This window comes from Gossypium hirsutum, chromosome A08 (genome assembly GCF_007990345.1).
Source record: "Gossypium hirsutum isolate 1008001.06 chromosome A08, Gossypium_hirsutum_v2.1, whole genome shotgun sequence".
Taxonomy (NCBI): domain Eukaryota; kingdom Viridiplantae; phylum Streptophyta; class Magnoliopsida; order Malvales; family Malvaceae; genus Gossypium; species Gossypium hirsutum.
In genome coordinates, this window is record NC_053431.1 from 118,992,454 (window position 1) to 119,136,632 (window position 144,179).

Here is a 144,179-nt window from a genome sequence, read left to right on the forward strand (position 1 = left end):
AAAAATCTGCAAATGGTGACAATTGTTGGTCCCTAAGTATAGCATTCCATGTGAATCCTCGTTAATATATAATTATTTTAACATTTTTTAATTTTAAAATTTTAATCAAAGTTTTCGGCTGTTAATGGGGAACACTGTTAAGCTAATTAACATGACAACATGAGCTTTAAAAAGAAAAAACAACATTAAAAAATGGAAAGTTTTTAAGGAACCATTAAATCCATGTCCAAATGTTCCAATAATATATGAGACATGTTCAAGTTGCCTATACCGTCCAAATTAATAATGGTGGCTAGTGAAATAATTTAAGGCATAATTAGGGAAAATTTAATGATGAATTACTGCTTAATTCATGCACTAATTTTTTGGTTTTTTTTTCAAGGTTGATTGATTTGATAGTAAAATGTTAGAAATATTTTAGTGAAGATGAAAACAAACTTTTGAAAACAATACAATGTATATAGCGGTTTAGGGTTTAGACCCTAAAACAAAATTATTGGAAATAATTTGGTTAAATCTACAACTTGATGGGTTTAAGATTTGCATATTAGTCCAACGAGAAAATACCTAACCTAACCTAACACTTGCAACAAAAATAATCATTGAAACTACATTATTGGAGAGGTAACTCAACTGTTATATACGAAAGGGTTAAATTATTATTTAGGGTTTGAATTTGATAGTTATTTTTTATTGGGGCTGGAATTGTTTTTTTGTTCAAATTAGATCCTAAATTATGGGTGAAACTAGAAAACTTTTATTGGGAGGGGTTAAAATTAAATTGTATATTTTTACTATAGTAAAAATATAATTTTATCATTTTAATAGTCTATATCTTTATATTTTTAAAAAATTAAATCAAAATTATTATTTTAAGGGGTCAAAGTGTAATTTTATCATTATCAATTTAAAATTTTATAAATTATACAATGACTTGAATAAATAAAAAATTCATTTTAGGGGTAGGACCCCTACCAGCTCCTCTGGTTTCACCACTATCCTAAACTTGACAATAGTTCTCACATTAAGAGCATAAATTAGAGAATTATTTCCGTTATTGGTACTTGTTAATCCCCGAATTAACTTATTTTACATTTCAACCTTATTATCCATTATTTTTATTTAATTTTATCTTTGGGTTTCTATTTCACTTTAGTGTTAATGCTATGCACGTTAAGAGAACCGTGGCCTCGAAAGCTTCGACTCTAGGGTTTCAACTTTTCATACATCCTTTTGTTTTATAAAATTTTAAAAATCAGCCCTGATTTTTCGAACATCTTTTAACTAAATTATAAGAAGATGAAAAAACCCGAATAATAACAATATTTAAAAAATTACTTTAATTATTAATAATTTTATGAAGAATATACACATGATTTATGAAAGGTGTGAGTACTCGAAATATGGACAACTATGCTTTAAAACCATGATAACCAACATATGAAGACGCCACTTGGCTGAATTTGAACACGACTTCATTTTTCATTAACGAAATTGAAAAATATCTTTCCACTTTTGTCCGTCCCCAAAATAGGAACTCTTCAGTATTTCATCACTCTCCTTTAGAATGCGTTTAGAACACGATAAAAATTAATTCCAAGAGTGAAACCCACGAGCACTTAATGCTATTACGACAGATCAGAACAAAGAAAGGCACTGTGGTTCAGAAAAACTGGAGAGCAGATTAAGATTTGACAAAACTCACAAAAGGCAGTTGCCTTACGAGCGTTTCACTTTCGGTTTTTTGTTAGGTTTAACTTCGTTCTCAGTCCCTGTACTCTTTAAACCTTTTTAATTTAATCCTTATGCTTTTTTAATAAAGGTCATCCTTCTCTTAATTCCAATAAATTTAGAATTAAAATTTATCCATTGAACATAAAAATTTAAATGTTTACAATCAAATCCCCAGGCATTTTATACATCTTCCCAAAAATGGAATAAAATTACAATTGAATCCATTCTCTTTCTCTCTTTTTTTCCCCTCTTCAAGAAAAAAAGAAAAGATACATTAAAAAGCCCTCTGATTCTTCTTCTTATTTTGCTGCTGTAAGTTGTTTCAATGGAATTTCGACAAGAAACAGACACGTCTTTGTGAATTATTGTTCTGCCATGGATGGCTTTTCGAAAAAGCTGTATTTTACAATTTTGGCTGTTGGGAAATACAAACTTTTTGTTGTTGTGAAGCCAATTTTACCCTGAAAAACAATTTTTTTTTGCAGATGTAAGTTTATTGACAAAAATATACAACCTTGTACCTAAATGAAATTTTGGAAGAACCAACCTTGTTTTTCTTCGAACAATAATCGATATGACAATATATGTCTTTATCGCCACCATTGTCTGGTTTTCATGCACCACTACCCCACATGTAAAAAAATGGGGGACCAATCTGTAAAAATTAAGAATACGAACAATAAAGAGATTTTTCTCAATTTGAAAGAAAAAAGATTCTAACAGGGGAAAAGAACAGCAACAGTTTCCGAAATGATTTGAATTTTACCTGATAGATCGAGAGAAATCAGGGCTCGATTCCGAAATGAATTACAGGTCCTTGATGAGAGCTTTAGTGTGCTATAAACCGATTTACTGTGGTAACAGCTCTTCAACCTCGACCCTGGTTCCGGAACAACTCATACTTTTCCGAATTCGACTACGATTAATTGATTCGACCTTGGCGGAAAATACACTGTAAACAGGCCTATGATCGGAGAATTTGGACTCCCCTCGAACATAGGATAACTGATACAGACCTGTTCCGTACCATAGTATCCTATCACACCTTCACAAATATCGGCTAATTAGCTTTTTATATGAAAGCAAAATCATTCGACAATGTATCGGAAACTCGATTATACAAAGTACTAGGTAACCATAGAGATTTACCATGCCGGGGTTCTTCGTTTCTCCTTCGGGTGCCTATCTTCCACGGCGTACCTATCAGAATTGTATGAATACTTGTATGTGGGAGGGAAATATATTTTTCCTTCACTCCATCCCTCGAAAACTCGGCCTTGCTTCTGCTCGATCCGAAGCTGAAAAACAACCAAGGCATTTCAGATTCTCATGTAGGCACTTTAAGAACAAAAGATATATATATGTATATACGGAATCAATCAAGAAAGGGTATGAACATGCCTGATCATTCTCTAGCAGTGCTTTCCAATCGCACATCTCGACTAGAGCCTTTGCATATCCGTATGAAAGAGCAATCCGATAATTCAAATCCCCAAGCCATATAATACGACTGTGCCAAGACATCGAAAAGTTAAGAGTTTTATGGTTATCTTAATCCGACAAGAATGAACAAGAGTCAAAATTAAACATATATACGAAGGCTTACTCATGGTCTAGAATCGTTTGTGGAGATTTCTCATCTTTCACGCCATGAACCCTGGGAAACCTCGTCTTTTTAAGGATCTCCATAACATCGGAGTTTCTTCGAAGCTCATCACCGCCCTTTTGTCCTGAGGTTAAGTGACTACACACGAAGCAAAAGCTGGTTTGATGCAAAGACATGCTAATTGAAATGGAGCCCTGAAAAAAACCCAAGAAAGATGAGTATATGGCTACTTATTTTGGAACCTAATGTTTCATAGGCAAAATTATACCTTGTTTCCGAGATAACCCATCAATCCTCGCCCGACACACGACACTTTCATGTCCCGAACATTGTCTCGAAGATCATTCTTCACCCATACGGTAAGAAATATGCCTACCATTTGCTTGCTAGCAGCCAAACAATACCTCGAATGCCCGTTCTGGTTATCGGTTTCCTCCATGGCAAAAGATTCACCGAAAGACTGCATGTTCACTGGTGAATCTGTTTTCGGTGAATCTGTCTCGTCATCGGATTCAGAGGAACCCCATCTGGAATTAGTGTCACAATCACTAGGACTCATGGATTGAAACGAAGTTTTCCGCCTCATTGATCCTTCAAAGTCCGCATCAAGTTCCACGAGCGGGTCAGTGACCGGTCTGGTACCCGGATTACTATTCAAAGTCTTCCTAATGAGAGCTAACCATTTCTTTGCTGGACCGTTGTCTTCGGTCCCCAAAACATTACCAGCATTCAAAGGAACAATCTCTTGAAACCTTTAAAAACATATAAACCAAATAGATCAAACAACAATCAATCAACGTCGTCATCATCATCATTCGAATTTTACTAGAAAAATTCAAGTAATATCGAACAAAATCCAGGTTAATTTCAGACAAACCCGAGTACATAAATATCAGCTGGTGGAGATGTATGAAGCCAATCTTCAAGATCCAAACAACTTGGAGGAGATTTACCAGCTACATTCCATGTTGCAACAAATACCCTACACACCACACATATACAAATAATAAAAAAAAAGCACTGAAAAATCAAATCAAAATCAACAAAATTTCAAACACATATACATACCTATAATCATGTATGTCTTTAAACTGAGAATCTGAATATTTCTTGTTCAATCTCTCTACCATGATCCAAATAAACAAATTTAGAGTTATATATATGAAAATATGGTCCAAAATGAAGCAAATTAATAAAAATGGAATCTTTAAATCCTAACCTGTTTTGCTTTTCTTTATATTAAAAGTCTCCCTCTTTGAGAATTTGTGTTTATGCTTCCAATCTTCATCAACACCTAAAAGAAAAAGAAAATTTATAAAGTTGTTAAATAGAACAATGCAATCTAAAATCTGGGTTTTTCTTTTTATAATAAAAAAACTCAAGAAAATAACAGAAAAAAGTTTTTTTTTTTTACCTCTATAAAGAACATCATCAGCATGAAAGTCCTGAGCTTTAGTCTTGGTATTGAACCATTTCTTGACCAATGTTTTGGGCCATGGAAGCTTTTCATTCAAAAGGAAAATAAAACACTTTTAATTAAATCAACAATCCTAAAAAAAATCTAATAATTTACATAAAATGAGTGGCTTGTTTTAGATTAAAAAGAAAAAAAGAAACCTTGTTCTTCTTGGAGTTTTCAAGTCTCATTGTTTCAGAGCTTTCATATAAAAGCTTAAACCCAGATTTGGAAGCAATTTTTTTGAAGGAAAAAAACAGAGGGAGAATTGAAAAAGGACGCAGAGAAGAAGAAGAAGAAGAAGAAGAAGTGAAGCGTGGAAGTAATGGTAGGAAATACAGAGGTTTGTAGGACATATAAAAGAGAGACAGTGACAGTGACAGAGACATACAGAGAGAGAGAGAGAGAGAAAAAAAAAGGATTTATTTTTTATTTTTATTTTTATTTTTTAAAATCTTTGAGTTGGGTCTCCATTGAAACAAAAACCTCGTTCAGGGTACAGGAGAAAAAGTATCGAATCTGAAGAGAAAAAAAGTATGGGTTAAATTATTATTTGGGTCTGAATTTAGTAATTAATTTTATATTGGGGTCTGAACTCTTTTTAGATTCAAATTAGTACTTGTATTGGGATATTGTTTCCACGTTAGAGCTTAAACTAGGCAATTGTTCTTAGTTTAGGGCTTGAACATTTTTTTATTCAAGTTAGTTATTGAACTTGACAATTATTTTTACATTGAAGTTTGAACTTTATGGTTTTAAAGAAAATATCAAAGTTTAACTTTGATAGAAAAAGTTTAGGTTTTAATATGAGAACAATTGTTATGTTTAGGGACTAATTTGAACAAAAATGGTTCAAGCCTTAAAGTGAGAATAATTGTAAAATTTAGAGACAAGCTTGAAAAAAAATAAATCTAGATCTCAATGTAAAAGTAATTACCAAGTTCAAATTTACACCTCAAAACGTTATTTAACCCTAAAAGCATTATCTACTTACCCTCTAAAAACCCAAGACCTATGTGAAAACTAAATGGAGCAAAAGCTTTAATAGAAATATTCGTGGGTCACTCGTATAACCTAAGCTTTAATCAAGTTGAGTCAATTTGGATCGAGTTAAATTTAAAGTTTTAAAATATTTAAATAATTTTAGATTGAATAAGTTTCAAGTTTGAATTACTTTGAATTCTATTCCTCTTGAATTCAAGTTTATTTGAATTTAATTTATTGACTTCTTATAATTAAATCATTAAGTTTTGATTCGAATAAGATTTAATAAACAAACAATGAAAAATATAAATGACACACCACGAGTGTAGCAAAAGTATCATAAAGATGTGATTAATGGAAATTTCAATGAGCAAATCAATTTTTTTTGAAAATTTTATCTATTTTTATTATTAAAAATAGGTGTGACTGATGAAATAACTAGATAGTTATACTTTGTGAGCCACGTGTATTTCCTGTTGATGTACAAAAATCAATTTTGAACAGTATAAATGGATAGAATTTTTAACAAGAGAACCAATTTGCTCTTTGATCTAACATATAGGTTCTAATTTGACCATTTTCTGAGTAGAGGGGCAAAATACAATTTGACTCATAGTATAAAGGTCTCCATTATATTTTTACCCACCAAATGTTAGGAACCAAATTCAAACTTTAGAAATGACTATGTAAAAAGAGGCAATCACAACTTTTAAAAAAATTAGTCCCTGAGGACCTTAAAAAAATTTAACCAGAACCACAAATTTACTAATTTCATCAAAGAATTAATCAAATTTAATCGTTTAAAATGGGATTTTCTTAGCTTTCCTAGTATTTAAAGGGAATTTTGTTGGCAATGAAAGCTGCCATCTCCAAAATGTCCAAAAATGTTGGGTGTCTATAACTTTAGGACCATTGAAACTCCCTCAAAACCTTCATCTTTGTTGCATTTTTGTAGTCAACATATTAAATTGTAAATGCATGTTAACCAATTTGGAAGCTCTTTTTGACTCAATCTAGACTTATGTCCATTACAAAACAAAGCAATATTGTGCTTATTTTTATTAGCTACTTGGTGCCATAAAAGCATGTTTCAAGCATAGATTAATGTGATTCCTTTTTGGTGCTTGGAGAGAGCTCCCAAAACTTAACTTTTTTTACTTGTAAATAGGAACTTGTTAGGCCATTAAGGGTCCCTAAAAAAAGACTAATCTAACATGCTTTCGGATAACCCATGCGATATCTTCTAGGGTTTTGTGCAACTTAAAATGAATAATTTAATTTTCTTTTTAATTTAGTCCCTAAATTTAGATTATATTAAATTTGATGATACGGCAATTTAAAGTGATACGTATAATCATTTGAAAATTTAAAATATATAAACTCTAAAAAGTACAAAAAAATAAATAAAGAAATTATATATTTTTTTTAGTTTTAGGAAATTCACAAATAATCATAAAACCCACATGCTACATGTGGGAGACCGTGTCTTATTTCCCTAATCAAAGCCCCTTCATTTCCCATTTCTCTAGGCTCTTACAATCTCTTTAAGTGTGTGTTTATTTATTTGGTTAATTGAGTAGCTTAGGAAAGTATTATTAAACTAATTAAGTTGAGGGTAAAACACTCCAAAAGAACACTTGACTTGTTCCTCCAAAATAGGGACCATACAAAAGGTCCAATTCTGGTTTTAGACCCCCTATTATGACGAAATATGTGATTTTTAATATTTTACTTTACTTTAGCATAATTTGGTCCCTCTTCAAAATGATAAGACCGTTACTTGCTACGTAGAATTTTTTTAAGACAATCTTAATTAGTATTCATATGACATGTAAATTTATTATCGGTTGAATATGATTAATTAGATTTAAACATACACTAATTATGTGATTGAATAGTAAAAAGAATATTTACGTTGACACTTTAATGACAACAACAATGTTTATCAACTTGTATCTATTAGACATTATTAAATAAAAGGACTAAATCTTAAATTTGACTATAGTGGAAGGATTACAACTATAGCAAAAGGCTTGTTCCCCCATCAAACATTTAAAGGTGTCGAAGATCTGGCCGTCAAGTCATAGTTGTCGAGCCCTACGACGTGGCAACCATTAAGTATTCATGTTTCCCATCTAATCATCCATTTGTGGAAATCTCTTTTTTTCCATCGTTTGTCCTCTTTTATCATTATCATCTTACCAAACTATAAATTATTTTTTTATAGAAATATAAAAGATGTGGAGTTTTATAAGTGTTTAAATGGGCGATATATATATTTGCAGTTAATGTAAAAATAGTAATGACAATGAGATTAGATACTATAACATGAGATAAAAAATAAACTAAACGCATTACACCATACCCTATCACTATCACTTACCCAAACCGACCTTAAATTTATATTGTGAGGGATGCGAAGTGCCATTGCAATTAGAGTAGCTCATTAATAAAGAGAGGATAAATTTGAAGTAATGATGGCAACGAAGGGAAGCAGGGGTACTTGTACCATTGCAATTACAGTACCTCATTAATAAATTTTAATTTGCTTAATTCATATATATTTATGGGAAGAAATTCATTCACACTTATATAAAATTAAAGTGATTTTATATATTCTTGTAATTCTTTATATTATTATTATTTTAATAATTTAATCGTTAAATTTATCAATATATTTGTATTTGATATACACATAATTTTTTAATCAATCCAATATTTCTATTTTATCTATTTAAAATATTGTTTATATCTTATACATATATATATATTACAAGGTCTAAGATCTCGACTAGTGTGGACATTTGTTTTCTTTTTTGACTTGTGACATTTTCATTTTGTTAACATTTGGTAATTTTTTATACAACCAATTTTTAACCTTACATCAACTAAAGAACACTCCCATATAACTTACATTTATCATATAAATAAGTGTCAATTTAATCACTATTTGCATAAACTTTTTAAAGTTTATCCCTTTAAATAAATTTATGAAAAAGACCTCATAGTTTAAAAATATTTATATATTATTTATAGTCATATATATATGTATATGCATATTTGAAAGAGAGAAATAACAACATTTGTTCTTAAACAACTTAAAACTACATCTTATTTTTTAAAGTGATGATTTTATTTTAATCCCGTGTTGACTAATTAGAGAATACATATATAACTTACTTTTTCATTATTTTTATTAAAAAGTTAATTATAATCACACATTGATTAGAAAATGCTTTCATACTTCACTTCTTTACTATTTTAATTAAAAATTAATTTTAACCTTTTAAATTCAACTAGTTAGAGGATACTCTCATGCTCAGACTTATCCTATAAATAAGTGTCAATTTTTTCACTATTTTCAATAAAAATTAATTTTAATTTCACATTGTTTAGAGAATACTAATATATATAGCACATTTATCTTATAAATAAATGATAATTTTTCACTATTTTCGTTAAAAATTTAATTTTAATCCTATATTGACTAGAGAATGCCTTCATAGCTCACTTCTTCACTATTTTTATAAAAAAGTTAATTTTAATCCCACATTCACATGGAATATAACGATTGGATTGTTAAAATATTAAAATATTGATAGTATAAAAAATTACAAAATAATATAAAACCATTTCAATTTACACCAATATAAATAAATCTCTCTCTTATCTTTTATATATAATATATGTATTAGACCATTAGTTTTTTTGCTATCAAAACTTTTAGTTGAGCAAGTAATAGTTATATAATTTACGATAGTTCTAGAATTAAAATAATTTAGGGTTAAATTTAAATAATAAATATAAAAAGGAGTAATTTCGTAAATATTCAAGGCAATGTGGATAAATATAACTTTCACTATTTTTCAAATTTAATTCGATCCCATCCATTTTAATTTTAATTTTAAAAAAATATCAATTATATCAGATCGAATAAAATCGAAATTTATTAGTTCTTAAAATTTTAAGGTTAATTTCTATCATTATATCTTATCCACAGCCAGGTTGCCAGGTGGAATTTTTTTGGTTAAATGCCAGGTGGAAATTTAGGTGCTGCTTCTGTGTCAGAATTATTCATTTTATTTTAAAATTTTGGAATATTAGGACAACCATTTGTTATTTACTTATAACTGTGCTTTACTGTCACACTTAATGTACTTAATTGTGAAAATTAATCAACAATGTCATCAATTTTTGAAACAAAGCCAAAATATTTCTTTTATTTATTCATAAACCTGCAAAAAGACCAGTAATTTAAATTAGTGCAGGAAATTTATTTAAATATTCAGACCGACCAGTCACATGAAGCTTGCAATCACCATTCTTTAATTAATTAAATAAATATATAAAAAATTGTTTAAAAGAAATTATTTCAATCATTGTCGATAAGATGTTTTAAACTTTTTAATAAATAATAACACGTATTACTTAAAATATAGTTAAAAATAAAAATTAATTAAAAATTAAATATGTGATAATTTTTTAATAAATATTTGTTATACACTAATAATCACCAACTCAAAACCTAAATAAGATCTAGGTTACCTACCCACAACCCGACCAAGCACCACCAGATAGATATGTGCAGGCATACAGTGAGAGGACAGCCAGGGGAGCTCGTGATATTTGCTCGCACGAGCCAAGGGGAATTCACAATCCTAGATCTCCTATACCCGAGGAGTTCGCATGTAGGAGGTCGCAAGGTCTAGCAGGCGATCCAGAATGGTACACGTGTTCAACATACCAGAGGCCTACTCAAAATGTCAGTCCAATGAATAGTGGGGTTAAATCCATGAACTGTGGAATCAAATCATGAATATAAATATTTGAATATTCTCTTTAATAATACACACAAAAAAATTACTCAAAACTAAGTTCTTTTTTTAATCACTTTATTACACCACTATAAAATGGAAACCCTCTTAAGTCTTAACAACTATTATTATTACAAATGATGTCTTAACCACTATATTAATTAATTAAACTAAATTCTGATTTTTAAACATGATTATCATTGAAATTATATTTCAACACATAAAAAAAAAGAAAAGGAAATAAGCACTTTTGTTAATAGTTAAATGAGACATATAATATTAGAGAATGATTATGCATTGTAACTCATTCGAGCTAAGTTGATGTGTTTATGTTATCCTTTAATTATAAATAAAATTACTTATATTTTTTTTAATTGGAAATTTTTTTTCAACTAATTAGAAACGGATACTTTTGGGTATCATTTGGGAAGTAACATCCTTGCCTAAGAAAAATGTAGTGATAATCTATGTTTATTGGGTTGAGCAGTAAAAATTTTGAAAATTTTTAATTGAGGTATCGAATTTGTTATTTGTGAATGAAAAGTAGAATATGTTTTCTGTGTAGGGGTTTGATTCGGTTTGACTTCAAATTTTATCGGGATTTAATAGATAAAAGTATCACGGAGATCCTTGTAGTTCAATAGGATTTTGTCCAATTTACTTTAAAAATAAACAAATTAATCATTGTATGTTAAATCAAATAGTACAATAGTCATTTCTGTTAAAAATTTTATCTATTTATATTGTTAAAAAATGTTGTGGTTGTTGAAATAACTAAACATTTATGCATAAAGTGTCATGTACACCTCATACTGATGTATATGGACAGTGGCATATCTAGGAGGCTGGCAGGGGTTTCGGTCCCCCTAAAATGAAAAATTGTTTATTTATTCCCTTTAGAAATTTTAAAATTTTAAATTAATAAGGTGAAATTACATTTAGCCCCCCCAAAAAAATGATAAAATTTTGATTTAATTACTTAAAAATTATAAAGATTTAGGCTATTAAAAGTACAATTTAATTTTAATCCCCTAAAAAATTATCTAGCTTCGCCCTTATATATAGATTAATTTTTAATAATAAAAATAGATGAAATTTTTTATCTAACTTATAATAATTTATTTATTTATTTTCTAAATAAAAAATAAAATACATTTCGATTCCTAGTACAAAAATATCGAAATTAATATTTACAACTGAATATTATTATTAGCATATATCTTTATATCAATTAACTAAAACTCAACGGGACTTCATATGCATCCACACGGAGAATACAAGGTTGGGAATTGATGTCTTTAGTGGCAAAACGAATACAGCAATGAAAAAGGCAACAAACGAAGATGCTTTTCAATTGGAAGTTACCAAAAATAATACAACCTTTTTTCTTTTCTCGTACACCTTAATACCTTGCAAGAGAAAAGAACATTCAAAGAAAGTGACATCATTTTCTTTTTCACATTGATGTGAACCCTTCAAGGTTAAAAGAATTGTAGTTTTTTAAAAATTCAGAATTTAGTTTTCGTGCTTTTATTTTCATAAATTTAATTTTTTTATTTTTTATTTTAAAACTTAGATTTAATTGTTAACATTGTTGAGATTTTTTTTGTTAATTTATTGATGTAATATTTTAAAATTAAAAAAAAATTATTTGATAGTCATGTAATTAAAAAAATAACATTATAATAAACTTTAATTTAATAAAATAATTTTAACAAGGTTAATAGTTAGACCTAAATTTTAAAATTTAAAAAAGACTAATTTATTATAAATAAACGTATAAAAACTAAATTATAAAATTATAAAATGTTTGATGAACTTGTTACATATTTTAACGTAGAAGAAAATGTAGTTCATGTTTGTCATTGTCATTGATGCCATTATCTTTTACCCCATTTCTATAGGTTTTCCCTGACCCTGGAATTTGATGTATGTGCCCCCACATGAAATCATGAGTGCCACCTCATTTGTAATTTGTGAACTAAAACACGTCCATCTGGCATTCTTCTAAAGTTTACATTCAAGTTTCTAAATCATGTATTGTTGGTTCTTGTTGTTGTTTCAAGTCAAATGATGTATAATTTAATTTTAAAATTCAAGGAAGAATGAAAAGAGATTTTAATTTTAAGATTGACAATCTTGTCTTCACCAAACTCATCATTAAAGATTAAGGTGGGTCTAGATAGGTCGGGTTTAAATGGGCGATGCATTTATTTACAATTAATATAAAAATAACAATAATAATAAAATTAAATATTGTAACAATACTATAATATAAGACAAAAAATAAACTAAACATATCGCATCCATTATATCTAAACTCATTGTAAGATATCAAAGGCAAACTTAATTCTAAAATTGAATGGAATGTGCTGGCAAACATTAAACTCCACAAAAACTAATGAAAACCATTAAAAGAATGTCTTATTTTTTACAATAAAAATATAAAAAAAAATGTGTTGAGAGTTTGAAATGAATTAAAAACTTTGGTGGTAAAATACAAAATTATCATTATATTATTTTGGATTTAACAAAATTTCAAAAAACTAAATAATAATTTTATTTTATTTTGGAGGGTCAAGACTTCTGCATATCTTTTCTCTGCGTCCTTGTTTGAAAATTTTAATATCTTAAGGATAAGCAGTGGAGCGTAGCAGAGATCCATAGGATTATGTTCTCCCTTAAAATGGTAAATTTTTAATTTAAGTCTTTTATAATTTATAAAATTTTAAGTTAGTAATGATAAAGTTATACTTTGCCTGCTCTTAAAAATGATAAAATTTTGATTTAATCCTTTAAAAATTATAAAATATAAGCTAATCGCAAGCTATGCATGAAATTTTTTTATTTTCCGTTCATTATACTTTATATTGGTTTAATTCTACGGTGTAACTAGACTTGATCATGAGTCGAGAACTCGGCCTGAAGGCCCACCTAAAATGTGAGAGAGTTTGAGCAAAAATATAGGCTAAAAAAATAAGACTTGTTTCTTAAACAGGCCGATTCTCGAGTAAGTTTTTTACCCGGGCTATATTTGGCCCGAATTTGCAAAAGGAAATTGTTGTTGTCTGCTGCTATTTTGCCACTATTTTGCTGTCATTTTACTATTATATTGTTACTATTTTGTTGTTGTTATTTGGATATTGTATAACTATTGTTTTATTGTTAATGTTGTTGTTATTTTAGAGACATTTACTTGCTGGGTTGGTGTTATTTAAGTATAAAGATTTTTTTAAATTTATTTTTAATTTGTTGGGAAACATTTATTTTAATATTTTTAGTATATTTTTATATAAAAATAAAATATATTTTTTAATACAAGTGAGTTAGGCCGAGCTCGAATTCTAGCATTTTTTATCTGAGTTAAACTTTAATAAGATTTTAGACTGGACCGAATCTATGCCTAGAAAATGAACCTAAAATTTTATCTTGATCTAACTTGAACTCGACTCAGCCCATGATGAATTCTAAATGTAATTGATTTGACACATATTTATACTAATGAATTTACTATTTGTAACAATAAAACACTAAAATCTACAAGGTGGCAAGAGATGGATGGTTGAAGGAGAAACTTTTTATCTGCAATGAAAGTTTAATACTTATCCTCATTTCAGAGATTCCATTTTAGTTTTATCCATATTATGATTGTTGCTATCTTTGATTACAATTACAAAAACTTGCCCTATTTTAAAAGAAAAGTTTTATCATTTTATTTTTATAACCTAAACTTCTGTTAATTTTTTTAATTATTATAAACTAGAGGGAAGTAGATGGATTTTTTTGGACGAAATTAAATTTTAAAATTTGGGTTTAATTTTTAACATCATAATATTTTTTACTAAATTTGTTTGGTTTGACATCAGTGCTGGAGTCAAGGGGTTGGCAGGGACCACGACCCCCTAAAATGAAAAAAATTCCATTTACGTCTTTTATAGTTTAAAAAGTAAAGAGGCAAATTCTCAAAAATAAAAGTACATAGACTAAATTCTTAATTTATAAATAATGCAATGACTTATGACATTTTAATCTAAAATAAAACTCAAAAATATTTATTTATTTTTTCTAATTTTAAAATTAACTAGTCAATAAAAATAACTCACATTACTACTTTTTTTAGCAATTAATCACTTGTTTTATTTTTATTTATTTTTTTGAATTTTTTTTAAGTTCTTATCCTAAAATAATTGAAATTTAGGCATATAATTTTATAAATTAAAGATTTTGGGCTCCTTTGAAGGATTGAAGTGGGCTGAAATGAACTTTGTAAGCTTCTGGAAATGGCTAAGGAATGGGTCATCTTTGGGCTTTACTAAAACCCGTGAAATTACTTTTTTTATTGGTGTTAATTTTAATTAAAGATATTTTTTAAAAAGGTAATTTTTTTAGGAAAAAGTAAAGAAAATTAAATAATAAAAATTAATGAAACACGTCACAATTTTTTAATGCAGCTTGCAAAATTAAAAACAATTACACTTGCTAATGTATTAAAAACCAACTTTTTTTAAAAGGATATTTATATATATATAAATTACAACAAACTGCTAGAAAATATACTGAACTTAGTTATTTTTTATACAATATATAATTTTATCTATATTTTTATTTTTAATATTTTAATTGAAAAAAAAATTATTTTTAAATACATTCGAATTCACATTCTTATTAAGCTCAAATTGCTTTTAGAATTGAATTTTCACATGAAAATATTAAAGGCGTGATAACCAATTTACACCTTAATGTCTTTTTGTTAATTTAGTCTTCTTTTTTTTTCTAATTAAATAAGACCTTTAATTTTTTAAAAAATCAAATTTTATCATTAATCTTTGCGAAATTGGATGAATTGATTCTTTTTTTTAATAAAAATATTGATTAAAACGTTAAATTTTTAAATATGATAACCCACATGTGTTTTGTACTATTTTTTTTGAATTTTTATGAACTTTATAATTTTTGCAAAATTTAAATTTTTTTAATTTTAAAATTAGTCATTGACGTTACATATGAAACAAATAGTATCATGTCAGTATAAAGTACATGTGGATTGTTACATGAATAGTCACGTCAACATTGTTAAAAAATTATTTTAATCAGTATTTCTGTTGAAAAAATAATTTTAACTCATTTTAAAAAGTTGATTTTTAAATTTAACTAAAAAATATAAAAAAATAAATTGAAAATTAAAAAGGATCAATGCTATTTTTTATGGCTTATATAACAAATAAATTATAAATATAATAAATAATAATTTTAAGAAAAACAACAAAAGCTTTGTAAACTCTAAGACTCCTTTTTGGTTTTAAGAAATAAATGTAGTAAACATTGAAAAAACGTGTTTGGCTCAAATTTTTTAAAAAATGAAAACATATGAAAAATAAGACAAAAATTATATAAATGTAAAATTTTTTAATTTTATTTCAAACATTTTTGTTACATAAAATAATTACCAAACATGTTTTTAGGTATTAAATTTTTAAAAAATATATATATATTTTTTATTGAATTCATTTTTTAATTTTTCAAAGTAAAAAATAAAAAGTATTTTTAAAAATGAAAATAAAAATATTTTCATAAACAAACCAACCTAAATTTCATACTAAATATTCAAAAAAAGAAAAAAAAACAAGTTCATTGCTCTCAACAACCATTAAACACTTGCTTATACTTCATCTAACAATAGCATCATAGTAATCATATCATATATATTACACTTAATATAATATTTGGTATTTAAATTTGTCATTTTTTTTAATTTGGTACCTAATTTTTTTTTGGATCAAGATTAGTACTTGAACTTGACATTTTTTACTAACTTGGTACCTAAGCTTTTTTTTAGATTCAATTCGGTACTTAAAATTATTAAATATTATAAAAATTACGCAAAATAATAGCGGTGTTGAATTTTTTTTATTATGCTACATAAATGTGGTCAATTTTAGAGAAAATTCATGTTAAAAATAAGTATTGAGCTATGCTTAACGAATTAATATTAAAAAAAGATTGATACCAAATTAGGAAAAAGAGTCAAGTTCAGGTACCAAATTGGACTTGAAAAAGTTGAAATACCAACTTAAAAAAAAATGTCAAATTTAACTACCAAATTAGAAAAAAAATGTCAAGTTTAAGTACTAAACTGAGCTAAAAAAATTTAGTTAATAAATTAAAAAAAAAGTCAATTTCAAGTACGAAATGTTATATTCAACTTGTATAATACAACCCAAGCTCATTGGGTGGGGTTGAGTGAGTGCATGCATGCATTATGAATTATACAATTTTTAGAGATTTGGAATTAATATTTAATGTATAATTTTATATATTATTGATAAATTAGATCATGTTTATCTGAAATAAAATTATTTTAATTTTAAAATTAAATATTAAAACAAAATTTTAAGTAAATTTAAATGCAAAAAAAAAAAGAAAACCCAAAATATAAAGTGTCATTCATGCGCTCTTGTACCCATTTCTATAGGATGTCCTCAACCGTGAGTTTGATGTACATCAAATCATGAGTGCCACCACCATTTTTCATCATTTTGTAATTTGTGAACCAAAACACCTCCATCTGGCATTCTTAGAAAGGTATACTTTCAAGTTTCTAATCATATGATGTTGTTGTTGGTTGAATTAAAAAAGAAGAAGTACAATTTAATTTTAAAACTTAATGAAGAATGAAAAATATTTTAATTTTGACAATATTCTCTTCACCAAAAAAATAAAAACAATTTAACCGAAATTTAAGAAATAAAAATTGAATGATAAATTTGAAGGGTAAAGTACAATTTATGTTACCAAATTTTAAGAGATTAAATAACAATTTTACCATTTTTAAGAGGTAAAGCCCTTGACTAATATCGAATTCAACTAAATACATGCTAATATAAAAATTGGATTCAACTAAATACATGCTAGTATAAAAATTCAGAAAATTTTAAAATTTAAAAAAGGTTTCTAAAATCTTAATTGTTAAGCCACCAATTTAAAATTTTTAAAAATATGGGGAGGGCCTAATTTTCTTAAATTTGAAATCAACAAGGACATAGGAGGTATATAAACAAAAAAGTGGGAGCCAGGTTTCAATTTGTATAATTCAAAATTAGCAGGAACCTAATAGGCATTTAAACTAAAAAGGTTCGGGGGATGGGGAACAACGCTCGATTTGTTTAATTCTAACTTAGCAGGGACCTAAGAAACAATTGAACCCAATAATGGGGGTAAGGGGGAGGAGACCCCTCTCACCCTTCATTTAGTTTGGTCTTTAGGTGAAAGTTAAAAAAATTTGTGTTGAAATGATTTAAATAGAATTATTATTTTTTAGGAGCCAAAGATGTTTTTTTTTAATTTGTATATTTAAAGAAATAAATGCATCGATTTATTTTTATATTAAATAAATATAATTATTTGTATATGCGATATATAAATTTAAAATGACACTATATCGATGATTATATTAATCATTTGTGAAATTTAAATCAAATAAAAAATTTATATATAAAATTACACAAAATTAATATATACATGGAATAACTTACATTAGTATGATTCTAAAAACTAATGTTTATTTTGCCACATTATCAAAATTTTAAAACATGAAATTATTATTATACACTCATCCATAGAGAAATTATTTTATAAACCCTTCCTACCACATTATTTATGGTCTCTTTTCGATTATTTAATAGCATTTCAAAAAAAAATTCCATGCTATTGACACATAATTTTGGTAATTTTTTTACCTTGAACTCGAAACACATAATCCTGAACCTTTGAATATTGAACCTCAAACTTATAACTCGTAACCTTAAACACTTGAACCCTAAACTCAAAGCCTAAACCTTAAACCCCAAACCTCGTGACTCAAGGTTTAAGATTTGGGGTTCAAATTCAAGCTTCGATGTTCTGAGTAAAAAAAAATTATCAAAATTATGTGTTGATGACACGAAAAAAATTGCACAAAAAGTACTAATTTTTTTTAAATTAGTTTCACAAAAATAAAAAAATATTAACTTATGAAGAAAAAACAAAATGATTAAAATCTCTAAAAGAAGAAAATATGTGTATTTATAATTTTAAAAAATAATTATTTTAAGTAATTTAATTAAAGATAATTAAAATGGAAAAAATATTAAATATAAATAAATATATAATAATAAATTGTTATCTTTAAAATTTAACGACGTGACACTATTTTATTAATGTCTAAAAATTATACTTTTTAAGATAATTCTAATATAATTTATTTCCATTCACATTAAATTAAAACTTCTATAAAATTTAAAAATTAACCTTTCTTTTTACGATTCTTTGAACTAAAATCTACCTATGATAAGAAATGGGCGGCTAAAGGAGAAATTGATTACTTGATATTTTTATCTGCACTGAAAGTTTATACTTATCAATTTGGCGTTATCCATATTATTAGCATTAATGCTATTTTTAAAATATATATAATTTATAGTTTTTTTTATTCTTCACAAATTTTAAAGTTAATCTATTTACTTTTATTTTTAGGAATTTAATTATTCTATTTTTTAAATTTTAAGACTTAAAATTACTTTTTTTGTTATACTTATTGATGTGACATTTTGAAATAAAAAAATATAACTAAAAAAATAATGTTGTAATAAACATGAATTTAATAAACTAATTTTAATAGGATTAACAGTTGGACCAGAATTTTAAAATCTAAAAATTAAAGAAACTAAATTTCAGAAAATAAAAGTATATAGACTAAATTTTAAATTTATAAAAAATACAACCCAAATAAAAACCTACGAAGTGCTCCGCTAAAGACTTGAACCTAAATAGATTCTATAAGTAAATAACATTTAACCACTTATCAAAATGATAATCCATATCATTAATATCTTGACAAACCTTCCGAAAACTTGCACTATCTTAAAATAATTAATTAATTTTAAACTCTAAATTTTAAATCTTATCATTTTGTTTTTTTAATCTAAATTTAATATTTTTTATTAATTTTATTATAGATTTTTATCATATTTTTTCTTTTTATATTATGTTTAGAACTATTCATAGTCCCTTCCCAACCCTTAATAAGAGGATAATGCGTTTTAGCACACTTGAACTCACATTTTCCTACATTGACGAATTAGTAAATTTAATATATTTTTAAACATTACCATATTGAGGAAAGAAATTGAGTTATATAATTCGAGAACTTTGATTTATGATGATAATTAAACAACAATTTATCATTCTATGATTTTATTGGCACCTAAATTTAAATTAATAATAAAATAAAACTAAAAATATTTAAATCTTTTAATTTTAAAATTAACTAGTCAGTAAAAATTACTCACATTACTATTTTTATTATTTAAAAAAATATATATTTAAGTTCTTATCCTAAATTAATTGAAATTGAGGTATATAATTTTATAAATTAAAGATTTTGGGTTCCTTTGTAAGTATTGAAATCGGCTTAAATGATTTTATAAGGTTCAAGAAATGGTTAATGGATGTACCATGTTTGGGCTTTACTAGTTCATACAACCCATGAAATTACTAGTTCATACAACCTTCGGTGGATGGACCGAGTAGGAGTGCATGCATCATGAATTATATAGGGTTCAAAGATTTTCGACTGAAGGCCTTTAAGTGTTTTATGTTTGGAGTTGATGGATAATTTAGTGTTTAGTATCATCTTCGATGATAATTTTGTTTCCTGACTCAGTGGATAGTGGTATGCAGATTTATTCATGGGTTAAATTATTTGTCAAAATTTGAAGGCTCGTTGAAATTTGAGAGGGTTTGAATAAAAATATTATACCCGAAAAATGAATTTGGATAAAAAAATTAGACCCATTTAAAATATGAGTTGGGATCAAGCATTGAATATGTATGTTCTATTTTTTAAAAGTTTGTAATATTTTATATTATGTTATTTTTATATATTATGTAATTTATAACACAAAACTTTTAAGACGACTATAAAATTTTTATATATTATGTAATTTATAACATATAAACATTAAAAAAAATCTTATGATTATATATAAAATTTTAATAAATAAAAAATAATATAAATATTTTTTAAATTTTTTTAATATGAGAGGACCTAAAATGGGTTTGGGCTAACCATTTACAAATATAAGTGGGCTTGAACAAAATTTTAGGCCCATATTTTGGATTGGGCTAGCTTGAACAAACATAATATGTGTTAATATCATGCCTAAGCCTGATTTGAACCCAACCCGACCCCTAAACACCTCTAGTCGTGTGTGTCCATGAAGTGGGAGCGCCTGCTTGGGTGATTGCTAAGGTGTAAGGAAGTTACCACTCGTTCTTGAATATGGCATTGTTGTGCAAGTAGGCTACCACCTATGCCTACATGTTCGATTCATCTTATCAGGCATCTAACGAGGCCCTCTATTTTGTGAATTACGTGCAACTCTCAATGGAGTTTGGAGACAAAACCCCATTGAAGACAATACCTAAGATTTTGAAGGGTTTGTCTGCTTTGGGTTAATATTAACAGTGCATAATTTTATGCACCATTAGTAAACAAGATGATATCACGTCATGGACAATAAAATAAAACAAATTTAACTTAAATATATTTAATTTTATGTCATCACGGAATTCATTAATAATGTATAGATTTTTACTACTAATGTATTAAATATAAATCCTTTAAAGAAATTGTTAAATTTTTCTATACTATTATTTATGCTCCTGACTGAGTTAGTGTAACGAGTTAACCGGACACCAATTCAGTTGAAAAATTAGTAATTTAATCTTAGATATATTTGAAACAAGTTATATTCCTACTAGGGTACTTTTGCCTTTTTACATTTTAATAAAACCAGTATAAAATTTACATATGTTGATATTTGAACTCACGCCACCAACATTTATAAAAAAAATTTTTTATCACATTAACCAAAGCTCTATTTTAATATTTTGATAATTTCAACGTTATTACACAAATTGTTTGTATATATTGACAATGTTGTTAATTGAATTGATGTGTAATTTACCTATTTAAATTTCTCTTTACTCACAATTTAAACTATTTTTTATTCTAATTTCGTACATATTGCATATCTGCTATTATTAATTTTAAAATTTACGTTTTGTTATTTATTATATGTTATTTTTAAATGCACAGAATTTTTACAACTATACGCATGTGATAAATTTATATATATATAATGTGTGTATTTATCGTCTAATTTCGGTTATGATTAATATCCCATTTTATATATATAATGTGTGTATTTATCGTCTAATTTCGGGTATGATTAATATCCCATTTTAACATTCCAATTAAAACTTTATTTATTTTTATATAGTATTTTTATAAATATATTTTACATATTTTTTTTTATTATAAAATATATGTGAAAAAAAAAAGGTTTGGTGACAATGTGGGACTATGTATTGAGCCTCTTTTCAGTATCATTGATGTCAATTAACTTGAAAGGAAGATCCATAACATTGAAGCAATGTTAAAGTATTTTACCAAAAATGGCCTTTAAAAACCTTAGAAGTCACATTATCTTTTTATGTCCATATCTGTCCATTGCTGAAAAAACCCTTTTAATAAATTTTGTTACCTAACGACCAAAGCCATCTTTAAACGAACCTACAAATTGACCTTATTTCAATGCCATTTTATATACGTATATTGTTGCATATTTGACCACGTGGTCCAACTAAAAAAATTTAAATAATTAGGTATTGATTTTGATTTTCAATTATTGGGTTATTAGATTTTTTTATAAATAATTATTGAATTACCATTTTTCTATATATAAGTGTAGGGTATAATGGTAATGTATATTTTAAGAAATTCGGTTTCAAACTTTAAAAGATGATATTGATGGTTGTGACAACCACGAACTCTAAATGGATTAGTCTGCATGAATTATAAAATGGACATAGAGGATATACATGTTTATAATTATTTTTATGGCATAATGCCAAATTACCCTCTCAACGTTTACATCTTTTGTCAAATTGGCTTTTATTTTTTTAAGCTAAATTTGGTCATTAATCATTAAAAAAAGGGTAAACTACAAAAGTAGTCACTTTTGTTTGTCTCAGATTACATTTAGTCACTTATGTTTGAAATGTTACGTTTTAGTCATTTATGTTATCATTTTGTTACAAAGTGGTCACTCTACCGTTAAACTCTGTTATTTCCCTAACGGCAGTGCTACGTGGCAGTCCAAATAAGTTTTAAACGTCAACTCGGATGTCCAGTTGCTAGGATGAAAATAGGTTTTTAATTAAATAAATTTAATTTGAACTGTCACATAGGACCATCCAAGTTGGCATTTAAGATCCATTTGGACTGTCATGTAGGACTGCTGTTAGGGAGGTAATGGAGCTTAACGGTAGAATGATTACTTCGTAACTAAACAATAACGTAAGTAACTAAAACGTAATATTTCAAACATAAGTGACTAAAATATAATCTGAGATAAACAAAAGTTACTATTTTTGTAGTTTACCCTTTTAAAAAATCAAATCGCCTTTTTTGTCACATAAATACTGAAATTTTTAACAATGTTGGCATGATAACCCACGTGGTAGTCCATGTATACTTCATACTAACATAACACTATTTTTTTATATACTACGTCAATAAAAAAAATTTAAAAATTATAAAAAAAGTTCAGAAAAATTAGCATGAAATAAATGTAGATTGCCATGCTAATTGAAATGTTTAAAAGTTTAACATGTTAGTTTATATCTCCGTTAAAAAACAACAATTCGATTTTTAAAAAATGATGTTCAAATTTAAATTTTAAAAAAAATTAAGGATAAAATTAAAAAAAAACAATTATCAAGTGAATGTATTAGTAAATTTATGCATAATATCTATATTAGTATAACTAGACCAATAATGCACCCAATTTGTGGGTGAAAAAAATAATATAAAAATATTTAAGCAATTATGAATAAGAAAATAAATAAATAAGTGCTAATAAAATTTTAATTGTATTAATAAAATCTAGATTTTAAATGATTAGTTCTTAAATTATTTATTTATTTGTATTGTATTTTAAAATTAAAGTACGTAACCCTATTAATATGTTACTTTAATTATATAAATTTGGTAACGCTAATTTATTTGGACATATTTTATTTATAGTACATATATTTTAAATTAAGTTAGTCTCACAAATTAATCAGATATTAATTTAATTAAAAAAATTAAAAATCATATATATATTAAAAAATAATAAATATTAATATAATTATGTTTCTACCTTTTCATATTATTAAATAAAATAGCTAAAAAACAGCGCTTAAAATATCTCAATTGAAAAAAACTTTATCCCTTCACAAAAATTCATTTAATAAATAATTTTATAACATAAACTTTAAAAAAAAAAAAAGAAGAGAGAGAATTGATTGACGAAGGAATCAATGATTCCATCAACACAAATTATAAATTCAAAGTATTGGTTGAAGAGTCCATATAATTATGCTCTCTCCCTCATAATTATTGTGTGAGACTTTTGAATACACGAAATTGATTATTGCAAAAATGCTAATTTTTCTCCCCACTTCCATTTAAAAAAATGTGTGTTTTATCATTCAGTCCAATTAATATTAATATTTTTAAACCATGATCTTTATTCTAAATTAATTTATAAATTTTAAATTATTTTAATTATATCTCTAAATTATTAAGGTTATATCAATTAGGTCATTTCGTTGTTAAAAATCAATAATTTAACTGTTAAATAATTCGTTCAACATGGAGACTATGACAAGATGATTATCCAATCAAATATCTTAGAAGTTGTAAAAGACATTCAAGGAAGTTTTGCTATTCATTCAAATTTTGCTTTGATAAGAAGGATACAACACATTGTATCCCAAGAAGGTTAATGGATTCTACGTTACATTCTCATAGAGCAAAATCAGGTCGCAAATTCCTTAACAAAGTTGGCTTTAGTCAATAAAGAGGAGTTGCAATTTTTTTTGCTCTCCCTCAATGGAGAGTTTAGACTTTTTTTTATTTGGACAGGTTAAGGGGATTAATCCCTTCTCAGAATACTCTTGTGTAATTTAAGTTAGTCATTGTTTTGTTTTTTTCACCAAAAAAATGAAACTTGTAAGAAAGATGTTTTAAGGGTTTTGAAGTTTTTACATAAGTTTTATCGTCAATTTTTTTTTTAGTTTTTAATAATGAAATGACTTAATTAATATAACATCAATAGTTTAGAGTTGTAATTAGAATATTTTGAAGTTTAAACTTATATTTTCTTCTTATTCTAATTATTAAAAATTTTTAATAATGAAAGGACTTAATTAATAAACATTAATAGTTTAGAGTTGTAATTAAAATATTTTGAAATTTAAATTTATATTTTCTTCTTATTTTATTATTAAAAAGTCTTAATATAAAAAGGATAAGTAAACACGTAGTAGTTAGTAATAATAATTAATGATACAAAAAATAATAAATTGTAGTTAAGGCATATGAAGCAATGATATCACATAATAATTATTTAATCAAAAGAAGAAGCTGGTTGCTATAATTGAGCCATCCATCCTTGCCGCCCAACAATCCCTTTTTCTCATATAAATTCCCTTCACCAATATCAAACCGCGTATAGCGGCCGCCGTCACCCCACAATGGATTCAACCCATCGCCCATATCACATCAAAATTTAATAATATATTATATTTAAATAAAAATTATTTGTTCAACTATACGTGTCAGTTGAACCGATTGAATCAAAAATCAACTTAAATATTGATCTAAAGAGAGGTATTAAATTGGATAGTTAAACTAAATTTTTAATATTTTTATTGTTATAAATATTTTATTAATTTATTTAATTGAATCGGGCGAACTGGTTGAACCGATTAATTGATGGCCTAATTGATTTAACCATATTTTGAAAATATTGATTTTTACAATGTTAAATTCAACATAATTATACAACATGGCATAAGTATTTGGATTTTTATTATAAAGCCTAAAAATTAAATACTAGATTTATTGAAATATAAATTGAATTCTTCATGAAACAATTTAAAGAAAAATAGTAAAAATAAATAAATCCCTTTTTTAAAGAAAAGAAAACCAACTCTATTAAAAATTAAAATCATGGTCTTTAGTACACCAACAATTAGTCTAGAGCTCATCATTTTATATGAAATTATTATTATTTATTTCAACAACTTAATTATGTATGCTTTTTATTACATAATGTTTAGAATTAATTATAGCTCTCTCTAACCCATAAATAGAAGGATGATACATTTCAACGCAATTGAACCCACATCATTCTGTATTGACAACAATATCCATACTAATCGAGTTAAGACTCAATCGACAATTTTATATGAAAATTGTATCTCATTTTTTTATTTTTTTAAAGATTTATTCCTTATATTTGAAAAGTTAAAATTTAAGTTTTCTTACATTTTCTAAATTTAAAAATTTCAGTTCGATTATTATAATCTTAAGTATTTTTAGATTAGATTGTTCTCATATAATGATAGCAAGATAAATTCGTATTTTTAATATATTTATTTTTGGCTATTATCAAATAAAATGCTATTAAATTTGGGTTTTTTTTATCAGGAATAGAGTTGGTATGCTGAATTTAAACTCTTACAAAGATGGGCTAAATTGAAACAAAAAGTAAAGAGGAGGGTTTGATTGAAAGATTAAAGATTTAAAGATGTCTAGATAAAGATTGAAGGGTTGAAGATTTAAAAAAAAATAGCTGGATAAAGATTGAATGATTTTTGATATTGTTAAAATTTTGTAATTAGTTTGAATTTAATCTCTAGTTTAAATTTAATTTTTTATTTTTTAAATTATTTAGCGATAATATTTAAGAAAAATCTAACTAAATTTTAGCACTAAAAATATATATAAATATCTAGTAACTACAACCAATTAAACACATACTTTAGTATTTGGATTTAATAAATTCTTTTTTTTTTCCTTCCAGCGTCATATACTAATATATATTATTGTTAAAAAAATAAACACGATAAATTATAAATTTTAATAAAAATTATAAAAAATGATAATAATTAAATTAAAAAATATGTAAGGACCGAATTCCGAATTTTATATAAATACATATACTAACAACATATATATATGTATTTTTAATATATCAGAAATGGGAAACGATGAAATCAAAGAATTTGACTGCTACGGGAACACTATCTATGAATCAAAATAAATTTTCTTTATAAAAAAAATAAATTTAATTAAAAATTATTATAAAGTCAAACAAAGAGAAACACGAGGAGCAAGAAAATATTTTTGAAACCTTAACCTAATAGTACAAAATCCACGTTGTCGTTAATTTAAAAAGGAATAATATAATATTTAGCCCCCGAACTTGGTAATTAAATTTATTTTGGTCCTTATATATTTTTTTCACTTTTGGCACATGAACTTGACAAGTTGACTTATTTTGGTCCCTGAACTTGAAATATAAAAAAGTTTTATGATTTCGCACATTGAGATTGTTCTACATCATAACTTGAAAATTAAAATATATATAATTTTTCAGGTGATGATGTAGTACAATCTCAAAATGTCACATTTAGTGTTTTAATATTTGGATTAGTGGTTGAGCAAGTTAGATCATAAGTTCATGATTTAAGTAGTTTGACTATTGGAACAACAATAATTAATTAGCTAATTAAAATTTCATAAAATTTTTAAAAAAATATTAAACCGATTCAACCAGTTCAATTGTCAATTTTTGTCCCAATTTTTTATTTTTACCAATTTCAAGCAGTTTTCACGGTCTTGTTCCAATAACATTGGTCACATTATCAAATCTTGACAAAATCTAAGTTCGAGACCAAAATAGATCTAGTTGCCAAATTTAAAGATAAAAATGATAAAGATATAAAAATGGACCTAAATGCAAAGTCGAAGAGCCGAAAATTATATTATCCCATTAAAAAAGTGAAATTTACGTGAAGAGCTTAAGCTTATGATTTAAGATTTATGTAAAAAACTATTTAAAAAAAGAAAAAAAATGAATTACTCAAAACGAAAAAATATAAGGATTAATTGAATAATTTAATCTAAAAGTTTTGTTTAAAATGATAATTTAATGTGTCACGTCAATCTACCATTTAACCGTTAACGGGAATTAACAGCTCAATGACTAAAATGTTACAACATGTTAACGTAAGTGACTAAAACGTAACATTTCAAAAATAAATAATTAAAATGTAATCTGAAAAAAAATAAAAATAATTATTTTAATAGTTTATCCGAATATAACTAATCCATCAAATCTAGTAAATTTGAAAACTATATATTAATATTAATTACGTTATATCTATATGTCATTAATATATTTCCCTTCTTTCTGTTCAAAGTGAATATTAATTACGAATAAATACCTAAAAGGTAGAAATTTGAATTTCATATTTTAATTTGAAAAGTTAATTTTCTATTTTAATTTATCAAAATTTTATCTCGTATTTTACAAAAATAAAAAAATCTGTTAAATTTAAACAACTATTTTTCACCTTTGTTTTTTACACATAAATAATTGAATGATTTATTCTTTTCTAATTCATTGCATATAAATTATTAAATTACTAATTTTTATGTCAATGATTTAAAAATAAGTTTCAACAATATTATCCAACTGGACTAATTTCTTTGATTTTGTAAAATACGAAAATTAAGTTCTGATCAATTAAAATAAAAAGATTAAAATTTCAATTTTTATAAACTACAAAAAATAAAATTCTATTTTCCATTTTTATTTCTATAGTTAATATTATAAAGGTTAAAATATTGAAATTTAGTCCTCCTACTTTTAAGTTCAATTGTTAACATGATTAATTTATTTTTATTAAATTCAAATACATTATAATGGTTTCGGTTTCCTCCGTGGACATCAAATGGGTATTTTAAATATTTCAAAAGGTTTAAGGATTAGTTTCCTCAAAATAAAAGTAGGACTAATTTTAAATATATAAAAATTATAAGTACTTGGAGCACATTTTAACCTATGGAAATATACACATATATAGTTTCCTGTTTTCTTGGTATTTGTCCTTTGCCCGTCATTTTTTGTTTTCATTTCTTCTTTGATGGCCTTTCTAAAGTAGCACTAAAGCAACCAAAAACGCCTGAGAGAGAAAAAAAAAAAAGTAAAGGAGAGTTCTAGCATAGAAAGATTATTCAGAAATGGGTTGACACAAGAAAAAAGAAGCAGCAAAACCCTCTTTTTTTTCAATAAAAGCTGCTTGCTTATTATCAAACACCAGAACCATACTTCGGTTTTTTATTTTAAGTTTATGGTAATCCTTTTTTGCTTATAATTATTATTAGTCATGTTCGAATTATCATGTCTGTTGAAGTAAATGGTTTTTTGCATATCATTTTCTTTAGTTCTATTCTTTTTTTCTATTAATTTGGTGTGCTTTTCTCAGGTAATTTTAGTTGTTGAATTATGTTTTCTTTGAATAAAAATTTGACTAATTTTGTGCTGATATGGTTCTTGTTGTTGATTTTTCTGCTATGTTGTTGATTGTGAATCTGCAATTTCCTTTTTGTTTTGTTTTGATTGATCAGATTCCTACCTTTCCTTTTTCAATCACCTGTTCTAAATTCTAATCATGTGTTGTATTGATTTTATTTTTTTGTATACATATTTAGGACCTTTGGATTATCTTGATCAGGTTATTTTGTGATCTTTTTTTCATGTTCTTCATCATATGATCGAAGGTGTATTTTTCCCCTTCATGTCAAAACTGAATTCAATTCTTTGGATTTTTTTGTTTGTTGATATCAGGGATAAAGACACAAGCACTGAGAAAATTTTTGAAGATTTTCATATTATTTCTCAACATCAAAAGTTAGTTTGTTGTAGTCAATAAAAAAGCCGGTTCTGTGTTGATCGGTGGCGACTTGTTTTCATAATTAAGATTTTGTTATCGACAGTCAGAATCGGGAAGCAGTGGTGTCAAGGACTGAAGCCATGGCGACTGTTAAGCGTTCGAATTCGAAAGGCATGTACTCGTGGTGGTGGAACAGTCACATAAGCCCTAAAAACTCTAGATGGCTCAAAGAGAATCTAACAGGTATTTGATCCTTGCTATGCAATTCGAAATGGATCCATATTATTGCCATTGTTACAACAATTTGATTTTTGCAAGAATCAATTATGTGATGAACTGTAAGCAGTTAACATCACTGAAAACGAGCATATAACCATGGTTTAGAAGCTTGATAAGTTACGTGATACCATGTTATACCACCATGTAAAGTGTATATTCATTTTTTTTTTGGTGATAATGACTGTGTATTTTCCTCGGGTTTTTATAATATGCGTGATTGCGGTATTGAAATTTTCGATCTTTTGCTCCTGTATATTGACTACTGATATCTTCTGCTTGAACAGATATGGATACTAGAGTCAAGCAAATGATCAAGCTCATTGAAGAAGATGCTGATTCCTTTGCTAGGCGAGCAGAGATGTATTACAAGAAGCGGCCGGAGTTGATGAAATTGGTAGAAGAGTTTTATCGAGCATACCGTGCCTTGGCTGAAAGATATGATCATGCAACTGGGGTGCTTCGTCAGGCGCATCAAACCATGGCAGAAGCATTTCCAAACCAATTCGTAGATGACACACCAGGAGGTTCCGCTGCTGAAGTTGATCCCTCTACACCTGAGATGCAACCATCCGTACGTGCATTTTTGGAGCCTGATGAGCTGCAGAAGGACACTGTGGGACTCTCTTCACATGCTATCAAGAGAAATGGAGCGTTCACTGAAGAATCTGATTCAGCAAATTTCAGAAAGGGTCCTAAACAGTTCAATGATTCGTTTGGTTCTGAAGAAGCTATAAACCACGTCAAATTTGCAGAAGGAAGGGCAAGAGAAGACCTCAGCTTTAATGATATAGAGAAGGAATACAATGGGGGCTCCAATCTCCGAGAACGAGCGAGTAAAGCTGAGATGGAAATTGCAACCTTGAAGAAGACTCTTGCTAGGTTAGAAGCTGAAAAAGAAGCTGGCTTACTTGAGTACCAGCAGAGTTTGGATAGATTGTCTGCTCTTGAGAGTGAGGTCTCTCGTGCACAAGCAGATTCCCGGGGGCATAGTGAACAAGCAAGTAAAGCTGAAGCTGAAGTTCAGACTTTGAAGGATGCACTCGCCAAACTTGGGGCTGAAAGGGATGCTAATCTTGTTCAATACCAGCAGTGCTTGGAGAAAATAAATGATCTTGGGAACAGTATTTCTCATGCTCAAAAGGAAGCTGCAGAACTGAATGAACGAGCTAGTAAAGCTGAAATCGAAGCTCAAGCCTTAAAGCAGGACCTTGCTCGTGTAGAAGCTGAAAAGGAGGATGCTCTAGCTCAATATAAGCAGTGTTCGGAGATGGTAAGCAATCTGGAAGAAAAATTATTGAATGCTGAAGATAGTGCCAGAAGGATGACTGAACGAGCTGAGAAAGCTGAAAGCGAACTAGAAACTTTGAAGCAAGTAGTTATTGAGCTGACAAAAGATAAGGAAGCAGCTGCTCTTCGATACCAGCAGTGCTTAGAGACGATTTCCAGCCTGGAAAAGAAACTTGCTTGTGCCCAGGAGGAGACTCAAAGGCTCAACAATGAGATAGATGATGCGGCTGCGAAGTTAAAAGGTGCTGAAGAAAGGTGTGATCTGTTGGACAGAACGAATCAGAGTCTGCATGCTGAATTGGAGTCTATGGCGCAAACGATTGGGGACCAAAATAGAGAACTAACAGAAAAGCAGGAGGAGTTGGGGAGACTTTGGACCTCCGTACAAGAGGAACACTTGAGATTTATGGAGGCCGAAACTGCATTTCAAACTCTTCAGCATCTGCACTCTCAATCTCAGGAAGAACTAAGAGCTATGGCCGCAGAGATTCAGAATAGGGCTCAAATTTTACAGGACATTGAAACTCGTAATCATGGTTTGGAGGATGAACTACAGAGAGTCAAGGAAGAGAGTAAAGGCTTGAATGAAATCAATTTAAGTTCAGCAATGTCCATCAAGAATTTGCAAGATGAAATCTTAAGCTTAAGGGAGACTATATCAAAACTTGATGCTGAGGTTGAACTTAGAGTGGATCAGAGGAATGCTCTTCAACAAGAAATTTACTGTTTGAAAGAGGAACTCATTGACTTTAACAAGAGACACAAGGATATGACAGGGCAGTTGGAGTTGGTTTGCTTAAGTCCGGAAAACTTTGCATCATCCGTGAAGGAATTGCAGGAAGAGAACACAAAGCTAAAAGATATCAGCAAAAAGGACGGTGATGAAAAGATGGTGCTCCTAGAGAAGTTGAAAATCATGGAGGAACTTAATGAGAAAAATGCCCTTTTGGAGAATTCCCTCTCGGATTTGAATATTGAGCTAGAAGGTGTTCGGGGGAAAGTAAAGACATTGGAAGAATCTTATCAATCTCTTTCGGAAGAGAAATCCATCCTTGTTGTAGAGAAGGGCACACTCATTTCTCAGCTACAGATTGCTACTGAGAATCTGGAGAAGCTTACAGAGAAGAATAACTTTATGGAGAATTCCCTTTTTGATTCTAATGCCGAACTTGAACAATTGAGGATAAAATTAACAGGCTTAGAAAATTCATGCTTGTTGCTTGGTGACGACAAGTCTGGCCTGATAACGGAGAGAGAAGGTTTGATCTCTCAGTTGGATGTAAGGCAGAAAAGGCTGGAAGATTTAGAAAAAAGATACCAGGGATTGGAAGAAAAATATGGAGGTCTGGAGAAAGAGAGAGAATCAACAGTTCGTGAAGTAGAAGAGCTACAAAAGTCTCTAGAGGCAGAGAAGCAAGAACATGCTAGTATTTTGTGTCTGAATGAAACCCAAATAACTGCTTTGGAATCTCAGATCCATTTTCTACAACAGGAAAGTCAGCGCTGGAAGAAAGAATATGAAGAGGAACTGCACAAGGCCATGAATTCTCAGGTAGAAATTTTTGTCTTGCAGAAATGTGCACAAGACCTGGAAGAGAAAAATTTATCCCTTTTGCTCGAGTGTAGGAAACTCTTGGAAGCTTCCAAAGTATCAGAAAAACTTATCTCAGAATTGGAGCTTGGAAATTCCGAAAAGCAGATAGTGATACAATCTGTATGTGACCAAATTAGCTTACTCAGGATGGGGCTTTATCAGATGTTGAGAGTTCTTGAGATTGATGCTATTCATGGCTATGATGATAAAACCAAACTAGACCAATCAGTTATTGACTGTGTATTTGGCCGATTCCACGAGATGCTAAATTCACTTATGAAGTCCCTAGATGAAAATCAACAATTTGTAATTGAGAATTCGGTTCTTATTGTACTGCTCAGGCAACAGAAACTAGAGGCAGAAAATCTTGTTACAGAGAAGAAAAAAGAGGTTAAACTTTGGGAAACTCAGGCCATTGCATTGTTTGGTGAGCTACAGATTTCGGCTGTCCGTGAAGTATTTTTCGAACAGAAGGTTCACGAGGTCATTAAGGAATGTGAAATCCTTGAAAGTAGAAGTATTTCCAAAGCTGCGGAGTTAGAAGCACTGGAAAGAAGTGTTCGAATCATGGAACATGAGAACGGACGGATTGAAGCTCAGCTGTCAGCATATAAATCCACTATTGTTTCTCTTTTGGACAGCGTTACATCTTTGGAGACTCGAACTCTCTTGCATCCTAAACTTCCAACAGATTGTGATGAACAAGTAAAGGTAATAACTACTGACTGTATGTTTGCATATGACTTCATAATCTACTTTATAACTTTTAATAAACGAAAGCAAGATTGCCTTCTTCGTGCTATTTGATTGAATGCATAACCTCAGTTCTAATCCAACTACATATTCTTGTGACCTGTATGAGCATCCAATGGTTTATTTAAACTAGCAATTGATATTGCTGCTTTCCATGGTTTTATATTCAATTTTTGACTGCAAATATACGTCTCTAGTTCTCCAAGTTTGCATCAGCATGCATTTATTAGTATGATTTTATAAAACTTCTTGTTTCCAATGAGAAAGCTATTTAGTATTTATGTTGAATTAATGTTGAGACACCACTTTTGCTGTTACTTTTTTGGGGCCCTGTTAGTCACTTCTGTGCAGTGAATTTCACATGCTTTTTTAAGTACTTGTTTTCTTGATCTGTATTAATGGAATATGTGGTTTCGAGTTTTTTTTTTTGCTTCTGCAAGGCCTAGATATTGCATATAGTATTACCGAGATGTTTTGCGATATAAATGGAGCCTTCTTGTCTGTAAATTATTCATTTGTGTTAGTAGTGCCTTGGATCTTGGATGGTATCAGCTGTGATGCTCGTACTTATAATTGTCTTGTTTTCCAGGATTTGAATCTGAGGACTGACTTGCATGCTGAAAACTGTCAACAAGCAAGTGAAGATCAAATTGCCTTGGTTCCGGATGGCTTTTCGGACTTGCAGGGTATCCCTACGAGAATTAGAGCTATTGAAAAAGCGGTGATGGAAATGGAAAAGGTTGCAATGCTGGAAAACTCGAATCTCAATTCCAAACTAGAGGCTGCAATGAAACAGATTGAAGAACTAAGCTCACGTCAAGAAAGCATCGGACCAAAGAAGCACATGAATGCTAGGCGAGAAGGGAGGGAACTTAGCCATGGACTCGGTAACAATGTCAGAATGCCGAGACCAACAAGTGAAATATCTGAAGAGGACAATGATATGATGACAAAAGACATAATGCTTGATCAGATATCTGAGTCCACATCCTATGGGTTAAGCAGGAGAGAAACAGAAGAGACGCTCGAGTCATGGGAAACCAACAAACATGATGTTAGAGCTGACTCGAAATTTGGCAAGGCTCGGAAGGGACACAAGGGCAAAAGTCCTACTGAATCACTTGTGAAGGAGTTGATTGTAGATGAAGAGGGTTCTAAGAGATTTAAAGAACCGTATCGACAAGGAAGCAAGAGGAACATTTTAGAAAGACTCGATTCCGATGCACAAAAGTTGGCTAACCTTCAAATAACCGTACAGGATCTAAAGAAGAAGGTCGAGATAACCGAGAAGGGCAAAAAGGGGAAAGGAATTGATTATGGTACAGTCAAAGAGCAGCTAGAAGAAGCTGAGGAAGCTATCATGAAGCTTGTTGATGCCAATCGCAAATTAATGACGCAAGTTGAAGATGGTTCTCAATACCCTGATGGGAAATCAGCATTAGAATCTGATGTGAGTGGTAGTGTTAGGAAACAAAGAGTATCAGAACAAGCTCAAAGAGGGTCTGAGAAGATCGGGCGGTTGCAGTTAGAGGTACAGAAACTACAGTTTCTCTTACTGCAGCTCGATGATGAAAAAGGAAACAGAGGACAAGCCCGAGTCACTGATCGGAAAAAACGAGTTATATTGCAGGACTATCTTTACGGTGGGGTAAGAAACATGCAGAAGAAGAAGAAAGCTCCCTTTTGTGCATGCGTTAAACCCGCAACTAAAGGAGATTGAGCAATGGTTCATATAAGTAGAGAGAATTTAACTGCATTGTCCATAAATATATACCTTTCTAGTTTTGTTGTTTCACATATTTCTTTAGTTGCAGAGGCTTCGTTCTATACTTCATAGATTCTACTGTATATTTCAGGCACCATCTAATAGAAACAAATTGCACTTTTATAGTCTACAATTTCTGTTAAAGTTTACAAGTTATACTATATCAAGAAGTTCATTTCAGGTCCTATATGTTTGAAAAGCTAATATTTTAGTTACACGTTAACCTTCTCATTAATAGAATGTTATGACTTAACAGTGATTGACATGACATTAAGTTAAATTAAAAAATTTATTGGTCTTGAAAATAAATGAAATGACATAATTTAATGATAATTGACGTGAACCAAACCAAAATTGGTTTTTTAATTTAGTTTAATTTAATAATTGATTTAGCCAAGTGATTACATTAACATCAAAATTACTGTACAATAACTAAAATATCAAATTTTCAAACGTACATAGACTAAAAAGTTTATTTTAATAGTACAGGGACTAAAATAAACTTTATGATATGGTACAAGGATTTCTAATAAACTTTTAACCCTAAAATTTCTTAAATCTACCTTTTATACCTGGATTTTTGTTTGATATCAATTTGCCATTGTGGTAAACGATACAAATTCATCTTTGCAGCTGAGCTATTACAACAGAAAATAACATTAAGACATGAAATACGAGTCATAGAACAACCATTAGCATGACCAAAATCTGCTCTAATGTCTGCAAAAAACAATGGCAATTTGTATGTGAAGGATACTTCATATTGTGAATGAAAAAAAATCATAGACTCTTCTGTTTACTTTTGCAACAAGTATTTGGCTAGAGTTTCCCGCACAGTTTCACCCATTGGATCAATCTGCTTACAGCATTGCTCGCCGTAACCGGAATCGTGGTGACCAGATAAAGCAACATCAGGATGTAACTGATCTCCATTATCAATGATGATATTATGAAGCAAACAACATACCAAAATGATACTTGGCAATTTCCGTTTATCCGGTCTCCACATGACTTTGTTAAGAATTCTCCAGCTACCCTTCAACTGTGAAAACGCCCTCACCCCGAGGGACCTTGCATCTTCATGCTTGGCATTAAAATTAGTACATATTGAAGAAGAGAGGTTATCGTTTTCGTATGGGGTTATAAGCCAGGGAAGAAGAGGATATGCACCACCACCGACTATGAATTCTCTCGTTTCTAGTCCTTCTGATAATGTCCTTATACTTCCATTCAAACGATCCCCGGCTTCACAGAGCCTGAAAAATCCTGAACATTTGAGTAATCTAGACACACTCATACCACCAGGCCAACCAGTTACGATATCGAGAAACCGCATCTCGTGGTCAACGATTCCCTGCAAGAACATACTGTAATTGCTCTCTTGGTCACACCAATCATCTGAAGTTTCAACTGCCGGTAAAGTCATGATAATATGTGTTGAATCTATAGCTCCACAACAATTGGGCAACCCAAATAAAGCTTCGAATTTCAATTTAATTTCCTCCATTCTATCAGAATTAGGCCATTTAAGATGGTGCTTAGCACGTTCTTCTAACGCTTCAATGAATCTCCAAGTCACTTGAGAAACTGTAGATTGACCAACACCAAACGAAGCTCCAACCGATACCTGTGACTCGCCGGATGCTAACCTTCGAAGGGCAATTGCAACTTGTTTTTCAACACTTAAAAGTCTTCCTTCAATGTTAATAAGCCCTGATGGTGGCCTTGACACAAGGTCTTCTCTCACAAGGGAACAAATGTAATCAAATGTCTTCTTTGCAACCCTAAAGAAATACTTGAACCCTTCTTCCTCATTTGATGGAATCAAAAGATCTGCCATAAAAAAAAAAGAAAGAAAAAAGAACATTTCATTTCTCATTGAAAATCAGAAAAATATCAAATACTAAAAAAATATTTTGAGTAAATTACACCCAAAGTAACTAAACTATTAGGAATTTAGATTTTGATCATTCTAACTTCAAAAAATTACAAAATAGTTGCTGACCTACTCTTCTTCCTCCTCTTCTACGGTTCAAGTTACTCTTCTTCCTCCTCTTCTACGGTTCAAGTTTTTCCTATAGATCGTCGAGCCAAAATTCAAACAATTTTCTTCTTTAATCTCCAACACAGACCATCAGATCGACTTCAACCTAAGATATGTTATTTTACTAGTCAATAGTATCCCAGTTACTTAAATAAAAATTCTCAAATAGTTCAATTACCATTTTATACAGTTTGGAAGTTGGGTAACGAAAATGTAACCCAAAAACTTTTCACTATTGCTCAAATATAATCCCTAAATTTCATATCTTAGAACCCATTTTTCAGCTTCAAATAAATGGGAAAAGTAATGCAAGCTGAAAATATGATACGCAATTCAGCTTCAATCTCACAATTAACCATGTTAAAGATGAGCAATCTAGCTCTAGGTTGTTAGCATCATAATGACATGAAACTAAAGCTATCTGCAAAATTAAATGAAATTGGAAAAACATAGAGCTTGTTTTTGGGGGGTGTTAGGTTGAAATTTTTTTGAACCTGGAGTAGTAGAGTTCTTGTGCCAAAAACTATCCCACCAATCGGGCTCGTTAACTCTGGGTTCCACTGGAACCACGGAAACGCTTTTGTTTTTCTTCAATTTCTTGGACGATTTCTTCGTTTTCTTGGATTTTTTGAGCGGAGCCATCGGTTTTTCTTTGGCTAAATTGTGTACTGAAGTTAACAATGACTGGGTTTCACTGTTTCAACTGACGTTTGGTGCACGAGAAAGTGACAGGAAAATATGTCGACCTCAAGCAAACTACTTTAAATATTTAGATTTTTAATAATTTTATAATTATTTCTAGATTAAAATCTGCCATATGTACCGTTTATTAAATCGAAATTTAATTTCTATAGTTTTACTCTAAAAAAATTTAGTTCTTAATTATTTTCAGTTTTAAATTTTAGATAACATTATTAAACTTATTTTTGTTAACTTAAAAGTTAATTACTTTTATTAATTACATAATTACTAAGTAATTAAATTTTAAAAATCACACTAATAAATTTAATAAAAATATATATTCTATTATTAATAATTAAACTTAAATTTTAATATCTAAAAATTCTTAAAAATAAAAGTATAAAAAATTATTTTTAAATTTATGAAAAATATAAAAATGTACATGTTTTTTAATCAATCGAAAACTATTTTTATAACATTACAAAGAAAATTTCTCAAAAAGTAGTTCACGAATTACATCAGTCCATTGTATCAATTTAATTGGTTTCTACAACATTGTAAAATAAATTAATTAAATTCGCAAATTTAAAGTGTTCTTAGCGTAAGTTGGATTTGAGAGGATGAAATTGAGTTTTATATACATTATTTTTTCCCTCATCACTTACAAGTATCACATAACTTAATTATTATTATCATTATTATTTGAATAAATAATCAATATAATGGTTTAAGTTGCGTTCGATAATTAAATTTCAAAAAATTCGAGATGATCACTAATGTTATATTTATTATTATTATATCCTTTTGCTCTTTTCCTTTTTTTTTTTCTGTTCTCCCTTCCATAACCCTAACCAAACTCGAAATAAGACAAATCAAAACAGACATAAATTTCCGGAATTTTAAAAATTTGAATTGACCCATCCAAAGCTGATACCACCTGAATTATGCAAATCATATTAACTTATATTACATTTTGTACATATGCAGGCTAAAGTCGTCTCTGTTTATACGAATAAAACAGGACAGGTATCCACTGCTTTAGTCGAGCACAACACATAATTCCACTAACATCGTAACCATCCGTGCCTTTTAACTTTAGAAGGCGATTTTGAAGATGAAGAACAAGCATGTTGCTGGGACTTTCACCAAAATGAAAGTGAGTTCATTTTTGTTAATTTTTTACCCCAAGACAATGTTGCAAAGAAACTTTGGATTGTACAGGAAATGGTAAATAACTTTTTTTGGGGGGAGTTTCAGATGTGGTTTTGGAAGTGGGCAAGGACATGCCAGCTTAACCAGGAAGAGTAAAAGTACCATGAAGGCCCCTATACTGGGGTCAACTTACATTTTGCCCCCTTTACTCAAAAGATAAGTAAATTAGTGATTTTTGTTAAAAATTTCATCCATTTCTACGATTAAAAACTGGCTTGACGTGTACCTCATTTTGACATAAGGACTAGCTTTTAACAGTAAAAATTGATAGAATTTAAAAATAAAAGACAAGTTTACTCTTTATCTAGAATACAGAGACTAATTTGCCCATTTTTTTAATAGAGAGGGTAAAATGCAATTTGACTCCCAGTACAAGATCCTCCACGGCACTTTTACCAACCAGGAAGACTGAAACAAGGGAGCTCGTAGAGTTCGAGTGTAGGATTCAAAGAGAATACAATCTATGGACACAAGGAGTCTCAAGGCTACTGTCAATTGTTGCTGAAAGAAGAGACCAGCTGATAAAGGAATTTGAAGTAATGAATCCCACTTTTGTTCAATATTTTGGATATATAAGTCCAAGTGAACAACTCTTCAATCATATAAGAAGACGAAAAGGAAAGCAAGGAATGGCATATTCTAAACTAAGGAACACACTGCACAACTATTGTTCTAATATAACTACATAGTATATGGTGCAATTGCATTTTCAAATTCTAGCCAGGTTCCTGTATGTACCGTTATGTGAACATACAAATCCACATGCATGCATATAAACCAGTCAACCTACGTTTATACAAGCAAGGAAAATAAAGTACCTTCCACACTTTCCTCTCCATCGCCACTCCTGAATGTGAAAGATATTCAAATGAAAACAACAGTAACTCCCGTTCTTCTGTAGTCAAAACAGTCAAATTAGAACACATGAGCATTGATTTTGATGTCCCATACTTGTTAACAAATAGAAGGAAAGAGTTTCGAGGCAGTGAGACAATGCACAATGAAATGTGCAAGAGAAATAAAATGTTCCATTTCAGTCAACTGTGATATGGTTTCAGCTTTACAACATAGATTATGGCTGTTTTTACATCATAGACATTTATCACCTAAAGGAAAAGAAAAAAGATAACAGCAACTTTTCAATGATGAATAGGAATTGCTTATAGGCACCGTGGTTTCCTTCAACTATCTGCTGCTCTTAATATAGTAAGCAGTGAAAGGAAGAGATTAATTATGTCCAAATAAAGAGCTATAGCAGCCCAAATATATTCGTCATAAGAGTAACGCTTGATTAAGTTGTCGGTGTCATATACGATATAACCGCAGAATATGATCGAGGCTAAGCCCCCATAGATCATCACCGATAATTTGCCGAGTGGGAAGAAAATCTGCACCCATGAAGACAAAGACATTCCAGTAATTAGTATTCGTTAACTTGTATAAAATGGAGATATATGAGAAAACAATAGCTAAATAAAAATGGCAAGATCAGAGTACCTGGATCAGAGAAAAAACCATGAGAACAATGACAGCACCAAACAAGAAAGGACCAAGGAAGTTGAAATCATGGCCTCTCCTTGCAGCCCAGAAAGTGTAGAGAGTGAGAGCCACAACCACTACCGCCGTAAGAATCACAGATTCCAAAATAACTTTCCCTGGTCACAAACAAAATGCACATAAAGTCAATTAATGCAATGCTACAATCAGTAACATCTAGATAAAAAATTAACTGCACTCGCGAAATATACATCGAGTTTAAACTCCTCCTAATATATATACTTCATTCTTATTGAGATGCAACATATAAATGGCCTTAGATTAGTCACAGATGCTAAGGTAATCCACTGCACTATCCAAATCCATAGAAATAGCAATAACAGCAATTTATTTTCACAAATTGGAAAGAGAAAAATAAAAAAATGGCACGGAGGAAACCCATTGCTTAATCTGTCAATGGCTATTGACGTAAGAAGTTATATACAAATAATCAAATAACCTATCTAACATGAATTCAACATGCTAGAGAATTACTATTGAGGAAAATGAGAAAAAGACCATAAAAGGAAAGAAATAGTAAAAATGCATACAATTAGATGGAACAAAATCCCCAAGAAATACCACTGGATCACAGAGGAAGCCTTGATTAACAAAAACAACATTCTCAAAATCCACTAAGCATTTAACTTACCATTGACTATAATCTGTTTAAGTTCATTGATTTAATTCTTAAAAGAGGCAAATCTAACAATCTTCTTATGTGAATATACTAGCTCAAAGATGGAGCAATTGCTATATAAATGAAATAGATGATACTAGTAGCTAGCTCGAATTATAAATGAAAAAAAATAAAAAATCCAAATCTAACCACTGGTAAAAGCGCACGTCAATCCAACAGCAAACGCCAAAGAAATCGTAAAAACCCCAAGAAGAAGATAATTAACAGGATGCCTCTGGTGATAGTAATACAAAGGACAAAGAGCTGCAAACAGCAGATCGAAAATTGTTTTTAGTCAACCAAAAAGTTAGAAATTAATATAAAGGGGGAAAACAAAAAAAAGTACAAGCAGAAACGCACTGATGAAAGGCGTGATGATTAGGACTATGTAAAGTGCAAATCCAGTTCCAGTGCTGACGAAGAAATGAGCAATCGGATGGACGGTAACCACCGTGGCGGCCACCGCGATTGTGGCTAACAATTGAATGACTACGATTGAGTAAATTTTCCGGATAAAAGCCCATCTCATCTCCGGCCGCTCTAACATCATGGGGTACAAGAGCCTTCCTCCTGCCTCCGCATCGTCGATTTTCCGGTACGCCTGATTCCACATCGTCCTAAAAGGCTTTACAAAATCAAAATTCAAAGGGAAATTTGTGAACTGGGATTGAAAAAGGAATGAAAGGGGATGGATTTAGGGTTCTGAAATTTTCGAATTTTGGGTTTGTTTTTTCGGTTGGTTATAAACCCGGCGGTTTTTATGGGGGCGGAAGTCACAGTGATAGGTCTTTGTAACTGCCCGGTGGAACTGAACCTGATGTTGACACGTGGAAATTAGAAAAAAAATCTGATCAAACGTGGACAGTCCGAAATAATTTATCCGAATCACGGTTTGATCCTAAAATGCATTTTAGACCCGAGCTTGGGCTCAGTTCCAGTATAATCGTTTCAAGAACTCGTTTTACTATTTTAAAATATAGTATAATATAATTTTTGGCTCACAATTAGATTTATTTTAGTATTTAATTTTTTATTTTAATTCTTAAATTTGATAATAAAAACTATTTTAATTTTTAAATTTAAATTCTATTAAAATTTGCTGATATGAGCAATATTATTAAAATATGATCAATGTTATTTTTATATTTTTTAACTTGAGGAACTAAAATAGAATTTAGTTATTAAGTTCTAGTATTAAAAAGAAAAAGAGTAGAAGTATTAAAATAAATTTAATTACTAAATTTAGCTGTCATAAATTATATTATCCTAATAATAATAAAACGTAGATATTCCAAAATAATCTATTAAAATCATAGATTGATTCTAAAATGCCTTTATCCAAACTTAGGCTTAGCTCGAGTATATTCACTTTAATAATTCATTTTACTATTTTAAAATAATAAAATAATAAAAATATATTTTATATTAATGCTCATATTTTACAATTAAATCTAATAAATATTTTTAAATTATTTAATTGAAATTTGACGTCAAAGTTGAGATAAACATATTGGATTAAAGAGACCATTCAACCAATTAACAATTTTACTAATAAATTATTTTTTTTGGTGGTTTCTAATTAGAGGTGTTCGTAAGTTGGGTTAGTCCCAATAAAAAATTGAAGTTCATTTATTAGGTCTGGGTCTGGTCCCAAAAATGGGCCTAAAAATTTGCTTAAGTTTAGTCTTGATAAAAATGTTAAAACTTGAATCTGGCCCACTTATATTAATTTTTATATAATTTTAAAATATGTAAAATACATAAAAAAAATACAAAAAATATTAAAATAAATATTTTCTAATAAATTGAAAATAAATTTTAAAAAATGTGTATACTTAAATAACACTAAGATAGATGCAACATACCAAGCAAATGCCTCTATAATAATAACAAAATTAACAATAAAATAAGTGTTATACAATATCTAAACAATAACAACAAAATAGTAGTAATATAATAGTAAAATAGTAGCAAAATAGGAAGAAAACAACAAAAAATAGTAGATTTTTTTGTCCTTTTGTGAATTCGGGCCGAGTCGAGACTAGGCAAAAAATACCTTACCCGAGGCTCAACATGTTTTTTAAACAAGCCTTATTTTTTTACCCAAACCCATTTTTTGAATCTATATTTTTGCTCAAACCTTCTCATTTTTTGGGCTGAACTACAGGTCTATTTCTTATCTTATGGTATGCACATATCATGTTTTTAAAAATATTTTGTGAAATAAATTATAAATTACGATATTTACACTTACTTTTTTTAATATTTGGCGTTTATATTGACCTGACAAGATAAGATGATGGTTGACATTAATTTGATTAACAGATATGTGAGATTTATCATTCAAATTGAAGATACTTAATAAAAAAAATGAAATATTGACCCATTTTAGATCCTTTCCAATTAACCTACAAGATGTAAGAATCAAAAGAATAGAACGTAGAAACAGGATTCTAGCTTGTATTTTGCTAGTGGATTTGAGGCTTTTGATGGAGAACAATTGTAAGCCATTAGGTGCTTGTGCTATTGCAGGTCCATTTATTATTATACTTGTCAAAGTTGTTGTACAAGTAGAGAGTCCAATAAGAAGTAGGGCATCTAACAAGTCTTTGTGAAAGTTGACATTGTTGAAATAAATAATAATAATAATAGAGAGGCTAATTTGATCTAATCTTAAGCACTTTAACCAAAATACAAATGTTTAAATAAAAGAATAGCATATCGGTAAATTTATCTATGGGTTGGCCTATTTTTACATCATTGTCTCTATTATTGGTTTAATGTTTGAATAAATAGATTAAATAATTTTAAATTGTAATAAAATTAATATTTATTGTATACACAATTCTAATTTAATTCCAAACAGAATATTTTATTTATAAAAGTATAAAAGATTTTAAAAATATTAACCTAGTGAAACAATAAATGATAATTTTTATACACTAATTATTATCTATATTCTAATTTCACATTGTTTGATTATTTTTAATAGTACAGAAACAAAATTAATCCATTTAATAATGAGGTACTAATTTAATTAAATCCCTGCATACAATGTTTTTGTGTTTTTGTTAAAAAACTTGTATTTAGAATTTGTGTAAATGTTTGCCGCAATAGTATTTATTTTGTAAAATCAAAATATTTTCTATGCTAGTTTCACAATTCATGAAAATTAATTTTTTTGAGATTCTTAACTATTTTTCCTAATAATGACGTATGCATTCAGATGGAGAATTCAACTATTAAATTTAATAATACGAAGTTATCTTTCAATTGTTTTAAATATATTTTAAAAAGTGAAACTTATTTGGTTTGAAAGGGATAATATAATTTTTGACCTCTAAATTTGGCAATTAGGTCTACTTTGGTACTTGTATTTTTTTTAATTCACTTTGATGCCTGAACTTGATAACCAGATCCATTTTGGTCCCTAAATTTGTATTCCGTCAAGATTTGATAATGTGACTAGTGTTCTTGGAACATGATTGAATTGACTAGTTGGATAGATTGGACCAAGAATTGACTAGTATACTAGTCCAAGCAATAGAGTTGAAAACCGATTGAATCGGAAACAACTCAAAATCGATAAAATTTGAAAATTGAGACAAAAATTAATAGTAGAATAGGTTAAACTAATTTAATTTTTTTTTTATTATTTTTATGATTTTTAATTATTTATTTAATTATTATCGGTCTAGCAATTGAACTGATCAAACTGATTGAATCATGAACCAGTTGTCTGACTAGTTCAACCACTAGTTAGGTTATTAGAACATTGTATGCGGTACTCTAAGATAGTACCACATCATCACCTGAAGATTTATCTAAATTTTTTAATTTTTAAGTAATGATATTACGTAATCTCAGAGTGCTACATCATTAATTTTTTATATTTTCAAATTTAGATACCAAAACGAATCTTATTATCAAGTTTAAGTACCAAAATGGGTAAAAAAACTATAAATACTAAAAATAGACTTAATTACCAAATTTAGGACCAAAAACTATATAATTTTTATTTTTATTTTTTTACAATAAAAATTATGTAACCCCTATTTGAAAATAAAAGGGTGGCATTTCATCGGTGGGTGTTATGGATTAACAAGGCCCTTTAAAAGTGATATCAGCAGGTGAGCCCAAACATAGTAAGATCAACTCTCAACCATGGGCCATTTGGTAGAAACCATCTGCACTGTTGGAGTTTTTAAAGTTAGATTGGAAATAAAATATTAAAAAAAATTGAATTTGATTTAATTATTTTCAAGTCGAATTTTTTTTGGTAACAAGAAATAAAAGCTTCAATTACAAGCTAACAATGTTGGATATTGTAACTTGTTTGTTTATTCGCAATTGATCATCAACTTGTGGAGGAACATCATGGAATATTCTCGAGCTTATAAGAGAACTTTTCATCAATCCAGCTAAAAATATCAATAGTCGAGTTCACCTCTCTTAGTACTTTTTTAAAGAGCACTCTCCATTCGCGATTGTAAAATTTTTGAATGCGCACAATCAAATCTCTTTTAAAATGTCCTCTATATTTTTCATGAACACCTTTAATAGGTTGCGCACTATTTATCTCAATAATAATATTAGCCCATCTAACTTTCCCGGCCAATTGAAAGCTATCATAGATGGCTCAAAGCTTAGCTTGTAGCACTACATCTCTCAATACTTCTTTTTATTCCCCACATCTAATTACCATGCTCATCTCCTACCGCTGCAGACCAAGCAGACCCCAACTTCAGGTTGCTAGCATTGTTAGTATTTTTTTTAAAGAAACCGACGGATGGAGGGGCCCATCTTTGGTTTCTTATTTGATTCCCATTACTCCCTCTCGAATTTAACTGTCGATGCTTAATGGACCTTGCCCCTAACCATGAAAAATGAATCACATTGGTTATGTTGTAATGGCCATCTTGAAACACGCACGCATTCCTCTGTTTTCAATTTTTTCAACAAACAATTCCAAACAAATATGACCAATCTGCATCCTGGAGAGTGACCTCAAGTTTGTTTACCAAGTTAATGGACAACCAATCCTCCAAAGAGTAACTGAAAAACCGATTTGAAATTCTCAATAGGATTAATTGATTCCACACTTCTTTGCCTTAGGACAATCATGTAATACATGGAGGCTAGACTCTTGTAATAATATATCAATTATTGAGCTATCTGAATTCAATTATCTTAATATTAGATTAGTTATTAAGTTATTTGAATTCAATTATTGTAATAATAGATCAATTCAGGCACTTCACAAGCATAATCAACAGTGACAGATATTGACATTGAATTCTAAGGGATCTAATCAATATTTTTAGAATTTTTGAAGATCTAATTAAAATTTTTAGAAAATTTAGAAGGGTTAATGAGAATTTTCAAAAAATAAATTAGAAATTTTAATTCAAAAATTCAAAAATTTTAAGAAACTTGATAAGAATTTACCAAATTATTTTAGGCCAAGGGCCTTAACTCTTATAAGTGTTTGTCTCTGATAATCAAGCGTTTTTAATCTTAAATTTTTTGTGGGGGTGTGCCTCGCATTTATCGGACTCTTTGCAAGCACTTAGAAAGCTGATTGATGAGCAATTGAAGAAGGGCCAAAACAAACCCGAAGTCATGACGAGGAGCGTCGGGATGACGCAATGGAACCCTAATATGAACGTGGCATTGATGTCAACAATGAGAGCATAGGTGTCATGACGTCATGACATTATTTCAACTTATGCAACCGCGTTTTGACAGCTCAGCAGGACTCCTTCTCCCAGTCGAACTCTGATTACTCCAGGGATATTATAGTATGATTATAACTCTATTCTTAGTCTATTCAAAGGGGCCATTGTATTCCTATTTTGAGAGGCCAATCAAAAGGCAATTAAAAATGTAGTACTACAGGACTTTTCTTTTGGGGGTAACAAGGTATGGTCGCAGATGAGTTTTGGTGAGAGTTTTCATGGTAATTATGAAGAGAATTTTGTACCCCTTTTGAGATAACTCTATGAGAATTAGGGTTTTGTTTTCAAGTTTGTTCTATGAGAGTTAGGGCTTTATTTTTGGGGTTTGAGTTTGTACGTTTAGTATATTTAGGTTTATTTTCTCCATATTATACTTTCGTTTGTTTACTCAAGTGACAAGTCAAAATCTCCTTTGCCTGTAGTTTTTATCCTCTTCGAAGAAATTTTCTATGTAAAATTTGTGTTTAATCTTCTCTGCTTTTTCTATTTCGTTGTTTATATGAGTCGATCACCAACATTTTTAATATTTTAATATTAAATTATTATTTTACCAAAAAAATTGTATAGGAAATGAGTTTTATCTGGAATTTGAATATATAAATCGTGTTAGTGACCTTAATTAAATTCAAATAGTTTGATTTTTATTTTGAGTTGAATTTCGACTTACACAATAATATTTTATTTTGTATGATGTAATATGTTATGGTTAAAATAGGGAAAACAAATTAAGAATACCATATAAAAATTATTTTTCAATAGAAATATATGTGTGTATATGTATAAGAATTATTTATTATTATTTATTTACTTGGAAAAGTATTTTTTTATAAATATTTATGAAAATTATTTCAAAACTTTACTGAATAATATGCAAAAGTCGTAAAATAAAAACTTCACAAGTTGTGTTAAAAATGTGATCTATATCTTTATATATACATATATATATTTAATATTTTAATTTATTTTACTATATTATATAGGACACACATGTTAGGGGCTTTATACCCTCAAAAGAAATAAGGAAAATTATAATTTAGTTTCTTAAAAAATAATAAATTCTTATGTTAATACATAGTAAAATTATATTTTGGCACCTAAAAAATGAAAAATTCTATTTAGCCCCTTTAAAAATGACGAAATGATAAATAAAAACATGATAAAATTATGTTTTGACCTCTAAAAATTTACAATTCAATTCTTCTTCCCTAAAAAAATTTGGATTCGCTTCTGCACTTGTCGAATCTAAAGCTCCATAACTTATGTAATGATGTGAAAGCTTGAGATTAAATTTTAAGAGCCCGTTCAGTCACCTCAAAGTTTATGTTCAAATTTAAATTTGAAAGTTTCCAACAATACAAATCAATGGAAAAATAAAGAACTAAAGAAAAGAAACAAAAGATGATAAAAGGTGAATAGTGTTGATGACAAATAATTTAACAGATAGCCTAACCTCTTTTGGTAAACTTGCATCAACAAAAAACTATATTGACTTTTAGTCAACCTTCTCAGTTGACTTTAATTAAGTAAGATGGAGTTACAATGAACCTTCTCCACAATCTTAAAGAATTCAAGCAAAAGTTCTATCGGAAAAGAAATTAATCTTGTAAAAAAATTTCCCTTGAAACAATTTTATTATTAAAAATAATGAATATGCAATATATAATGTTATTATAGAAGACAAAGTGTGATATATATATATATATATATGTATATATAGAGAGAGAGAGAGTAATCTTACTATTTAAGTTAGATTAAAATAACCATCCATAATAAATAATTTCTTAAAACAAAAGACTAAATAAATACATTATTGGGATTATATATAATCAAATTTAAGCATTTGAATTGAATTTAATATAATTAAGAAGCTAAAAAAAGTTTAAAACTCGTAATTCACATTTTAATCACATCTAGAAAATATTGTTCACACAATCTTCACTGAAACGACCATATCTTGAGCTCTCAAAGTCGAAATGAGGTGATTAACAGTGTATTTTGAAGATAAAAGACAATACTTTTATCAGTAAAAAACATATCAATCTAAAAATGTCAGGATCTCATTCAAAATATATTTTGGCCCTTTAAAATTTTTAATATTTTAAATTAGTAAGAGTAAAATTACACTTTAACTTTCTTAAAAATAATAAAATTTTAATTTAATCCTTTAAAAATTAAATTTATACTATTATAAAAATTATAATTTAATTTCAACTCCTAAAAATTTTTTCTAACTTCATCTTGTTTGTTTTGCAAAATTTTCAATTAAAAATTAAAAATATGGATGAAATGAGTGATAATATGAAGGTGAACACATATTTCTTATCATCATGGAACCAATAAGAAAAATGTGGAACCAACAAGTAATTTCCACGACGGAGAAATGTCGAAATATTTCATGAGTATATCGTTCTTTTTCTAATATATTAAAAAATACTTAAAACTACTATGTTTTATTTAAATAATTTCTTGTATCATCTTTTTAATTAAATAAATTTTAAATCTAAGATTTTTATTAAGAAAATTAGTATTGTATCAGTGAATATATATCATTTCCTGACTTGATACAGGTACGTAAGGAGACTAACATATTTATATATTATTTCGATTTTATCGATTTTTTTAATATATTTTTTCACATATATATTTATAGTCTAATTTTTAGTTTCTTAATACATATACAAATATATTTCAATTACATCCATATAAATATAAATTTTAAAATTATTAATTGATTTAATTTAATTTAATAACTATTAATTTTAAATGTAATTGTAAAAAAATTTAAAAGTTGATTTAAAATATCAAAATTTTGTAGCAACTGGTACGGGCCATTAAGCACTGGTACAAATCAGTATTGACCAAAACAGGCTAAAATACACTGAAATAGTCGAAGCACACCAAAATTTTGACTCGAACAAAACATAAACTACTTGATATTGGTTTGGATCGGGACGATACTTACCATCCTATATAATTGATATCGCTACAGTATCAACTACCATAATTCTTATCCATGAAAACTTTTGATTTTAATATTTAAGTAAAAAATATTTTAAATTTCTAATTAATTTACATTTAATGTGATGTAAATTTAATGATAATAATTTATTAAAAAAATAAAACAATATTTTAAAATATCTTAAAAGTGCTTATATACATAATTTAAATAGTTTAAGAGGTTCTTTAAAAAGGGTATAGTACTTTAAGGATTTTATATCTCTAGGTAAGATGATTTCACCTATTTCTGGTAATTTAATTATGTTTAAATTTTTTATATATTTTATAAGTTTTTTATACAATATTAAAGATAGAAATTGAGATAATATAGTTTGAATTCGTGCTAAACAGATGATTGACAATAACTTTAACTATCGCTCCATTCAAGTTATACTGTAATTTTATTTTCATGAAACATTAACCATTTAAACTTTTTATCATTAACAATGTTATTTTTTAAATCAAAATCAAGTATTTATCGTTGGTGACAGTGATTAATCCCTCTACTATGTGGCAAAGTCGGAAAAATATTTTATAAATTTTAAATGGATTTCCTACTTTAAGATCGTTCTTGCTCTAGCTTTTGTCATGAGTACTATAGATAAATAATTAGTTATAAAATGTATTCTATGTAGCGACGTAAAAATTTTAGCTTGGTCGCTAATTGTGGCGATTTATTAAAAATTTGGAAATCGAAATTTGATTTTAAAATAAACCGAGAGTCGCCACCGATCCTTTTTAGAGTGTGATCGGACACTTATTTGATTCCTTTATTTTTAAAACAAAAAAAAGAAGGCTAAGTTTAGGTCCATGTCAAAATCCAAAGACAAAGTAGGGCTAGGGAGTCGGTTACGCGCGAGGAAGGTATTAACACCCTCGCGACGCCCAAAATTGGTATCTTTTAAACATGTGTTGTCTTGATTTTCAAAAATACGAGTTCAATTTAATTTCCAATCGTGATCCGATTTAAAAAACAAGAACTTTTAATTTTTGATTTTTTAGGAGGATATATCATTTTAACACGAGCCGACAAATTCCATCCGACATAGCGATGAAATTTACGATTTCATGTTAAATCGATATGTTCCTCGATTATTAATTAAAACATAAAAATATTCATGAAATAAGAATTTAAAATATCAAAGATGCAAACAATGACAATATCAATAAAAAATGTTAACATAATATTGAGCATTAGCAAAACAAAAATAATAATATTTAAAAGAGAAATAAAAACCAAACATGAACAAATATAAAGTACATTTAGTAATAATAATATAAGGTAATATATACATAAGATAATATGCAAAAATATAATATATGACATATATACATGATGTATGAACCTATAATGCCTAATAAACATATATGTGCAATATTACTAAATATATACGTACTAGATACAAGTACACATAGTATAAATGAACATATGCAATAATATTAGGAATATTATGGACAAGGAAAATACATTTATACTAATAATAGTAAAAGATGTATGTACACCAAGTAATGATATAATAAGTAGCAATAGTGAAAATAATAAATACAAAATCAATAATACGACATACACAAATAATAAAAATAAAAAGGTATATATACGTATGATAAAATAAATGTATTAATATTAATAATAAATACAATATGGATAAAAATAAATATATACATGATATATACGTAATGTGGTATTAAGAATATATATATATACAATATAATATTAAAAATATATACACAAGATGGTATAAAAATAGGTACATGGAAATGTATAAGAAATATATGGCTAGTAATATTAAAAATATATAGAACATATATAGAACATATATAATACATACATGCCTTAGAAATGATAATAATATCAATAAAATTATTTTGTACACTACACACATACTTACACATATATATATAAATAATAATATTAGAAATATACAATATAATATTAGAGATATACATATAATAGTATAAAAAATATATAACTAATAATATTAAAATATATATAATAATATATATAAAATATAATATTAAAAACTCATATACATAACATATATAAAAAAAACATATGTAATATAATATTAAATCATTTACATAATATATACACATATGATTTCAAGGTTAAATACATATTAAAATAATAATAATAATATTACATAAAAATACACTTATATATATATATTAAAGTTATGTACATATATAGTAAAATACATGAACAATACAACATTCAACATATACACAATATATAATAAAATGATAATATACATAATATATAAATTACATATATAACAAAACATGTAATATGGTAATAATAATAATAATAATAAGGATAATACTGAAATATAAAAGAAACAAATATAACATTAATAAAATATTAAAATAAAGTGAAATAAAAACATTGAATATGAAAAAATATATATACACGTGTAAAGCAAGAATATATACTAATACATAATAATAATAAAAATACTAATAATACTAATAATTCAAAAATAACAATAATATTTAATAAAGATATAAGATAAACGAAAAAAAAGGACTAAAATTAAATTAAAAATAAAGTTGTGGGGCCAATTTAAAAAGAAAACAAAAAGGAAAGGGCCTATTTGAACACGCGAGAAAACAGTGGGGACCAAAAACGCAATATTCTCTGTTGTCCAAAACGCTGCGCAGTGCAAGGAACTAAATTGAAAACCATGCAAAAACTCAGGGCCAAATTAAAACTATCGTAAGACTTGATTATAAACCATTAAAAATCGGATGGGTTAAACGCGCAAATAGCCCCTCCGCTAAAAAGAAACACGCGGATCCTGTTGGAGCGGGTCGGGTCGACCCGACCCGGGGCCTAAAACGACACCGTTTTGTTTAATGGGGGGGACCAAAACGGTGCGTTTTGGTCCCCTATATAAGTTAAATTTTTTTGAAAAAGCTCATTTGTACCGGGGGGAAAAGAAAAAGGAAAAGAGGGAAGGAGAGAAGAGAAGGGGAAGGGGAAGGGAGAAACCCGGCCAGGGGTCGGTCACCGGACTGCCACCGAGGCTCGCCGGTGCCGGCGCCGGCCGCCGTGTAGAGGTATTTTTTCTGAGTTTTTCTCCTTTTTTTTGCTTTTTTTATTATTTATTATATTATTGTATGTATAGGTGACTAAAATGGGGTTTAAAACGAAGTAGAAATATAAAAAAGAGAAAGGAAAAAAAATCACCTCTCGGTCTTTTTGACTTCTGATTCGTTGATCTTTTGTGTTTTTTTGTTTGCCTGTATGCTATTTTTATATTTAAATGATGATTGAATCACTATATTGGCTCTGAAATTGAATGCTTTACTTCTCGTTTTTTATTTTTCCTTACTACCGAATCTGGAACCCTACATTTGTTGTTTGGATGGCTTTATATAGCCTAATTTTTACATACATTATTATTATTTTCTATTCTTGCTTCTGTTTTGCTTGTTTGCAGAGCATGGCCGATGCTGCAGAGGGGTCGGTGGAGGACATGACCGGTGGGGCGGTGCTGCAGTGCTGTCAGAGGGTAGGTTCGGCGCTGCAGGTTAAGGGTATGGGTGGCTAGGGTTTGGTTAGTGGGTCTGATAGGTTTAATTGGGCTAGGGGTTTGGATAATTTTAGGTATTGGGCTGATAGTATTGGGTTAGTGGGTTAGTTTGTTTGTAATGGGTATTGGGCTTGATGGGTTAAGGTTGTAAACGGGCCTTTTGTAATGGTATTAGGTTAGTAGGTCTGAATTTAGGCCCCAAAATTGGCCTGTACATTCTATTTTTAAAAACGAAATGAAAGACTATCACACCGTACAACTGCATTTTTTTTTCATGGGACCATTTGGCAGAAATCATGTGATCGACTTGGTTTTTTCCCCTTGTAGTTAACGCTACAAATTGATGGTGGTTGTTTTTTTTTGGTACAAAAAGACAAATTGATGGTTGATGAATGTTTAGTACTGAGCTTATTATTCTCGTGGATTTGTTTTTTAGCAGCCCCTTAGGTTTTTTCACAATGAAATCTTACACGAGTTTTGCATGCGATTTAATTAAATTAGACAGCTCCGGCGGTTCGCATTTTATTAAGGAAATGGAATGATTGGTGAACATTAATTTCTTATCATCTTGGAGAAGGTGAATATTCTATACTATCGTGTTATTTATATATTTTATATTAATAAAAAATTGTATTTAAAATTTCAGTTGACACCCACAATGGTCAATGGATCCACCATGTTATTGGGCAAAGAAATCATAAATGATAAAACACAAACAAATCAAATGTATTTATTTGTACTAATACATATATATATTTATATATTTATATTATTTATGTTGGTTTTAAGATATATTCAAATTCAGAATTTTCTATTTAGTAATATTATTTTTAAAATTCGAATTTATATACTCTTTTAAACTTACCATAATTATTGAAAATAAATTTTTAATTCCATTGTAGTAAATCTAAGTCTTTTTTAATAAAAACATAACAATTGAGATAAACATTTACGAAAAAAAAGAATAGGGTAATCTACAAAAATAGTCACTTTTGTTTGTCCCAGATTACATTTTAGTCACTTATGTTTGAAATGTTACGTTTTAGTCACTTATGTTATTATTTTGTTACAAAGTAATCACTCTACCGTCAAGTTCTGTTATCTCTCTAACGGTAATCCTACGTGGCAGTCCAACTAGATTTTAAGTGCCAACTTGGATTTCTAGATGAAAATAGATTTTTAATTAAAAATTTTAATTAATTAAAATTTTTAAACCTAAACCTTAACTAAAAAAACTGTTCATCTCATCTTTTTTATTTTTCTTTCGTCTTTTCTTTTTTCAATGATTTTTTTATTTGACTGGAATAATTATTATTAAGTTCAAAATAGTTGAAATCAAATCGACTGCTTCATAAAGATGGATTCAATGGAAGGTTCAGGTATGTCTTCTTTGCATTCATCTATCTCTTTCATTCAATACTGAAAAATAAAAGAATAGATTTTTTATTGTTTAATAAAAACCCTAAATTAAAATTCTTGAAGGAATTCAAGTGGATTACCAAAAAATCTAAGAATTTCTAACTCAATCGTAGCCCTGCCATCCAACTGGAGAAAAACATTAGACAAGAGAAAAGTACCGTACATTTTCAAGCTTAAACATTGATTTCACTGTCAATAAGGTGACCTGAAGTTGAGAAGAAACCGATTTTTAATTTCAAGAATTTTAATTTAGGGATTTCATTAAACAATAAAAAATTCAATCTTTTGTTTTCAGTATTGAATAAAAGAGATAGAGGAATGCAAAGGAGACATGCCTGAACCCTCCATTGAATCCATTTTTATGAAGAGGTCAATTTAATTTCAACTATATTGATCTTAATAATAGTTTTTCCAGTCAAATAAAAAAAACCATTGAAAAAAAGAAGAGACAGAAGAAAAATAAAAAATAGGAGATTGAATAGTTTTTTTAGTTAAGGTTTAGGTTTAAAAATTGTAATTAATTAATTTTTTTAATTAAAAATCTATTTTCATCCCATTTAGAAATCCAAGTTGGCACCTAAGATCTAGTTAGACTGCCACGTAGGATTACCGTTAGAGAGATAACGGAACTTAATGGTAGAGTGATCACTTCGTAACAAAATAATAACATAAGTGACTAAAATGTAATATTTCAAACATAAGTGACTAAAATGTAACCTGGGACAAACAAAAGTGACTATTTTTGCAGATTATCCAAAAGAATATGATAACTTTTATGTTATTTAAAAAATTAAAGTACTTTTATCGATTGAGTCTTAATTAGATTGGCATGAACATAATTGTCAATGTAGGAGGACGTGGGTTCGAGTGCGCTGAAACGCATTATCCCTCCTGTTTATGGGTTGAGAATGAACAATGAGTAGTTTTAAACATTGTGTCAGAAAAAAACAGATATTATCAAAATTTATAATGAGATTATTAAAAAAAATTAGGACACTTTTACTTTAATAGTGATATTACTACCTCAAATGACATATTTATTATGTAAGTTGCACATGTCACTTACTTAAAAATAACAAGGATAAATTACATTTAAGGTAATTAAATTATTAATAAGTCTACGCTTTGATCACTCAATTTTAAAAAGTTAAATGATCATTGAACTATTCGAAAGTTTTCATTTAAAATATGGCATTATCTATTTGCATCGTTTGCACCAATCAAAATATTTCATTTATCTTATTTGTACAGTTCAAGCTTTTTTCATGAACCAATTTTGAACGTCATGAATCTGTGAATCAAAATCTAAACAACTTTCTTTCTCAATCACTGACATTGATTGTCAAATTAATTTGGATCTAATGTATGTTCTCCTACTTGTTGATAGGTACTGTTTCATCATATCGATCGTCGAATTGTCGCTTGAAACTTACAAGTCAGGTTTTAAAAAAAAAATTAATAGCCCAGTAATTTAAATGATAACTTTTGAATAGTTCAATAACTTAAATAAAGACTTTTGAATAATTTAATGACTATTTTATAACTTTTTAAAATTAAATGACTAAAATATATATTTCTAATAATTTAGTAATTTTTAATCTACAAACGCCACATTAAGGAATCACTGTTAAAAGAAGTGTCCTAATTTTTTTCTAAAATAAGAAATTAAAAAAATATCGTATCATCCCGCCCCCCAAACAAAAAGGATACTCAATTGTCCAAATAATTAAAGATCATCTTATTTTTTAAAATATGGGTAAATTTAAAAGTAGTCTCTTTTATTTGTCTCATATTACATTTTAGTTATTATGTTTGAAATGTTAGGTTTTAGTTACTTAAGTTACAGTTTTGTTACGAAGTGGTCACTTTACTGCTAAGCTCTGTTTCCTCCCTAACTGTGGTCCTACGTGACAATCTAAATGAGTTTTAAATGCCAACTTAAATGTCTTACATGATAGTCCAAATTAAATTTATTTAATTAATAACTTATTTTCATCCTAACAACTAAACATCTAAGTTGACATTTAAAACTCATTTGGACTGCCATATAGGACTGGGTTAGGGAAGTAATAGATTTTAACCGTAGAGTGATCACTTCAAACCACGTAAGTGATTAAAACGTAAAATTTTAAATATAAATAGCTAAAATGTAATATAAGTCCGATAAAAATAATATATTTTTTTTTAGTTTGCCTATATCCTTATAGAAAAGATTACAAATCGGGACACGAAAATCAGAGTATAAATACGGAACCCATTACGTAATTTTCGTATCCCAAGTTGTGATAAAAGAAGTACCATCATGGCACAGCTATTGAAAACGAAGCCTGGTTCATCAAGAGTGTTGCCGGTTTTCCTCGCCGGAAAATACCAGACACAAACCATATCCGTGGATTCATCATCAAGTTCAACAACCCAATCTCCACCTCCAAAGCCATTGTTGATCGTCACACCTTCCGGTAAAGGCACCTACCCTGTCATCTTGTTCTTCCATGGCTTCATGCTTCGCAACATCTTCTACACTGACCTCCTCAACCACATATCTTCCCATGGTTTCATTCTTGTCGCTCCTCAGGTACTCCCTTCTCTCTCTCTAAATTTTGAATTTGTGTTGATTCAGGTTTAAGTAAATTTTGAGTTTAGACTTTTTGTTGAGAGTGTAAAACTGTTGTAACAGCATTTGTATAGTTAGTTAGAAATTAAGTAACAGTATGTAATTAGTTATAGTGTTAGTTACATTTTCTGTATATATTTACTGCATTTTTACTCAAAGGAATTAACAGTTATTCATTCAACTCTTTAAGCTTCTTTTCTTAACATGGTATCAGAGCCAGGTTTTTCCTGATCATCTTTGATCTAGTTTTCTTCTTCATTATTCTCTTCTCTTCTTTCTTTTTTTTTCTTCATGGTTAATCCTTCCTCTTTCAATTTGCCATTTGGCCATCCTCTTTATTTGCATCCTTCTGACATGCTAGGAATGCTTTTGGTTTCTCATCAGCTCACTGGAACTGAAAACTATTGCGTTTGGAGCAGGTCTATGCGTATCGCCCTTCTTGCCAAGAATAAGCTTGGTTTTATTGATGGTTCATGTTCCCGTGCTGACTTTGATGCTGATCTAATGCCTCATTGGGATAGATGCAATGCTTTGGTTCTTTCTTGGATCCTTAACACTGTTACTCAGGAACTTTCTGCTGGAATTGTTTTTGCGTCCAATGCTGCCATTGTTTGGAAGGATCTTCAGGAACGATATGACAAGGTTGATGGTTCTCGTATTTACTATCTTCATCGTGCTATTTCCACTCACACTCAGGGAGCTCATTCTATTTCCACTTACTTTACTAAGCTTCGATTATTTTGGGATGAATATGATGTTCTTGTTCCTTCATCTACCTGCGATTGTGATCTTATTCACCGAAATGCTCAACTTCAACAACAACGTCTTTTTCAGTTTTTGATGGGTTTAAATGAAACATATTCTAATGTTCGATCCCAGATCCTTTTGATGCAACCTTTGCCCACAGTTAATCAGGCTTACTCGCTTGTCATGCGTGATGAAACTCAACGAGAACTTGCTTCTCCACTACCTGTCTCGGAACCTACTGCTCTTCTTAGTCAGCAATCATCAACTTCTTCAGTTTCCAAGAAGCGTTCTGATTTGTCTTGTAGTTATTGTCAAAAAACGGGGTCACATTCGAACCGATTGCTATCGCCTCAATGGCTTTCCTGCTGATTTCAAGTTCACCAAGAAGAAATCACCAACTGTCAATCAAGTTGTTGTTCCTTCTTCTGATTCTCCTGCTATGCCTGCTTCTTCACCATCTATTGTTTCGGCTCCTACATTTACTGCTGAACAGTATCAACAGATCTTGGACCTATTACACAAGAACTCTTCTGTGCAAGCTGTAGCTCACATGGCAGGTATATCTTATGCATCTGATCCGATTCATTGGATTCTTGATACTGGGGCTTCTAATCACATGACGCATGCTTTTAATGCTTTAATTCAACCTGTTGCATGTGCTAACAACACTTTTGTTAAATTGCCTACTGGTAACACAGCCACCATCACTCATATTGGTACTCATAATCTTACACCTCATCACACTCTTAAAGATGTTCTTTACATTCCCTCATTCAATTTTAACCTTCTCTCCATTTCTAAACTCACCAAAGATCTCAATTGTTTTGTTTCCTTTTATCCTACATTTTGTGTTTTACAGGACCTTTGCAGTGGAAAGATGATGGGGATTGGTAAGGAACAAGATGGTATTTATCTACTCCTCCCTCAACCCTCCTCAACTCCCACTTCCCTACCCGTACCTCTTCCTGTACATTCTTCAAATGTTACTTCTTTATCTGTTTTTAAGCATGTTGATTACCCTCTGTGGCATGCTAGACTTGGTCACACATCTTTTTCAAAGATGAATAAAATACACTTTTTACATAATGGCTCTGTGCATTCTCATAACATTCAAACATGCACTGTCTGTCCATTAGCAAAACAAACACGCTTACCCTTTCCACAAAGTACTTCACGAGAATCAAAACCTTTTACTCTTGTCCATGTCGATCTCTGGGGTCCTTATCGCACTTCAACTCATTCTGGTCATAGATATTTTTTAACCATTGTTGATGACCATACTCGAATGACGTGGATATATCTTTTAAAACTTAAGAGTGATGCCCTTTTTTTACCTTAAGCAGTTTATTATGTTAGCCAAAACACAATTTTTTGGAATTGTTAAAACTGTTCGCAGTGACAATGGTCATGAATTTTTTACTAAAGAAGGTACTTTCTTTTTTCAATCCCTTGGAATCATTCACCAATCATCTTGTGTCCACACACCTCAGCAAAACGGTGTGGCCGAACGCAAACACCGCCATCTTTTAGATGTTGCCCGAGCATTAAAATTTCAATCGCATGTACCTGTTAAGTTTTGGGGGGAATGTGTTTTAACAGCTTGTTACTTAATTAATAGGTTACATTCTGCAGTACTTCACTGGAAAACACCTTTTGAGCTGCTGTATAATAGGCCACCAAATCTTTCTCACCTTAAAATTTTTGGTTGTCTTTGCTATGCCACAGTAACCAATCTGCATGATAAATTTTCTCCCAAAGCTACACCATCCATTTTTATGGGTTATTCTCAAGTCCAAAAAGGATATATCCTGTTCAATCCTGTTTCCCAAAAATTTTTTGTTAGTCGAGATGTTCTATTTCATGAATCTGTCTTTCCTTTTACAACACCCTCCAAAGATCAACCCCTCTTTCCCTTGGATGACAATACATTTGGTTCTTTGCATGATCCTGATTTTCTTTTTACCACTTCAACACCACCACCACCACCTTCCCTCCCTACTTCCTCTATTTCTTCTACCCTACCAACATCTTCCTTACCCTCTTATCCTTCTCGAAGAAGCACCCGAAACACCAAACCACCTGTCTGGATGCAAGATTACATTTGTCCTACTTCTTCATCTTCTTCTACTACTGCACAAGGTCAGTATTCAATCTCCAACTTTATAACATGTCATCACTTACCTTTACACACTCAATATTTCGTTGCTTCCATCTCTACCACCTCTGAACCTCGAACCTACCAAGAGGCCATTCAACATGATTGTTGGAAAGCTGCGATGCAACAGGAAATTCAAGCTTTAGAAGCAAACTCAACTTGGGAGGTTGTTCCACTCCCACCAGGAAAACGTCCCATTGGCTGCAAATGGGTGTTTCGAATCAAATACCATTCAGACGGCACTATTGAACGCTATAAAGCCAGATTAGTGGCTAAAGGCTATAGTCAAAAGGAAGGTATTGATTTTTAGGACACGTTTTCCCCAGTTGTTAAGCAGGTTACAGTCCGAATTGTTATTGCTCTTGCTGCTTTATTTAACTGGCCTCTCATTCAAGTGGATGTCTATAATGCATTTCTTCAAGGTGACCTTCATGAAGAAGTTTGTCTATAATGCATTTCTTCAAGGTGACCTTCATGAAGAAGTTTACATGCACTTACCTCAGGGATTTGGCACTCTAGGGGGCAATCATGTATTTAGACTGCTCAAATCCCTTTATGGATTAAAACAGGCCTCAAGACAATGGAATTTGAAGCTCAGTGAGGCATCAACACCGGTTATGTTCAAAGTAAGCATGACTACTCTATGTTCATCAAATCATCTGGTAGCAAAGTTGTTATTTTGCTCATTTATGTTGATGATCTCTTGATCACTGGGAATGACAAATCCTTAATTGAAGACTTACAAGCAACTCTTCATCAGAATTTCAAAATGAAGAATTTTGGTACTCTCAAGTATTTCCTTGGCATAGAAATAGCAAGATCTAAAGAGGGTATCATTATGAATCAGAGAAAATATGTTCTTGAACTGATTAATGATCTTGGTTTGACAAATGCAAAGCCTGCAAATACACCCTTGGAGCAGAATCTAAAAATGACAAGTCTGGAATATGATGCAGCACTAGACATACACGATGCAGATACAGAATTAGAAGATGCAAGCATATATCAAAGATTAATAGGAAGACTCCTATATCTCACCAATACTAGACCAGATATTGCATTTGGAGTACAGCACCTTAGTCAGTTTATGCAGAAACCGAAGAAGGAACATTATGAGGCTGCTTTGCGTATTGTGAGATACCTCAAGAAGAATCCTGGTCAAGTATTTTTCTCACAGCAGAAGGAACGACAGATATACATGCATATTGTGACTCTGATTGGGCTTCATGCAACATGACTAGAAAGTCAGTTACAGGATATTGTGTCAAATTGGGAAATTCTTTGATTTCCTGGAAATCCAAGAAACAGAATACAGTATCTAGATCATCTGCAGAAGCAGAATACAGAAGTATGGCTACCACAGTTGCAGAGCTAGTCTGGTTGAAAGATTTATTAGCTGGGTTGGGAGTTAAAATTTCAAAACCAATGTTGTTACATTGTGACAATCAAGCTGCCCTTCAAATAGCTTCAAATCCGGTCTTCCATGAAAGAACAAAGCACATTGAGATAGATTGTCATTTTATTCGAGAGAAAATTCAAAAAGGTGACGTGGAAACAAAGCACATCTCAACAAATGAACAAATGGCAGATTTACTCACTAAAGGATTAAGCATTCCTCAGCACAAATACTTAGTGACCAAGTTGGGAATGAAAGACATGTTTCATCCTCCAACTTGAGGGGGCATGTTGAGAGTGTAAAACTGTTGTACCAGCATTTGTATAGTTAGTTAGAAATTAAGTAACAGTATGTAATTAGTTATAGTGTTAGTTACATTTTCTGTATATATTTACTGCATTTTTACTCAAAGGAATTAACAGTTATTCATTCAACTCTTTAAGCTTCTTTTCTTAACACTTTTTCTTTTTTGTGTCATCTAGGATTCGATCATTTTCAAGTTTGGAGGTTGGATAATTTTGAGTTACTTTTATTCAAATAATTTTGGGTTGATTGTGTTTGGGTTGCTAATGACTATGGTATTGCGAAACCAAAAAATTTTGGTTGAGGTATAAATATAAATTGTTGCGGTAAACATACAAATTTTGTACTAAAAGGATTAAATTGAATTAAAAAACTTTAAGAGGGTCTATAATCAGAAATAACCACTTTGTTCAATCGGCTGAATTTTTTGAATTTGGGTTAGAATTATGCATATACTTAAATATAATATAAGTAAAAATATACTTTAAACTTTTGTACTCTTTCTAAATTTGGACCAAGAAAGAAAAAAGAGATAATGAACCTCAGTTTAATTAAAAAAAAATTATATTAACAATTGAACTTTTCATTTTAAAATTTGAAAAAAAATAAAGGGATTAAATTTTAAATATAAAAGAGTACAGTGACTTGGAACTTATTTAACCTATATTATATATATAGATATATATATTTCTTTTAACAGTGTTGTTGATTTGGTTTTTCAGCTGTATAGAGTGCCTCCTAAGGGAATTAGGGAGGTTGAGAGTGCAGCACAAGTGGCAAATTGGTTACAATCAGGCCTTCAGTCTGTACTCCCTGAAAATATTGAACCAAACCTAAAGACTGTTGTTCTTTCAGGCCACAGTAGGGGTGGGAAAACAGCATTTGCGCTCGCACTCGGATACGGTGACCCGATCCAAAAATTTTCCACACTAATTGGCATCGACCCTGTTGGCAACAATTTTGGCACTACCACCCCCCACATCTTAACCTACGAACCCAAATCTTTCGACGTCCCATTTCCGATAGCTGTCATCGGTACTGGCTTAGGTCCCGAGTCCAAGGGCTTGATCTCATGCCCTTGCGCTCCTAAGAAGTATAACCACGAGGAGTTTTTCAACGAGTCCAATCCCCCACGAGCTCATTTTACTGCCAAAAATTATGGTCACATGGATATGTTAAATGACGATCTGTCAGGACTTATGGGGAAAATGGCGGATTCTATGTGCGTAAATGGGAAAGGTCCTCGAGATCCCTTGAGGCGATGCATCGGTGGTATCGTCATTGCGTTTCTGAATTACTATTTTCAAGATAATGAAGTGGATTTTAATACTATAGTGAACGAACCTGGCGTTGCTCCCGTGGTACTTGATCAAGCTCAGTTCGATGCTTCTTAAGGCGGAACTTGGATTTGGGCAAGGTAAGATTTTATTATGTAGGCCTCCTTTAGATCTTTTGTTTCCTTTTGGGTAGTATACGCTTTTATGTATGATAGAATAAATATTGGTCAAAATATGGTTTTGGTCCCTCTATCATACTCGGAATTAGTGATGTAATCTCTTTAAACCACAATGCTATACTTTAATTTGGTGTAATTTATTCTATCCACTTTTACAACGTTACAAATGGTATTCCTTTCAATTAAAATGTTTATGTGAATTTTTAAAAATATTCCTTCAAACATTAAATTCAATTAAAATGTTTATGTGAGTTTTTAAAAATATTCCTTCAAACATTAAAAAATTAACATATAAGCATGATGAGTTGAAATGAACGATTTTAAGATAAACTTATGTTAGCATTACTTTACTACTTGCACATTTTTTTTTGTTCATTTTAATACTTGAACTTAATAATTATATCTATTTTGGTACTTGAACTTGAATTCAAGTCAATATTTGATGATATGATCAATATTTTTAGAACATGATTGAATTGGTTGGTCAGACTGATTGGATTGAGAATTGACTAATATACTAGTCCAAACAAAGGAGTTGAAACGATTGAATAAAAAATTACTCGAAATTGATAACAATCGAAAATTGGGACAAAAACCAATAGTTGAATAGGTTGAACAAATTTAATATATATTTTTTTACATTTTAAAGTTTTTTGTTATAAAATTTCAATTATTGTTAGTCTAGTAGTTTAATTGAGCAAACTAATTAAATCCAGAACTAGTGGTCTCACTGGTTCAAGCATTGATTTGATTATTAGAACATTATATGTGAAACTCTAAAATTTATCATGTCATCATCTGAAATTTTATATAATTTTTTTTAATATTTAAGTTATGATATGACATAATCTCTGAGTGTTACATTATTAAAATTTTATATTTTTCAAGTTTAAAAATCAAAATGGACCTAATTATCAAGTTAAAATGCCAAAGTTGAGTAAAAAATATATAAGTATCAAAATGAATTTAGCTGTCAAGTTTAGGGGCCAAAAATTATTGTAAGGCCCAAATTTTGCCCGGGGCCCAATAAAACCAAACCTAATTTCAACCTTAGCCCGAGCCCAAATAAAAAAAATCCAAAAAAATAATAAAACAGTCCAATTAATAATACATGGCCCAAATTAAAACCCCCATCAGCCCACAACCTAAACTAACCCTACCAGCCCACAATCTCAAAAATTTTCAGCAGACTACAAACTCAACCCCCACGTCAGCACTCTAGACAGGATCCCCGTATACCCCGCTCCATGTTTTCGCCCATGTTTCTTCAACACCTGCAATTGGAGCAAAGAAATAGGTAGAAAATGTATGGTTTTTGGCTATAAAGCCTTCAATTTTTCATAGTAAAGGGGGGATCCAAAAATTGTATCACTCGCGTATTTTTCAAGGAATCAAACAAAAAACACACAGAAAGTTGATCTCCGATTTTGTTCTCTTTATTTTCGTTTTTCGTTTTCTTGCTTCTTTAATATTTCTTTTATTTTTTATACAAATCTATTAAACAAAGATACAAAAAAGAAAAAAATAAAAGGAAAGAGGAAGGATTCTCACCAAATCCGGCCCCGTCGCCGCGTTATCGGAGCCTTCCCCTCCGTTCGGCGTGGTTGAGTCTAAAAAGGGGGTTGAACCCTTGTCTTTTCGTTTTTGGAGCTAGCCTCCAACAAGTAAAAAATGGGAGAGCTAAAGGAGCCCATTTTGGTGTATCGTCGGCCACCGAGTGCGGTGGTGGCACGACGGTTGAAGGGCGGCAATGATGGGTTTCTTTGAAACCCTAGCAGAAAATAAAAGAGAAGGGAAAGGGGGAGAGAGCAGGGAAGCTCTCTGTTCTTTTTGTTTAAAGTTGGGGGAAGCTGGTAATGGAATAATAAAATAAAAAATAAAAAAGGGGAAAGTTGGTAATGGAATAAAAAAAAAGGAAAGTTTTTTTTTTGGTTTAAATGATTATGATGGTGGAGTGGGGTGTGCATTATCCCTAAATGAAAGATTTGCTAGATTAGTCATTCTCCTTTGCAACTCTATTCGACCAGGCCCCATTTTCTGTTTTTTTTTGTTTTTTTTTAATTTAGCTCTTAGATTTCGTTTGGGTTACATCTGGGTCCTTCGAAACACTGCACATAAAAGGCTAGGAATATTTTCCAGATAGTCCCTCGTTGTTTTAGCGTGATTCATTTCGATCCTTGATGGCCTTCTTTTCATTATTTACAATATGAGTCCCTCTTCCCTTACATGTATCTCATTTTAGCTCAAATTCTAACTTTTTAATTTACCCCTTAAAGTTCATTGCTTTTTTATTTTCGGTTCCTTGACTATTTAATCTTGTTTATTTTTCATTTTTTATTATTTTCAATATTCTGGTCTTATTTTTATTTTCTTTAGTATTTTATTTACTTGCTCTTTTTAAATTCAACCCCTTATATTTTATTTTATTTTTATATTTATTAATTTACCTATATTTTACGCCTTAGACTTCATTTTTTTATGTTAATTCAAATTCTTTTAGTTTCCATTTTTGTTTTTTCTTTATTTTTATTTCACCATTGTTTTGTACTATTCTTTTGCCTTTATTTTTACATTCATGGCTTATTACAAGTGCTCATTGTATTATTACTATTAATATCCTTATCACGTTGTCCTTTTTGCTCCATCAATATTATTTGTTATTTTTGTCTTATTTGTTCTATTTATTTTATTTTCTGTTTATAATTTCAAACTAAATTGTTTTATTTATTATCTTGTTCATCTACTTATTTCTTTATTCCTTTAACTTTTTATACTAAAAAGTTCATTTATTTATGTTTTTTAGATGCTCTTCGATTTTACTATTATTATTATTATTCCTAATATATAATTCATGTATACACATTTAAATATTATATCATACCCCATATTACGCATACATATTAACATTATACCGTATATGTATTTTTATAAATATTATATTTATATATTTTTTATATATTATATATTGTGTACATGCTTCGAGTATTATCATGTGTTCATTTTGATATATGTATATATCTATGTAATATCATTAATATCTTTTTTATTATTTTTTTAGCATGTATATACTATGTAAATATTTTAAAGATTGCATTTTATTATGTATATATTTTTTAATACGGGTACATTTTTATATTACGTGTATATATCTTTTAATATTGCATTTTTATTGTTATGCATATACCTTAATACTACATCATTTATACATTATTATTTCTCATACTATCTTATGTTCATGTTTTTTTTTTTTAACTATGCCATGTATATACAAGTACTATATATCTATTTATATAGTTATTAATAGTTGTTTTTTTATAATTATTTCTAATATGTATGTATTGTGTATTTACCTCTAATACTCTATATATTGTATATTCTTACCATTATCTTTGCTATATTTATTATTATTATTAATCTTTATTATTTGACATATTATTGTTATCACTTTTTTCTTTCTTACTATCATTGCATTATTATTATTATTATTATTATTATTATTATTATTGTTATTATTATTATTTTTATCATTGTTTGTGTTATTTATTTATTTACGTATATATCATTTACTTAAGTTTTTATTTTACTTTTCGTTATATTTGATCTGTGATTATTTCGCGTGTTAGCTAATTTTTGTTATTCTCGTCTCTTATTTTATTTTATATTAATGCATCTATTATGCTCATGTATATTATCCCGTTTTTTATTTTATTTTGATTTACAAATATCACTTTATGATTTCTAATTCTCTAAATCTAATTCAAGTTAAATTAGTGTATTCCAAGCCGGTTTATAATTATTCGTTTAAAAATTCTTTAAAACGGAGACGATGTTCGATGTTTAGCAATTCGGGGAATCGTGCCCTATCGTGCTGGGTTGCAATTTCTTGTTTGCCCAAAATAATCGGATGTCTTTTTAGAATTTCGTTCATGTTTTCTAAAAAAATTTTAAAACGAAGGAAATGTTCGACGTTCGACAATTCGGGGAATCGTGCCCTACCGTGCTAAGTTGCAATTTCTCGTTTGTGCAAAATAATCGAATATCCCTTTGGAATTTCATTTACGTTTTCCAAAGCGAGACAATGTTCGACGTTTGGAAATTCGAAGAACCGTGCTCTACCGTGTTGGGTTTCGATGCTCTCGTTGGACTAAATAATTGGGCATCCTTTTGCAGTTTTCAACATATAAATTTTTGAAGTCAAAATTCATCATGTTTTCGAGGGCTTAAAGGATCATGTCCTATTGTGCTGGATGTGATGCTATATTCCTCTTAGGCAAGAGAATTTTGATGACTAACTTGAGTTACTCAAATGTTATCAAAAAGGAATCACATTTCAAAAATATTTTTTAAAGGTTAGACATAAGGACAGTACTTAATCGATTTGGTACCAATTTTAGACGTAATGAGGGTGCTAATCCTTCCTCACACGTAACCGACTCCCGAACCTTTTTCTCAAAATTTCATAGACTAAAATCATTGTTTTAGTAAACCAAAATGTTTTATTAAAACAACCTAAATTTTTAGGTGATCCGATACACCTAAACAAGAAAAGATTGGTGGCGACTCCATTTTCGCTTTCCGAAAAGTCGATCCATTATTTTTAAATCGAAATAAAAAAATGGTTTCGACAATTATATTATTCCTTTATTTTCATATATTCTTCTCATGCAAAAACTATGCTTGAAATTATTACATATTCATATTTAGTGTCAATATTTGATGCCCTCATGGCGAAGACAATTAGCTTCCAAAAGAAATGATAAATTTGTCGATTAGACCCTTTAAATTTTAGAAAATTTTAAGTTAACATAATAGTAAAATTGTACTTTATTTCTTAATAATTTTATGAATCATCTTTCATCTCTTTAAAATAATTTTTTGACTTTGCTCTTGGAGTAAAAAAAAAAACAATTCCGTAAACAAGGTGTCTTATTTAGAAAAAAAAAACTTAAATTTTATTATTTTATTACATTTTAAACTAGTATGTGTTACGACTATACCTTGCTAATGGTATTTTCAAACTTTACTAAAAATGTATAAAATATTTTTTTAATTTTAAAATATTAACAATTCATATAAATATAAACATTACAAATTACATGTTCTATACATTTTTTACATATCCTATTAAAATTATCAATTATAATCACTATATAAAATTAAAAAAAATTGGATTGGGTATCAGTTAGGGTATCAATCTGGAGAATGATATTAAATTGATTGGATAAAAAATTGAATTTTAATATTTTTATCAAATCGATCAAATTGAGAACCAATGATAAGACCAGTTTGACCACTCTAATTCTTAAAATATTAATTTCTTAAAAATAACATAACTCTACTTATGGAATTAAAAGTTTTTAGCGAGTACAAAAAAGCTTAATACTTTTTATGAGAGTTAATATTTATTACACTAATAATATATTTGTTTATTCCAAAAATCGTCTTAAAAAAATTGCCACATGTATTTTTTAATTGTTTTTTAATATTTTATTATATTTCAGAATATTTTTTAATGCCCAGGGACATAACTAGGGGAGTTTGGTAAGGGCCCTTACTTCTTAAATTGGAAATTTTTAAAATTTTAAATTAATAAAAATAAAATTACACTTTATTCTCTAAAAATAATAAAAAATTAATTTTATCTTTTAAAAAATTATAAAAATATAGATTATTAAAATGATAAAATTATATTTTTACTATTGTAAAAATTATAATTTAATTTTTAGCTTTAAAAGAATCCTCTAGCTTCACCGTATTTACTTGCTTGTGAAGTTTAAAAACTAGTAGCAAATATTTTTTTTATAAATATATTTTATTTTATTTTTTGATTTCTGAGTAATTTACGCATATTATTATAGAAATTAAAAATGAATAAATGAATAAGCCTTAATTAATTAATTAATTGGGGAAATTAAAAAAAGAAAGGCTGCAGAGAAGAAAGATATATATGGCGAGAAAAAGGCGCGAAGTGACCGTCCAAAAAAACACCAGAGAAAAAGAGAGAGAGGGAGAGAAAAAAAAAAAGAGAGTCGTTTTTGAGAGATGATGATGATCATCATTTTCTTTTTCCTAACCGAAATCTCCTCTGTTTTAGGGTTAAAAAATACCAAGTTCACATTTCCTTCGAAAAAACAAACGACTGCAAATTTGAAAATTAAGCCGACCAAAGGAAAACAGAAGAAAAGAGAAAAGTATAGATTAATCGCGAATTTCGTTATGCTATTTGGATCGATGCGTTAATTGAAATTCATTTGATTTCTTTTTGTAATTATTTCATTCTCCAAATTTTGATTTGATTTGCTTTGGATTTGATTTTTTTATTTTTTTTAAAACTTTTTTGGTGTGGAGTTGGATTGGGGGGAATAATCGGAGGTGGAATAATTGTAGACGTGATTTCTGGAACGTAATGATCTGGTGTTTACAGCGGCGTAGGATGAGAGGAGGGAGGCGCGATCGTAAATGATTCAAGGATCGGAAAGGAAAACGATGAAATGGGCATCATTGCTTAAGGACATCAAGGAAAAGGTCGGTTTACCTCCTCAATCTTCTACTGCTGCTTCCATTGCTACCACAGTTGCTGCTTCTTCTTCTTCGTCTTCTTCTCCTCCTTCCAATCATGATGCCAATGCTTTCTCAACTCATTACGACTTTGCTTATTCCTCTTCTTCCAGGTTTGATTTATTATTTTCATCTTTTTGAATAATTTATATTGTTTTTTTTATCTGTTTTCATTTTCATCAGCTAATGATGATTAACTTATGAGGTGAACTGGTAGAATCATAGTGGTTTGCTTTACTTATTTTCATTTTAAAAAAGAAATTCTGTTTGCTTTACTTGCCGTTGACTGCCTTTAACGTTTATCTCCAATTTATTTCGGGCAATTAGAAGTATGATTTCAGTTATGGCGTGTGCTTTATTAATTTATTTAGTTTCTGATAAAGTAAGCCTAGGCTCCGATGAGATTTTCTTGTATTTTGTTGCTTTTTCTACAAGGAAGAAGATTTAAAGATATAAATTTTGTTGGAAGAGTTTTTTTGGTACTGTTAGATGTATTATTATGCATGGAGGAACCTAATTTTAAGGTGCTAATGTGTAGTCTTGTGGTATCTAAGTATTGCTGATTGTAGGCTAGTACTGTATCTGTTAGGGCAACTATTACTCCATTAATAAAGTTGGTGATCGAGCTAACTCATGCAAGTTCTGGTAGCTCTGATTAGCTGCTTCTCCTAAAAGATCAAAAGAGACAAAAACATATGATGAAGCAGAAAGGAAAAATAGGAAAAAGATGAGCTAGAAATGATCTTATTGAAGTTCTCGGAGCTACATACGATGTGTTCTATTAGAAAAATGAATAGCTAGGTGTATTTTAACTGAGGATTGGACCAAGCTTGTGTTGAAGGTCTTATTAATGTAATTGGAGGAGCTATAGGAATTTAGCTGGCAATTATAGAATATAGGATGAGTGCCTGAATAGGATAAATGCCACCTCTCTATTTACTAGTTGGGGGATTTTCTTTCTCGTCTTTTTTTCTATTCTCAGGAATCTGAAGTTTTGTTGTGCCTTTGCTAAAGGTTCACTTACTCCTGAAGTCCATTCGTAAACTCCATTCCCTGGCATTTTGAGAAGAGTTGACACTTCTGGTGTGGGATTTAAATGATAGGTGATTTTGAAATTAGTCTTAGGTGTGAGCTTGCATTTACATTTTGGAGCAGTGTGGATGTTTGGTTTGTCAATGCATGGATGTTTTATTTACTGAAATTTTAAGTTTAAGCAGTAATAAAACAGAATGTTAATATCATCTATCACAGGGATCAAAGATGTTGGGATGCTCTTTAGTCACAAAAAAGGTCCTGCAATTTGTCCTTTCTCTCTCTCTAAAAAAATTGTTTTGCTTTAGAATCTATTTATAACGGAGCAAGATCCTTTTTTGTGCTACTGCATCCTGTTCTCTTTAAAATTGGGAGTTTAATAGTTTACTGGTAATATGCCTTTTTGTTAGTCCATTATACCAATTTGTAGTGTACGAGATTATGTAAAATATTTGGTGTTCAAGATTTGGTTTAACTTTCAATTGTTGGGCTACTTTTTCTTTTGTTTTTCTAGTTGTGCAACATCTAATCATATAATAATACTTGTAAATTCCCCTCTATCTGATTGTGATTTAAGTGGATACATTTGTTTCTTATGTTTTATCGTGTCTATTTATTTAATTACATTTTTAAATTAAAAAACTGTGATAATGTATCTTCTTTTTCGGATTCCACTTCTTTTGTTCTATGGATGCAACATTCCTTCCAAAGTGACATTACCTTTTTTCCCCCTTGTTACAGCAGAGACAAACATGAATTGGAATTGGACTTTAATAGATTTTGGGAAGAGTTCTGCTCATCCAATTCTGAAAAGGTTCATTCTCCTTGATATTCTAATTCCTAGCAGTCTTTTATGTACCATTACAAATTCCCTTATGTTTGTATTGTCTTTGCAGGAGAAAGAAATGGCCTTGAGTTTGACTGTAGATGCCTTTTGTAGATTAGTCAAGCTGCACGCTAACGTAGCTCAATTAGTCACCCAGTATGAATGCTCATTGTCCTGTCTATTCTCTTATATCACATGGTTTATTTTGATAAAGTAGTTGTCAACAATTCTTGCTGTTTTCTGATCATCGAGCAAAACTTTCCCTTTCACATTCACATTGTTAAGCACTGTTGCCACAGTTGCTTTGTTCTCTCCAGTGCTCATCAACTTGTTTGAGTTATTAAGAAACTCCACTTCAGTACCATTATAACCTTACATGTTCCATCATAAACTATTTTGATGTGGAGATAGCCATACTCGACAAAGCTTGGGCATCTAAATTCATGCTCCTGTTATTTATGTTGCATCGCATCTTCTGATATTTGGTCATACTTTTTTGATTCGTTCTTGTTGTGACTTGATCTGGTTGCAGTTAGAATAGTTTTGTTTTTCTATTATCTTACTTGATTTATGCTGGCTTTTATTATTAGCTAAGATCCATTCTAGGGAATATAGTAGAACATTTGATTATCCAAACTATATAGACGGTGGCCTTTTAGTCGATACAGTTTTCTCCTTCCAAAAACTTATCCAAACTATATAGACGGTGGCCTTTTAGTCGATACAGTTTTCTCCTTCCGAAAACTTACTTCTCATCAAGATTTTTGTAATTAAAGTTAGTTCTTTGTAAGTGAAGTTTTCATTTGCTTCAGCTTCAGATCCCATAAAGAAATCATCAATTAATGATTTTCTTTGTATCATTTGAATAATATAATGAATAATATTAATCAATTTTGCATTTCTACTTAGTAAATAGTTTGATTATTTCTGTATGTGCTGTTTTCCTGGTTAGTTATTAGCCCTGTACTGCACATCTCTAGTAGTATGAATTGATTGTCTGTATTCTTAATTCAAATAGTACTGAGCTTTCTGACTTTCTCCAACTGTGAGCATGTTGACCGACATTTAGAGGTTTAATTCATTACAGGTTAGTAGAAACACATATCTTCTCCTTCGTTGTGGGAAGAGCATTTGTAACGAATGTTGAAAAGTTAAAACTTAGCAGCAAAATAAGATCTTTGGATGTATCAAAAGTAATACAGTTTTTCTCTGAAGTCACCAAGGTTTGGCTCAGGGATCTAAGTGCTTTATATCTCAATGTATATTATCCATATTGTTTTCCGGGTTTCTCTTTTGCAATTAGCTATTGTACTCTGATTTGCAGGATGGCAGCAGCACCGGATCAAATTTGTTGACCGCTGTTGAAGTCCTTGTGTCTGGGGTATATTTCATTCATCTTTAATAACATAATATGATACTGTAGTTGGAACCTTGTCATTAAATTTATTGCTTGTGAGAAGCTTATGTCATTTCCACCTGAAGATAGGTAGTCCAACCTCTAATGATTATTGAATTATGTTGTAAAATAACTAACCTATACACTTTGATCTTTTGAAGTAATGTGATTGATATGGATGAGTGTTTGTTATAATTTTGCACCACACTTGATATCCCAAATTCTGTTCTTTTTTATATTTAAACTGTTAATTGTTGTTATCATTTCTGTTGTTTGCAGCCTTTTGATAAACAAGCTCTCCTTGATTCTGGGATATTTTGCTGTCTCGTTCAAATTCTGAATGCACTTTTGAGTCTTGATGAGGCTAATCAGAAGCCAAAAATTACTGATTCTGAGGAATCATTGCCAGCTGAAAAGGATTCAGTTGCTGATGGACAAGCCTGCCGACTTGAGGTGGTTTTTGTATGAATATCTACAGCAGTATCTGTTCACAAGTTGAATATTCTGAACAGAGGTGACTTGGATAATGTCTTTTGGATTGACTGTAAACTTATTGCTATTCATTCAGGTAGAAGGAAGCATTGTGCATATTATGAAAGCATTAGCAGGTCATCCTTCAGCAGCACAGAGTTTAATTGAGGACGATTCTCTGATGTTGCTGTTTCAGACTGTTGCCAATGGATCTTTAACTGCTTTCTCAAGGTATAAGGAAGGTTTTGTTTCAGTGCACGTCATACAACTTCATAGACATGCTATGCAGGTAAGCTATTGTGTTTTAATATAAATGTTCATAACCATAAAGAGGTCCTTACTAGCTTCATTTGCCAAATTTTAACTGTTATAATTTGCTTGTCCCATCAGATCCTTGGACTGCTTTTGGTCAATGATAATGGAGGCACGGCCCAATACATACACAAACATCAACTGGTATGCCTTTGTGGAAAATTTTAAAAGCATATCTGAAGAACATAGGTTGCTTGCTGCATGCTGTGTCTTTTCTTTCTTCTTCTTTAACAATAGTCTCCTCTGCTTTAGAGAATCTTTAGTTATTGGATCACGTTCTTGTCTGTACATTTAAGGCTTGTTTACAGTTGATTATGGGTGAAACAGTGATGAATTATACAGGCAGCAAGATATGAACTATTCACCAACTTGGGTATTTACTAGAGCAATTTAGGCAAAAAATTGGAAAGCAGTGAATTCCATGATTTAAGTGAGGGTAGAATCTCTGTATTGACTAAGAGTGGAATCGTTGAGGCGACTTTTTTTGGGAGTTACTGCAGGATGCTTCCTTAAGTCTCTTTGTCTGGGCATCAACTAAAGTGCAGTGGCAATGGTCAACCCATTTAACAGGCTTCTTCACTGTTTTAGAGTTTTAAGTTTTTTGTTAGTTGGAATAACTGTATCTAAGACATTGATTTATCAGACAGAAAGATCTTGGTAAGCAAAGAGCAATGTTGATTTGTGTCTAGTCACATTATCTTTGATGTTAGTCCATCTAAAGACAAAAACTTAAGGAAGCCAGAAGGATTTAAACCTTCACTACCTGTTTAAATTTATCTTTTTTCGTAAGATCATACAGTTAGAGTGCTATTTCTTCCTCTTATTCTACTTACTTTCTGAATCTTCAGTACATAATTTCAATATATTGTTGATTGCTTACATTACATGTCATTCTCTTATTGCCCACTTTTTGTTTAATTGCTGCATCTTGTTGTATAACTTCTATTAAATATTATTATGAAGGATTTTTTTATTGTAATGTCTTATATGATGGTTTTGAGAATAGTTCATCCTGTACCTGTGCTCTGCATTTTAACTAAGCAGAATAGTAAAGCTTTTGCTAAGATGCAGTGGGTGACTTGTGAGACTTTGAGATATTTGTTTTTGACAAGCCTTAATGCAGTCTGTTATGTGTCTTCTCTCTCTCTCTGTTTCGCTTTCTGCATTATGTGGATTCCTTTTTTATGACTATAGACAGAAACAGTTCACATTCATCTCACCTGGGTTAGGGCCACCGTAATAATGTAATCTTAGGATTTTAGACACTAGCGAAGGCATGTCATTGGAAGCCTTATTTTTACCTTTGATTTGTGATGACATCTCTTATTCTCACAATGCAACCAAGTTTAACTGTTAACTTTGTTTTGTCTTGTTCTGTTTCTTTCAGCAATCTTCTTATTTATATTTTTCTCAGCTATGTATTTGTTCTATTACTCGTTTCCTTTTCATTATTAAATATTTCCTATATACACTACACATCCTTTTGTGCAGATAAGGGTTCTTCTAATTGCTGTCAAAGATTTTAATCCAGATTGTGGGGACCCTGCCTACACTGTTGGCATTGTGGACTTGTTACTTGAATGTGTGGAGTTGTCATATAGACCAGGTAATTGGTTCGTGATTTTCCCTAGTTGATTTCTTTAAGAAGAGTATGATTACAGATTTTGTTTATGTATCATAAAGTTCTTTGGTCTTGGCTCTTCTGTTTAATGATTCTTATTCGAGATTTTACTTTGTCATGAGTTATTGTTGATATCATGCAACTTTGATTTGTAGAGGCTGGTGATCTCAGTCTTAGGGAAGATATACATAATGCCCATGGTTATCACTTCCTTGTTCAGTTTGCTTTAGTTCTTTCCTCCATCCCACAGAATCAAGGCATTGAATCTATTTATTTGAAGCACCAGGCTGACAAAGATAGTGGTTCAAATAGTGCTCAAGTTTTTGAGGACACAGCAGAAAAGGATTCCATAGGAAAGGAGGACTCTTCTTCTGAAAATGTCTCACCCACTTTGAGTAGGCTACTTGATATTCTTGTTAACCTAGCTCAAACAGGTCCTCCTGATGAAAAAAAATCCAAATACTCTCACACCAAAGCCGGTGGCTATGACAGAACCCGAACTCTATCTACAGACAGTCTTGGTGATGAAATTTGGGAACAGGGAAATACTAAAGTTAAAGACCTTGAAGCTGTCCAGATGTTGCAAGATATTTTTCTCAAGGCAGAGAGCAGGGATCTGCAGGCAGAAGTATTAAACAGAATGTTTAAAATATTTTCAAGTCATCTTGAAAACTATAAGTTGTGTCAGCAAGTGAGGACTGTTCCTCTCTTGATCTTAAACATGGCTGGATTTTCTTCATCATTGCAAGAGAGAATCTTGAAAATTCTTGAATATGCTGTGACCGTAGTGAATTTTGTTCCTGAACAGGAACTGCTGTCTCTATGTTGCTTATTACAGCAACCAATTACATCAGAGTTAAAGCTCACCATCCTTTCTTTTTTTGTAAAGCTCCTCTCCTTTGACCAACTATACAAGAAAGTCCTTAGAGAAGTAGGTGTGCTGGAAGTCTTGTTGGATGGTTTGAAGCAACATAAGTTTCTTTTAGGACAAAACCAACATGATGGTAATGCCTATCAGTTGGAGGAAAAATTCAGCTCTAGCAGCTTGAAGAAGCACTTCGACAGTGAGGGTCTTATTGTTACTTCGCCCAAGTTTGTGGAATCTGGTTCAGGGAAGTTTCCTATTTTTGAAGCTGAGGATACAATCGCAATTGCATGGGACTGTATGGTTTCCTTAGTGAAGGATGCTGAAGCTAGCCAAGCTTCATTCCGATCTGCCAATGGTCTGACCACTGTTCTCCCCTTCCTGGTGTCCAATGTTCATCGTGCTGGGGTCCTTCGGACATTGTCATGTTTGATCACTGAAGATAATGTGCAGGTTTGTTAAGATGCATGTTTTTCTGTTTGATAAATCTAAATTTTGATAGATTTTACATGCAAGAATGTTGTTTCTCCCCTGTTTGCCTTTTCTCCCCTACCATTATGAGAATTCGTGATCTTCACTTCCAGTGGTGTAATGCTAAATGTCCTTTTTCCCTTGCATGCTTTTGTGCATGAGTGAACTGCCTGTACAGCTGTTAACACCAACCGGATACTCTTTCCTTTCCAGGGTCATCCTGAAGAATTAGGAGCCATTATTGAAGTTCTAAAGAGTGGAACAGTTACAAGTTTTTCAGGACATCAATACAAGCTTCAAAGTGATGCGAAATGTGATACAATGGGAGCATTGTGGCGCATTCTAGGAGTAAATAGTAAAGCTCAGAGAGTCTTTGGTGAAGCCAGTGGGTTTTCTCTTCTGCTGACCACCCTCCACAGTTTTCAGGGTCATGAAGGACGCTCAGAAGAATCTTCTTTGTTAGATCACATCAAAGTGTTCAAATATTTATTGCGCCTTATGACAGCTGCAGTGTGTGGTAATGCCATTAACAGAACAAAGTTGCATGCTATCATATCATCACAAACCTTTAATGATCTTCTCTCCGAGTCTCAGTTGCTGTGTGTGGATTATGAGAAGCAAGTGATTCAGCTTTTATTGGAACTTGCTCTTGAAATTCTCCTTCCACCTTTTGTAACACCGGAGAGTGCCACATCAGCAGATATGGCTGAAAATAAGTTCACTAGTTTTTTGGTTAATCCTGATAAGGAACGAGTACACAATGCTGGTGCCATTAGAGCTCTGATCCGTTCATTGTTGCTTTTTACTCCTAAGGTGCAGTTAGAAGTGCTGAATTTTATTGAGCAGCTTGCTCGTTCTGGCCCCTTCAATCTGGAAAATCTCACCTCTGTAGGTGAGATGGAATCTTCTATTGCCTTTATAGTCTTGATTACTAGACATTAGCTTCTTACTATTTGCTTTTCCAATGTATTTAGGTTCTGTGGAACTTTTACTGGAGACAATTCACCCCTTCCTTTCGGGCTCCTCACTCTTACTGTCTTGTGCTTTGAAGATAGTTGAGGTTCTAGGGGCATATAGGTAGGCTTTGTGTTCATGCCTAGGAATCATTATATTTACTCAAATTATTTGATTTTTCTGTCTTCTGTTATTTCTCAAATGAGGCTTGTATTTCTGGTAATAGATTGTCTGCATCAGAACTCCGAACACTTTTAAGATATATTCTACAAACGAGGTTGATGAAATCCGGTCATACAGTTGTTGATACGATGGATAGGTTAATTCTCATGGAAGATATGGTTTTGGAAAATGTTTCTTTGGCTCCATTTGTTGAAATGGAGATGAGCAAGGTTGGGCATGGTTCGTTTCAGGTGTCTCTGGGAGAAAGATCTTGGCCGCCTGCTGCTGGTTATTCGTTTGTCTGTTGGTTTCAGTTTAAAAACTTCTTTAAAACACAAGCAAAAGAAACTGAGCCTGCCAAATCAGGTATTCCTAAGAAGAAAACTGGCTTAAATGGGCAGCATCATGATCAGCATGTTCTCTGGATATTTTCTGTTGATGCAGTTGATGATGACAGCACTTTCTATGCTGAACTTTATCTTCAAGAGGATGGTGTTCTTACCCTTGCTACTAGCAACTCTTGCTCCTTATCATTTTCCAGATTAGAACTGGAGGAAGGCCAGTGGCATCATCTTGCTATTGTTCATAGCAAACCAAATGCTCTTGCTGGATTATTCCAAGCTAGTGTTGCTTATGTTTATCTTGATGGGAAGCTAATGCAAACGGGAAAATTGGGATATTCACCCTCTCCCATGGGAAAACCTTTGCAGGTAAATATTGGGACTCCAGTTACGTCTGCAAGGGTTAGAGACTTGACATGGAGACTCCGTTCTTGCTATCTTTTTGAGGAAGTGCTCACGCCAGGTTGTATATGTTTCATGTACATCCTTGGTAGGGGGTATAGAGGGCTTTTCCAAGACGCAGATCTTCTTCGTTTTGTCCCCTACCAGGCTTGTGGGGGTGGTAGCATGGCTATCTTAGACTCCTTAGACGCTGACTTGTCTGTACCTCCTGGAACACAGAAGCTTGACAGTGCAAGTAAGCAGGGAGACCCTAAGGCAGATGGAAGTGGAATTGTTTGGGATTTGGATAGATTAGGAAACCTTTCATTCCAGATCTCAGGTAAAAAGCTCATATTTGCATTTGATGGAACTTGTACAGAGGCTGTTCGAGCATCTGGGTCATCTTACATGCTGAATCTGGTTGATCCCCTGTCAGCTGCTGCTTCTCCCATTGGAGGTGAGTGCCAATTTCTCACTTTACATGTAATCGTAGTGAAAATTAGTTATCTTAATTACTCCTTTTTGCTGTCTATGCAGGTATACCACGGTTTGGACGACTTCATGGGGATATCTATATCTGTAGGCAATTTGTTATCGGTGATACTATCCGCTCTGTTGGTGGGATGTCTGTCATTTTGGCCCTTGTTGAGGCAGCTGAGACTAGGGATATGCTCCATATGGCCTTGTCCCTTCTTTCCTGTGCACTTCATCACAACCCTCAAAACATAAAAGAGATGCAAACAAACAGAGGATACCATTTGCTAGCTCTATTTCTGCGTCAAAGGATGTCATTATTTGATATGCAGTGTCTTGATATATTTTTACAGATAGCTGCATGTGAAGCTTCATTTTCCGAACCAAGTAAATTGGAATGTATTCAAACTTTTGCATTACCTACTGACTCAATTCATGAAACTAGCTTTGAGGATCTTAATCTTTCAAAGTTCCGTGATAAAACATCTTCAGGTGGAAATCAATTTGACATGGATGATTTTTCTTCCCTGAAGGATTCGTTCAGTCATACTTCAGAGCTAGAAAATGCTGATCTGCCAGCTGAAACTTCAAACTGCATTGTCTTGTCAAATGCAAATATGGTAGAACATGTTTTGCTGGACTGGACACTGTGGGTAACTTCCCCAGTTCCCATTCAAATTGCACTGTTAAATTTTCTAGAGCAACTTGTGTCTGTTCATTGGTATAGGAATCACAACCTTACAGTTCTTCGTCAAATCAACCTTGTTCAACATTTGTTGGTGACTTTGCAGCGCGGTGATGTTGAAGTTCCTGTTTTGGAAAAATTAGTTGCAGTCCTTGGGGTTATATTGGAAGATGGGTTCCTGGCATCTGAACTTGAAAACGTGATTAGGTTTGTTATTATGTCATTTGATCCACCTGAGATGAAACCACATCATCAAATAATGCGTGAGCCCATGGGAAAGCATGTTATAGTTAGGAATTTGCTTCTGGAGATGCTTGTGGATCTTCAAGTTACCATCAAATCAGAAGAAATGCTTGAACAGTGGCATAGAATTGTTTCTTCTAAATTATTGACTTATCTTCTTGATGATGCTGTTCATCCTACTAGTATGAGATGGATCATGACTCTCCTTGGTGTACGTCTGGCTTCTTCTCCCACTTTTGCTCTTAAATTTCGCACTAGTGGAGGTTATCAAGGCCTTATGCGTGTGCTTCCTAGTTTTTATGATTCTCCTGATATATATTATATCTTATTCTGCCTCATATTTGGGAAGCCAGTTTATCCAAGATTGCCAGAAGTTCGTATGCTGGACTTCCATGCACTCATGCCAAGTGATGGGGGTCATGTGGAGTTGAAATTTATAGAACTATTGGAATCTATAATTGCTATGGCAAAATCCACCTTTGATAGGCTGAGCATGCAGTCAATAATTGCTTGCCAAACAGGAAATTTTTTCCAACTTGCGGCAGAACTGGAGGAAAATGCAGACATGACTGCGGAGCTTCAGGGCGAAGCTCTCATGCACAAGACATATGCTGCACGCCTAATGGGTGGGGATGCATCTGCTCCTGCTGCTACAACTGCAGTTCTGAGATTCTTGGTTGATTTGGCAAAGATGTGTCCTGCTTTTTCAGCTGTTTGCAGACGGACAGAATTTCTAGAATGTTGTGTTGACCTCTATTTTTCTTGTGTTAGGTTTGTCTTGAGATACATTCTCATTATATGCTTCTAATTTTCTACAATTTTATTCACATTAATTGTATATCTCATTATAATGCTATATGTTCTCTAATATGACTTATAATTAATATTGTTCTGTTTGTATTTTGGCTTGCAGGTCTGGTCACACAGTGAAGATAGCAAGAGAGCGTTCAAAAGAGACAGAAGAGAAGAATTTGAATGATTGTGATGATGCTAGTTCGCAAAATGCGCCCTCTAGATTCCCTGTGGAGCAGGAACAGTCTGACAAAACTTCTATTAGTGCTGGAAGCTTCCCTCAAGCTTCAACTTCTAAAGATAAGCTTGTCTCTTCAAATTCCAGTGCCGAAGATAAAGAAGAGATGAAACCTAATACATCCCAAGAGGAATCGAAGAAATCATTGCGGGAAGATGTCCAAGTTACTCAGAGCAAAGATGGTGATAGTGTCAATCAGGTTACTGGCTCAAGCACAAATGAGTTCACCTGCCATAATACCGACAATCTGGCTATTCAACCACCAGATTCACAGAGTTCTGTAGCTCTTGCTAGTCCAGATTCTTGTATTTGCTCTGAGAAATTAAATTCCAAAAGCCCCCTCGCTCCTCCATCTCCCATTATTGCTTTGACTTCATGGTTAAGTTCAACTTCAAACCATAATGAATCCAAAAATCCCATGGAGCCTTCTATGTCTACAAGTGTTGATCAATCCTCTGACTTGAAGTCTGGTTCTCCAGGATCAACAACTACAAATACTGCCTTTCCAGTTATTCCAAAGCTTCTTCTGGAAATGGATGATTCTGGCTATGGTGGTGGCCCTTGTTCAGCTGGGGCAGCTGCTATGTTGGATTTTATAGCTGAAGTACTGGCTAACCTTTTAACAGAGCAAATAAAAGCAGCACAATTTGTGGAGAGCATCTTGGAAATGGTTCCACTATATGTTGAAGCTGAATCTATGATGGTTTTTCAAGGTTTATTTCTAAGCAGACTAATGAACTTCATTGAAAGGCGTCTCTTGCATGACGATGAAGAAGAAGAGAAAAAGTTAGATAAGACCAAATGGTCTTCAAACTTAGATGCATTATGCTGGATGATTGTTGATCGTGTTTACATGGGCGCTTTCCCTCAACCTGCTGGTGTATTGAAAACTCTAGAATTCTTGTTATCAATGTTGCAACTAGCAAACAAAGATGGTCGAATTGAAGATGCAGCTCCTACTGGAAAGAGTCTTTTGTCTATTACAAGAGGTAGCAGACAACTTGAGGCTTACGTACATTCAGTTCTTAAGAATACAAATAGGATGATACTGTACTGCTTCCTACCATCATTCCTGATTAGCATAGGGGAAGAAGATCTCGTTTCCTCCTTCGATCTACTAACAGAACCTACTCAAAGATCACTCACAAACTCTTCACAAGATGATCCAGGAACTGATATCAGCAAGGTTTTGCAGTTGTTAGTTGCTCACCGACAAATAATATTCTGTCCAACCAATCTTGATATTGATCTAAATTGCTGTCTTTGTGTAAATTTAATTTATCTTATTCGTGACCAAAGGCGAAATGTACAGAACCTGGCAATTGATGTTGTCAAGTATTTACTGGTTCATAGAAAATCTTCTCTGGAAGACCTGCTTGTCTCTAAACCTAACAAAGGACAGCGCCTAGATGTACTGCATGGTGGTTTTGACAAATTGTTGACTGGAAACTTATCTTCTTTCTTTGATTGGCTTCGGACATCTGAAGAGATGATAAATAAAGTACTGGAGCAATGTGCAGCCATAATGTGGGAGCAGTATGTTTCTGGCTCAGCAAAATTTCCTGGAGTAAGAATTAAAGGTATGGAGGGCCGTCGTAAGAGGGAAATGGGAAGAAGATCACGAGATACTTCAAAGTTTGAACAAAAACACTGGGAGCAAGCGACTGAAAGGAGATATGCAGTGGAGGGGCTTCGTGATACAATGTCTACCGAGTTGAGAGTTGTCCGTCAGGATAAGTATGGGTGGGTTCTCCATGCTGAAAGCGAATGGCAAACCCATCTCCAACAACTTGTACATGAACGAGGAATATTCCCAATCCGTAAACCCTCTGCTTCTAAAGATCCTGAATGGCAACTTTGCCCCATTGAGGGTCCATACAGGATGCGCAAAAAGCTTGAGTGCTGTAAATTAAGAATTAACAGTATCCAAAATGTTCTTGATGGGCAGTTGGAATTAAGTGAGACGGAGCTTTCCAAGGTAAAAAATGAGGATGGTCCAGATGTTTCTGATTCTGGTTCCAAAGCTATTTTCAATCTTTTGAATGAAATTGAACTATATGATGAATCATTGTATAAAGGATCAGATGACGTGAAGGATGTAACTTCTGTTAAAAATGGCTGGAATGATGACAAAGCTAGCAGTGTAACTGAAGCTAGTCTTCACTCAGCCCTTGAGTATTGTGCAAAATCTAGTGCAGTTTCTGTTCCTATGTCGGAAAGCATACCAGGAAGATCTGAAGTTGAATTTCCTGGGCTGTCACCTTCTGTTAGGATTGATGAAATCAAAATTACTGGGGATAAATTAGATAAGGCGCTGCAAAATGATAGTGAATATTTAATCAGACCTTATTTAGAACAACAGGAAAAGATTCGATTCAGATATAACTGTGAGCGAGTAGTTGGTCTGGACAAACATGATGGTATATTTCTGATAGGGGAACTTTGTTTATATGTAATAGAGAACTTTTACATTGATGATACTGGCTGCATATGTGAGAAGGAATGTGAAGATGAGCTCTCTGTAATTGATCAGGCATTGGGTGTTAAGAAGGATGTTACTGGCAGTATGGACTGCCTATCAAAAGCAACTTCATCCTGGGGCACAACACCAAAGGCATTGATAGGGGGAAGAGCCTGGGCCTACAATGGTGGTGCATGGGGAAAGGAGAAAGTGGTTGCCAGTGGTAATTTACCTCACCCTTGGCGTATGTGGAAGCTTGATAGCATTCATGAGATTTTAAAGCGTGATTACCAGCTACGTCCTGTTGCTGTTGAGTTGTTTAGCATGGACGGATATAATGATCTCCTAGTGTTTCACAAAAGAGAAAGAGATGAAGTATACAAAAATTTGGTTGCCGTGAATCTGCCAAGGAACAGCATGTATGTAATCTAGCACTCATCTACTTTTAGTTCTGTTTTTAAGGTAGCTTTATGGTGTGGTATTAGCTACTTCTTGAAAATGAAGGGCGATATAAAGGTACAGAAAAGGCTGTATCCACTAGCCTCATCTATCTTTGCCAATGACAACTGTGCCTTGCTGTGCTTATGCTTCATTATTTTAAGTGCTTGTCTTTCTTCCTTTACCTTCTGAATCTTGAAAAAGATTGTTTACTTTGTAGTTCTTTTCCTTGCATCAGGTTGGACACAACAATTTCAGGATCAACAAAACAGGAAATCAATGAGGGTGGTCGTCTCTTTAAAATAACAGCTAAATCTTTCTCAAAGAGATGGCAAAGTGGAGAAATCAGCAATTTCCAGTACCTCATGCATCTCAATACCTTGGCAGGACGTGGATATAGTGATCTTACTCAATACCCAGTCTTCCCATGGGTTCTTGCTAATTATGAGAGTGAAAATCTGGACTTGTCAGATCCCAAAACCTTCCGCAAACTTGAAAAACCAATGGGCTGTCAGACACCAGAAGGAGAAGAGGAATTTAAGACCAGGTCAATCCCAATATTTATTCAAGATCATACTATTATATGAATGATCATATTGATGCATTTGTGCTACTTTCTTTAACATGGTCTTTAAAATGCATGTATTAGGTTGTGTATCTATGCTATGCTTTACCATTGCCATTCTCTTTTATTTTTCAGATATGAGAGCTGGGATGACCCAGAGGTCCCAAAATTTCATTATGGTTCTCACTATTCTAGTGCTGGCATTGTTCTTTTTTATCTCCTTCGCTTGCCACCATTCAGTGCGGAAAACCAGAAGCTACAGGGTGGCCAGTTCGATCATGCTGATCGTCTTTTCAGTAGCATAAGAGACACTTGGTTGAGTGCTGCAGGGAAGGGTAACACATCAGATGTGAAAGAACTGATCCCAGAATTCTTCTACATGCCTGAGTTTTTGGAAAATCGCTTCAGTCTTGACTTGGGTGAGAAACAGTCAGGGGAAAAGGTCTGTCTTGGTTAAAAAAATTTTAAGTTGTATAGTATGATCTATAAATTCTTCTTTGTAATTTGCCAAATTTTGTGGTTCGTTAAGACTTACAAACTTCTCATTTTCTCTTGTTTCATATTTCCCTAGGTTGGTGACGTTCACCTTCCTCCTTGGGCTAAAGGAAGTGCTAGGGAGTTCATTCGGATGCATAGAGAGGCCTTAGAATCCGATTTTGTTTCGGAAAATCTTCACCATTGGATAGACCTCATTTTTGGATATAAACAAAGGGGGAAGGTAGGTACTGGCATTCTCTTGAAGCACATTTTCAACACTCAAAAACACATTACTTGAGAAAGATGTTGAAAATTCTTAAGTTTTCCGTATATTGTTGTTACAATTGACAGGCTGCTGAAAAAGCTGCTAATGTTTTCTACCACTACACATATGAAGGGAGTGTGGATATAGATGCAGTTACAGATCCTTCAATGAAAGCTTCCATTCTAGCTCAGATCAATCATTTTGGACAGACACCTAAGCAACTATTCCTGAAACCGCACGTGAAAAGGCGGTCTGATAGAAAGCTTCCTCCTCATCCACTGAAGAATTCAACTCTTCTTGTTCCACACGAAATACGGAAAAGCTCTTATTCCATTACTCAGATCGTCACTTTCCAAGAGAAAATTCTTATTGGCAAGGCAAACACTAAGCTTAAACCTCGAATGTATGCCAAATATGTCGCATGGGGTTTCCCTGATCTCAGCTTGAGATTTTTGAGTTTTGACCAAGATCGACTCCTTTCAACACATGAGAATCTTCATTTAGGAAACCAAACTCAGTGTGCTGGTTTTAGCCATGATGGTCACATTTTGGTCACTGGCGCTGAGGATGGTCTAGTTTATGTTTGGAAAATCAGCGAGGAGCATCCGCGTGCCTCCAATCGTTTGATGTTAGAGAAAGTGCTTTGTGCTCACAGATCCAAAATCACATGTCTTCATGTCAATCAGCCTTATATGTTGATCGTGAGCGGATCAGATGACTGCACTGTTATCATATGGGACCTCAGCTCCTTAAGATTCGTTAGGCAACTTCCCGAATTCCCAACATCAGTTTCTGCAGTCTATGTGAATGATTTAACTGGTGAAATTATGACTGCTGCTGGAACTCTGTTTGCTGTTTGGAGCATCAATGGATGCTGTCTAGCAGTAATTAGCACATCCCAGGTGCCATCTGATTATATAATCTCTGTGACAAGTTCAACCTTCTCTGATTGGCTGGACACAAACTGGTATGTAACAGGTCACCACGATGGGGCTGTTAAGGTTTGGCATATGGTTCACTGTACTGACATAGAGACGATAAGTAATTCAACTAGCGTTGGAACCACAGGAGGGTTGCCTTTGGACGAGTCACCAGAATACAGATTGCTCCTCCACAAGGTATTGACGTTTCATAAGCACCCTGTTACTTCGCTTTTCTTAACTACTGATTTGAAGCAGTTGCTGAGTGGTGATTCTGGTGGCCATTTGCTGTCGTGGACGTTACCGCCCTGAAAGATCTTGCAAATCAGGTGTGCTAATTTAAAATAAAATAAAATAAAACACTATTGAATGATTTTGGTAAAGTACTATGGTGGCTCTATTCTAAAAATCAGATTGCATTTTGCCCCCTTTACTAAAAAAGGGGCAAATTAGTCCTTGTACATTAAATTAAATAGCAAATTGATCCTTTTTATTAAAAACTCTAGCCATTTATAAAAACTGACATGGCTAACAAATTAACTCGACAACCACGTGTACCTCATATTGAGGTATATGGATTAGTTTTTAATAATAGAAATAGATGAAAATTTTAATAAAAGGAATAATTTGCTTTTTTATCTAATGTGTAGGGACTAATTTACCAATTTATTGAGTAGAAGGAACAAAATGTAATTCAACTCTTAGTATAAAAGACTTCCATGATACTTTTACCGACGATTTCATCTACAGTATCAGTTCCTAATTTTATGTTTGTGTTAAAAACACCTTATCTTTTAACAGATTCCGATTTTTTGTAATAGAAATACAGATTCTCTCTTCATGATAGCATGAAAAGCCAAAAAGCAAAGACAACAAAAGCAGCTTGGATAGACTTTATAGGGATTATAAAGGTAAAATCTCTTGAAACCTTCCCATATTTACAAGCATTGAGGCTTTTTTTATTACAATGCATTTGCATGGTGGCTTCAACTCTCTCCATTTTGGATGTGGGAATGACAAGCTATACGTTTTTCTCGCATGTTTTTTTTAAAAGTGGAGGATATATGGCTTTTGAAAAACATAGCCTCTACTGGGTTTGGCATGTACATAGAGATGGATTTTGCTAACTGTTTGTAATCAAGTTGTATAGCTGAAAAAGAAAAAGTGCATCGCACCCAAAATCATTTTTGCTAATGAGTGTTCTAATAGCTTTTTTTTAAAAGTTAACTAATTAGGTTTATAATAATACCACTAAATTAAATGAAACTTTTTTATAACTATTCAGCATGTATAACATTTCAGTGAAAGTTTAACTGCCTAACTATTTGATTGGTTTCTCAATTATGGAAATTAAATTAAATTAATCTTTCTACCATTAAATGAATCAGCTTATTTTTGTAAAAAAAATTTATTTATTTTCCAAAATTATTATTTTGAAAAATTTTATGCTTTTGTAAATGAGATATTTTATTGAGTTTTGAACTACAAATGAAAAACATCATATCATTTTTTAATAACTCTATTATAATTTGGCTTTATTTGTTTAATGATTCATAGATTATATTGATCTATTTAATAGTAGAGGGTCTAATTTGATCCAATCCGCATGTTCTTCACTAAAATTTAACAGTATTAAAAACCTAAATTTCTAGAGCTAATTTCTCATGGCATATGCTATTGCAAAATACAGTATAATTATTTCTAGCCCAAAATGTTCTAAATTTTTTACAAAAATCATGAGACTTTAGTTTTATAAAATAAAAATTCATGTTTTCGACGTACGGACCATTATTTTGTAAGAAAATAAAAACTAAAGCGCAAAAGACATCCATAACAATGGTCACTAATATGCCTGCAAAGCTCAAGTGCTTAGAAAATTATTATGTATTTGTGAAAAGCATGCAGTTGGAACCTACTGCCGAAATTTGTTGTGCACTACTCGGGTCATAATATGGAAGAAAATGAGAAAGTTAAGATGCTATATGCCTATATGGGCACAGTCAAAGGTTGGCCATTGCTTATATTCTGCTGAAAGAACCCATCTTTCGAATACATTTGACCTTTTTGAAAATTGGGATTTTATTCCTGTGCTATTTCTTATTTCTGTTGAATGTTGTATCCAAAATTCTTTAAAGGGTCTCTTTTATTGTATGACAAAAGTTAACACATTGTGCATGCATTTCTAAAATAAGATGTTTCTAAATTCTACCCCGAAATTCAAAGCCAATGTTCATGTTAAAAAACCTCTACAAATTGTCAACGAACAAAATTTAACATACCTTAGCCTGGTGTATTGCTTATTACAACAACCAATTGTCCACTTTAGAATTGCCACTACTTAAAAATAAAACCCGACTGAAACTCCGGACCCATGTGACGGTTCACATTTGAAGTTGAGAATCATGGCCCAAATACTGACTAGCTCTGGAATTAGTCACACTTGGTTTGGACCCTCCCAAATTATCCGACCCGATAAAATAGACCCATTTGCTTTCCTCCGGTAACGATGCTGCGTGTACCATCCTCTCAACCCGTTTATTCATTATCTCCTTCTCCCCTACTGCGATTCTCGCGTTCAAAAACGGCGTCGTACACTTTGCCTTGGCGAAGCAGACGCATTTTTCCTTAGCGGCAACCAAACAAACTTCCATTTCGATATCTTCGCACCGCTCTCTTTCGGTTAAGTCCATTGATTTCCAACTAATCAGGGACTGCCACCAAGCGAGTTTGCACTTGTTGGAAGCAGTGATGGCGCACCTAATTCGTGCGCCTTCCTCGCATTGAAATATGATTTTTGATTCGCAAGATTTGTAAGCGGCGGCCCAAGAAGCAAGGTCTTTGAAGGCAAGGATGTATGGACCGGATGATGGGTCGCTCAAAGTTCCGGCCGGGATTGGACCACGGAGTAATGGGAGGGGGCGCACGAATTTTATGGTCGTTAAAGAAGCGGAATATTCCTTCAAGTTTTGGGGTAATGAAGGGTCCATGCCTTTAAAAGACCGACTGAGAAAAAACTCGAGTGAAATTGAAGGTCCTAGAGTGATACCAAAATATTGAACAAAAGAAGAAAAAGAAAAAAAAACTAAAATTGTAAAGTCAAATCTTTTCAAGTTCATATGAGCCGGATAGGGATAAACTCGAGCTTAAACTTAATTCTTTCTTAAAATATAATCCAACTACTTGAGCTGATTTAAGCTTTGGTAAAATAGTCCAGTTACACCAAAATGTTCATAAAATAGTCCAACAGATTAATACATAACAAAAAAGAAAGTTCACTTTTTGATGCATGTGGAACATAAAATTCTACTTCATTCTCGCATATCAAACATACAAGCTTCTTCAAGAACAATTCTTTCAACAAATTTTGTGAATAAAATTCCCTATAGAAGAGCCCTAAAATTTAAAGATGTGTAAACTCCAGATTCACTCACATAAACCCTTTCAAGCTACAAGCGATGCATATCCTCTAAAACAGACCAATGCTACGAATATGATATGCATTCGCCAATCGCCACTGTATTTATTACTAAAAAAAGGTCTAAATTACAACTAAATAACGTAGCATTTAACAATGTAGTTAACGCATCGCGACAAACCTAATGTAACCGCAAAAACCCTAAATCTTAATTTTCACACTCAAAAACTCTTGATATTCTTCTTTAAGGAGAAAAGAAGCTTGAAATTTAACTGAAATGCTTAAACTTGGAAGGTTTAAGATAGCTATTTACTGAGCAGAAAATCAGAACGGATCAAACTGATACAGAAGAAAAAGCCTAAAAAAACAAAAAGATACAGAGTATTGAAGGAAGGCAACAGTTGGAAGAGCAGCGAGTCAAGCTGAGTAAACTCGAGCTAGAGTTCGAAAATGGCGGCGATAATTACCGATTCACCGAAGAAAGTGTTGGCGCGTGCTGCACTTCTAGCTGCTTGCTTATGGTTAGCTTCTTTGTTGAGAAATTCGCCCCAGTGCTAGTAGTTTCGCAAATATCTCCTTTTCGAGCTTAACAACTATTGATGATTTTATTTGTTTTATTAGTAAATTGATACCTGAACTATATTCAATCCTCAAATTAGTCCTTAATTTTTTTGCCAAAATTATACCTAAATTATCAATTTTGTCTCAGTTTACCCCAAAACAGTAACAACCTTGGACAGTGTACACTTTAAATGAAGAAAGTAGCAGGACTTAATTTTTAAATTTTTAAGTAAAATGATTAAATTTCAATTTTTTTTCAAAGAATAAGGACTAACAACAAATTTCACAAAAAAGAAAAGTTAAAAAGACAGAAAAATAATTTCTGTTGCTGAGATTTGAACCTGCTTACCTCAAGTGAGAGCCGAGTACCCTAACCACCTAGACTACAACAGATTTTGGCTAGTGCGAACACCTACAGGTTTTTCTACAAAAATGAAATAAGAAAGGTTACGGTCTGACTATAATTAAATTAAGGTTAAAATATGTCATAAATCCCTATACTCTTAGTAAATTTATAATTTAGTCCTTGTACATTCTTTTCTAGAAATTTAGTTTCTCTACTTTTCAGATTTCAAAATTCAAGTCCAATTGCTAACACTATTAAGATTATTTTGTTAAATTTAGGTTCATTATAATGTTATTCTTTTAGTTACATTGCTACTAAGTGAATATTTTTTTTTTAATTTCAAAATATCATACCAACAAATTTAACAAAGAAAATAATTGTGTCAGCAATTGTAACTGAATTTTAAAATTTGGAAAGAAGAGGAACTAAATTCTTAAAATTAAAAATATAGAAATTAAATTTTAAATTTAAAAAAAATACAGAAACCTATGACATATTTTAACCTTAAATTAATAGAATAAATAAAACTATACAACCATTAAATACAAATTTTTTTATATATATAATTTTAATTTATAAAATAATAGTTCAAATTTATTGAGAATTATCCTTACTAAAATCCTTAATGTTCTTTCCAAAAAAACAATAAATCATGTTTAGTATCTTGCAATTTTTAATTCTTAAGGTTTTATCATGTTGGCGGAAAAAAGCACGAAACAACAATCCTGGTTAATGCCAAAGAAATATTAGAACCGCTTGCTGGTGGTTGTAGTGCCGCTCTCTGTATGTGAAAATCCATTGGATGGTAGCCTGTTCGCACCTATAGTTGGATATACATTAAGACAGTGCAAATGTCTTCCCATAACGACTTTATCTTCCAGTGCAAGATGGCCTGCCTAGAGATAACTGGAGCCCATTTTTTATCAGTTCTTCTCCATGGGTAATTTGGATCGATTCTAGTTTTACCTGGAGGTGGCATAAAAAGAGCAGTCTGTCGTGGAACTTGGAATCCGTATGTAGACACATACCCATGATGAGAGGGGTTAAATTATCTGGCCTTGTTATTCCAATGCCTCCGGCTAGGATTCTCTGTAACAGCCCGATTTTGACCCTAATTGGAACGGTGGTTTTGGGACCAAGAATCCGAGTCAGAAAAATATTTAAAAATTATTTTCTGTGTTTATTATGTGTGAATTTATATCTCTGAAATTTTCGTGATTTAATTTTGTAGTTTGAGTGTCCGATTAAATAAAAGGACTTAATCGCATAAAATAAAATTAGGTGATTAATAGTAAAAGCACCAAATTGTTAAATGCCTTTGTAATATGAAACCTTAATGTTGTAATTGGGCCATTATTAATGTAAGTGGACGGCTATGGGCATAATATATATGAAAGTGTAATATTTTAACTAAGCATAATATATATGAAAGTGTAATATTTTAACTAAGGTTAAAAGTGTAAATTAAATGTTATGTTAATATAATATATTATATATCATAAAACATAAAGAAATAAGCCATTTATGTGTCATATTTTGGTGTTCTTGCTGAAACAAGAGAAAAGAAAAAGAAAAACCTAGTTAGACACTTTCAAGCTCAATCAAGGTATGTGTTTAGCTCGGTTTTTAATAATTTCTATGTTTTTGAGATCGTTGCTTCGAGTACTAGTAAACTCATGCTTGAATTTTTTATTTTGGTAAATATTTTGAGTTATGCCATTGTTGTGAGCTTGTGATTTTTGTTGTTTGATGATGAAATATGAAAGATATGTTTTAGATTAACATATTTTGTATGGGAGTTTTTGATGATTTTGAGTAATTAGGACTAAATTGAAAAAATAATAATTTGGGGACTAAAATGTGAAATAAATGAAATATATGGACTTGTATGAACACTAGAAACATTCGGCCTAACATGGGTATGTTGAGATTTTGCATATTTTGTGTTTTGTGCAATAGGGACTAAATTGTAAAAAGTGTAAAATGTCAGGGGTAAAATGGTAATTTTCCCATTTATGTGTGTTTGGATTTAATCAAATAAAAATGTGCTTGAATGAGTTTAAATTGAATATGTTTAGATCAAGAACCAAAGAAATTGGATTTGGATCGAGGGAAAACTAAAGTTGTTGACTAGTCGTCTCGTCCCGTTTTACATCGTCCGAGGTAAGTTCATAAACATATGGATGTTGTTAACTTTTAATATCAGTGATCTGTAAATAATTGTAGCAAATAGTAGTAAATTACAAATCAGCATTGAGTAATGAAAAATAATCTATGTTTAATGATAAAGTAACGAATAAGTTTGGTATTTGAAGTAATGACATGAACTATTCATGTTAAAGTGTTGATTATATGTATAATAATTGCAAATTTAAATTCGGCTAAATGATATATGTATATGATATTAAAGTGTGAATCATGAGTATATAAATATATATATTTGATTGTATGATGATTTTGTGACCTAGAAAGTGAATAATAATATTATTAATGAACATATTCGTGTTTTGGCCAAGTTTAAATTGATACATGGATATATATATATGAGACTTCGACTTGTGATATGTGATTCCGATATATGTGTGCGAGTAAGACCACGTTTAATACGTTGGCATCGATATGTGATTCCGATATATGTGTACGAGTAAGACCCTGTATAAGACAGTGGCATTGTTATGTAATTACATGTAAGACCACGTCTGGGACGTCGGTATTGTTCGATACGTGTGATTATCCGAGTATTCTATTCAATTCCGAATGGTTCAACGGACAATGATAAGTTATGATCGAATGTGTAAAATGAGTTAAACGATTAGGTATGATGTATTTGATTACCTAATTGAAAGTAAGTTAAGTTTGTTATTTGATATTAAATGCAAATTCTATATATGATAATAATGTAAATGTAGGTGGATTCATGAAGTATTTTCGGTTATATGCTATGTATAAGTATGAGTTTTTAAAGTTGGATTTATGAGTATATGTATATTAGTCTATGAACATTCGGTTATATGGTGTTAATATGCCTTTGAAATCGAATGATATTTTGAGTATATATATATGTACATTCAGTTAAGATAAGGTTTATTATAAAAAGCACAGAATATATATATGAAATGTTAAATGTGGGGTTAAATGTAGCTATGATAGTATATTATGGTTTGATTTAGATGAATTGATAATGTCTTGAATTGTTATTTGCTTATGACTTACTAAGCTATAAAAGCTTACTCTGTGTGTATGCTCATTTTTGTTTTATAGATTTTGGATTATGTTACGAGCTCGGGAATCGTCAGCACAGTCCATCACACTGTCTACGGTTTCGGTATCTTATAAGTTAAACTCGATCTTATGACATGTATAGGCTAGCCTTGGTGTTAGTTTATTTTGGATGCGTATGTATATAAAGTAATGCGAAAATGGCTTGATCCTAGTGCTAATGTTTTAATGTTTAAGTAACTCTGGTCATGGGTTATGTGTATATATATATATGTGCAAGTTAAACTTAATATATGGGTGATGAATGTGTTTTGGCTGTGGTTTACTATTGACTTATTTAGGATGTGTGATTTGCCTTGCAAATCGGTTCGGAGTAGTAAATGACATGCTTCTATATTCGGTTTGTGATAGATGAAATTCATACATATGCTTGTGATAGGCTTGTTTGTGGTTTGGTATTTAAAGGTTAAGTAGTTAGTGTAATGATTCAATTGTGTCTTGTATTTAATAATAATATTGGTTAAAGTGGGTTAACGAGTATATTTGGTTAAATGTTAAATTTAGATAATGAATATATTTGATTGATGATTCGACATTTGCATATATAAATAACAAATGCTTATTGAGTTATAATATGTAATATATTAGATAAGTAAAATGCAAGTCATATATATATGGTGTGTTTCGTATATGTTTACAGTTTAAATTAATGATATGTATAGCTTGTGATTATTCAATATGGTAAGTTTGACAAACTGATATGTTTTGAATTTTATGATTTAGTTTAATCAAGATAAACACGGTTGTTGGATAAGTAATATATATATATATATATATATATATTAGTTGTGATTAAATATTGGCATATTAGAAATATATAATTTGTATCATGAATAGTCCAAGTTAATAAACTTAATATGAAGAATATATGTTTGCGATGCTGTTGTATGATTCGGTAAAAGAGTAATATTAAGTACATTGTGTATTCGGCTATGTTACTAAATTGGTTTTAGAAGTATTTTTATGGGATATTTTATGTGATGGATTAGTATGATTCTTGTGTAAATATATTTGATGATTGAAATTATGATCATTTGAATAGTAAAAAGAAATACTAAGTAAATATCTATAGTCGGATATCACAAGTAAAATAAGTGTTTCCACCAATAGTATGAGCATGTGTACTTGGTTATGTGAATATTAATGGTGTATAATAATTTGCATGCGAGTGGGGTGTACAATGGGCTATTCTATGCTTATTTAATGGTTCATAGTGGTATGCTAAGATGTGCAATATATATATATATTGCTTTAAAGTTAGGTTCGGCCATATAGTAATAATATTGAGGTTGCATATATGTTGGGACTTGAATTGGCGTGTAATAGTATGTTTGGCTTTTACCATGCACACATGTAAAGTTATTTAAATAATATGTTTGAAATTTATTAAATTAAATAGATATAATAACATGTATTTAATATTTGGGTTTGAATGTTTTAAGGTATGCACATGAAATTTATGTATTAAAAATTTGATATAATAAAATCATTTAAATGCTATAAAGGAAATGTACATACGATTCCTTAAGCTGTGTATAGTTTGGTAATACCTCATGACCCTAATCTAACAATGGATACGGGTTAGGGGTGTTACATTCTAGTAGTGCGATTCACTTACTATTGCATCTACTCTTAAGATTCAACGACGAGTTTATCTCGAAAGTTTAAATGGTATTTATTGCCAATTTACTCCGGACGAGGTGCTGGTATTTGCTTATTTTTGAGAGTCAACTTTTTGAAAAGTTGATGCCCTCAACAATTAGATTTGTTTATGGGTTGAACCGAGTGATCCAGTCCAAAGGCCTGACTAAAAAATGGGAGAATTTGAGCAAAAATATAGACTTGAAAAATGAGCTTGAACAAAAAATAATAATGCTTGTTTTCTAAACAGGTTAGGTCTCGAGTAAGCTTTTTCGGCCTATGCTCAGCTCGACCCGAATTTGCAAAAAAAAAAATACTGCTATTTTGTTACTGTTTTACCGTTGTTTTATTATTATTATTTTGCCATCATTTCGCTATCGTATTGCTACTATTTTATTGTTATTATTTAGATATTGTTTAACTCTTGTTCTATTATTAATTTTGCTACTATTTTAGAGGTATTTACTTGTTAAGCTGCACTAATTTTAGTGTTATTTAAGGATTTTATTTTATTTTTATTTTTTCATTTGTTGGGAAACATTTATTTAAATATTTTTAGTGTATTTGATGTATTATATTTTAAATTTTATTTTTATATAAAAAATAATATAAAATATTTTAAAACGTGCGGATCAGGCTTTAATTTTAGTATCTTTATTTGGACCGGGTTTGAGCAAAATAGACCTATTTTTCAGGCCTAACCTAAAAAACAGACCTAAATTTTTACTTAACCTGATCCGACCAATGAATAACTCTACCAGTATTTTGATGGGATCCTATTATTGATCACAGAAATATGCCTTATAATCTTATTTTATATATATAAAAAAGGATTTGAATGGAATGGTTGTATAGTTTTATTTATTAATTAATTTAAGGTTAAAATATGTTTTTTTCAAATTTGAAATTTAGTCTCTATATTTTTATTTTTAGGAAATTAGTTTCTCTACTTTTCAAATTTAAAAATTTAGTTCGAATTGCTAACACAATTATTTTCTTTGATAAATTTGTTAGTATGATAATTTGAAATTATACATATATATATACACTCATTTAGCAACAATGTAACTAAAAGAATAACATTATAATGAACATGAATTTAACAAAATAATCTTATTAATATTAATAATTGGACTTGAATTTTAAAATCTGAAAAGTAGGGGAACTAAACTCCTCGAAATAAATATACAAGGACTAAATTCCAGATTTACTAAGAGTATAGGGATTCATGACATATTTTAACCTTCATTGTTTAAACTTTTTCTATTTCATTATTGTAAAAATAGTAATTTCATGCTTTTCAAAATCTGTTGTAGTCTAGGTGGTTAGGATACTCGGCTCTCACCGGGAGCCCGGGTTCAAGTCCAGGCAACGGAAATTGTTTTACGTCAGTTTTACTTTTCTTTTTGGTAAAATTTGTTGTTAATCTTTATACTTTGAAAATAACTGAAATTTAGTCCTTCTACTCTCTTCATTTAAAAATCTCAGCCATTCATTAAGATTACAAGTATTCTCTACCAACATTTATCAATTTGGCATGTTAATTAAGTTATCAAATATATAACTATTTTCTCACTTGGTTTATAATCATTAAGATTATAAATATCTTTCATCAACATTTATCAATTTCACGTATTGATTAAATTATAAAATATATAACTATTTTCTCACTTGGCTTAAAACTAATTGTTGTTTAAATATTTTCAATTAGTTATTTTAATTAATGTGCATGGAAAATTGATATATATATATATAAATTAATTATAATCCTACAAAATAGTGAGAAGATTAACACTTGGGCAGTTGGGTACTTGAGGCACATGATTTTAAAATAGGAAGCTGAGTGTCAATTAAATAAATAATTCGTAACCTTGTAATATTTTATATATATTTGTAATTTGTTATTATTAAAATGAATCGTATATAAATTTAACAAAAAATCTTTATTAATTAAATCTTAAATTTTAAATCAAAATAGCAAAGGATTAAATTATTCCAATCAAACGTAAGAACTAAATTTCAAGGGTTAAAAGGCAGAATTAGACCTTAAAAACCATGGTTTTATTCATAAAAGTAATCCTTGAACTATATTTTCAAATGAATCCTTAAATGTTTTTAATAAAAAAATGGTACATCAACTATCAATTTTGTGTCATTTTACCAAAAAAAAAATTTACAGTGTCCAAGGTTTACTGTTTTGGGGTAAACTGAGGCAAAATGATAATTTAGGTATCATTTTGGCAAAAACAATTAAGGACTAATTTGAGGATTGAATATAGTTCAGGTATCAGTTAACTAATAAAACAAAAAAATCATCAATAGTTGTTAAGCCCGAAAAGGAGATATTTGCGAAACTACTAGCACTAGGGCAAATTTCTCAACAAAGAAGCTAAGCATAAGCAAGCAGCTAGAAGTGCAGCACGAGCCAACACTTTCTTCGGTGAATCGGTAATTATCGCCGCCATTTTCGAACTCTAGCTCGAGTTTACTCAGCTCGACTCGCTGCTCTCCCAACTGTTGCCTTCCATCAATACTCTGTATCTTTTTGTTTTTTTAGGCTTTTTCTTCTGTATCAGTTTGATCCGTTCTGATTTTCTGAGCAGTAAATAGCTATCTTTAACCTTCCAAGTTTAAGCATTTCAGTTAAATTTTAAGCTTATTTTCTCCTTAAAGAAGAAGATCAAGAGTATTTGAGTGTGAAAATTAGGATTTAGGGTTTTTCCGGTTACAGTAGGTTTGTCGCCATGCGTTAACTAAATTGTTAAACGCTACATTATTTAGTTGTAATTTAGACTTTTTTTAGTAATAAATACAGTGGCGAATGCATATCATATTCGTAGCATTGGTCTGTTTTAGAGGATATGCATCGCTTGTAGCTTGAAAGGGTGTATGTAAGTGAATCTGGAGTTTAGACATCTTTAAATTTTAGGGCTCTTCTATAGGGAATTTTATTCACAAAATTTGCTGAAAGAATTGTTCTTGAAGAAGCTTGTATGTTTGATATGTGAGAATGAAGTAGAATTTTATGTGCCACATGCATCGAAAAGTGAACTCTTTTTTTTTTTGTTATGTATTAATCTATTAGACTATTTTATGAACTAACATTGTGGTGTAACTTGACTATTTTGTAGTTTGAGGAGCAATGAGTAAAAAAAAAAACCCTATGGTATTCTTCGATGTTTCAATTGGTGGAGATCTGGTGGAAAGAATTATTATCGAGGTAAGCCAAAAACCAGCTACTGGCTTTTTTTACTCCGTTTTTGTTCCCTGTTTTTTGTGGGAACATTTGGAAAGTATCTGAGTCTAACTTCATTTTAAGGATAAAGATAAAGTTCTTTTTTTCCAAATTTACAGCTTTTTGCAGATGTTGTTCCTAAGACAGCTGAGAATTTCCGGGCACTCTGTACAGGTATTCCTGAAAATGTTCCATATTTTTGTTAGTGGCAGGTGACTTAATTTTGGTGCTTGCACTGATTGTCTTCTCTTTGTTACTGTGTATCAGTATTGATGAACCTATTATTAATTAATAGTTTCTGGTCTTTCTAGATTCTTTAAATGTCTCCTGTGTCATAGTCTACGAAAGCAAGATTTAATTATCTCATGAATATTTTTTCTTTGACTAGGATAAATCACACAAAGCCTTGCTTCAAATTTTATCGTCTTATAAACTAATTGTCTGTATTTGCAAACAAGTTTGTCAGGGTTTTTGATTATATTGAACTGTGTTAAACTATAGGTGAAAAGGGCATTGGCAAATCTACCGGGAAACCCTTGCACTATAAAGGAACTTTTTTTCATCGAATAATCAAAGGATTCATGGCCCAAGTATGTTACTCACTCTTTCTACAAATCATTTTAATTAATCAGAGGAGTGTTTGCTATGATGATTCTTGTTTCATTTTTTTTTCCTATGTCCTACCTTTTGCCGTGATGCAAAGTTTTTATTTCTAAGCTGTAATTTTAGTTTGATTAACATCTTACTTTTCTATCATAATATCTTATTCGGTTGATAGGATTCAGATTTCTTGTATCTGCAGTCAATTAAACATGTATCTCTTTGGTCTAATCGTATATAATCATTCTAAATGACCTTTATCTGAAACAGTAAGGTCAGTACTTAAACTTTGGTGCCAATTAATCACTAGGAAAATATTTCAGTTATCTTTAAATGAGTAAGTTCTCTGCTGAGTATTAATTGATAGATCTTAGTGCTGTAACCTGAACTTTTTGAGCCTTGTTTTCACCTCCTTGGTGCTACTGCTTGTTGTTGCTGGTGATTAAACTGGTTAGTCATCATGGGTGTCCACAGAGTGATTAAAATTAGAGAAAAGCTCAGTACTTTTATTTTTTTGCTTTGTAGGGAAGGTGAGGGGAGCTAGTATCTATTAATTTTACGTGTAAAAGCATGTACTCAACGGCGCTAAACTTTTCCATTTTGTATGTTTTACTTTTTTCTACAGGGTGGTGACTTTTCAAAGGGAAATGGTATGCTTGCTCATTCCAATGCATGGAAATTTTGTTCTGTTATTTTTGAGAGATTGCAGACTCTCTGCTTGACATTTAAATGTATGCCCAGACTTGTAAGGAAAGAGCTTTAATTGATTTGCAGGCACTGGCGGAGAAAGTATTTATGGAGGGAAGTTTGCAGGTAGGCCTTTGCATGTCAGCACTTAAGTATCTTACTATGAATCAAGTCAAAACTTAATCATTAAAGTTTATGTTTCCTTGCAGATGAGAATTTTAAACTGACTCATGACGGACCTGGTGTTCTCTCTATGGCAAACAGTGGTCCAAACACAAACGGATCTCAATTCTTTATAACCTTCAAGCGCCAACCTCATCTTGATGGGTATTTAACGTTTGCTTATTACTTATTTACCTGGTATGACTGTAAAGATGGAGCTTTTCTATGTTCCTTAGCAATGGATTTGTCATTTCTTGAATGCTTGGCAGCAAACATGTTGTTTTCGGAAAGGTAATCAAGGGAGTAGAAGTTTTGAAGAAAATTGAGCTTGTTGGAACAAGTGATGGAAAGCCTGTGCAACCTGTAAAAATATCCGACTGTGGTGAAACCTCCGAAAGTAAAAATCAGGATGCTCTTGGAAAAGCAAAAGGTACTGTTGAAGCAGTCTTAACCACTACTATGACAATTTCTGGATTTGTTGCCAACTTTTCATTTTACTTTTTTCACTATGGTTTTAGTTTCAGGGAAAGGGAAGAAATCGGGAAAAATTCCTTCATCGGACAGTTCAGATGATGAACATGCTAGAGGAAGTAAAAAGTCTTTGAAGGATAAAAGGAAAAAAAGAAAGAGGAGATATTCTTCATCTGATTCATACAGCTCTGATTCCGGTTCTGATTCCTATTCTTCTGATTCAGATTCTGATGTCTCTTCATCTGAGTCAAGTTCCTCAAGTGATGGAAGAAGACATAGGAGAAAGAAGTCAGCCAAAAGAGGCAAGCATCAACGTGGGAAAAAGAGGAAGGATGGGCGAAGGGAGAGGAAAAAAGGTCGGCAAGGAAAAAGATCAAAGCGCAAATCCAAATGGTCTGGTTAAAACCTGGTTTCAAGAACAATCCTCCAAATATTTTCCCTTCTTTTTTTTTTTTGGTTATGTTTGTTGATAATGGCTTTATTGCAGGAGTTCAGATAGTTCAACTGACAGTGAAAGCGAGGGTACAACCACTAGCAGTGGCAGTGATGATGGAAAGGCCAGTTTACGTCGTAAAAAACCCATCTCCAGATCCCAACCAGCTGAAGATGAATCTCCACAGAATATTGGTAATTCCATCCTTTATTGTTTTAGCCCCTCTCTATTTGTCTTCACATGCATATATATATTCCATTTCTTGATTCTAGCTTTCTTCACGCTATCATAATTGAATCTAGCGGCACTTGAATTTGGGCATTATTAGCACAGGCGACTTGCACCAATATATATAATATAGGGAACAACTAATGGTTGATTCTGATGTAGGACTACAAAGGAATAAGTTGAAGGTAACTGAGGACAACTCACATGAAGAAGGTGAATTGTCACCTAAAAGTGATGAGCTTGCCAACAATGGTCATGGCAACAAGGCTGCTGCTACTAACCTACATACCGATGCAGATGGCTCGGATAGATTGAGGTTTTTATGTTATCAGTTTGTCTTCTCTTAGCTGAAATCTACACTATAATTTCATTGACAATGTTTCCTTTTCCCATATGCTTCACAGAAGTGTGAGCCCAACCCCTAAAAGGGGGCCAAACAACAGCCGCAGAAGCAGCCGAAGCATGAGTCCTCCAAAAGATGATGTTAGAAGCTCTTCCAGGAAATCTGGTGCAAGGACTTCACGTAGCCCATTGAATAGTCCTTCAAGGAAAGCCCCTGCATCCAACCAAGTGCGTATTGCCTCAAGAAGTCCATCTCCGGGTGGCACATCAAAGCGCGTAAGAAAAGGCCGTGGCTTCACTGACCGTTTTTCCTTTGCACGTCGATACCGTACACCTTCTCCTGAACGTTCCCCACCTAGATCCTATGCTTATGGTGGAAGAAATGTTCCAGAAAGAAACCATGATAGGTAAATCCATTCTACTCAAAAAATGACAAAAGTATTCATTGCACATTAGATCAAGAGAAAACCGGTCCTTTTGTTAAAATTTTCATCCTTTTCTACTACTAAAAACTGGTCTTGTATGTCAGCATGAGGTACACATGGCGTGCAACGTGTAACTGTCTAGTGATTTTGTTAGCCATGTCATTTTTTAACAGTAAAAATGGATGAAATTTTTAATAGAAAGGGTGGGTTTGCTTTTTATCTAACATACAAGGACTAATTTATCTATTTTTTGAGTAAATGTCTAGTTATTTCGTTAACCATGCCAGTTTTGATCTAACCTCTGGTACTTTTCCAATGTTTCCCCCTTAAATCTTAATATCATATTATTCTTTTGGTGAAGATATTCTAGCTACAGAAATCATTCTGATCGATCAACACGAAGACGTTATAGAAGCCCGCCAAGAGGCCGTAGTCCCCCCAGGTTCGTTTTCAGATACAAATGCAGATTTCATTGAATTAGACTGGAAAATAGTTTATATATGCTTTTATTTTCATTTGCAGATGTGAAGGCAGAAAAAGTAGGAGTCCTTCGCGCAGCCCAGTTCATTACCGGGGAAGATACAGAGATCGTAGTGAGAGCCAGAGTCCTATTCGAAGTCCTAGTCCTAGAGACAAACGACCTGCCATAAGCGAGGGGTTAAAATCTCGTCTTGGTCCTCGAATCGATGATCAACAAGGCTCCCCACGAGAACAAATCAGGGTCCAGACCTCTAGGTCGAAGAGTAATGCGTCTTCACATTCCAGATCTCCCGATATCTCGCCATCAAGAAATCGCAACAGAAAATCGCAGTCTCCAAACACGTCAAAATCAAGCTCACCCTCTGGACAAAGAGGATTGGTGTCTTATGCAGATTGAATCCATGCCTTCCATGACATCATTTACATTTAATCGAAGCATAGCTATTTGTCTTGGTTGTGTTTCAGAGGGCATGCCTTTTTTATACAAGCAGTTATTGATCATCATATGCTATTTAGATTGTCGATTCAGAGTTGGCAAATAGTTCTAGTTTTTGTTTGCATAGTGACTTAATACTTCTAGAGCTTATTTGAAATAGCAAGAGGCATGCTCGGTGTTACCTAAATTAAGTAAACTCTGTTTCTTTCTTATGGAATGTTCTATGTGCTTTGTTTCAAATTTGACTCAACATTTGTTATATGCTTTAATCGGATGAATCTCTCTTTTTGTGATAGTTTTCTTTACGTTTCTATCTATTGCGTATATCATAGTAATGGTTTGCTTGAACCATATGGTTTTGAATGGTAAAAAATTGGTTTGCCTGGCTAAAAAGTTGTAAGAACTGGGGTGAAAACTATTTTAAATGTTTACTTTTATTATAATTATAAAATATATATGTTATTATTTATTTGTTTATTATTTTTAAAAATATTTTTTGAATTTGTAATCTTTTCAAAAAAATTGTCATGCCTGAACAACAAATCGAGGATATGACAAGTGTCTTATTTATTCTACAACATTTATCACACCTTAAATCTTTCATGAACAGTATATAAGATAATTAAAATTTTAAAAATTTAAATATGTCAAAGATTATAACTCTTCTAAAATTTAAATTTTACTTCTTATACTTTATTTTTGAATCATTGAAACCTTGTATTATTTTTTATTTAAAAATCATGACCTCCCCGTTAATTTTGCTATTACAATGATTTGATATAAAGCAAGTAAAATAACTCTTTTAGCCTTATTTTTACTAAATAGCGCACGGAATTTATAAAAAAAAAAAAAACTCTTTCTGCTAAATTACGTATCGAGGTAGCCGTGTTACCTGGGGTTTTCTCGTTCTAATTTATTAGCTCATTCATCTGTTAGTTTGATCGAGATTAGCATCTGCCTTTCTTTTTGTTTCCCTCAGGTTGCTGCTTACCACGGACACTTGACCTAATCCACTACTTCCATTGTAATTACAATATTCTCCATTCAAATCTATTTGAATTAGATCAAATAATTAATCGAATCAATTAGACAAAAAATCAATCCAAGTTTTAATCCAATTAAAAAAGTTATATCAATTGACATTGAATCAATATCTTCTATTTGTTAAATATTTTTATTTTTATAATTTTTTATGCTTTATTTAATTAAAGACATATCAATCAAGCCAAAAATAGATGGTGTAATCAGTTTAACTCTTGCTTCTATCGGAATCGTATGTTCTGGTTTCAAACAAGTTGCTTTTTACCTATAATGTTGGATCGATTCTGATTGAACAAATGAGTCCTATAAAAACATCACGGGATTAGATGGTTCGAAAGGCCGCGCGACTCACCAGGTTGCCTATGCCTGATTCTCTACCTTTTAATGCCAAGATATGTCCAACTCAGGGATAGTAAACGGAATGGGTTGCGGGAATTTATAGACACGTCCCTACTGCTATTGGCACTCAAGGATGGCCTTCATTTAGCTAGAGAGCTTAATATAGATAAAATCATTATGGAGCTTGATGCTACTTTTGTTGTTCATCAAGAATACTGTCATCAATAATCCATTGCTGCAAACGTTAATTCTAGAATGCAAGACCCTCATTTCCTAATTTGAGAAAGACAGAATTCAAAACACGTTTAGGGATGGTAATCTTTGTGCGTATGCACTCGCAAAAATGGGACGTAATGTCTCAATCCACTCGGAATTTGTCAACCGTCACTGGACTGTTTAACCCTATTATTTCACAATGATGCTGAAGGGGTGTTGCGAAGTATCGTGATACTTTTATGTTTTAGTCTATCTATGCATGCCTTTATGATATATAAGATGCCAAGAAATGTTACATAACATACATTGTTATCTTAAATATCTGATGCATGTTCTGCAGATACGAGCTTCTAAACAACATGCTTGTGTTTACTTCCCCCTTTATTTCCTTTTCAATGTAAGTATACAGAAAATTATTTAATACATATCAGGAAAACATTTAAATTCCATAAGCAAAGTTTAAAGTGTATAGTAATTTTTTTAAAATGACAATATTTAAACTTTGCTTGTGGAATTAAACTGATAATATATCAAATACTAAACTTTTTTGGAATAACTAATTCTTTCGAAAGCTTCTTACACCTAGGACACCTTACACTATCTACATTCATGTTACAATATTCATATATGATCATATGAATCTTAAGAAATGTTAGCATGGTTAAACATTCCAAAGAAGTACATACAAAACATTAAGAGAAACAACTGTTAAATCTATCCAACAAACATCATTCCTACAATAAACAAAGATCCCAAAGTCCAAAACAACAATCCTACAGACTAACACCACATAGATATAAAAGACAAGGAACAGATAAAAGTACCTCAAATAGTTAAGAATCAGACAAAAGCAATCAATCCTTGGTGGTTTTGTTGATTAGGGACTTGTGAATGTGGGGTATGACACCACCTCCAGCAATGGTACCTTTGATAAGGGTGTCAAGTTCTTCATCCCCTCTAATGGCCAATTGCAGGTGCCTTGGAGTGATCCTCTTCACTTTCAGATCCTTGCTTGCATTTCCAGCCAACTCAAGAACCTCGGCAGTCAAGTACTCGAGAATAGAGGCCAAGTAAACAGCAGCTGTTGCCCCAACTCTCCCATGTGCTGAAGCCCTAGACTTGAGCTGACGGTGGATACGACCCACCGGGAACTAATAATATATATATCGAGGAGAAAAAAAAAATAGAAGTTTAAGGGTCTTTTAAAGTGATAAATATATGATCAAATTATGATTTTGGTCCTTACAATGCCCAAATTTAGGATTTAATGCTTCTACTTCCTAGAATGCTATTAATTAGTAAACAACTAGTATTATTAACTATTTCTGTTAACTTACTGATACATTTTTTTCTTAAGATATCTCTTCTAACTCATCATATTGACATGGATCTTTTATATTAGACCCAAATAATTAACAAACTAACTAATGACATTATAAAAGTACTAGATCAAATTAAGTTAAATTAAAGACAAAGCTAGATTCCAAATTTGAGTATAATAGAGATCCTAAAACCATAATTTGACAGTAAGTATATATAGCTAACTCAAGACCTGGGAAACAACAATGCCTAGGGATGTTGTAGATTTAACAGGAAAAAAGAAAAGATTAAATCCCAGCATTTTCTAAAAGCTGATTCACTGCTATATTTCGATCTTTTAACGATAGTTCTAAAGAAACAGTCTTTCGACATGGAAAAAAAATTGACGAACAATTTGCAAGTATCTCGATCCTAAACCGTAAGTATTTAAAATTTTCAGTATCATTTCTTTAGCATATGCTTACTAACAAAGGGAACAAAAAATTATTTATATTATTATCAGGAAATTTTCCAAAGATCTATCATATTCATGTATGGAAAAACTTGAGCCTAAACATCTCGATCCTCAACCGTAAGCATTTTAAACTTTGAATATCATTTCTTTAGCATGTACTTTACTAACAAAGGGAACGGAAAAAGAATTTTATATTATTATCAGAAAATTCTCCAAAGATCTATCATATTCATGTATGGAAGAAACTTGAGCCTAAACAAATCGACAGAAGATAGATAAAATTAATGACGAACACCTCTTGAAAACCAAGAAAATAATTTTGTTTTGAGAAATACCTGAATACCGGCACGAGATGAACGAGAAACCGGGCGCTTCTTGTCCTTATCCTTGTCCTTGTTAGCTGCGGTTGTTTTCGTCGCCAAAAGCCCCTTTCCGCCTTTTCCTGCCATCTTCGTTCACCTTAGCAGCGAAAAATAACTCTGAATCAGTACTAAAATAATACGATCTGTAATTAGTAAAATCACGAATCTGCTAAACGCTAATCAGAGCTATGTTCAATATTTAAAAAAAAATTAAATCGAAATATTTGAATTACAAAAGAAGAAAAAAAAATGTTGTTACGAGAGACCTGAGAGAAATAGGAAGCTCGAAAGCGAAGATTTCTGGGTTTATTTGGGAAGTGATAGGGTTTTCTATTTCATTCTGATCTGTTTGGATATTAAATTCGAGATGGCGGTTATGTTGGGCGGGAAAATTCTTTAATTCCGCTATTTCAAAATTTTTTATTATTACGTAAATACCCTTTTCTTTTACTTGAATTCCATGCCGTAACGGTTATGACTCAATAGCCATGCTTCCCTGTAACAATAAATGGCTATCAATGAAGATTACATGCCCCATCTGCAAAGCTTCAGCCATGGCCGATGATATGGTGGAGAAATAATGGCTTTTTCCATTAGTAACAAACAATATTTATGTATTCACCTTTTTTTCAATAGAAACAACAACAAAAGATTAAGAAGAAATTCACCAAGATCAGCTCCCAAAACACACTATATTATAGCCATCTCTCCTTCAGGCATTCGATGGATGTTGAGATAGCAAGAGCACGAAGAACAGAGAACACTAATATCACTTGGACGTTAATCCACCTCCACTTCCCTTTTATTTTTACGGTTTAAAATATTAATTTTTTAAGAGGAACTATGTATAATTTTACTATAAATTTATTTACATTAAAATATAATAAAAAATTTAAACCGTCTTAAAAGTAATAGTATTCTATTCCAAATTTTAAGAAACTCTAACACTAAGGGTGAGTTTAGATGGGCGATGATGTACGGTACAGTGTATTTAATTTTTTTTTGTCTTACATTACAATATTTAATCTCACTATCACTGCTGTTTTACACTAACCGTAAGTAAATACACTATCCATTCAAATTCACCCTAACTCTATTCCTTACCAATCAATTATTTTAGTTCAAGAAATTACAAAAAATAATTTATCTACACTAAACAAATAATATCTCATTTCACCATTTAATAATATCCTATAGCTCTTACGCCTTATCTTATCTACTCAATTATTTCATTTTAAGAAAATTATCGATACCCTAGACAAATAATATAATGAAACTTTTACTTTTTCCATTAGTAATCCTTTTACAAATGGAATTGGGAAAACTATCTACTTTACTCATTGAATATATAAACTGAGCTAAATAACTTTTAAGATTTTAAACCTTAGTTTGTCTTAAGAAAAACTAAGGCTTTTTTATAAAAGTAACCTTAAAAAATAAATTAATTATCAAAATAACCCACCCTTTTAATTATGTATAAAAATAACCTATTTTCTATAATAAAAAGTGGTGGATTCATATGATATGGCGCCACCACTTTGCCACGTCAGCCAGAGATATTAAAAAATTATTTTTTGGTGGAGCCATGTTGAATGGCGCCACCAGTATAAAATACTAGGGAAATACTAAAAAATCTGGAAAAACGGGGAACTTAAAAAAAATTCCATTTTTGGGTGGAGCCATTCTAAATGGCGCCACCACTTTTCTGATTTGTCAGGTTCTTATATTTTTTTTACTTTTTTTACTTTTTTACTTTTTTTCTTATATTTTGTCTTTTTCTTAGTTTTTTTCTTTTTTAAGTTTTATATTATTTTCTTAATTTATTTTGCTTATTTAATTTATATTATTAATTTTAAAAAATTTGTAATATATATTTAAAATGTTTTATAATATTTTTTAAAATTTTAATTATTATTTTTAAAAATATTTTTTAACTTTATATATATATTTATGAAATTAATTTTTTATAAATTTTAAAAATGTATTTTTTAAATTAGTTTTGAAATTATTAGTTTTATAATATTTGAAATGTATGTTTAATATTTTATTAATTTTACACACAATTTTAAATATTATTTTTGAATTCTTTTTTTATCATTAGGTATATATATTTAAATTTTAAAGTTTAAATTAATATATATATATTTATTATAACTAGGCACATCATGTCAGTGATGTGACTATTAATAAATTTAAATATAAATATAAATTTTAAAAATATATATTAAATATTATTTTATAAATATTAAATATATTTTTTTCTTTTTTTTGACTCTTTTTATTGTTTTGTTTTTTCTTTTATGTTTAATTATTATTATTAACTTTAAAAAATTTGAAATATTTTATTAATATATATTTTTAAATTTTAGATATGTATTTTGAGATTATTTTTTAAATTTTAAATACAATTTTTAAATACATTTAAAAAATTATAATTTTTTAATAATATAAGAAATCATAATATTTTAAATATTTTTTTAAAATTTTATCTTTTTCCTTTTTTTACTTTTTTGAAATTTTATTTTTTTTCTTATTTTATTTTGTTTATTTATTTTATTATTAATTTTAAAAATTTTGTAATGTATATTTAAAATATTTTATAATATATTTTTTATAATTTTAAATATTATTTTTAAATTCTTTTTTTAACATTAGATGTATGTATTTAAATTTTAAAGTTTAAATTAAAATATATATTTATTATAACTTGTCACATCATGTCAGTGATGTGATTATTAATAAATTTAAATATAAATTTAAATTTAAAAAAATATATATTAAATATATTTTTTTATTATTTTAACTCTTTTTATTGTTTTGTTTTTTAAAAAAAATTGTTATATATACGGGTGGGGCTTGGTCCCCCATTGCATAGATGAAGAAGTTGAGTGAGGGAAAAAAAAAGGTACGTTTGTTAAAATTTTATTTTTTTTGTTTTTATATTTTATAGTTAATGTAATATAATAAATAATTGTATTGTATGTTTATTTTTTTATATTATACAGATTTGAAGATATCTTCTGGAGTAAATACGGATCACACTTCATCGATGATCGACGAAACAGTAAAATTTATTATAAATTAAAAAAAATTCGGTTTAGTTTCTCAAAATTTTTTTTTGCTAATCGTACTCTGTTGAACATGTTTTGACTGCTTTAAAATACTTATCTCTAATTAGTTATTATTTAGCTTCTGTTGAACATTTTAGATTATTAATTTGATTATACTTTGTAATACTTTATTTTTGTTATAATTGATTTAGATATACATTATTTGTAATTGTATTTGTATACTTTAAAAATAAAAAGTTAGTAGCACTCACCTCCAAACATCTAATTTAATCACACAAATTATAATAGAATAGATATATTATAAAAATAAATTAGGATATTTTCATTTTTTTAAATAACTACCCCTTAAAATCGACTTACTTAAAACTTTACTCTATTTTTACTAATTTCATACTTAATTTATTAGATGGTATGTAGGGATTAATACGCAAAACTATTACTTGACGAGCTCGATTTATGAAAAAAAATTCTTTTAATTTTAATATATATATTATTAAAACAATAATAATAAAAGTGAATATATTTGATTATTTACTAGTTAATTTATAAATAACTAGAAAACATAAGTATTTGTTTAAAAAATACTTTATGTTTTTAAATTTTATCATATAAAAAAATATTAGTATTCCTTGAAAAATAATTTTTCGCTATTACTCACTTTAAAATTTGAATAAGATATCATAAAATTTTAAAATTAGAAATATATATGTATTGTAGCTATTGGTGTCAAATTGAACTTGCTTGAATCAATCATCTTCTCTTGGGTTGCTTTCTGGTTTGGACTTATTTTTTACACTGGTGGAGTTTGAGTTGCTGCTCAATGAATTTCTCTTTTCTTGTAATTTTACTAGTCCCCAGTTCATATTCCTGTAATTTCTCCTATTCTTTTATTATTAATATATTTATTTTAATTAATTTAATGCTTAACTATGGTTAGGATATAATAATCACATTTAATTTCTACGTGTTATTATTAATATTTTATGACAAATTTTCATTCTATTATTAATATATTATTACTTATTTAATTTAACTTAAATAAAAAAATACTTAGAATGGTTACGTTGGTATAATATAAGTGTGATATTTTTGTTTTCTCAACCTTTCAATTTTACTCTTGAATATATATTTTTTATGTTTAAATTATACAGATAATTGATTTATCATATTTTTATAAAAAATTTACCATATAGGATGGTTATCGGGTTTTGAGGTTGCGGTGTCATTTTCCCAAGTACGATTCGGACGAGCGGATCATGCCATACTTACGATTGGTCAGATTTGGGGACGTCATATTGATCCGGAGGTTTGACTTGAGGCCAAACTTACTATTCGCCTTGGTTGAGCGGTGGTGTACGGAGACCCACACCTTCATCATGTCGTGCGGGGAGTGCACTACCACATTAGAAGACGTCGCTATGCAACTTGGCTTACGAGTTGACGGTGCTATGGTCACGGGTCGAAGCAAAGTGTTAGAACCTTCTGTAGTATGCCACAGACTGCTTGGACGATTCCCTCGTGATGAGGAACAGAATTTCATATGCTTGACATTAGCATGGTTGAGAGAAAATTTTAAGCAGTTATCGAGCACTGCCACTGAGCAGGAGGTGATGTATGCTGCTCGAGCCTATATTTTGCAGCTGATTGGGGGGTACTTCTACCGAACAACACGTCTAATAGAGTCCACTTAAAGTACTTGCCTCTATTGGAGGATTTTTCTCGTGCCGGTAGTTACAACTGGGGATCTGCAGTGTTGGCTGCATTATACTATGAGCTCTGTCGTGCAACAAAACATGGGGTTAGTAATATGGCTGGTTGTCTGGGTCTACTGCAGTCTTGGTCTCTATGTCGTTTCTAGCGGCTGTTAGGCACCAACCATATTCGTGGCCACTTACAAATAGGTAAAAACAAAATTATACTTAACATTTAACGACTCATAAGTGTGGATAATATTTTTCAAAGTTTAACTGCCAACGTGTTTGTTTCGATTTCAGATGGGCGACGTCTCCGGGAATTGGTGCGAGCCAGACATTAATCATTTACCGTCAAATGATAGAGGCATACGCCAAAGAGAAAGCAATATATATTAATATAGTTTAAGTAACGTTTATTTAACTTATCCACTTACAGTATGTGATGTGAATTGACTCATTATGTTATATTGTGCAGTTCTTGTGGATGCCGTATTCTGCAGTAAACATTGCAACCCTTATTCCTCAGAGGGTTCACGCTGAAGCTCGTATGTGATGCGTTAACACGTCGGTGCTCAACTTCTCAACTGTTGAGTGGTACAACGGTGATCGAGTTATGCGATAATTTGGGTGTAAACAATTTGTGCCGATCGAGCCACAACAGTTTGCTGATGTCCACGGTAAGACCATGCAGTGGAGACATACATTAGATTGGAGCGTGGAACATCAATGTTATGTAGCACTATGGAATACCCAGTACAACAGGCGACTTGAGATGCACTCTTGCATGTTTAACTTTAGTCCATCGACTGAATATATGCAGTGGTACATGAATCGATGGCGAGTTTATTTATATGGTGGACAACTTATGATAGTACCAGGTCACAGCTACAGACGTGGAAATCAACCTACGGTGGAGGTAGAGGATCAACATATGGCGGAGCCCGACTCGGAGAACCAAGTTTTAAACACATCGGAGCAATGGGTTGACACTTTTTGTGATAAGTCCCAGAGAAGTTCATATTACCCGGACATAGGTGGTTCGAGTTCATATCACCCGGAAACGGGTGGTTCGAGTTCATATCACTCGGACATGGGTGGTTCGAGTTCATATCACTCGGATATAGGCGGTTCGAGTCCATTTGACCTAGAGCAACCACCGACATCAGTTGATATGTTTGGTAATAACATGTACTCCACCCCACCTTAGGCCACGATCGACCCAGTTGCCAATCCTTCAGATGTGTACAATACACCTCAACGTCTACCCCGTCAACGAAGGCCCGTAAACCATTATACCCCGAACGATGATACCACTATTGGTTATTTCCAATTTTAAGTTATGTAAATTTCAAGTATTATGTGATGTTTGTTGTATTGGTTTAAGGTTTCACAACTTATATATTAGTGTTTTTTTATTTAATTTATTATAAAATCTTTTAAAGTATTAAAAGTTGCAACTATTAATTTTAAATATAATTTTAACACTAAATAATACAAACTTTATTTCTAAAAGATCATAATATAGACAGACCTCAGTTACAACATTTAATTTCTTTCAGACCGTGAAGATTGGCCAGTGTAGACGTTTCCATGGGGACTTTGCTCCGATTGTGGCCAACTGTTCTACATATGGTGCAACGCTTTGGATCGACTTGTTCTCTTACATCCATGTCGTTTCGAATCCTCGTTATTGTCGGTCTACCTTTGACTCTCCTACGTAGTGACCGATCAGGAAACATCTCGAATGCAGGCGATTGCACTTCCCATGTCGATATATCCCTTAATACATGGATCTCGTTACCCCAAAAACGCAACGTACATTCAAGTGTGTATACATCATCGATATATTGTTTGACATTCAAACTATAGGTAGCACAAGCTGCAACCACATACGCATACGGGTACCGTAGTGCTTGGAACATCTCCACTCACACCGCTTGTTTCGGATATCAACTCCATAGGACCGTGGCAGGATCCCTGACCGAAAACTGATATACTCTGTCACTCGAAAAGTTTCCAAATTTCGAGAATATAGTTCTACATTCATCAACCTAGCCCTTTGAGTGTTATCTTTCATGGCATCTCTGATTTTTTTGACGTACACGTGTCCTGCCTCTAACTGTTTTGCTTGTTTCAACCCCATTTTTGGCATTAAGGTTGCTAACCTGTAAAATGTGGCTAAAAAAACAGCTGAAATTGGCAAGTGACGCGTACGCCTTAAGACGGTGTTAACGGCCTCAACAAGGTTAGTTGTCATATGGCCATAACGGTACCCCTCGTCAAAACATTGAGCCCATTGCCACGGCTCCATGCTACTCAACCACTGTGTAAGAGAAGGTTTGCAGCCCGCCATATCAGTCTCTAACCTCGCCAACTTATGTCTAAATCGGTGTGGTTCCAGCTTGTACCCTATGTATATATTTTGATAAAATGCGTTAAAATTAGGAAATTGATTAGAAATAATTACAAATATGAATTTAAATACGATATTTTTACCCATGTTGACAATTCACTTACGCCAGTCTTTGTTCTTATACTCATTGTGGAAGTTCACAGCGATGTGATGAATACAATAGACAGACCTCCACGGAACCTCCGATTGCCGAATTACAGCAACAAGACCCTTCGATCTATCAGATATAATGCAAATGTTGTCTTGTCTGACAACATGTCTCCGTAAGTTTCGAATGAAATATGCCCATGATTCAGAGTTCTCCGACTCTACGATGGCAAAAGCGATTGGTAGTACATTTCCATTTCCGTCTTGTGCAACCGCAATCAGAAGTATCTGCGTGTATTTTCCATAAAGCCATGTTCCATCAACTTGCACTACCGGTTTGCAATGGGAGAAGGCCCTAACACATAGATCGAAAGTCCAGAACAGTCGACAAAACACTCTTTTTGTAACGTCCCCTAACCCTATACCGTCACCGGAACAAGGTTACGAGACATTACCAGTCAATACAGTCCAATTTCAGTCATTAATTAAAATAAATATTCACACTCATCCTAGTTTTAAGATGTCGTCCCTTTAATGGGCCCTCGCGGTCCAATATGGACAGTAAATTCAATTTGGAACTAATTTAGAATCAATACGAATTTTTTTATAAATTTCAAAATTCATACTATATACCGTTGCCAACCATAATTTACTTATTTCATCAATACTTTTACAACCTAAACGACTATCGTTAAACATCCTAGGTACATGTCATTATCAATACTCAACATACTTTACCTCATTGAATTCGAGATCGGCCTAGAATGCTGATTCAACAGTCTAACCTTAACGTAACCTGCGCACGGAAATAAATCGTACGCTGAGTATACACTCAGTGGTATTTCTATAATCTGAACACTTAAACAATTATAAAACATATTAAGTTATATATATTGAACTATTCAAACTCAATGAGAATTCAAACATTCACTTTCCAACCAATGTTTTGGTCTACTTTAAATTTCAAATCATTTATTATTTTTCAATAGCAATTAATCAATCAGTAATATTCATTAACACTCAGAATAATTATTTATTCAGTAACAGTCAGTTATTCGGTAACAATCAATTATTCAATAATAACCAGTTATTCAGTATCGATCAATTGATCGGTTATCCAGTAACAATCAATTATTTAGTAAAATCAGATATTCAGTAACTATTAAGTTATTCAGTAGCAGTCATTCATTCAGTGACAATCAGTTATTCAGTAATGATCAATTATTCAGTAATATTCAGTTATTCAGTAACAGTCTAATATCCAGTAACAGTCAATTATCCGGTAACAGTCAATTATTCAGTAATAATCAGTTATTTTATACCTTTATTTACCCCTATTAACATGACTCGGACTCAGACGGATACACGGATCCAACCAACACACCAGTACGGCACATAGTGCCTCATTGGCCAAAGCCGGAACAGTAACAGTAACAGTAGCAGTATGGTACACAGAGTACCTCATCGGAACAAATCCGGAACAGTAACAGTAACAGTAACAGTAACAGTATTCAACACACAAAGTGCTGAATCGGTAACGGTAACAGTAACAATATTCGACACACACAGTGCCGAATCGGTAACGGTAACAGTAACAATATTCGACACACACAGTGCCGAATCGGTAACAGTAGCAGTAGCGGTAACAGTAACTAGCACATAAGTGCCTAAAATACGGCACATAAAGTGCCTGATCGGTAAAGTCGATAAATCCCGTACTCTTCCAATCCTATGGCATGCCAATTATATCCGACTAGCCCGACAAGTTAATAGGAAATTTAATTCTTATTCCAATTTTACTTAATATTCATATTTACCCCTATTAACAAGACTCGGACTTTGGCGGATATACGGATTCCAACCAAACACACCAGTATGGCACTTAGTGTCTGAATACTTCCAAATCCTATGGCATGCCATCTATATCCGACTCAGTCCGACTAGTTAATAGGGTATTCAAATCATTTTTCTATTTCAAATTCACTTTCAATTCAATCACAATTTCTCATATTTCAATATCCAACCAATACACATTCCAATTAATCATAATTCCATTCCATTCAATTCAATTCAATTTAATTTAATTCAATTCAATTCAAATTCACTTTTCCACTTTCTGATCAGTAGACAATTCAATACCAATATATATTTCAGATATTCACATATAATCATACTTCAGTTCAATTCTAACCACTTTTCAATCAATACACAATTCACATATTTACACATATTCATAATTTATTTTATTTCAAATAATTTAATCAATGCACCTACCATACACAATAAATAATAAATTCAATAATTAAATATTAAGTTCGGGTTATAGAAATACAAACCGTAATTTTCGAGCTAACTCCCGTTGATTTTGTCTTCTCCTTTCTTAGCTGAGATTTTCGGTACCACATTGACTACGAAATTAATACAATTCATAATCATTAATACATTACTAATTTATATCTTGAGTTACAGAATTCTAAATTAAGATCCGTTAATTTTTCCGAAACTAGACTTACAAATCTTCTTACCATAAAATTTTCAGAATTTTTGGTTTAGTCATTAAGCAGAGTTTATTCTTTAAATTCACCCCTATTTTACTGTCTGACAGTTTCGACCCTTCTTCACTAAAAATTAATTATCTCACAGTACAGAACTCAGATAATATTTCCGTTGATTTCTCCTAAAAAAAGACTCGTTAGGGATTCTAAACATATAACTTTAACCCTCTAATTATTTTTCTCCAATTTTTGGTGATTTTCAAAAGTCAAAATAGGGGAACCCGAATTCATTCTGACCTTGTCTCACAAAATTCATTATATCTCATAATTTACAATTCAATTGCTTAAACCGTTTCTTTTATAAGAAACTAGACTCAATAAGATTTAATTACATATTTTATTCATCCTCTAATTCAATTTCTACAATTTTTGGTGTTTTTTCAAACTTAGACTACTGCTGCTGTCCAAAATAGTCTTAGTGCAAAATGTTGATTTTCTACTTTTAATTTCAATTTAATCCTAACTAAATTCACTTACTTTTCTATCTTAATTCATACTTTATTTCTACTCAATTTTTAACCAAACTTAGACATAATTATCTATTTTTCATCATAAAACCATAATTTCAAAATTCTTTCAATTTAGTCCTTAAAGCATAAAACTTATGAATCACTTTACAATTCAATCCTTATTTCATTTCTAACTTGAATTTCTATCAATTTAGCCCTTAATTCATCATTTTACTCAACATGAACAATATTTAGAAATCTAATAACTTTCAAAATATCAACTTAATTTCATCAAAACTTTGTTCTATAGCTTTTAAAACATCAAAATTAAGTAAAAAAGGGCTAAATTGACATACCTATTAAAGTTTAAAGCTTCAAAACCTAGATTTTCCCTTTTCTCCCTTTTCTCCCTTTCTTTCTTTCTTTCCTTTCTTTCTCCCCTGTTCTTGTATTAATTTATCGCCTTACACTTGTCATAACTTTTATTTATTTAATTAATTAATATAAAATAATATTAATATAATATACTTTAATTATTATTATTTTACTTATATAATAAGTAAATACACATGTATAATACATGTGTACTATTTATATTTGTACACATTTAACTTGTTTTAACCATACATTTGTCACCCCTTTTTGGCTTATTTCCTATTTAGTCCATTCACTTTTCTTTATTCTATAATTAAACTTTCACACTTAATTCAATTTAATCCTTTCCACTAATTACTCTTAATTAAACTAAATTTACTTAATTAAAGTCTAATTAACCACTCAATTGACTTCGTAAATATTTTTAATAAATATTTACGAATCTATTTTTTAGAAATGGAGACCCGAAAATTCACTTTCCCGATAACCGTAAAATTTGGGTCATTACACTTTTTTCCAGTTCCAATTCTCCATTAGGGCCTCTATATGGCAACGTTTGCAAGTCGACGACAGTTCCTGGGACATACTCTACCATTGCTGAAATCCAACTCTGAATTTCATTGTATGACTCATCCCAGTCGCCGTACAATTGTTGCATGGCCATTTGTTTCGCCCACCACGCTTTCCTGTATGACACTCTGTACTGAAATTGAGCTTGCATGTCTGCAATTAATGTCGACACAGGAATGATTGGGCTATCTTTCACCAGTGGCATGATGCAGTTGCAAATACTTTTGGCATTCAATTTTCGATGGTCTTGAGACATGCATGCGACAGTACATGTATGGCGCCCTTCTAATTTTCGTATTTGCCACTATTGAGTCTTCTGTATAAATGCAGCATGAACTCGCCAACCACACCCATCGTCAGCTCTCCAACATTCCCCAATGTATAATGTCGGTGTAGATTTGGCAACCTTGTAATCAATTGACAACTTCATGCTGTATTGTTTGATGGCAAACACACAATCTGCCTTGTTCTCGAACTGTTGCCCAACGAACAACTCTTCGAACTGTGAATTTAACGCCAATCTATGAGCAGGTACTATATCAGCGTACTCAGGGAACTCGGATGCATGCGCTGCATCTGGATCTACGTTCAACATGTTGCCCCCAGGTTTATTTCGTAAAATAATACCATGACTCGGGTTACAGAATGAAAGGTCGTGAACATCTTCAACCTCCTCCGGGCCTTCATCATCGATATCGTCCGGAACCTCATCAACATCGGGGTCACTAAAATCTTCAATGTCTTGATCAGAATCTTCACCATTATTGGTCATTTCTCTGACATTTGTCTCAGTGCTTATTATCACATCCGGATGTATTTGTAGACGGGGACCGAGGGTTGGGTTGTTGTACAAACTCCCATCATAATTAGGAATTTTGGGTATCTGCGACGTTCCACCGCATTCTAATTGGCCTGTCCATCCAACATTAAGATCAAAATCAAATTCGCGATGTTGACTTATTGGGCTAACATTCTCAACAGGCTCTAAGTCTGCTAACTCAGCAAATAATTCAACTGGTTGGGGGTTCACACTCCCAGTGGACCACCATATTTCCATCATAGTGCCCAAGTCATCATCATCTAATAGTTGCATCACACAAAATTTGAACGGATCTGTAGAGATCGCCCTTCCACAACGGATAGCTATTTTCACACTGATCTCCTTTTCATTTCTGCTAGCTTCACATTTTTTTTGAATCGCAAACCTACTCTTTGCCGACCTTGAAATACACAGCCAATATCACCTTCTACAATGTCACCATCAAAAACAACATACACCAAAAACACCTCATTATTCATTTTTAACAAATTTTTTAAACTTTTCCACTTAACACAACAACTACACCACTCTATATATAGAAGAGAACCAAGAGGTGGAGCCATAAAGAATGACTCCACCAAAATACTGTGATTTTTTAGAGTATAGGGGGTCCCGTAGCAATTTTGCCATTTGGCGCCACCAGTTTTCAAGTCTGACAGCCAACTTATTTGTTTCAGCCTTTTTTTTTTTTTTTAAGTTTTGACTTTCTTTTTTCTTTTTTAAGTCCTTATTTATTTTATTTATTTCGAAAAACTTGAAATGTATTTTTTTAAAATGTTTTATAATATATTTTTTATAAATATTAAAAATATATATTTCAATTTATTTTTTAAATATTAAATATATTTTTAATATTATAAAACATTTAAAATGATTTTAAATATTTTTTAAATTTTACATAGAATTTTGAAATTTATAATCATAGAATTTTGAAATTTATAATTTTATTTATTTTTAAAAATATTTAACATTTTTTAAATTTTTTATACAAATTTTATTTAAAAATTTAAATGTTTAAATGTTTTATATTATTAAAAAATAAAAACAAATAATAAATTTGAAAGATCATATCTTTAAATTATTTTAATATTTTATATTATTAAAAATATGGTTAATATTTAAAAAATAATATTTATAATTTTCAAAAATTAATTTGAGAAATATACATTTAAAATTTAAAAAAAAATCTAAAACTGATATTTAAAATTTTAACAAATATATATTATAGAACATTTCAAATATACATTACAAACTTTTAAAAATTAATAATAAGAAATAAATAAATTAAAAAAACTAAAATAAAATAACAAAAAAATTATAAAATCTTAATTTAAAAATTCTATGTAAAATTAATAATATATTAAACATACATTTCAAATATTATAAAACTAATAAACAAAATACAATAAGAAAATAATATAAAACTTAAAAAAAGAAAAAAAATTAAAGAAAAAGACAAAATCTATGAAAAACTAATCTAAAATTTAATTTGAAATGTATAATATAAATAAATAAAATAGATAAACAAAATAAAATAAGAAAAAAATTAGACTTCAAAAAACTAAAAAAAAAGAAAAAATAATTATTTTTTTAAAATTTTAAAAAATTAATTTGAAAAATATATTTTTAAAATTTATAAATAATTAATTTCACAAATATATATATATAAAGTTATTTTTTTAAATAATAATTAAAAATTTTTAAAAATATTATAAAACATTTTAAATATATATTACAAATTTTTTAAAATTAATAATATAAATTAAATAAGTAAAATAAATTAAGAAAATAATATAAAACTTAAAAAAAATCTAAGAAAGAGACAAAATATAAGAAAGTAAGTAAAAAAGTAAAAAAAGTAAAAAAAAATATAAGAACTTGACAAATAGAAAAGTGGTGGCGCCATTTAGAATGCCTCCACCCAAAAATGGAAATTTTTTTTTAAGTCTCCCGTTTTTTCAGATTTTTTAGTATTTCCCTAGTATTTTATACTGGTGGCGCCATTCAACATGGCTCCACCAAAAAATAATTTTTTAATACCCCTGGTTGATGTGGCAAAGTGGTGGCGCCATATCATATGGCTCCACCATTTTTACTGTAGAAAATAGGTTATGTAGCGACGTAAAAATTTAGCTTGGTCGCTAATTAGGGTGTTTGATTGAAAATTTAATGACCAAGGTTTGATTTTGAAATAAAAGGGGAGTCGCCACCGATCCTTTTTATAGGTACGATCAGACACCTAATAAATTTATTTTTAAAACAAAAAGAAGGCCGAGTTTAGGTCTACGTTAAAAGCCAGATAAAATTAGGGTTTGGGAGTCGGTTACGCGCGAGGAAGGTATTAGCACCCTCGCGACGCCCAAAATTGGTATCTTATAAACACGAGTTGTCTTGATTTTTAAAAATACGAGTTCAATGTAAGGTTTAATCGTAATCCAATTGAAAAGACGAGAAATTTTAATTTTTATGCTTTTGAGAAGGACATACCGTTTTAACACGAGTCATTTGATATTCACCCAACATAGCGATGAAATCGATGACATGGTGTTTAAATCGGTACGTTGCCTTGCTTATTGAAATAAATGAAAACACGAATAAACCTTTTGAAGTAATGAACAACGAGGTAATGTATAAAAATGGGCGGGAAACGAAAGATAATAATTGTAAATACATCAAGGCACAGAATACATACGACAATAATATTAAAGACAATGATAATGCACGCGATATTAAATGTAACAATAGTATCAAATACGATAACACAATGAGAACACCACGAATATACTTATGTAAAAAAAATGACATTAAGAGTATGTACATAATATATATTTACATATATATATAATTAGAAATAATGTTGGAAATATACTACATATAATATTCGAAATATGAAGTGATGAAAAATATACATAACTATTAATGTTAAAGTATATTCATAATGATATATATATTGAAAGGTGTATGTGCATAGAGATGAAAGATGTTTACATAATAATTCTAAATATAGATACCTAATATAGATATATATATACATAATATGTTTAAAATGAACATATACACTATGCATATATAATAAAATACATGAATATTATGATATTTTAAAAGAACATATATACGTAACACGTATAATAAAATAATAATATACGTAATATAAGAATATAGGAGTATTAAAAATATAAATAAAATAATGAAGAAATGAATAAAAATAATATGCACAATAATATAATAAGAAAATATTATAATAAGTACTAAAAATATCTATATATATACATGTATACCAATGAATAATACGATAGTAATACTAATAAGAAGTATATATATACGTGTAATAAAATATATGTACCAACATTAATAATAAATATAATAGGAATAAAATAAACGTGATAATACTATATGCACAATATGGTATTAAAATATACATATATATATAGTATATAAAAAAATATAACTAATAATATTGAAAATATATCTACATAATATATATAAACATATACGATATATACATATACATTAGAAATGATAATAATTTTAAAAGGACTTATTAATACGCTACATAGATACGCACGTATATATATAAATAATAATGATGTTAAAAATACTTAATATATATAATATTTGAAATATATGCATAAAAAATATAATGTTAGTAAATATTCATAATAAATACATATTAAAAATAATAATAATAACTATTGACAATATTTCAAAAATATATAGGTATACACTAAAATGCACATAATTATATTGAGAACATACGTTTTTAATATATGAGAAATATATATAGAATACAATATTAAAATATTTACATAATATACATTTTAAAAGAACTAATAATAATGTTTCATAAATATATAAATATATTAAATATATACACATATATGTACATAATACAATATACACCACGACATATATAAAATATAGGAAATATAAAAATATAAAGATTATAATTAATAATAATAAATAACAAAAAATGAAAAACAAATAACTTGAAAGTAAAGCATTAATCTAACAATGAGGACTCAATCGAATTAAAAAACAAAGTTTGGGGCTAATTTAAAAGAAAATAAGGGAGGGGAGGACTTTTTAGAATACGCGTGAAACAATGGAGGACCAGATAGGCAATTTTACTAAATCTTTAAAACACACCGCATCAAATGGGACTAAATTGTAAAGCGGGTTGAATTTCAGGGCTAAATTAAAAATAACGAAAGCTTGATTTTAAAATCCCAGAAAAGCGGAAGGACTGCGCACATAAATAGCCCATTCAAACAAAAACACGCAAATCCTGAGGCAGGTCGGGTTGGACAGTTCGGGTCATGCTCAAAACGACGTCGTTTTGGGGTTAAAAGGCAGCCCCCAAAACGACGTCGTTTTGGAGGGCTATATAAGGCCCTAAATTGACAAAAAAATCATTTGGTGAGGAGAAGAAAAAAAAAAGAGAGAAAGAAGAGAGAAGGGGAGAGGGAGAGGGAGCTCCGGCCAGGAGGGAATCGGGCCAGGGGCAGGTCACCGGCCGATCGTCAGCCCGTCGCCGGCGTCGGCGCCCGGTGGCCGGAAAATCGCAAGGTATGTTTTTTTTCCTTTTTTTTATATTTTTGTGTATTATACTTTATGTATTTAGTATTTATTTAACATATATTTGTGCAAAAAATAAGTCTAAACAGTAGTTAGAGTAAAATGAAATCACCTCGGGTTTTTACCACTTTTGATTCTCCAATCTTTTGTGTTTGTTTGCTTGGATGTTGTTCTTGTGTTTAAAATGCCGATTGAATGGTTATTTCTCTGGAATCAAATTTTCTTATTGTTTTTCTTAAAACTGCCGAAAAGAGGAACCCTTTTACATTTTTTTTCATGGCTTTTATAGCCTTTACAAATCTATTTCTCTATATTTACTGTATTTTCATCTTTACTCCTTGCAGGTGCAGAGGGTGGGTGAACGGTGGAGCAGGGGGACGGTGGTTGGTGTCAGAAGCAAGTGGGGAGGGTGGTTGCGCCGAAAGGAGATAGGGGTTAGGGTTTCGGTCTGTTGGGTTAGTGGGTTTGGGTAATGGGCTATTTTGGGCTTCTGTGTGTTGGGTAAGTGTAGTTGGGTAGTTTAGGTTTTATTTGTTAGGTTTTGTTTTAGGTTATTGGGCTCCGGGGTAATAGTTGTAAATGGGTTTGGGGTATTGGATTTTAATGTATTGGGTCTTGGGTAGATAGTTTTTGTAAAATGGGTTAAGGGGTTTGTAAAACGGCCCAAAATTGGCCTGTAACAGTTGCCCCTCTTTGCTTATTGTCGTGTAACGGGAATAGAGCAAAGACACAAAGAAAGGCCAAGTTTGCCCAGTCTTGCTGAGTTTTGACTTCTTTGGTGCTCTTCTTGTTCAGGTAGTCTCTTTCCAGTCCACCGCATCTTGTAGCTTGGTTCAATCCACTGCATCGTCTGATACATGCCTTGTAGCTTCAATCTACTCCAATGTAGCTTCAAGGATATAAAATTTGTGTCTTCGATCTGCTTCAATCTGTTCTTCTATTGCTTCAGTGAGATAAGGTTGGTGATATTCTCTTCTGTAACTTTAGAAAGGCAAGATTTGATATCCTTGATTAGCTCCACTGCAACTCTAGAGAGTTGGACTTGCAACTTGACCTGCTCCACTGCAACTTCAGGGAGGCAAAATCTGGTGTCTTCAATCAACTTCAATCTTTATTCTTGCTCGGCATGTGATCCTGAGCTCAACTCATTTCTCGCAATATGAATTGACTCTTTAAAAAAACATAAACTAAAAAAAAACAAAAATTGAAAATAGCTCAGCGCGTGAGCCAAAGCTCAACTCACCTCTCGCAATATGAGTTGATTTTTGAAAAACAGAAATTCAAAAGCTCAACTCACCTCTCGCAGTATGAGTTGATTTTTGAAAAACATAAATTAAAAACAGAAATTGAAGATGTCTCAGCGTGTCCCGAGGCTCAACTCACTTCTCGCAATATGAGTTGATTTTTGAAAACATGAATTAAAACAGAAATTGGAAGAACAGAAATTGAAAATACCTCAGCGTGTCCTGAGGCTCAACTCACCTCTCGCAATATGAGTTGATTTTTGAAAAGCAGAAACAAAAATTGAAATTACCTCAGCGTGTCCTGAGGCTCAACTCACCTCTCGCAATATGAGTTGATTTCTGAAAACAGAAATAAAAACATCAGAATACCAAAACCTGTCATTTGGTAGAACTCAGGTGTCTTTTCCTTTGATTCAGTACAACTATCATCATATCTTCTTGTTCTGCTGGAGTACCTATATATGTCATGCATGATGTTATCATGATATGCATATGTTCGTCTTAAATGCCCTTATGCCTACATGATTATGCAATGCGCCTTAGGCATGTTTGTCATATGTCCCTTTTCGTCACGATTTTTGAGGATCTGCGTTCATTGCTTTGATTCTTGACTTTCTCTTCAGGCTTTGTACCCGTCTCCAAGTTTCACGAGTAATCTGTGTTTCTCAGATATCACTCTTTTGCCCCTAGTTAAACTTTGTCCTTGCTTTGAAGCTCTTGTACTTGTCAAATTTTCATCCAGGTAATGCTTAACATTTCTTTTGTTTAGAGTATGTCATTTCACTATTTATCATGTAAATAAACACATAATGAGATGCGTGAAAATGGTTAGGTAGGGACAAAAAGGCTACCTCACATTTATCTATTTCAAATGTAGCAAACAAAAAAGTTAATCAATGATAGTAAAAAGTGTCATTAAGAGAAAAGGGGTTGCATTCAACGAATACTAATGCTCTAGATATTCAATGCCTGAACTCTTCCACGTTCTTCAATCAGGAATCTTTTCGAGTATGGCTTCTTGCGTAGAAGATTTCGAGCTTTCAAAAAAAAACTTCAAATACTATAGTCTTGCTGTTTGACCCACTATTCGACCGCCTTATTCTTTAAGCCCGGGTTTCCTTCATTAGAACGCTCTTTCGGGTTTTCATCCTAATCTTTTGTGTTAACCAAGACGCCCTTTTCGGATTTTCGCCTTGATTATTTTTTTTAAAGATGCCCTTTCGGGTTTTCATCTTGATTTTTTTCAAGCATAATATTTCTTCACAGCATCTGAGTTCACTAGATTCGGTAACTCCTTCCCATCCATCTCAGTGAGAATCAAAGCTCCACCCGAGAATGCCTTATTTACGATATATGGTCCTTCCCAATTTGGTACCCATTTTCCTCGGAAGCCTTTTTGTATTGGGAGAATCTTTCTCAGCACGAGTTCTCCTTCGTGAAATTCTCTTGGCCGTACTTTCTTGTCAAGGGCCACAATCATTCTTCTCTGGTACATCTGTCCGCGACAAATTACCTTTAGACGTTTTTCTTCGATGAGGTTTAACTGATCATATCGAGCTCAAACCCATTCTGCTTCCTCTAATTTTGACTCCATTAAGACTCGTAGAGAAAGAATCTCAACTTCGATAGGTAGCACAGCTTCCGTTCCATAGACCAGAGAGAAAGGAGTTGCCCCCGTAAATGTCCGTACAAATGTGCGATATGCATACAAAGCAAATGGTAGCTTCTCATGCCAGTCTTTATATGTCTCGGTCATTTTTCCAATAATTTTCTTAATATTCTTGTTGGCCGCTTCAACAGCTCTGTTCATTTTCGGGCGATAGGGCGATGAGTTATGATGCTTTATTTGAAATTGTTCGCACACCTCCTTCATCATCTTGTTGTTCAGATTCATGGCATTATCTGAAATAATTCTTTCAGGCAAACCATATCGACAAATGATTTCCTTTTTCAAAAACCTACAAACTGCAGTCTTCGTCACATTGGCAAACGAAATGGCTTCTATCCATTTTGTGAAGAAATCAATGACCACAAAAATGAATCGGTGTTCATTAGAAGCTTTTAGGGAAATTGGCCTTATAACATCCATGCCCCACATAGAAAAGGGCCACGGAGAAGTTAAAACATGAAGGGGCGAAGGGGCTACATGAATTTTATCACCATAAATTTGACATTTATGAGATTTTCGTGCAAAACTAATGCAGTCACTTTCCATCGTTAGCCAATAATAACCGAGTCTCATAATTTTCCTGGCCATAGTGAAACCATTGGCATGTGTCCCACAGATTCCCTCATGGACATCCTCGAGTATTTTTCTGGCTTCAACAACATCCACACATCTCAAGAGCACCTGATCTTTTCTCTTTTGTATAGAATATCCCCATTAAAAACAAATTCCGTTGCCATCCTTCTGATTGTTCTTTTGTCGTTCTCATTCGCCTATTCGGGATACCTTTGATTCTTAATATATTCTAAGACATCATGGAACCATGGCCGTCCATCTGGCTCTTTTTCAATGCTGAAACAATGTGCGGGGGCTTCATATATGCTCATTTGAAAAGGCATTATTTATGTTTCTCTGTTTGTTTTGAACATTGAAGCCAAAGTGGCCAGGTCATCAGCCAATTGGTTTTCTTCTCGTGGGAAGTAATTAAAAGTTATTTCTTTGAATTCTTTAATCAGTCCTGCCACTAGATCGTTGTATTTGACTAATTTCGAATCTCTCACTTCCCAATCTCCACGGATTTGGTATATCACCAACGCTGAGTCTCCATATACCTCTAAAGTTTGGATGTTTCGTTCAATTGCTGCACGAAGTCCCATGATACAGGCCTCATATTCCACTATGTTATTGGTACAGAAGAAATTCAGCTTGGCAGTGAACGGATAATGGTTCCCTTCTGGTGATACTAAGACTGCTCCAATCCCATACCCCAATGCATTCGATGCACCATCAAAGCTCATCTTCCATGACTTTTTTTATGATAACTTACATTCTTTTTCCATAATGCACATCAAGTCTTCATCTGGGAAATCAAATCTCAATGGCTCGTATTCCTCTGTTGTTCGAGTTGCTAAAAAGTCTGCTATTGCGCTCCCTTTTATCGACTTTTGGCTCACATAGACGATGTCGTATTCTAATAGTAAGATCTGCCATCGTGCCATTCTTCCTGAGAGTGCAGGTGATTCCATCATGTACTTTATTGGGTCCAACTTTGAAATTAGCCATGTCGTATGATACAGCATATATTGCCTGAGTCTCCGAGCTACCCAAACCAGAGCGCAACAGTATTTTTCTATGGACGAATACTTTGCCTCATATTCAGTGAACTTTTTGCTGAGGTAGTAGATCGCCTTTTCTTTCTTTCTTGACTCGTCATGTTGCCCCAGTACGCAACCCATTGAATTTTCGAACACTGTCACATACAAAATTAATGGTCTGCCTGGAATTGGTGGTACTAGTACCGGGGGATTAGACAAATACTGCTTTATCTTGTCAAAAGCCACATGGCGCTCCTCGTTCCATTCCCTGGGATTATGTTTTCGGAGGAGTCGAAAAATTGGGTCGCATTGGTTGGTAAGTTGAGCGATAAACCGGGCGATGTAGTTTAATCTCCCTAAAAATCCTCTGACTTCCTTTTGCGTGCGCGGGGGTGGTAACTCTTGAATGGCTTTTATTTTATCTGGATCAACCTCGATACCTCTTTCAATGACAATGAAGCCTAGCAACTTTCTCGAGGTAACCTCAAACGTACATTTGGCTGAATTAAGCTTTAACTGAAACTTTCTCAGCCTTTCGAACAACTTCTTGAGGTTCACTACATGCTCTTCTTCCCCTCGGGATTTAGCAATCATATCGTCGACATAGACCTCTATTTCTTTATGCATCATGTCATGAAATAATGTCACTATAGCCCTCTGATATGTTGCCCCAGCATTCTTTAATCCGAACGGCATTACCTTGTAACAGAATGTTCCCCACATTGTTATGAAAGTAGTTTTCTCCATATCCTCAGGGGCCATCTTGATCTGATTATAACCCGAGAATCCATCCATGAAAGAAAACAACGAATGCTTTGCTGTGTTATCCACCAATGTATCAATGTGTGGCAGGGGAAAATTATCTTTAGGACTTGCTCGATTCAGGTCACAATAATCCATGCACATTCGTACTTTGCCATATTTCTTTGGTACCGGGACTATGTTAGCCAACCATTCTGGATATTTGAAGGTTTTTAGGAAGCCAGCATCAAATTGTTTCTTGACTTCCTCTTTTATTTTCGACAACATCTCAGGTCTCATCTGTCTTAGTTTTTGTTGAATCAGGTTGCATTCTGGTTTTAATGGGAGTTTATGGACTGCTACATCTTCATCCAATCCTGGCATGTCTTGATATGACATGCGAATACATCTTTGTACTCGTGGAGCAAAGCAATCAAATTATGCCTGGTGTCCTCTGAAATAGAGGTCCCAATTTTCACTTATTGCTTCTTTTCTTCAGTTCCCAAATTTATTGCTTCAATAGATTCTTGATGAGGCAAAATCTGTTTATCTTCTTCCTCCACCATTCTTAGCAAGTCAGGAGACGAGACATATTCTTCAGCATTCTCTTCGACTTCAAATTCTCCTAAACAAATAACCTTCTCAAAATCGATTTTAGGACTCGTAATGTAACGCTCCATTTACCCGAGACCGTCGCCGGAGTCGAGCACGAGGCATTACTAAACTTATTTGAGCACTTAAACAAATTCAAACAATTTATATCACACTTTCCAGACAAGCTGTCCAACTGCGTTACAGACGCAAAAAAAATCATATCTCGAGTTACAAAACTCGAAATCCGAATCCGTAAATTTTCCCCGAATCTAGGCTCATATATCTACTTACTAATGTTTTTCTAGAATTTTTGGTTGGGCCAATTAGTACAGTTTATTAGTTGAAGTCTCCCCTATTTTAGGGTTCGGCTGCTCTGACCCCTGTGCACTATGAACCAAATTCATCCATGTACAGAATTCAAATAACTAAGCCATTTGTTTCTATTAAAAATAGACTCAATAAGAATCCATACATATATAGTATGACTCCTAATTAATTTTTTACAATTTTAATGATTTTTACAAATCAGAACAGGGGAGTTCAAAATCACTCTGACCTTGTCTCACAAAAATTCAAATATCTCCTGATATGAAAGCCTTTTACTTACACCGTTTCTTCTATGTGAAACTAGATTCAATAAGATTTAATTTTATATTTTATTCAACCTCTAATTAGATTTTCATGATTTATGGTAAATTTTCAAACTCAAACTACTGCTACTAACCAAAAACTGTTTTAGTACAAAATGTTGTTAACTAGTTTATAACATCTTTACTTCATTTCATTTAAACTCTATACATGCCATATAAATCTTCAAACATAAAACAAAAGCTACCGGAATTGATCTGGATAGTGTGCTTTGTTGTGTTGATCCGATCTACCCACTTCACTTCAAGTCAATCTACATAAAAATATTAAACACACACAAGTAAGCTTATTGAAGCTTAGTAAGTTCATAGGTTTAAAAGTAATGCTTACCAAACATAATATTTCCAAACAATACCAAAACATTTACTAAAGTTTCCTGCGATTCACAACTATTGTTATAATAATTCACATAGTTGAGCTCAACAGTAACAACTACTCAATCTCTTTCATTTGGATCACTTCTCTTTTATTTCTTATAATCAAATTAGGAAACGGCTTACGAAATTGAGTACGTCGTTGCTCAATGCCACGATTCACAACTCAGTATGGTTTTCCTCATTGAAATACCATACCTACATTTTTCAACTCGATATGGGAAATGCCATACCTACATTTCTTAACTCAGTATGGATTTGATAATACCATACCTACATTTCACAGCTCAGTATGGATAATACCATACCTACATTTCACAACTCAGTATGGATGATACCATACCTACATTTCACACTTTGCCATGGAACAACCATGGTCTTATCCGTCAATTCATCACACGTCACGATACGAACGTACTCAATCCTGCGTTTTTCCTAATTTGCATTTCCACATTTATTCTTTCATTAACAAAATCTACACAATCCCACAACAAATTCGTATATAATAACACATTATATACTTCAATCATTCACAAATAAACATCTAAATTCAACCATATGAACTTATCCGGCTAATTTGTAGAAGATATTGAAATTTAGGGACTATTCCGCAACTTTTTCTTTTCCTCGTTCTTCTTTGGATTCTTGATCTATAATATAAAATATTCCTACTCATTAGCATTTATTTGATTTCTATTTCACTTCACAATTTATGCTGTTCAAATTTCAAAATTGCACTTTTACCCCAAAATTTACAGTTTTCACAATTTAGTCCCTGCTAAATTCACCCATCAATTGAACTAAATTTTCTCAATTAACACTTTATTTTATCATTATAAACTATTTCAAAACCTTTTATATTCTGAATTTCAACAGCAACCTTCAATTCACAACTTTTTCACAATTAGGTCCTAAATATCATTTCCTATCAAAGTCACTTAATAAAACCACCTTAATATGAAATTAGAACTTAAATTTCAAAATAATTCATCATAAACTTCCCTTATCCATCCAGGGTAACTTCAAATTTCACCCATAAAATCAAAAACTAATGAATTCTATAAGTGGACCTAATTGTAAAAGTCATAAAAACATAAAAATTATCAAGAAAAAGCAAGAATTAAACTCACATGATGTAAAAATATGAAAAACCAGATTTCTCTAGACCTTCTATGGCATCTTGGTTGAGAAAATATGAAGAAATGTCTAGATTTTTCAATTACATCATTATTTAACTATTAACTTTTATGCTATTTCCAATTTTGCCCCTTGTTCACATTGTTTTCTTGCTTATTTCATACCCAAACCGTCCAGCCATTAACCTTTGGATCTAATTGCTCTTTAAATCCATCTTTTTAAATACTTAAGCTATTTACTCACAATTTAACAAATTTTGCGCTATTTTCAATTTAGTCCTTTTTAATTAATTAGCCATCCAAACGTTAAAATTTTCTAACGAAACTTTAATACTAACTCAATGACACTCCATAGATATTTATAAAAATATTTATAGCTCGATTTTCAATTTTGAGGTCTCGATACCTCGTTTTTGACCCGTTTGACCTAATAAATTCTTTTAATTCACTAATTTCACCATTTCACAAATTCTTCTAAATTCTTACTTGACTCATGAATATTAAATTACTATCTTGTTCAATCTTATTTGTCGAATTTAGTGATCTCAAATCACCATTCTGACACCACTGAAAATTAGGCCGTTACACGTAACGGGTTTATTCATGCTATTGATATCTGAGCACCTGAAAGTTGAATGGAAAAGGAAACTATAGAGGGGCATCCCAGTACTGGAACCAAAAAATGAAATGTTATGGCATGGTATGAGGCAAATGTACAGATAGGCTATGAAATGAGAAGATGATTATGAAATTAGTGATAATGCGAAATATCGTGACAAAATGCATCTTCATTGATATTCATTTAAATGATAAAGAGCGAATGCAAGCTCTTACAAAAGAATTCTATTACATCTAAGGACACAATAGAGGGTTAATGTTTAAGCATTACTCTGAAGACTTATAAACTACAAGAAGGTCCTCGGCAGTCCAATTGTTCAATATGAAACCAGGAGGACAAGGGCGTATCGTTAAAACATCTTTAATTGCCTCACTTCCTTTGTCAATGACATTTATACTGACATTCTGAAAACCCCTTTCAATTAATAACAGTGTGCTTTGTATATTATCCTGTCCGGGGTATATCATCCCTGCAGATGTAAATGTTTTTGACAATGGAAGGTACGTTATGGGCTCCCATTCCAATTCTCGGTCTAAGTTCTTGCGATCCTTCTTTCTTGATCCTTCTTCCATATTTTTCTTCTTTGACGCATGTTCGGCTGGAACCCCAAACCGTATCGAGCCTTGTGGTGCACTGGCTTTAGAGCCCTGACTATTCCTTGCTGAAATTTTCCCAAACATTTCCTCACTCGGGCTCCTCTCCCCACAGTCAGCTTGATACTCATCCTGGTATTTATTGACAATTTTGGCACGGGAATTCTATTTCCCTCAGCGACGAATGTGGAATTGACGAATTCAAGGGATCTGAAGGAACATTCCACTGCGTCTTTGCTTACTTCAAGGTATGGCGCATTAACAGATATAGATGCGACAATGTCTTCTTCTCCCTCGACGGTAACCAAACAGTCATCCATGATAAATTTCACCTTTTGATGGAGGGATGATGGGACTGCTCTAACAGAATGGATCCAAGGTCTTTCCAAGAGACAATTGTATGATGGTGTAATGTCCATGACTTGAAATTCAACATCGTATATATAAGAACACACTTCTAGAGGGATCTCAATCTTCCCCATGACTTCACGTCTTGTTCCATCAAATGCCCTTACTGTGGAATGGCAAGGCCTTAGATAGGACAAATCTATCGGAATTTTGGAAAGTATGGCCAAAGGCATGACGTTGAGTGCCGATCTATTGTCGATGAACACGTTCGGTATTATATAGCCCTTACAATAGGTTGTGATATGCAATGCTTTCACTGAGCCTCTACCATTGGGCGGTATTTCATCATCACTAAAAGAAATGAAATTATCCGCATTCAAGTTATTCACCCACCTATTCAGCTTTTCAACAGATATATTGTTTGCCACATAAGCTTGATTTAACACTTTCAGCAGAGCGTTCCGGTATGGTTCTGAATTCAACAGTAGAGATAATACTGAGATTCTTGCTGGCTGCTTACTCAATTGTTCCACCACATTATACTCACTCTGCTTGATAAATTTTAAGAATTCCTGTGCTTCCTTTTCATCCACAGGCTTTTTAGCTTCTTGCTCAGGCACAGTTTCATGCTCATCTTCGGTCACACGTATTGGTGCTTTTCCTTTCTGTTTCAAGTCGCTATTCTTCTTTGCCAGCTCAATCTCTTTCGAATAACATCTACCACTATGAGTGAAATGACCTACTTCCCCAACACTTCCAGTCATGGCTTTGGGTTTTTCATCTTCAGGTGTAACGATATTGACGTCGTATTTTCATAGTACTACTTTATTATCCTTATAGGGGAAAGGAGATGGCACCTCGATTATCAATTTTGGTTTCACCGACTCCTTCTTCACGTCGTAATAAATTATTAACGGTCGGTCGGCGCTATACGAGAAACCTGATGATTGATGGTCAGAAGCGCATATTTCTCCTCCATCGGCCTCTTCGTCTTTATAAAAGATCTCAACCTCCTTATTATCCATCATGTTTTGAAGTAACCTTTTAAATTCCTCACATGACTGAATGTTGTGCCCTACAATTCCATAGAAATTGCAAAAACCTTGACTTCCTTCTCTGAAATTTCTGTCGGGGCGACAGAGCAATCCCTTATTAACCAGTACCTCTCAAATTTTCTGCAGAGGGGTTCTTATTTCAGAAACCCTTCTTCTACTTTGCCGCTTGTCATCTTCTCCCACTACCCTCACATTCCCTTCGGTGTGATTTAGGAATGGGTTTCCAGTCGTACCACCAGCACCATCAAATCGCAAAATGTCCGCATTGATGAGTCCTTGAACTCTCCTTTTGAAGGTAAGGCAATTCTCCGTAGAATGCCCCTGGTTCTCGGCATGGTATGCACAACTAGCATTTGGATCGTACCATTTCGGGTATGGAGGCTTAAGGGGTGCCATGTAATAGGGAGATCTTAATTGCTTCTCTAAGAGTTTTGGGTACAGTTCCCCATACGACACAGGGATAAGGGTAAATTGTGGTCTCTCGGGATTGGGCCTTGCTGGTATTGGTTCATTTCTTGGTTGGCTTTGAGAGGGTAGAATGTTTTGTGGGAATGTGGTGACGAGCCTTTGGTTGTTCGTGGCGTATACGGGGTAGGAATAAGGTGGTGCTTAGTAGTAAGGGGTCTGAGGAGGATAATAAAAATTCGGAGGAGGATAATTTCAAGGTTGGGGTTGGTTTGGATATATATTAGGGGTATAACGGCTTCCCATTCCCACCATATGGTGTTCTGGTTTTTTCTTCTTCATGGACGCTGCCCTTTTTGAACTTTCTGAACCTTCCATCCTCCCACTTTTGATGGCATTCTCAATAAGTTCTCCGGATATTACGATATCTGAAAAATCCTTCGTAGCACTTCCCACCAACTTGTCATAGAATGGTGCTCTCAGAGTATTGATGAAAAGGATTATTATCTCAGTCTTAGTCAGTGGAGGCTCTACTTGGGCTGAGATATCTCTCCACCTTTGCGCATACTGTCTAAAGGTTTCTGCTGGTTTCTTTTCCATCATTTGTAGGGTCATTCGATCAGGCACCATATCCGATACATGCTTGTACTGCTCACAGAAGGCTGACTCCAAGTCCTTACAAGATCGAATCTTTTCCCTACTAAGCTGGTTGTACCACCGAAGAGCCGATCTTACTAGACTATCCTGAAAACAATGTATGAGTAGCTTGTCTTCATTCACGTAACCAGTCATTTTCCGACAAAACATGACAAGATGCGCCTTTGGACATCTCGTGCCATCGTATTTTTCGAAATCTGTTACTTTAAACTTCGGAGGCAGAACCAGATCGAGCACCAAACTGAGCTCATTGGCACTCAGTGTAGAGAAGGCTTCAGTACCCTCTATTGCTTTAATCTTTCCTCTAAGCTCCTATACTTCTCTTGAACCTCGTGATCACTGATTTTCAACTTGGCTATTTCTGCTGGATCGTCCAAATATGGAACGAGTGGATCAGCAGGACTAGCTTCCGGGTTTGATACAAACATTCCTTGCCCTATGTGAGCAGGTGGCACCGCCCGTTGCTCCAGGTCTGTGGGTTCCCCTTGGGTGTACCCTCTTTGTGTTGCGTGGGCGTGCGGCGGAGTGAATCATGGGGGATAGAGCGGATCTTGACTGTGATTAACTCTTGACCGAGGTTCCTCGACGTTAGGGCTCTGCATGGGTCCCTTTCCCTTAACTAAAGCTGACATCATTTCCATCATCTTGGCCATTGGTCCTTCTGTTCGAGTGATTCTTCTCGAGATCTCACCATTAAATCTCTTGCCCCTTGCTGCGACTTTGTCAACTGCTCTTGTAATTCCCTTTGGACTCTTTCCATTCTTTCAATTCTTTCATTGAATTCAGCCTCCATTGCTTTAGCTTGTCGACGCGTTCTATACGAATGACGTGGTTCCAGTCTTGTGGTATTATAACTACGAATTGTATGTTTTAACCTCAGTGAACGATTATAGGATATGAAATGAATGAATAAATGAATGCATAAATGTCAAATGAATGTTAGTCATGAAAGAAATGCAAGAAATTGGTGTTGGTTTCAAGATAGCCCCTATTTAGGCATTTCATTCATCAAAAGAGTTCATTACAAAATATTTTTCCATTTTCAATTCAGCCATTATACAAACTTCCTAGCTATATCGCCATATTTCTTTACTTGTGCTAAGAATTTTGATATGTTCGATCTTCGACTTGGAGGGAATTGGCAAATGAGAATTTCAGCTTCTTCCGATAGTTGTACCACGTGCATGGCTACCCCACGAATTTCATTGATCAAATAGCTAAGTTGCATTTCTTTTTCTTGGAGGCCATCTTCTTAAGCACGAATATCTCTATCATATTGACTATTCTTTTCTTCCAAAGCCTTCAAGAGAGTATCCAGTTGTTGTTGACGATCTTGCAGCATGTCTTCTAACTCTTGTATCCTCTCTTTTAGTTCTTGACGCTTAGATCGACTAGTCATTACCTCGGCAGACACAGCTTCATATTCGGCGTTATTCTTCCTTAGCTCCATCATAGCCCGTGCAGCCTTTTCCTCCTCTTTCTTCACTTTTCCTTTCCAAAATTCCATCCCACCTTTAATGTTGCTTATTTCTTCTTTCCATTCTGCCGACGACTTGCCCAGCCCATTATTCTTTATTGTGCTTCTTAACTTCTTATTTTCCAAATGAAGATCTCTTAGGTCATTTCTTACGACTTCAGCCTCTTTTTGTACTTTCTCGGTTCTGGATCTTTCAATTTGAACGTCGATCTTCAATTGGTAGTTTTCCTCTTGAAGAGCACTAAAGTCCCGAGACATCTTGGTCTTTTCTCGTTCAAATTCTTGTCTTGCCATTTCTAGTTCAGACGGCATTTCCTCCGAGAAAGGATTCTGAACTGTGTAGTTTGTTGACGAGATTTGCTGACTATTCACCCGTTGCTTCCTCCAGATGTCGTAATCTTGGGTGAGGGTATCAGCATATAAGGCCAATTCCATCAGATGAATTTTCTTCCAATACTTTGCAGTGTCTCGGACCTTCTTCATATACCCTTCACCCGCAAAAGCGAACTCGGACTGTGCTAATCCTCCAGTGGCGGGTATGAATTGTCGCGAAGAAAATTGCCTTTGGACTAATAGCGGGGCATATCCAACTCCTCCCTATAATTCGAGTAGTGGTACCCAATCTTGATTTCCAACCTTGTATAACAGAACTGAATGGCGGATCCATGGTGCTCTCCAGGTTACATCTTCAGCTCGAAGGTTCTGAAAAACTGAAACCCAATGTTCTTTAGTGACATCCTTTGGCCATTCTCTCTCAATATAGGCTTCCAATGGGGCGAAAGTTTTTGAAAACATATGGTACGGTGTGCGCTCTATTTTCCAGAAATGGCTCAAAATCCAAACATTCAGCAACTGTGCGCATCCGATAAATCGTCCTTCCCCTTTTCTCTGATAATTACTCAGGGATCTGAAGGTCTCGGCTAGGATAGTCAGGACAGGGTTGATTCCTTGTTTTAATTTTTTGAAGAAATCCACCACCGCAACTTCTATGTGTCCAAGGACTTTCGGGAAGATGATCAAACCGTAAATGGTCAAAGCGAATAGATTTACCCTTTTCAACATGTCAGGATGGTTCAGAACCAATTCTCGTAAGGAAGATCATGGAATGCAAATGGTTTCATTCTTCTTCTTTATCTGTTTTTCAGCCCATACGTCAGTCATGTCTGTCAATCTTATTAACTTCTTCTTAAAGGTCATCGGCTTAAGCTCCTTCACATATACTTTATAGAATTGTGCGTTTTCAACACGAAGCAAAGCAACATACTCCTCTATAGTCGGAGTCATATCTTCTCGATTGAAGGTAAAACATTGGTAAGCCGGATTCCAAAATCTGACCATGGCTTGGATCAATCGTTCGTCTACGTTGACAGCAATCAAATTGGCTATGTCCCCATATCTTTCAGTGAAGATACCCCCAGTGTCTGAGTCCCACTGATTCCAAACCCGAACCAAATCTTCAAGGTTATTCTGGCGAACATTCACAGTTACGTGCTTGGGCAGATTGGCAATACATCCCTCCACTAGACTATCCCATTTTTTCTTTTTGAGTTTTTAGAGACCAGTCCCGAACCACGGCATTCTTCTCGATTGTTTGTATAATTGACTCTTCCATTAGAAACCCGTTTTTTAGCAACCAATCTCTAGTCAACACCTTCCTAATATGATGCCTACAATGCATGATGCAAAATAAGAACACAGACAAATATCTTGGTTAGTACAACAAATATGAATCACGGAAAATCAAAATAGAAAGTGTAAATGTCAAGGAAATAAAAGGTAAGAGGCGTTCCTCTCATGTACTTATTTTGGTATCTATTAACGGACGGAGGTTCGGCATGGCTCTAATTAGGTGGCTCGTACCGTTCACTATATGTCGTTTCGGTTCTAGACAAGTACTCGAATTGTTCGTACTATCGTCTACTAAGACTAGTACGAAGCCTCGGTCGTAGCTCATCACAGGCTCACGAATTCAATTCGAGGGATTACATTTACTTATGCCTATGCGGAGGGACAAGTTAACTCACGAAAGCATAAGTCATATGTAACCCGAAAGTATTCACTAGCCTGTGCGGAGGGACGAGTTAACTCACGAAGGCATAGCGTTTACTTTCACTTAAACGGACGGAGCCCGGGTATAGAGTTCATGTTATGTAAGAATGCACGTGCGCGGTGTGTGGGGAGAAACTCACAAACCTTTATGTTTTATTTAAAAACTAAACTACAAAAACTTAGAAAAAACTTAGAGCTAAAAAAAATCAACGAGGTAAAACGAATTAGAGGAATATTTACAACATGATGCAAATGCACGATTTTTGAAAACAAAATTTGAGGATCACGACTAAATATTAATTTGAACAAGGAAGTTCAAAAATTTTGACAACACGTGTTCAATTCGACTTGACTCTCAAAAACTGTTCCCCAGCGGAGTCGCCAGCTGTAGCGACCAAGCTAAATTTTTACGTCGCTACAGGTTATTTTTGTACATAATTAAAAATGTGGGTTATTTTGATAATTAATTTATTTTTTAGGGTTACTTTTATAAAAAAGCCAAAAAAATAATAGAGGTTAATATAATAAAGCTCGAGGTTATTGGAAAGGGTTCTTATGAGTAGTGTATTTAGTGAAAATCGTAGCTCTTATTTATAATCAAATTTATGCTGTAAAGTCTGCCAACGAAAAATACTCTTCTTTCCTACATAAGGAAGAATGAATCCTTCGAAAGTTTGTCAATTGTATATTATTCAATGTTATGGCAGTTTTACGAGTGTTGAGCAATGACAAGGAGAAGTTTACAATATGTTCATTGAAGAAAATGGATTGTATGGCATAAAAAGTTAAAAATCAGGAGGAAAAATCTGATTTATTATTATTGGAAAGAGATAAGGATGACGTGGAACGTTCGTTGAATAGGCTCCAAGCTAGAGGTAGTTTGTTAGACTTGATGAACAAGTATGGTGGTAAAATCCTAGAAAAAGATGTTAACAGTTATATCCAAATGATGTTGGAAGGGCTTTTGGACGTTCATGAGAAATGATTCATTCATTCTGATCTACAACCAGGTAATAGTCTAAATTTCTCTCCTGAACATTGTCCCAATTTACCTACTCTAAAGATTGTCGATTTTAGGTTAGCTAAACAACAAGGGGTAAAAGATACAAGGTTTGGGTTTCAATGTACAATGTATTGCATGTCTCCTGAATCATTGTCGAGGAAGTTAGTGGTGCATTGGATAAATGGTCGTCAGGTTGCATTGTGGTTGAAATGATTATGGGAATATTGCCATGGGACACTCACGATCGAGATGATTTAACAAACAAACTATTGATGGGAGAATCACCCAACATCCTAGAAGACATGTTGAAGCTAGAAAAGAGTTTCTTGAGGGAATGCTTTACTATTGATCCAAACAAAATGTGGAGTGCTAGCAAGCTACTATGTCATCCGTATCTTTTTCTACTAGAGCACATGCTTCTCAAAAACCATCAACTATCTTTACCATGTTTTTAATAGCAAAAAGTATTAGAGTCTCGAAATATTCCACCACCACTAGATTTTAACATTCCTAATAAAATCTAATTGGAAAGGAGAAAATTTTGGAGGAACAAAGATTAAAAAAGATGATTAATTCCTATGAGCAAGAACAGCAAAGAAAAACTAGTGGATACTTGTGTGTTTACTTCTATTTAAAAATCAATATGGAAATCTCTTTGAATTAACGTATGATATAATCAATTGTCCATCAACTCTAAACTATATACGGTCGACATGAATTATAATTTTATATATAATTGCAGTATAGTATTGTATTTTTATTTACAATGGCTTGACTTAGGGTGGGTTTGGATTGGCGGTGTGTTTAGTTCCGGTGAGGTTAAAAACAGCGGTGGCGGTGAGATTAGGTACTGTAGCGGTGAGATTGGATACTGTAGCGGTGAGATTAGAAACAGCGGTAGAGTGTGTGTTTGGATTCAAACGCAGTTGTAGCGGTGAGGTGAAAATAGAAAATGACTTTTAAGGACATTAGATTAAAAATATATATAATAGAAGTTTTTAAAATTATTTAACAATTACAAAATTAATAAATAATTAAAAATTATTACAATTATATTTATTTTTAATAATAAATAATTAAAAATAAATTAAAACTAGAGAAAAATTCAAAAATATCAAAATATTTTACAGATTATATTCATAATAAAATATCAAAATATTTTAAATATACAATAAAATATTTTTAAATTATATTCATAATAAAATATCAAAATATTTTTACAGATTATATTTGAATCAAATAATAAAATATAAATTAAATTGTATTTATACTAAATTTATAAATAAAAATTATAATTTTATTGTAAATTAAATCATATTAAATAATGACATATTAAACTTATGTTATCTGTTTTAAATAAAATAAATAATAAAGGAAGAATTGGAGGGGTAAAATAATAATTACTCTTATTTTTGGACTTCCAAATCAGTCCACTGAAGCTTTTAACTCCAGCCAATATTTTGGGTTACAGTGAGGTGAAAAATGCTTACCGATGTGCTTGCCAAACACCCCAAATAGAGCTGCGTTTTAGTTCAAATTTTTTTTACTCTTTAAATCTCACCACACTGAAACTTGCTGGTGATCCAAATGAGCCCTTATAGAAAACATCTTTCCATATATAATTATTGTCCTTTATAATGATTAGATTTGTGTACTTTTTTTTGTCTATTTATAATCTGAGTTTTGGTTGTTAATCTTTTAAAAATAATAATAATAATACAAAAAAGGATAATGATGCATGGTTTTTGGGGTTTTATTTTATAAAAGAAAATTGTTCTTTTTTTGGGTATTTCTCTTGGCCTTTTTTATTTTTTATCGTTTTTTTTCATTGTATTAATTAAATAAAGTTATAAATTACAAATTTTAAATATATTAAATCACCTACAAGGCATTAATAAAAGAATGAAAAGAATAAAGAAAGATACATCTGTTAACTTATTGAAAGAGATAAATAGTAGGTTGAAAAAAAAAAAAGAAGGGAAAACTAAGATGATGAGTACACTGATACATAATCCAAGAGCCTATTTATATAGGCTTTTACATAACATAAAAACTAAAAATAGGCATTAACAATTAGAGAAAAAATCTAAACAAAATACATTCATAATTTTCAACCACTAAATCTTTGATGTGCAACTATTTGCCTAAAAATAAGGAAAACAATCCGATTTTATTAACAACCAGATTTTATTAACGATATCTACTTTCCTTTAACTTTTTTTTTCCATTTCTTTTTTATCAATGGAACTAAAATTGATCTTAGAGTAAGTTTGGATGGACGGTGTGTTTAACTACAGGTAGTATAAAATAAACGATGATTGTGAGATTATATATTATAACAATAATGTAACATGAGACAAAAGTAAACTAAACGTACCCTATCGTCCATCCAAACTCACCCTTATTCTTTTTATCGATTACGTTGAAAATGGTATACAAATATATGGCTTAAAAAAAACCACCTTTGTTTTTTTAAAAAGCCACCAATATAGTGGTGAATTTTTATTTTGGTCCCTATATTCTGCTTAAATTTAGTATTTAATTCATTTAGTTTAATTTAATATAATTTGAACTCAATTTTAATTAATTAAGAGAATATAATTAAGAAAATCTACACATTTACATAAAGTGGGACTTAAAATTTCAAGGCCTCAACTTGCCATTAAGCCAAATAAGTAACATTATTAATTATTTTGATTAAAATATTAATATAAATTTTTTTAAAAATCATTTCTAACCATTGTTTCCAATATCGTTTGTTCTAATACTTGTGTCTATTAATATTAATCCGTTTTAATATATTATTTCGAGTTTTATTATATTTTTAAATTCTTTTTCTATAATTTTATATGGATATATAAATTTTAATGATTATAAAAAATAAAAAATAAAAATATTAAAATCTTATACCAACCTAGAGGTGTGCATGGGCCGGGCGGCCCGGCCCGGCCTGAAGGCCCGCTCGAAAAATGGGAGGGTTTAGGTAAAATATAGGCCTGAAAAATGGGCTTGGACAAAAAACGAGGCCCGTTTAGAAAACGGGTCGGGCCTCGGGTAAGATTTTTTTGGCCCGGGACAGGCCCGACCCGATTTTATTATTAAATTATTTTTAAATTTTTTTTATTTTTAATTTTAAGTTACTTTAGTACTTTTACTTTACTCTTTTTGTTGTTTTTAATGTTATTTTGATATTGTAAAACTTTTGTTATTAATATAATTTGGTTCTTAATTTAGTTCTAATTTGTTTCAATTTTTTAATTTTAATATAATTACTTTTTATTATATTTTTAATTTATGTATTATTTTAAGAATTATTTTAGTCTCATTTTTTATTTGTTTTTTGTTTTAATATTTGTTTTAATATTTTTAAATGTATTTGATTTATTATATTTTAAAGTTTTTTATTTAATAAAAAAAGTAAAAAAAGGCCGGGCCGGGCTCTGGCCTATCATTTTTTTCTCGGGTCAAGCTTGGATAAATTTCTAGGCCCATATTTCGGGCCGGGCTTGGGTCTTGAAAACCGGACGAAATTTTTTATGGGCTTGGCCAAACCTGGCCCGGCCCGGCCCATGCAATATGAGTCAATTACATATAAGATTAATTTTGTATTAGTTTAATACTAGAACAGTATGTACTTATCAATATCGATACGGTACTCATAACCATGATTCTAACTTATCATGTTGGCATAATTATAATTGAAAAAATATTCTTTAAGAAAAAATCACGTTTGAAATTTAACTATTGTAATATTTATTTAAAATTAATTTTATAGAAGTAGAAAAACTAACTTATGCTAAATTATAATATAAGAATTAAATACTAAATCTGGAAATAATAAAAGGACCAAAACTAAATTTTGACAGATTTAGTCAACGAATAACCTCCAAACCTTTCTACGAATCTACCGATACATATTTTCCGCGCCACAATTCATAGACGGTCCAAAGACAGTGTCGAAGAAATTTGAACATGTTCGTAGCTCATTTTACTTTCTCCTCTTTCCAAATATCCTTATTGAAACCACCCGACAACATCGGGGAAAAAAATTCTGACCGGATCCGTTCCGTTGCCTTGTCGACGAACATGTCTGGTTCCTTCCGTTTCTCGATTTCTCTATCTCCATTGCATTCTAATGAATTCCCAAGAATTCCAGTTACGAAACCCCGCATTCATGTCCCTGTTCCAAAGCTAATGACGGTCACACTTTCTAAGGTTGTTTCACCACTGAGAGTGGTGGCGCCGGGGGTAATGATTGCGGCAGTGGGCTTGGAAGTGGACCGAGTGACGGAAGCGGAGCTGAAGGAGAATAGGTTTAGGAGCACA

The 144,179-nt window shown here is 31.8% G+C and overlaps 10 protein-coding genes, 1 long non-coding RNA gene and 1 pseudogene across 21 annotated transcripts; 5 read left to right on the forward strand and 7 right to left on the reverse strand.

Moving 5' to 3' along the window:
- Positions 1-1,848: 1,848 nt before the first annotated feature.
- On the reverse strand, positions 1,849-5,135 carry LOC107936483 (type I inositol polyphosphate 5-phosphatase 4). The gene is made up of 12 exons (XM_016869215.2): positions 4,958-5,135; positions 4,755-4,842; positions 4,560-4,634; positions 4,409-4,463; positions 4,218-4,322; positions 3,609-4,092; positions 3,341-3,534; positions 3,136-3,244; positions 2,884-3,032; positions 2,501-2,779; positions 2,282-2,389; positions 1,849-2,195 (listed from the first exon to the last, which is right to left on the reverse strand). Exons 1-10 carry the CDS (start codon positions 4,985-4,987, stop codon positions 2,584-2,586), a joined length of 1,485 nt encoding a protein of 494 aa, XP_016724704.1. The 5' UTR covers positions 4,988-5,135; the 3' UTR covers positions 1,849-2,195; positions 2,282-2,389; positions 2,501-2,583.
- Positions 5,136-28,639: 23,504 nt separating this feature from the next.
- LOC107936493 (protein NETWORKED 1D) lies at positions 28,640-35,294 on the forward strand. Of its 3 annotated transcripts, XM_041074950.1 has the most exons (5): positions 28,649-28,891; positions 29,386-29,448; positions 29,535-29,674; positions 29,995-33,302; positions 33,934-35,294. In XM_041074950.1, exons 3-5 carry the CDS (start codon positions 29,572-29,574, stop codon positions 35,062-35,064), a joined length of 4,542 nt encoding a protein of 1,513 aa, XP_040930884.1. In that variant the 5' UTR covers positions 28,649-28,891; positions 29,386-29,448; positions 29,535-29,571; the 3' UTR covers positions 35,065-35,294. The 3 variants fall into 3 exon arrangements, with proteins under 3 accessions (XP_016724712.2, XP_040930884.1, XP_040930885.1); XM_016869223.2 differs by having other exon boundaries at positions 28,640-28,891; positions 29,386-29,674; XM_041074951.1 differs by lacking the exon at positions 29,386-29,448.
- Positions 35,295-35,748: 454 nt separating this feature from the next.
- Positions 35,749-37,897, reverse strand: LOC107936476 (protein ANTAGONIST OF LIKE HETEROCHROMATIN PROTEIN 1). The gene is made up of 2 exons (XM_016869207.2): positions 37,648-37,897; positions 35,749-36,942 (listed from the first exon to the last, which is right to left on the reverse strand). Exons 1-2 carry the CDS (start codon positions 37,793-37,795, stop codon positions 35,906-35,908), a joined length of 1,185 nt encoding a protein of 394 aa, XP_016724696.1. The 5' UTR covers positions 37,796-37,897; the 3' UTR covers positions 35,749-35,905.
- Positions 37,898-40,054: 2,157 nt separating this feature from the next.
- LOC107936473 (protein LIFEGUARD 2) lies at positions 40,055-42,036 on the reverse strand. Its single transcript, XM_016869202.2, has 4 exons — positions 41,622-42,036; positions 41,412-41,525; positions 40,544-40,701; positions 40,055-40,434 (listed from the first exon to the last, which is right to left on the reverse strand). Exons 1-4 carry the CDS (start codon positions 41,872-41,874, stop codon positions 40,228-40,230), a joined length of 732 nt encoding a protein of 243 aa, XP_016724691.1. The 5' UTR covers positions 41,875-42,036; the 3' UTR covers positions 40,055-40,227.
- A 15,214-nt stretch (positions 42,037-57,250) lies between these two features.
- On the forward strand, positions 57,251-63,770 carry LOC107936486 (chlorophyllase-1). The gene is made up of 2 exons (XM_041074952.1): positions 57,251-57,523; positions 62,886-63,770. The coding sequence occupies exons 1-2, from the start codon at positions 57,251-57,253 to the stop codon at positions 63,555-63,557; spliced, it is 945 nt and encodes a 314-aa protein (XP_040930886.1). The 3' UTR covers positions 63,558-63,770.
- Positions 63,771-64,552: 782 nt separating this feature from the next.
- LOC107936489 (uncharacterized) lies at positions 64,553-65,524 on the reverse strand. The gene is made up of 2 exons (XR_001694409.2): positions 65,171-65,524; positions 64,553-64,893 (listed from the first exon to the last, which is right to left on the reverse strand). It is a non-coding gene; the product is annotated as an uncharacterized lncRNA (long non-coding RNA).
- Positions 65,525-69,610: 4,086 nt separating this feature from the next.
- LOC107936502 (protein SPIRRIG) lies at positions 69,611-87,761 on the forward strand. Of its 7 annotated transcripts, none has more exons than XM_016869240.2 (21): positions 69,611-70,290; positions 71,951-72,023; positions 72,106-72,191; positions 73,123-73,258; positions 73,360-73,416; positions 73,711-73,884; positions 74,000-74,191; positions 74,293-74,358; positions 75,706-75,820; positions 75,991-77,153; positions 77,385-78,063; positions 78,146-78,248; positions 78,352-79,466; positions 79,547-81,182; positions 81,325-84,321; positions 84,579-84,887; positions 85,041-85,347; positions 85,477-85,623; positions 85,734-86,765; positions 86,826-86,896; positions 87,389-87,761. In XM_016869240.2, exons 1-20 carry the CDS (start codon positions 70,079-70,081, stop codon positions 86,877-86,879), a joined length of 10,653 nt encoding a protein of 3,550 aa, XP_016724729.2. In that variant the 5' UTR covers positions 69,611-70,078; the 3' UTR covers positions 86,880-86,896; positions 87,389-87,761. The 7 variants fall into 7 exon arrangements, with proteins under 7 accessions (XP_016724729.2, XP_040930888.1, XP_040930887.1 ...); XM_041074954.1 differs by having other exon boundaries at positions 87,397-87,761; XM_041074953.1 differs by having other exon boundaries at positions 85,734-86,896; positions 87,369-87,761.
- A 1,009-nt stretch (positions 87,762-88,770) lies between these two features.
- Positions 88,771-90,565, reverse strand: LOC107936503 (uncharacterized). The gene is made up of 2 exons (XM_016869242.2): positions 90,450-90,565; positions 88,771-89,570 (listed from the first exon to the last, which is right to left on the reverse strand). Exon 2 carries the CDS (start codon positions 89,552-89,554, stop codon positions 88,949-88,951), a length of 606 nt encoding a protein of 201 aa, XP_016724731.1. The 5' UTR covers positions 89,555-89,570; positions 90,450-90,565; the 3' UTR covers positions 88,771-88,948.
- A 7,550-nt stretch (positions 90,566-98,115) lies between these two features.
- On the forward strand, positions 98,116-103,603 carry LOC107936501 (peptidyl-prolyl cis-trans isomerase CYP63). 2 transcript variants are annotated; one of them, XM_016869234.2, is made up of 14 exons: positions 98,116-98,257; positions 98,941-99,029; positions 99,164-99,218; positions 99,546-99,634; positions 100,270-100,294; positions 100,419-100,457; positions 100,541-100,658; positions 100,763-100,923; positions 101,012-101,357; positions 101,452-101,591; positions 101,788-101,941; positions 102,030-102,374; positions 102,754-102,834; positions 102,915-103,603. In XM_016869234.2, the coding sequence occupies exons 2-14, from the start codon at positions 98,952-98,954 to the stop codon at positions 103,267-103,269; spliced, it is 1,986 nt and encodes a 661-aa protein (XP_016724723.1). In that variant the 5' UTR covers positions 98,116-98,257; positions 98,941-98,951; the 3' UTR covers positions 103,270-103,603. The 2 variants fall into 2 exon arrangements, with proteins under 2 accessions (XP_016724723.1, XP_016724724.1); XM_016869235.2 differs by having other exon boundaries at positions 98,167-98,257; positions 101,189-101,357.
- Positions 103,604-105,596: 1,993 nt separating this feature from the next.
- Positions 105,597-107,835, reverse strand: LOC107936481 (histone H2A variant 1). 2 transcript variants are annotated; one of them, XM_016869212.2, is made up of 3 exons: positions 107,307-107,835; positions 107,014-107,137; positions 105,597-106,055 (listed from the first exon to the last, which is right to left on the reverse strand). In XM_016869212.2, exons 2-3 carry the CDS (start codon positions 107,125-107,127, stop codon positions 105,759-105,761), a joined length of 411 nt encoding a protein of 136 aa, XP_016724701.2. In that variant the 5' UTR covers positions 107,128-107,137; positions 107,307-107,835; the 3' UTR covers positions 105,597-105,758. The 2 variants fall into 2 exon arrangements, with proteins under 2 accessions (XP_016724701.2, XP_040930891.1); XM_041074957.1 differs by having other exon boundaries at positions 107,014-107,127; positions 107,307-107,828.
- A 5,502-nt stretch (positions 107,836-113,337) lies between these two features.
- Positions 113,338-118,405, reverse strand: LOC107936485 (uncharacterized). The gene is made up of 4 exons (XM_016869216.2): positions 118,193-118,405; positions 114,323-114,593; positions 113,738-114,214; positions 113,338-113,684 (listed from the first exon to the last, which is right to left on the reverse strand). The coding sequence occupies exons 1-4, from the start codon at positions 118,403-118,405 to the stop codon at positions 113,338-113,340; spliced, it is 1,308 nt and encodes a 435-aa protein (XP_016724705.2).
- Positions 118,406-143,747: 25,342 nt separating this feature from the next.
- Positions 143,748-144,179, forward strand: part of LOC107936484 (pyruvate kinase isozyme A, chloroplastic-like) — a 3,241-nt pseudogene continuing 2,809 nt past the window's right edge.

What these genes read in the sequence shown, in the direction of transcription:
- LOC107936483 (XM_016869215.2), bottom strand. Translation starts at nt 4,987, where the DNA reads ATGAGACTTGAAAACTCCAAGAAGAACAAG. An exon ending in TATAAAGAAAAGCAAAACAG is followed by an intron (nt 4,464 to 4,559) that starts GTTAGGATTTAA and finishes GGATCATGGTAG; the next exon opens with AGAGATTGAACAAGAAATAT. An exon ending in GCTGATATTTATGTACTCGG is followed by an intron (nt 4,093 to 4,217) that starts GTTTGTCTGAAA and finishes ATGTTTTTAAAG; the next exon opens with GTTTCAAGAGATTGTTCCTT.
- LOC107936493 (XM_016869223.2), top strand. Translation starts at nt 29,572, where the DNA reads ATGGCGACTGTTAAGCGTTCGAATTCGAAAGGCATGTACTCGTGGTGG. An exon ending in GCTCAAAGAGAATCTAACAG is followed by an intron (nt 29,675 to 29,994) that starts GTATTTGATCCT and finishes CTGCTTGAACAG; the next exon opens with ATATGGATACTAGAGTCAAG. An exon ending in ATTGTGATGAACAAGTAAAG is followed by an intron (nt 33,303 to 33,933) that starts GTAATAACTACT and finishes CTTGTTTTCCAG; the next exon opens with GATTTGAATCTGAGGACTGA.
- LOC107936476 (XM_016869207.2), bottom strand. Translation starts at nt 37,795, where the DNA reads ATGGCTCCGCTCAAAAAATCCAAGAAAACGAAGAAATCGTCCAAGAAA. An exon ending in CAAGAACTCTACTACTCCAG is followed by an intron (nt 36,943 to 37,647) that starts GTTCAAAAAAAT and finishes TTTTTATGGCAG; the next exon opens with ATCTTTTGATTCCATCAAAT.
- LOC107936473 (XM_016869202.2), bottom strand. Translation starts at nt 41,874, where the DNA reads ATGTGGAATCAGGCGTACCGGAAAATCGACGATGCGGAGGCAGGAGGA. An exon ending in AATCATCACGCCTTTCATCA is followed by an intron (nt 41,526 to 41,621) that starts GTGCGTTTCTGC and finishes TGCTGTTTGCAG; the next exon opens with CTCTTTGTCCTTTGTATTAC. An exon ending in GACGTGCGCTTTTACCAGTG is followed by an intron (nt 40,702 to 41,411) that starts GTTAGATTTGGA and finishes GTTTGTGACCAG; the next exon opens with GGAAAGTTATTTTGGAATCT.
- LOC107936486 (XM_041074952.1), top strand. Translation starts at nt 57,251, where the DNA reads ATGGCACAGCTATTGAAAACGAAGCCTGGTTCATCAAGAGTGTTGCCG. An exon ending in TCATTCTTGTCGCTCCTCAG is followed by an intron (nt 57,524 to 62,885) that starts GTACTCCCTTCT and finishes TTGGTTTTTCAG; the next exon opens with CTGTATAGAGTGCCTCCTAA.
- LOC107936502 (XM_041074953.1), top strand. Translation starts at nt 70,079, where the DNA reads ATGATTCAAGGATCGGAAAGGAAAACGATGAAATGGGCATCATTGCTT. An exon ending in ACATACACAAACATCAACTG is followed by an intron (nt 74,359 to 75,705) that starts GTATGCCTTTGT and finishes CCTTTTGTGCAG; the next exon opens with ATAAGGGTTCTTCTAATTGC. An exon ending in GAAGAGGAATTTAAGACCAG is followed by an intron (nt 84,888 to 85,040) that starts GTCAATCCCAAT and finishes TTTATTTTTCAG; the next exon opens with ATATGAGAGCTGGGATGACC.
- LOC107936503 (XM_016869242.2), bottom strand. Translation starts at nt 89,554, where the DNA reads ATGGACCCTTCATTACCCCAAAACTTGAAGGAATATTCCGCTTCTTTA.
- LOC107936501 (XM_016869234.2), top strand. Translation starts at nt 98,952, where the DNA reads ATGAGTAAAAAAAAAAACCCTATGGTATTCTTCGATGTTTCAATTGGT. An exon ending in TGGAAAGAATTATTATCGAG is followed by an intron (nt 99,030 to 99,163) that starts GTAAGCCAAAAA and finishes CCAAATTTACAG; the next exon opens with CTTTTTGCAGATGTTGTTCC. An exon ending in GATGGCTCGGATAGATTGAG is followed by an intron (nt 101,942 to 102,029) that starts GTTTTTATGTTA and finishes TATGCTTCACAG; the next exon opens with AAGTGTGAGCCCAACCCCTA.
- LOC107936481 (XM_016869212.2), bottom strand. Translation starts at nt 107,127, where the DNA reads ATGGCAGGAAAAGGCGGAAAGGGGCTTTTGGCGACGAAAACAACCGCA. An exon ending in CATCTCGTGCCGGTATTCAG is followed by an intron (nt 106,056 to 107,013) that starts GTATTTCTCAAA and finishes ATATATTATTAG; the next exon opens with TTCCCGGTGGGTCGTATCCA.
- LOC107936485 (XM_016869216.2), bottom strand. Translation starts at nt 118,405, where the DNA reads ATGCAAGCTCAATTTCAGTACAGAGTGTCATACAGGAAAGCGTGGTGG. An exon ending in GTATAAGAACAAAGACTGGC is followed by an intron (nt 114,215 to 114,322) that starts GTAAGTGAATTG and finishes ATATATACATAG; the next exon opens with GGTACAAGCTGGAACCACAC. An exon ending in TGATATCCGAAACAAGCGGT is followed by an intron (nt 113,685 to 113,737) that starts GTGAGTGGAGAT and finishes ATGTGGTTGCAG; the next exon opens with CTTGTGCTACCTATAGTTTG.